The sequence below is a fragment of the Mytilus californianus genome, unplaced genomic scaffold (genome assembly GCF_021869535.1).
Source record: "Mytilus californianus isolate M0D057914Y unplaced genomic scaffold, xbMytCali1.0.p SCAF_9, whole genome shotgun sequence".
Classification (NCBI taxonomy): domain Eukaryota; kingdom Metazoa; phylum Mollusca; class Bivalvia; order Mytilida; family Mytilidae; genus Mytilus; species Mytilus californianus.
Window position 1 is genome coordinate 71,980,947 of NW_026262745.1, and position 133,618 is coordinate 72,114,564.

The 133,618-nt window shown below is 32.1% G+C and overlaps 3 protein-coding genes and 2 long non-coding RNA genes across 6 annotated transcripts; all 5 read left to right on the forward strand.

The window, feature by feature from the left end:
• Window positions 1–31,621: 31,621 nt before the first annotated feature.
• Window positions 31,622–42,574, forward strand: LOC127714574 (uncharacterized). Its single transcript, XM_052220644.1, has 2 exons — window positions 31,622–31,676; window positions 40,259–42,574. Exons 1-2 carry the CDS (start codon window positions 31,670–31,672, stop codon window positions 42,178–42,180), a joined length of 1,929 nt encoding a protein of 642 aa, XP_052076604.1. The 5' UTR covers window positions 31,622–31,669; the 3' UTR covers window positions 42,181–42,574.
• LOC127714575 (uncharacterized) lies at window positions 32,743–36,114 on the forward strand. Its single transcript, XR_007987799.1, has 3 exons — window positions 32,743–32,944; window positions 35,728–35,826; window positions 36,076–36,114. It is a non-coding gene; the product is annotated as an uncharacterized LOC127714575 (long non-coding RNA).
• An 8,300-nt stretch (window positions 42,575–50,874) lies between the features above and the next one.
• Window positions 50,875–51,551, forward strand: LOC127714570 (uncharacterized). Its single transcript, XR_007987795.1, has 2 exons — window positions 50,875–51,015; window positions 51,511–51,551. It is a non-coding gene; the product is annotated as an uncharacterized LOC127714570 (long non-coding RNA).
• Window positions 51,552–56,829: 5,278 nt separating this feature from the next.
• LOC127714571 (uncharacterized) lies at window positions 56,830–59,176 on the forward strand. The gene is made up of 2 exons (XM_052220643.1): window positions 56,830–58,126; window positions 58,560–59,176. Exon 1 carries the CDS (start codon window positions 57,032–57,034, stop codon window positions 57,674–57,676), a length of 645 nt encoding a protein of 214 aa, XP_052076603.1. The 5' UTR covers window positions 56,830–57,031; the 3' UTR covers window positions 57,677–58,126; window positions 58,560–59,176.
• Window positions 59,177–69,712: 10,536 nt separating this feature from the next.
• Window positions 69,713–120,145, forward strand: LOC127716161 (RING finger protein 150-like). 2 transcript variants are annotated; one of them, XM_052222275.1, is made up of 7 exons: window positions 69,713–70,437; window positions 71,502–71,531; window positions 79,809–80,095; window positions 95,550–95,621; window positions 100,186–100,268; window positions 104,976–105,078; window positions 111,438–120,145. In XM_052222275.1, the coding sequence occupies exons 1-7, from the start codon at window positions 69,936–69,938 to the stop codon at window positions 111,768–111,770; spliced, it is 1,410 nt and encodes a 469-aa protein (XP_052078235.1). In that variant the 5' UTR covers window positions 69,713–69,935; the 3' UTR covers window positions 111,771–120,145. The 2 variants fall into 2 exon arrangements, with proteins under 2 accessions (XP_052078235.1, XP_052078236.1); XM_052222276.1 differs by lacking the exon at window positions 71,502–71,531 and having other exon boundaries at window positions 69,717–70,437.
• Window positions 120,146–133,618: the final 13,473 nt, after the last annotated feature.

A 133,618-nucleotide genomic window follows, 5' to 3' on the forward strand; every position in this document is an offset into this window, starting at 1 on the left:
GATCATGAGCAACACATGATATGTTCTTTTGTCATAAAAACAAGTGACAACCCATTATCAATCGAATAAATAGGCAATTAGTTATCGCAAATACAGGTGGGGAAAAATTGGTTTACTCTTACCTTCCATTCTGTTTCACTATCAATCACCTGGGTTTTTTACCAAGTATTCAGGTAATGTGTAAATATTTGGTTTTATACAGAACTACTATGATGATCTAATCTCGACCTAGAGTCTCAGAGTTTCGAAAAGCATATATCTAAATAGTAAATTAGATTTCCAATGGTATTGTATTAAATACCGTAAGCTAAGAGTATTACAACAAAAATGTGTTTAAAGACTTATGAATTTGGATATGTCTTCTTAATTTCAACTTTGAAAAGTATTTGAAATTTTCATTTTGAATTTGTAATACATCTATTAATTAAACAAGGGTAAAACATTTTATATTTCCTTTATTTCGTCTCTATTTCCGACTGTTGGACGGTTTTATATTTTCAGTACTAATATCTTATTTTTGAAATTTTCCATATTATTGCAAAAATAGGAATTCGAAATATCTGGTAATTCTGACGAAAATTTGCTGTCAAATGATGATAAGTATTTTTTGCTCTGATAGGATTAAATATCAGTTTAGTTAACTTTTTTTATAGTTACATCCCTGTAATGCAACCAAAAACAAAGCACAAACCCATTCATGCATGCGTACAAATGAATGGAAGTGATAAAACTATGAACTATGTTATCAATGAGTTTATTTTGCAATTTAATGTAATTTTCATAGTATCAGTTATATACGCATGTATTGCATTTGGACAGTACTGTTTTTCCACAAACATAGTCAGTATGACAAAAAGATTAAGTACTGACACAACGTTATTTTAGACCAATTAATTCTTTGTGTTTTTAACATAAAACTTGCTGAAAAATCTCTTTGTCTTCCAATCGGTCATTTAAAGACAGGATTCCAGTCACGTATGATGTAGAATATAGTGATTACCAAGTGATGCTATACAATGATTCCATTTAAAACTATAACCTCTTTTATTAGCTAATTTTTCTACTGACTATTTCAAACTTGCTGTTTGAAATTTCAGAAGTAATGATATTATTTATACTTTGCTTGTAAGGTATGTCGCACTTAATCTGAGGTTTCAATGTGTTTTTCTTGCTTCTCATGACAAAAAAGTGTTTGAGTACTAAGTTAATCCGATAATGTTTGATACGGTAGAGACACAATACATTTTCAAACTCAAACGTGGAAAACCATCTGAAAAACCCCACAAAAACGACAAAATACAAAAGATAAACAATTTTCAAGGTCTACAAAACACAACAAAGATAACTAGAGACAGAGCAACATGAACCTCATCAAAAGCCGGAGGTGATCTCAGGTGCTCCAGAAGGGTTATCTTAAGACTTCAAAGTCATTTAAATATTCAGGAGTTCCTTAATATGACATGTATGCAGAAATACTAACTAAATAAGTTTAACCAGTATTTTCTATTTCTCGAAAGGGCCGAAGTATTCGACCTACAATATCACTAGCCTGTCAACGACGGGGTTGTGTATTCGAATCCCGCACGTGGCAGGTGAGTGCGACTCCAATCTTAATTGACTAGGAGTTATTGTTTTCCTACCGAGGGTCGATGGATCTCTTCGGTCACTCAGGGTTCCCTACCAATAAGAAATTACCAATATGAAATATCAAAATAAAGCTGAAAGTATAGTCAACATTTCAATAATACTGCTGTGCCGCCATACCATATGATTAGTAGTATTTGTATCAGAGGAATGTGATATAAAGAGTTAACATCTGGATTGTCAATTAACATAAAAACAAACGACACATACTACTGATCTTAGACCACTTGCAGTAACTGAAGACTTATTCAAAACTAATTACAACTTATATATCAATCAGGTTCTTTCAGAATTTAATACTCCATTTAACTCTATTTTTAACGAAGAAACCGTTCTAATTATTTCCTGTGATGAATGAAAATTAGAAGAATCATAAATCCAATCATCATGATAATGAGTAATGAATTTGTTTTGTTACAATATGATGTGCATGATGTGTATTTTGTTAAATTATGAAAAAGGCGAGAGACAAACAAGAAAACTCTAAATTTATAAGTCGAAGAAAACCTGACGATAAAAATGGAAAAAAAACTAAAAGACAGACAACTCATGAAGACACTACAAAGAAAACTAAAGAATGAACAACACGAACCTCATAACAAAACTAGAGGTTCTCAGAAAACGTAAGCTTATCTGCTTTACTTGTGGTTATATTGCATCACATTATCTACATAGAAAGACACGTATTTATCTATATGTGATTTTCCGTTAACCTTTTTTCTGTTTCATTTATACATACACAAAAAAAAAGTACCATTCCGATTAAAATGTCCTCATACGTCACAATACAATTAAGTTTTCTATATAACAATCCATGTGACAATTTTTTCCTAAAAATATCAATATAATTTCCTTTAATACTCACATTATGTATAACATCAAATTCATGGAGCGGCATATATCATAGTCCAAAATAATTAAAACTTAATTCAAAAAGGGGAAAGACAAAAAGCATTACAAAATCAACGATAAACTATATCAATCTAAGGAACGAAAGGAAACAATTGTCATACTCTTTATTGTATCTCATTTATGTATTATTTTCTTACACCAGCATAATCCCATATCATTCCATCCTTTCATTAAAGTTGAACGTATACAGTATTTACTTAATGTTGAAAATATTCATCAATGGAACTATATAATAAAGCTAACAGAAACGTGTCTGTAAGTATCAGTTAGTTGATACGTTTTTTTCCCCAGAAAATTTATTAGTTTATTTCTAGCATATTGTTGAATTTTAATATGAAATAAGGAGATGTGGCAGATAAATAAAGGCAACAGTAGTATACCGCTGTTCGAAATTCAGAAATCGATTGAGAAAAAAACAAATCCGAGTTACAAACCAAAACTGAGGGAAACACATCAAATATAAGAGGAGAACAACGACAAAACAGAAATTTAATATATAGAGTACTTGTAGTAACGGAAGCCTTTTTAAAAACCAATAACAAACTATGAATAAATCAGGTCATTTGTAAATAATAACACAGAAATGTACCATTCCGAATAGAATCTCCTCATACGTAACAATTCAGGTTTTTGTGTCGTACAAATCGGTGCGAAAATGAAATTTTTTGAGAACGAACAAGCTTTTCCTAAACATATCAATATAATTCCCTTTAACATGTATGAGATGTATAACATCAAATTCATTGAATGTCATATATTATAATCCAAAGTAATTTGAAAATTTAATTAAAAAAGGGGGAAGACCATAAAACTAAAATCAAACGCTGAACTATAATAACAAAAGAAACGAATGGAAAACAAAGTTCTTATTCAAAAATGTAACTCATTTATGCATAATATTCTAACAACAGAATAAGCACATTGGATTCCATTCTATACATAATGTTGAACTTACCTAATATTCTCTTTATGATGATTCACACAGTTTATACTTTTACTTTAATTACTCATCCCTTATTTTTTTTATTAACTACATATTTACATTGTATCACAGATCAAATTTATTCGTTCATTGTGTGTTAACTTGTGTTACTACGTTTTTTGATTGAGTTAAGCCATTCCAATTGATATTTTATAGTGTGTCTTTCTTTGTTGTGATGTTATACCAATTTTTCAGAAAAGGAGAAGGTTTGGTACCATTAAAACGTTTAATCTCGCTGCAATTGTTTGCACGTATTCTAAGTCAGGAATCTGACGGGTTTTCACGTTTGAATGGTTTTACTATAGTAATTTTTGGGGCCCTTTATAGCTTGTTGTCTGGTGTGAGCCTAGGCTCCATGTTGAAGACCGTACCTTGACCTATAATGGTTTACTTTTATAAATTGTGACTTGGATGGAGAGTTGTCTCATTGGCACTCATACCACATCTTCTTATATCTAATCAATGGAACTGTATAATGAAATTAATAGCAACGTAACTGTAAGTATCAGTTAGTTTATTTTATTTTATTTTTCAGAAAACTTACTGTATATTATTGAAAATTAATATAAAATAAGGAGAGCTATTATGTTTGTAAGTTAAGATAAAAGACAAACGACACCTACTACAGATCTCGGAGAACAAGTAATAACGAGAGATTTATTCAAAACCAACTATAGCAGGTTCCTGCAAAATTTAAGTTCTCTAGTTAAATCCATTAATAACAGAAAAAACAGTTCTAATTATTTCCTGAAATGAATGAAAAATACAAGAATTATAAATGCAAAACAAGATTGAATTCGATGTATTACAATATGATGTGTTTCATGCCTACCTTATTAAATTTTGAAAAGAGGCCGAAGACAAAACAGAACATTAAAAATGTATAAGTCGAAGAAAAACTGACGTCAGTGGAAAAAAAACGAAAAACCTAGAAAAAACAGACAAATCAATGAGACACTACATAGAAAACGACAGAATGAACTTGACAAACGTAACAACAAAATATCATGCCCGAAAAAGGTTAACTTATCATCTTTACACGTGATTATATTGCAACATATTACCACATAAAAACAGGTATTGCTCCCTTTATGTGATTTTAGTTTATCGTATTAGTGTTTCATTTGTAAATACACACACAGAAAATTTCCAAAATGATTCCGATTTGAATGTTCTATTTCTTCACAATGCAGCTTATTTTTCTACATAAAAGTCGGTGCGACAATGGTACTTTTTTGGTTAACGATGAAGTTTTGACTAAACATATCAATCTTATTTCCTTTAACACTTATAACGTGTATAGCATCAAATTCATTGAATAGCATATATCATATTTCTAAATTATTTTCAAAACCAAAGTCAAAATGAGGAAGATCATATAACTTGACAATATCAAACACTCAAATATATCAATCAAAGAAACGAATGGAATACAAATGTCATATTTCTAAAGGTATTTCATTTATGCATTATATTCTAACAACAGAAAATGCACAGCAATATCCATGCTTTCATTAAGGTTGAACGTATAAAATATTTACTTAATGTTGAAAACAATCAATAATAGACATAAAAGTTATCAAAGGTACCAGGCTTATAATATTCAATTATTTCACGGATCAAGACACTACATAGGAAACGAAAGACTACGCAACACGAACATCACATCAAAAAAGAGGTTATATAATGTGCTGCTTTATACAGTTTCATTTATAAAACTGAGAATGAAAATGGGGAATGTGTCAAAAAGACACCAACCCGACCAAAGTGTAGAAAACAGCCGAAGGCCACCAATTGGCAAAATGACAATGATACATAAATCATCAATGGACTACAATTATTTACTGACATGCCAGCTCCAGACCTCAATCAAACTGATTTGAAAGATTAAGTCATCATCATATGAAAATCAAGCACAATCCAATATAAACATATAAGCAGTTATGTTTCATCTCGGATTTTATGTCCTTATACGTAAAAAAAAATTCAGTGTGATGTTTTTAGACAATGAACAAGCTTTTCCATCAATTAACATTATAATTTCCTTGATCATTTATAATATTGATTTATTGAATGGCAAAAAGTAGAATTCCGAAAATAATTTTGAAGAAAAACAATTACAAATTTATTTTTTTTTTAATTTATACATACATATCACTTGAAACTTCAACAATGTGGTTGAAATGTTTCCTGTGAATTAATATTTAATCTTGTCTGTATTCTAAAATTCTAATTTTTTTGTCAACATCTATTCTTGATTTTTTTTTTATACATTAAACTTTTTTATTATAATAATCAAAACGAATTCAATGAATCAATTATTTTTTTCATTCAGTTATTATTTTATTTCTTTAATAGATATAATGAATATTATTTAATGACACTATCTTTAAAGACAAATGAAATAAGAAATATTGTAATCCTTCCATAAATTTTGGAAAAGACATACAAATGTACGTATAAAGGGTCTGTACATTTATATATATATTTAACAAACCTTGTTTAAACTGCCTAATGTTTACACTATTTTGAAAATGAGTAACTTCAAAAATATACTGATCTATGTCTGATATGTCTTTTGAGCATATTTTACAGAAAAACGGTTATATTTTAAGAATAACAAAAGTAGTTTATACGCGACTTTCCAGACAGCAACAACATGTTCAGGAATATATATCATAAAGGCAAACTATTTTGGAGTTGGAACTAAAAATACACGCGTATAAAAACAGTCTTTGATTACTATCTACTGATAAAAATACCTCGTGATAATTTTACTTGCAATAGAATCATACTTAAAATGACTGGTAGAAGGGCAAAATACATGGAATATCGGACGCATTTTTTTTATCTTTTTGATTCGAACGTCACTAACGAGTCTTGTGTAAACTAAACGCGCTTCTGACGTACAAAATTATAAGCTTGGTATACTGTGCATATTACTATGTGGTTCTTTATTCTATATTGGCTAGAGGTATAGGGGGAGAGTTGAGATCTCACAAAAAATGTGTAACCCCGCCGCATTTTTGTGCCTGTTCCAAGTCAGGAGCCTCTGGCCTTTGTTAGTCTTGTATGTTTTTCAATTTTAGTTCATTTATATGTTTTGTAGTTAAGTGTGACGTCCATTTTCACTGAACTAGTACACAATTCTATTTAGGGGTCAGCTGAGGACCACCTCCGGGTGCGAGATTTTTCGCTGCGTTGAAGACCCATAGGTGGCCTACGGCTGTTGTCTACTCTTTGGTCGGGTTGTTGTCTCTTTGACATATTCCCCATTTCCATTCTCAATTTTATTGATGATTTTGTCTTTATATTTGAACAAAAAACTAAACATATCAAATAAAAATCTAGGATAAACAGCAAAGGAACAAACATCTTGGACATAGTACTCTTATAATGCTCACATACAAAGGAAAGTTTTAGAGGGACACCACTATATTTATTTCAGTTTCAAACCCTATATATCAAAACATAAAATTGTGATCAATACATTTTCGTTAATTTATATGTGATTATTTATTTGTAATTCCAGTTTGAGAGTATGAATTAGAAATATATATTAATAAATTTGATACAGACATCATATGAAATGTTACTGAAATCGCAATTAACAGTCAATCTGTTGTAAAATTCAACATAAAAGCTGTTTCCATTCCAGTTTTCCGTTGTAGCTTTATCATATCATTTAAACTAGAGCCTTCATAAATATCAAATCCATTTTATGTGTTTCATTTTGATTTTTTAAATGTGTCTAGAAAAATACCAAAAAATTAAAAAAAAAAGGCTTATTCCATCATTATTTGCTATAAGCAGGCATATTGCATTATCCGATCATAAGCAACAAATGATATGCTCTTTTGTTATAGATCCAAGTGACAACACATTATCATTAGAATAAATATGCATTAATTAAACAAATTTAGTTATCGCAATAACGGTTGAAAAACATAAATTGTTGTAATCTCACCTTCTACATTTTCCATGCTGTTTCACTATTTAACACCTGAACGTTTGACTTAGTATTTCCAACTGTTTGGTTTTATACAGAACTATAATGACTCCCAAAATCTTGTCTCAATCTAAATTCTTGGGGTTTTGAAAAGCATTTAAAAAGCATCTACGTTTTTCATTGGCATCGTTTTGAATACATTAAGCTGAAGAATTTGTTTGAAGACTGATGGATATTAAAAATGTCCTCTTAATTATAAATTTAAATAAAATGTATTTGTATTATATCTATTAATTAAAGAAGGGCAAAACATTTTATGTTTCTTGTATTTCGTCTCTATTTCCGAACATTGGACGGTTTTATATTTTCCATATTTTATTTTTGAAATCTTCCATATTATTGCAAAACAAAAGGAATAAGAAATATATGGTAATTCCGGCATCATTTGTTGTCTAATTATAATAAGCATTTTTTGCTTTGGTGGCTTTAAATATCAGCTTAGATAACTTTTTTTAATTGTGATAGCCTTGCAATGTAATTCAAAACAAAGAACACACCTAATCATGCATGCGTACAAATGATTGAAAGTGATAAAACTATGAATTATGTTATAAATGTGTTTATTTTGAAGCCTAATGTAATTTTTATAGTATCAGTTATATACGCCTGTATTGCAATTGGACAGAATTGTTTTTCTACTATCATATTCAATATGACACATACTAGTAGATTGAGTACAGAAACAACACTTTTTTTAACTCAATTTATTCTTTGCCTATTAAACATAAAACTTGCTGAACAGTGTTTTTTTAGATAGATTAGACCGTTGGTTTTCCCGTTTGAATGGTTTTACACTAGTAATTTTTTGGGGCCCTTTATAGCTTACTGTTCGGTGTGAGCCAAGGCTCCGTGTTGAAGACCGTACTGTGACCTATAATGGTTTACTTTTATAAATTTTGACTTGGATGGAGAGTTGTCTCATTGGCACTCATACCACATCTTCTTATATCTATGAAGCATCTTATGGTTTTTCAGTTGGTCATTTACAAGCAGGATTCCAGTCGTGATGTAGGAAGTGGAATTCACTTGTTGATTACCAAGTGATGCTATATAAAAGAGAAAACGGAGAAAACATATTTCTTTTAAACAAATGTTCCTGTGTTTGTCCTTGTTTACTTTTTTCTGAAACATATGTGATGAAGAAACGCTATACATTTACAATACTTGTAATTTCAAACGTACGTGTTTTATGGGATTTGAACGAATCAGCGAATGGTAGGTGATCTATCACTGATAGCTTACCTGATTTATTTGTTGGATCATGAGTTTGGGTATCGTTCATAACAGTTAGCAATAGTCATGTTTCATTCAGTTTGTGCACTAAGCTGTAAAATACCTACTAGTATAGATTTAACATTATGTACGAAACGAGCTACAATAATTTCAATCGACGAACATTGATATTATACTTACAAAATCAAAACTCACGTGCACTAAAGCATGTAATAATGGTTAAGTAGTATGCCTCATTTAGAAAATGCATTGTTTACTGTCGGTTTCTATCTAAGAAAATACATCCTTAACGCATCTTAATTGGTTAAATGCTCAAACATATAACATAGTAATCCGATTATTTGAAGTAAGTATGAGCTGCTTTCCTCAAATTTCGAAATCATTGAAGTTTATGCATTTTAAATTATTCCAAACCTATGCTTATATCTTAAGTTCTTACCAGAAAACTACTGCAGACCGAAGAGTTCTATCAGATCTAGATATGCTCTGTCATAATGATAATTTGGTTTCTTTTTTGCAAGGAGATGCAAATGTGAATACAAACCATTATGATATATTCATTGTGTTACATATTGTCATATCCATTTTTAATAATTGCTTGTTTTAATATATCGTGATTTATTCTTTGAGTTTTAAAAGAATCCATAAAACATACATGTATTTGTGTCTGATGTTCTGGGGTTAACCATATTCTAGCTTTCCTTTATTCACCATTTATATACCTTTTATCTGTATTAGTTAGGTATTTCATGCGTTGCTAGATGTTTTTATCTATGTTTACTGCAAGGTTTCTTGACATTCCATTTATTTTTCACTTATAATAACGCTAGCTTTTTTTTTATTGCATCTTTGATTTAACCATCCATTACTTCCTCGCTGAATAGAAATTTATTGTCGAAAATTGGTACCTTGAATGTTATTGCTACAACTGGGTCGACACCTCTCCTGTTGGAATTTAAATCCCAGAGGGTATCACAAGTCCAGTGGTCAGGAATTTGATATTAACATGAAAATATGGATATTGCGTTAATGAAACTGCTTTTACAAACTTTGGGAAATTATTTTAAATTAAGTAACATATTTCTCTCATGCAAAGCTCTAGTTCGTAGCCCGAATTAGGCTATATTTTTTGTCCCTTGTGGTTTATAATCTCTTCCCACTTACTCTGAGGTTTCAAGTTGTTTTTTCTTGCTTCTCGTGAAAAAAATAGTGTTGGAGGACTAAATTAATCCGATAATGTTTGAGACAATATCCATTTTCAAACTCAAAAGTCGAACACAAACTGAAAATCCCATGTCAAAAACGAAAAACGACAAAAGATAACAAAAAAAATTAGAGACCGAGCAACATGAACCTCATCAAAAACTGGGGGTGATCTCAGGAGCCTGTCAACGACGGGGTTGTGAGTTTGAATCCCGCACGAGGCAGGGGCGATCGACTCCAATCTTATTTGATTAGGATTGTTTATTTTCCTACCGAAGGTCGGTGGTTCTCTCCGGTCACTCCGGCTTCCCTACCAATAAAAACTGACCGATATGAAATAGCACAATAGTGCTGAAAGTGGAGAAAAAGTTTCCATAATACTGCTGTGTCGCCATACCATATGGTTAGTAGTATTTGTATAAGAGAAATGGGATATAAAGAGTTAACAGCAGGATTGTTAATTAACATTAATAAAAGCTACTGATCTAGGAGCACTCGCAGTAACGGAAGACTTATTCAAAACAATTGACAACTCATCAATAAATCCGGATTCTTCAGACTTAAATACTCCAATTAACTCTATTTTTAACGGACGGAACCGTTCTAATTATTTTCTTTGATGTATAAAAAAAAGAAAATTATAAATGCAATAATCATGATAATCGATAATGAATTTGGTTTGTTTTTATATGATGTGCATGATGTGTATTTTATTAAATTTTGAAAAAAAAGCGAGAGACAAACAAGAACACTCCAAATTTAAAAGTCGAAGAGAAATTGATAGCGTAAATGAAAAAAAAACACTAAAAAACAAACAAGTCCTGAAAACACTACAGAGAAAACTAAAGACTGAGCAACACGAACCTCATAACAAAACCGAAGATTTTATCATGTGCTCAGAAAAAGTTAGCTTATCTGCTTTACTTGTATTATATTGCATCATATTACCTAAATTTTAAGACACGTATTTATCTATATGTGATTTTCTGTTAACCTTTTTTCTGTTTCATTTATACATACACACAAAAGTACCATTCCGATTAAAATGTCCTTATACGTCACAATACAATTTAGTTTTCTATACAAAAATCCGTCTGACAATTTTTTTTTTTTAAATATCAATATAATTTCCTTTAACACTTATACTATGTATTACATCACATTCATTGAGCGCCATATATCAGATTCCAAAATAATTTTGAAAACTTAATTCAAAAAGGGGGAAGACCAAAAAGCATTACAAAAACAAACGGTAAACTAGATCAACCTTAGGAACAAATGGGGAAAAACTGTCATATTTCTAATTGTATATCATTAATGTATTATTTTTTTACAACTGCATAATCACATAGCATTCCATCCTTTCAATAAAGTTGAACGTATACAGTATTTACTTAATGTTGAAAACAATCATCAATGGAACTAACATATTCAATCATTTCCGGCGATCAAGACACTACATAGGAAACGCGAACATCACATCGAAAAAAGAGGTTATATCATGTGATCTTTTTTACAGTTTCATTTATATATACATAAGCAGTTATGTTCCATTTCGAATTTAATGTCCTTAAACGTCACGATGCGGGTTTTTTTTTTTCAAACAAATCAGTGTGATTTTTTCAGACAACGAACAAGCTTTCCATAAATTGTCATTATAATTTCCTTGATCATTTATAATATTAATTTACTGAATGGCATATAGTAGAATTCCAAAAACAATTTAGAAGAAACAATTACATACATTTTTTTTAATTTATACATACATATCACTTGAAACTTCAACAATGTGGTTGAAATGTTTCCTGTGAACTAACATTTAATCTTGTTTGTATTCAATAATTCATTTTTTTTGTCAACATTTATTCTTGAAATTTTTTTTATATATTTCACTTTATTATTATAATAATCAAAACGAATTCAATGAATGAATTGTTTTTTCATTTAGTTATTATTATTTTACTAAAATAGATTTAATGAATAATATTTAAGGACACTATCTTTTAAAAAATGAAATAAGAAACATTGTATCTCCTCCATAAATTTCGGAAATGACATACACATGTACTTACAAAGGGTCTGTACAGTTCTATAGAGAACAAACCCTATTCAAACTGCCTAATGTTATCACTATTTTGGAGTTGATACTCATACCTTTAGGTCTACTTTCAATCCTACTTTTAAAATATTATAATCTATGTTAAATAACTTTTGTGAGCATGTTATACGGAAAACAATTATATTTTAAGAATAAAAAAAAAGTTTCTTCGCGACTTGCAGACAGCAACAACATGCATACTTGGCTTTGAACTCCCTGTTGTTGACATGACTGCAATGGTGATGTTGAATAAAACACATTGGTGTATCTACGCATACTGTGATTATATTTTTTATTATATTCAATTATTTTATTCGGCAACTATGATAACATTGTCAATTTGATCAAGAACACTTTCAAGGATATTTATCATATGGGGAAACAATTTGTGAATGAGAACTGAAAATACAACGTATAAAATAACCTTTGATGACAATCTACTGATAAAAATCCCCAAAAATAATTTACCTTTTTTCCACAGAATCATATTTAAGTTTTAACCTGCGATTATATCTTTTTTAAACGACACTTTTTTATAATTTATGAACAACAAACTCCTATGTATTTAACATCATTCCGAAGTCTGAGAAATTTTAAACTATTGACCCGATAAATATGCATTCCGTTAATTGAATTTAGGTTAATAATGTCTTATCAATATAAATTGTGCATTGGATTATACATACCATAAGCAAACAAAATCATCATTTATTTTCGACAGAAACGGTCGAAGCCAAGATGAAAGAAGTATTTTTAAAAGTAAAAATGTAGAAATATTTTGGACGTAAATATATAATTCTTCAAATAATTTAACAAAAAAAGGTCAGAAGTAAGCTTTTATTAAGACACCAGCATTTTGCCAGGCTATAACGAGGCTATAAACATTCGAGGATATTCAATATTTCTAGTAGAGTCACTTGTTATTGTATGCTTCTCCAAACGCTTTTTATGTTTAGAAATTTATATAATCAAATTATAATAGCTTGTGCCACATGCATAAATTGGTAGAAGGGCTTTATGCCTGTCATGTAAAAATTTATTCAAAGAGAAAAATAGCACGTATAGTTTACTTGTTTTTATTCGAACGTCACTGATGCGTCTTGTGTAGATTACACGCACCCCTGGGTTACAAAATTAATATTTAATGATTTAATTTTTGCATTTGAACAAAAAGTGAAAGTTTCAAATTAGATTCTTTAATAAACCAAGTAAGGGGCATACATATTGGACACAGTACTCTTATAATGCTCACATGCAAAAGAAAACTAAAGAGATACAGCAGTTGATTTATTTCTGTTTTAAGCCTAAAATATTAAGACTTAAAATTGTGATATACGTTTATGTGAACTAATAAGTGATCAGTTTTGATTCTAGTTAGAGAGTATAATTTTGAAATATGAATTAAAGTATTTCTGTATTGTGTAAATATTTGGTTTTATATAGAACTACTATGATGATCTAGTCTCTACCTAGAGTCTCTGGGTTTCGAAAAGCATATCTTAATAGCATCTACTATTTTCATTGGTATTGTTTTGAATACCGTAAGCTAGAAGTGTTACAACAAGAACTTGTTTGAAGACTGATGGATACTGAAAATGTCCTCTTAAGTATAACTTTAAATGAAAATTGTCATTTTGTATTTGTGATACATCTATTAGTTTAACAACGGTAAAACGTTGTATATTTCCTTTATTTCGTCTCTATTTCAAACTGTTGGAAGCTTTTTTATTTTCAGTATCTTATTTTTGAAATCTTACATATTATTGCAAAAAAGGGAATAAGAAATATCTGGTAATTCTGGCAACATTTGTTTTCTAATGATAATTAGTATTTCTTGCTTTGATGGCTTGAAATATCAGTTTAGTTAACTTTTTCGTATTGTGACAGCTTTTTTATTGCAATCAAAAACAAAGCACACACCCAATTATGCCTGCATACACATGAATGAATGTGATAAAACTATGAACTATGTTATCACTGAGTTTATTTTGAAGCTTAATGTAATTTTCATAGTATCAGTTATATACGCCTGTATTGCGTTTGGACAGTATTGTTTTTCTACAAACATATTCAGTATGACACACAGATTGAGTACAGAAACGACGTATTTTTAGATCAATCAATTCTTTGCGTATTTAACATAAAACTTCCGGATGCATCTCTTGGTTTTTCAGTTGGTCATTTACAAGCAGGATTCCAGTCATAATGTACGATGTAGAATCCACTTGCTGATTACCAATTGATGCTATCCAAAATAGCAAACGGGGAAGGAAATCTTCCTTAGATACAAATTTTCCTCTGTTTGTCATTGCTTTCCATTTTCTTAACATATTTGATGTAGCAAATTTATACATATACAGTACTTGTAATTTCAAGTGTACGTGTTTTATGGGATTTGCACGGATCGGTGAATGGTAGGTGATCCATCACCGATAGCCTACCTCATGTATTTGTTTGATCATGAGAATTAGTATTTTTCATAATATTTAGCGATAGAAATGGTTAATTCAGTTTATGCACTAAGCTGTAGAATGCATACTAGTATAGATTTAACATTGTAAATGAAACGAGCTATAATAATTCAAATCGATGAGCTTTGACACATTTATATTATACTTAGAAAATCAAACTCCACATAAATATAGATTCTACCACTGCATCGAGTGTGATACGATATTTATCCACTCGAGACAGTTAAATTTTCAAATTTAAAACGCGAGGCTCGCCGAGCGTTTTAAATATTTAAAATTTAACTGTCGAGAGTGGATAAATATCGTATTACACGAGATTTGGTGGTGGAATCTGTTTCTCTAATGATTTTCAAACAATACGCAGGCAAATTTGTTCCTTCCTTTCGAATGATCTGCAAAAAGATGTGTTCTTTCTATGTGACGTCATCAGGCATGGTCGCCTTTTTCATGCCGTCACAATAGGAAATTCAGAGGAAAGCAAGAAAATTCGACGTCATAATCGGATTTTAACCAATGAAGAACTGAGATCAAACGAACCACACGTTGATTAAATTTTTTTTATACAATGGGTGCAGAAGGGGATAAATTGACGAAGAATTAGAGAAACTAAATTATATAATTATTGTTAAATAGTATGTCTCATTTACAAAATGCATTGTCTACTGACGATTTCTATCTAAGAAAATACATCCTTAAAGCATCCTAATTTGTTTAAATGTTCAAACATATAGCATAGTAATCCGATTATGTGAAGTAAGTTCGAGTTGCTTTCATCAAATTTCGAAATCATTGATGTTGATGCATTTAAAAATTATTCAAAACCTGTGCTTATATCTTAAGTTCTAACCAGAAAACTACTGCAGACCAAAGAGTTCTATTAAATCTAGATATGATGTGTCATGATAATTGGATTCCTTTTTTTAAAAGGCGATGAAAATGTGAAAACCAACCATTATGATATATTCTTTGTGGTATATCTTGTCATCTCCATTCTTAATAATTGCTTGTTCTATATATCTGGATAAATTCTTTGAGTTTAAAAAAATTCTATAAAACATATTTGTGTCTGATATTCTGAAGTTAATCAGATTTATTTTTCCACTTATAGAACGCTAGCACTTTTTATTGCATCTTTGATTTAACCATCCATTACTTGTATCACTCAAGAGAAATTATTGTCGAAAAGTGCATCTGGTGCAGTAAAATCGGCACCTTTAATGTAATTGCTACAACTGGGTCGAAACCTCTCCTGTTGGACTGTAAATCACCGAGGGTATCACAAGTCCAGTGGCCAGTAATTTGATACTAACATGAAAATATGGATATTGCGTTATTAAAATTTGCTGTTACAAAATTTGGGAAATTATTTAAAAATAAAAACATATTTCTATCATGCAAAGCTCTAATTCTTTGTCCGGATTAGGGTATATTGTTGTCCCTTTTGGTTTATAATCTCTTCAATTTTTAAATAAGTTTTTGATTTTTATTACTTTGGCCTTCAGCCTTACTGTAGAGAAATTTATTGTAGAAATTCATTTCTGGTGCAGTAAAATTGGTACCGTTAATACATGTTGAAATTTGGGTCTTCTTTTGCCTTTTCAAATTGTTAGACATGCACCTTCGGTAGATTTTACAATGATTCCATTTAAAACTATAACCGCCTTAGCTATATTTTCTACTGACTATTTCGAACTTTCTGTTTGAAATTTCAGAAGTAATGATGTTATTCATACTTTGTTTGTCCAGTGTGTACCACTTAATCTGAGGTTTCAATGTGTTTCTTGCTTCTCATGAATAATAGTAATGGAGGACTGAATTAATCCAATAATGTTTGATACGTAAGAGACCATATCCATTTTCAAACTCAAAAGTCGAAAATAAACTGACAATTCCATAGCAAAAACGAAAAACGACAAAAGACAAACAATTAACAGTCCACAAAAGAAAACAAAGAAAACTAGAGACTGAGCATCATGAACCTCATCAAAAACCGGGGGTGATCATAGGTGCTCCAGAAGGGTTATTTTAAGACTTCAAAGTCACTTAAATATTCATTCCGAAGTTCCTTAATATGACATGTACGCAGAAATAATAACTAATTTAGGTTCACCAGTATTTTCTATTTCTCGAAGGGGCCTACAGTATCACTAGCCTGTCAACGATGGGGTTGTGAGTTCGAATCCCGCACGTGGCAGGTGCGAGCGACTCCAATCTTAATTGACAGTGATTGTTTGTTTTCCTACCGAAGGTCGGTAGTTCTCTCCGGTCACCACGGCTTCCGCACCTATACAAACTGACAGATATGAAATAGCATAATAGTGCTGAAAGTGGAGTTAATGTTTCCATAATACTAATGTGCCGCCATACCATATGGTTAGTAATATTTGTTTTAGAGGAATGTGATATAAAGGGTTAAAGACAAATGACACATACTACTGATCTATTTTTAATTATTTCCTGTGATGAATACAATATAGAAGAATTATAAATGCAATAATCATGATAATGGATAATGCATTTGGTTTGTTTTTATATGATGTGCATGATGTGTATTTTATTAAATTTTGAAAAAGGCGAGAGACAAACGAGAACCCTAATAAAATTATAAGTCGAAGAAAAACTGACAGCGTAAATAGAAAAAAAACACTATAAAACCAACAAGTCATGAAGACATTACATAGAAAACTAAAGACAGAGCAACACGAACATCATAACAAAACCAGAGGTTATATCATGTGCTCAGAAAACGTTAGTTTATCTGCTTTACTTATGGTTATATTGCATCACATTATCTACATAGAAAGACACGTATTAATCTATATGTGATTTTCCGTTAACCTTTTTTCTGTTTCATTTATACATACACACACAAAAAAGTTACATTACGATTAAAATGTCCTCGTAGGTCATAATTCAATTTAGTTTTCTATATAAAAATCTAAAAATGTCAATATAATTTCCTTTAACACTTATTTTATGTATAACATCAAATTCATTGAACGACATATAGCATATTCCAAAATAATTTTGAAAACTTAATTCAAAAAGGGGGAAGACCATAAAACACTAAAAAATCAAACGCTAAACTATATCAACCAAAGGAACGTATGGAAAGCAACTGTCATATTCCTGAATGTATCTCATTTATGTATAATAATCTAACAACAGAATAAGCACATTGCATTCCATCCTTTCACTAAAGTTGAACGTATACAATATTTACCTCAAGTTGATAACAGTCATCAACGGAACTTTATAATGAAATTAACAGAAACGTGTCTGTATCAGTAAGTTGATTGATTTGATTTTTTTTCCCATAAAACTTATTAGTTTATTTTCAACATATTATTGAAAATTAATCTAAAATAAGGAGAGCTGTTATGATTGTCAATTAACAAAAAGACAAACGACACCTACTACAGATCTCGGAGAACTCGTAATAACGAAAGAATTGTTCAAAACCATGTGTATCTTATTGAATTTTGAAAAGAGGCGGAAGGCAAAAGAAAACACTCAAAATGTATTATTCGAAGGTAAGTTGACAACGTCAGTGAATAAAACCACGATATAAACTCTTATAACATGTATAACATCAAATTCATTGAATGGCATATATAATATTGCAGAATATGTCAGTGAAAAAAAACAAAAAACCACGATAAGACAAACAGGTCCCCAAGACACTGCTAGGAAACGAAAGACTGAGCAACACCAACCTCACACCAAAACAGGGGTTTATATCATGTACTCCGAAAAGGATATGTGATTATATAGCATTACAGATTGAAACATATTTCCCTATATGGAATTTTCCGATTACCTATTTTTTCAGTTTTATTTGTAGCACAAACAGAAATGTTCCATTCCAATTACCATGTCCGCATACGTTACACTGCGGGTTTTTCCAACAAATCAGTATGAAAAAGATATTTTTTAGATAATGAACAAGTTTTTCCTTAAAATGTAATTATAATTTCCTTGAACATTTATGATATTAGTTTCATTGAATGGCATGTACAAGAATTCCAGAAACAATTTTTAAGAAACTATTGAAATGAGTTATTTTTTATGCAAAAACATCACTTTGAAACTGTATCATTATGTTTAAAATGTCTCCTATACACACGCTTAAATAAATGAATAAATAAATTTTGTACCCCAGACGCGCGTTTCGTATACAAAAGATTCATTAGTGACTCTCAAATAAAAAAGTTCAAAAGGCTAAAATGAAGTACGAAATTGAAGTGCATTGAAGACCCAAAATTAAGAATTGCTATTTAATCCTGATTTTTTTTCAATATTTTTTGTAAGAATTTTTTTTTCAATTTTGTTTATATAAATATATATGTAATTCACTTTAGTGTTATAAATATCACTAAAAACCCTGTGAATAAATTATTTTTCGTTCAGTTTTTTTTTTTTATTTCTTTAATAGCTTCAATGAATAATATTTGAAGACACTGTCTGTAAAGATAAAAGAATCTAGAAACATTGGATCTCCGTTTCAAATTTCGGAAACGACATACACATGTAAGAAAATAGGGTATAGCATGTTAAATAGATAGTAAACCACATTTAGACTGTTTAATATTAACACTATTTTGAAGATGATACTCATACCTTTAGGTCTTCTGACAAAGTAATTTGAAAAATAAAAAGCATTTATACTTTAAGAATAATAAAAAAGTAGTTTCTACACGACTTGCAGACAGCAACAACATGCTTCTAGTGTTTTGAACTCCATATCAATAACATGAATCCAATGGTGATGTTGAATAAAAAACATTGGCATATCTATGTAATACTCTGATTATTTGTTATTCTATTTATGTATTTTATTCGACAGCTATGACTAAATTATTTGATCAAAAACACACTAAAACATATTTATCATAAAGGTCAACAATTTAGGAAATGGATCTGAAAATACAAGCATGTAAAACAACTTTTGATTACAATCTACTGATACAAATCCCTCAAGATATTTTAAATTTTTTTCTACAGAATCATAGATAAGTTTTATAACTTGCTATTATGTTTTTACAAACGAACACATTTTTATAATTTATGAACAACAAACTTCATTGTATTTCACATCATGCCGAAGTCTGAGAACTTTTAAACTATTTACCCGATAAATATATTTTCAGTTAATTGAATATAGGTTTACAACATATTATCAATATAAGTTTTGTATTGGATTATACGTGCCATTAGCAAATAAAATCATCATTTACTTTCGAAAGAAACAATCGACTCCAAGATGAAGGAAGTATTTTTAATAGTGAAATATGTAGAATTATTTTTGACGTAAATATATGATTCTTCAAATCGTCCAAAAAAAGGTCGGAAGAAAGCTTTTATTAAGACACCAGCAATTGCTAGGCTATCTCGAGGCTATAAACATTCGAGGATATTCAGTATCTCTAGTAGAGTCACTTGTTATTGTATGCTTTTTCCAAATGCTTTTTTTGTTTAGAAATTTATATAATTAAATTATAATAGCTTGTGCCACATGCATCAACTGGTAATTGTTAGAAGGGCTTTATGCCTGTCATGTAAAATTTCATTCAAAGAGAAAAATAGGACGTATATTTTTAGACCGAAACTAAGGTTTCAACTCCCTCAGGCAAAGCTGGCCTTAGATAGATTTGGCTATTTTCTAGATCTAAATTTTGTTTATGCTCGGCAACGTTTTTGATCCTTACTTGTTTTTATTTGAACGTATCTGGTGAATCTTGTTTAGATTTCACGCGCCCCTGAGTTACAAAATTATAAGCCTGGTATTTTGATGATTTCATTTTTGCATTTGAACAAAAAGTAAACGTTTCAAATTAAATTCTTTAATAAATCAAGAAAGGGGATACATCTTGGACAAAGTACTCTAATAATATTTACATGCAAAAGAAATCTGAAGGGGGATAGCAGATTTTTTCAGTTTTAAGACTAAAATATTAAGACTTAAAATTGTGATATACATTTTTTGTTCACTTATAAGTGATCATTTTGGGTTCTAGTAAGAGAGTATAATTTTGAAATATGTATTAAAAGATTGAATACACACAGATTTATTACCATACATATCCTCAAATGGTAGTAATTGCTTACTATTGTAACGACATTTTGACATATAGTAAATGTACAGGTATTTCATTTTTGAACTCTTACTTGACAAGACCTTGCATATCACTTTTTTCAAAAGAAACAAATTAGAAGTATGTATAATGTCTACCACACTCGTCATAGAAGTTAACAGTTTTTTAACACTCTGGACATGTAAATTACTTGAACCTTTTCTCATACCAAATGTCAATGCATTGCAATTCACATGGTTCTGACAATAAGATACATTGCCAACTCTTTAGAATATACAACTTATTTAAAAGTTTTTCCCGTACGTATCCTTGAATCTTATTCGCAAATAAATTATTCTCAGGGTATTCAACAAAATATATAAGCCTTTTGAAACATCTCATGTAACAAGATATCAAGTGCTCATGTTTTGGATATTGATGATGGTAGTTCTTCACATATCCAAAGCAAAACTGTTTTCATGAAATATGAACATAGCAATTCTCTACAATCTATATCTAAAGCTATTACGTCTTTCAGAAGAATTTTCATAAGTGTATAACATAGTAATTGTGTATGTGTAAATGTATAAATAAGAAGTTTTTCTGCAATAGAAAATGAGATGCGCCATTCTAATTCTTCTTCGATAGATCCTTTCACACCAATAGGTACAAAAGGAACTCCATGCTTTACAATAGCCTGTATGACATCGTGGCTCGGCCATGAATTATTTGATCGTGTTACCCATTGTTTCGCTGGTGTTATCCATAATTTACTATGTAAACAGTACGCAAAGTCAAGATAGTCATTTTTGTCGGATACACATGACCCATGTACAGTCGAAAACATGTTGGTTGAAAATCCTTGTTTATAGAAAAGGTTTGAAAAGTAGAAATCACCGTCTATCTCCCAACATTCTTCAATGATACTATAGTGACGACTGTGCATTAGACGTAACTTAGTGAAACTTAGTGTATCTTCTATTTCCATTGAAAAAAGTATTTTATCATCATTGAAATAAATGGGTATGTCTTCACAAACCTCAATCCCCTTTATAACTAACATAACATCTAAATCACTACCTCGTATCTCGAGTCCCTCTCCAAAACTCCCACTGGTAATTATTCTATTACACTTGTCACTTTGTAAATGATCTCTGACAGCGTTCATCATTCTGATTCTTCTTACATGCTCCTCTGTACCAACAATGTTTTGACAAAGATAATGATACAAAGCTGTCGGTGCATTTTGTGTGGCTGATTCATTAAAAATGTTACAGGAGAATGTTTACAACATGCACAAATGTTAATTTAAGAATTTGTATTTTTTCATTTTTTGTCGCCAAAAATCTAAAAACCTTAACATTTAAATAGTTATACTTGTAATACAGTTAATTTCTGTTTTGCAAATCACAAACTAGATAAGTCATGACTCTTAAATTGTGAACTTTCCATTTCTATGTAGCAACATTCCAGCAGCGCCTGCATACGGAGTATATATCTCCCAATTGATACGTTATTCCCGGGCTTGTGTTTCCTATCATGATTTCCTTGATAGAGGATTGCTGCTCACAAGGAAGCTATTAAACCAAGAGTTCCAAATGGTGAAGTTGAAGTCATCCCTTCGTAAATTTTACGGACGCCATCACGAGTTGGTTGACCGTTATGGAATAACCGTTTCACAGATAATATCGGATATGTTCCTTATGTCGTAACTACAATATCCTTCCCTTTTCACGAATGTGACTTACCGAATTAGACTATTTACTGGATTTGTAATAACATAAGCAACACGACGGGTACCACATGTGGAGCAGGATCTGCTTACCCTTCCGGAGCACCTGAGATCACCCCCAGTTTTTGGTGGGGTTCGTGTTGCTTAGTCTTTAGTTTTCTATGTTGTGTCATCTGTACTATTATTTGTCTGTTTGTCTTTTTATTTTTGGCCATGACGTTGTCAGTTTGTTTTTGATCTATGAGTTTGACTGTCCCTCTGGTATCTTTCGTCCCTCTTTTAAATAGTGTTGCTATTTATACAACAACCCGCGTTATGGTCCAGTTTTTTATAATAAAGTTTTAGGCATAAACTTTTTTAGCCACAAGTTCTGCTTAAAAGAATTGTTGTTTTTAGGGATTTCATATGATTGGTTGAAGAAAATTTATCTTCATTTGTTAATAGTGCGGGTAATTAAACATTTCTATTTTTCTTTTATTTTTAAAAGTGTTGGTCACAGAACATTTCGTTTCATATATATGTTAACATTGTTGGTTAAAGAACATTTTGTTTCGTATGTTTATAGTGTTGGTTGAAGAACATCTCGTTTCGTTGTCATTTATATAACAAATATGTAAACAGTATGCAAAGTCAAGATATCAATTTTTGTCGGATACACATGACCCATGTACAGTCGAGAAGATGTCGGTTGAAAATCTTTGTTTTAAATAAAAGGTTTGAAAGTAGAAAAAAAACATCTATCTCACCATAGTCTTCAATGATACCATAGTGACGACTGTGCATTAGACGTAAATTAGTGAAACCTGGTTGTGTATCCTCGATTTCCATTGAAAAAAGTATTTTATCATCATTGAAATAAATGTGTGTTTCTTCACAAACCTCAACATGAGATTACCCCAAGTTTTTGTTGGGGTTCGTGTTGCTCAGTCTTTAGTTTTCTATGTATTGTTATGTGTACTATTGTTTGTCGGTTTGTCTGTTGGTCTTTTTCTTTTTTAGCCATGGCGTTGTCAGTTTATTTTCAACTTATGAGTTTGAATGTCCCTTTGGTATCTTTCGCCTCTATTTCAAAAGTGTTGGTTGCAGAACATTTTGTTACGTATGTTTATAGTGTTGGTTAAAGAACATTTCGTCTTGTATGCTAATAAACTTGATTACACAGCATTTTGTTGCGTATGTTAATATTGTTGATAAAAACTATCTGATGCCATATTATGTTTGTTTTTGTTTTTGTTTTTGTTTTCTTTTTTGTCACAAACTAGCTATGTGAATATGACAACAAAATTAACCTTACTATGTTTAGGCTATCACCATTTGTTTGATTAGAAAAAAAATGGTTTAAGCTGAAGTTAACAGTGTATGAAATAGATAACAATGGAATGAAGAGGAGAAAACGTGTTATTCTATAAGTATTGCCTGCCATTTTGATAGACAACTGTACCTTTATTTATCCTGAATTGGAAACGGGGACTCCCATAATAGTTACTTTCGTTTCTATATAAAGTCATCTGAAATTGATATTGAAAAATAAATTTACGTTACACTGACTGTTTATTTTAATTCCGTGACGTTAAAGACGTCTAAAACCTATACTTCCGGAGTCGTAATATTAATAATGATTAAAAAAACCGATTACACACTTATAATTTGACTATAAAGAGAAATACTAGAATTAAAATGTTTTGATTTTTTTTTTCCTTTATTTACACGAAATTAGCATTATTTCTCTTTTATTTCAAGATTCCTCTTTCCGTTACAAAATATTTGTTATCTGTCATTTATCTTCTGATACTTTCTATTCTTCAAAATGTTGTTTCGAGCAAAACTTACTATATTGTTGTTGCTATAAGCAATCGTAATCACACACACATATAAGTTATCCACAAACACAAAAGAATAAAAAAGTTAAACAAAATACCATGGCAGAATAGCGGTATTATTCGATAAGATAATGATTGTCTTACATTCGGCCAATGTTTGGCGCACAGTGAGATAAGTTTTTTAAAGGAAAATAACCAAAAACATTTACCTGACTCATTAAAAGACAATCAGTGTCTAATTAAGTGAAATAACTCTATACTAGCGTGGACGTGTGTTGATTAAAAATATATATTAGAGACGTTCGACATTAGTTATATTTTACTGACTTTAACCACTGCTTTGAAGTCCGCCTATTCATTTATCGTGGTTTATTGTGTTGTTGGTCCGAACCGAAAAAGATCATGTAGATAAATTAAAATATTGCTACACGGAACACTGTAGCGCTCTGTTTGTGTGTTCTATCGCATATCCTACTCAAAACACCTGACTTAACTTATGTACAGCCAGAAGGTAATTATTACTTCAAGAATTCAAATACTTTACAAAAAAATAAACCATGTACTGTTAACATTTTTGACTGTTTAAAAAGCCCAGCATCTAGTGAACCAGCTCCCATTATTCTAAATTGCCAAGAGAAAAAAAGAAGAAAAATAAATATGCAATCTTCTAATCATTACCCCAGAATTCACTAGTTATTTAACAGGTAAAACCTTCAACACAAAATCATTTGAACCTCTGAACTGTTCCACGATTAATGTATTTACGGAATAGAGTGTACCTTGTGTGGGCTACTTTATGTTTTTGAAAATCGACAGACATTGCGTAATAGGAAGAATCAACACCGGTCTGATAATAAAAATCTGATACTTTATAATTATTTTAATCAACTGAATAATGATCCATCTTTATCCATGAAAGTATGCACCATTGAGAAAATGTACCACTATACTAATAACCCTACACGAAGAACGCCTTTCCGAACAGATACGGAGAATTTCTGGATAAGGCAAGTATGTACTGCAATGTCATATGGTTAAATTAATAACATCAAAGGTGTAGGAAATTTGTCAGGTTCAGCCTGCAGTAATGTAAATGTAATTAACATTGAGGTTCTAAAAAAGGAAATCACGAATTCACCAACATTCCAACTGACTCCATTTTCGGAAAATGACATCTGTAACAAACATAAACTTTTAGCTACCTCTCTACAAGCAGAACCAAATACAATGAAAGTTCCAACTATGTACTGGCTTCCGAAGCTACACAAAACTCCTTACAAACATACATTTATTTCGTCTTCAAGCCATTGTTCCACTACTAAACTATCTATTCTACTTACTAGTACACTTGGTACAATCAAAAACCTGGTAATAAATTTTTCAAATAAGGCCTTTGAAAATAGTGGAATTAATAACTTTTGAAGTGTCAAAAATTCGTCGGAAGTACTTGATAGATTGGTGATTTTGAATCTGTTCAAAGTTTTGATTTTTCTACCCTATATACCACTTTGCCTCATAATCTTATTAAGAAAAAATTCACACACCTGATTAAATGGGCATTTAAAAAGTCGGAATGCAAATATATATGTTCGAACTCTTTTAGGTCATTTTTTAGTAACAACAAACAAAAGGACTATGTCAATTGGACTTGCCTTGATATTATAACTGCCCTTGAGTTTTTACTAGATAACATTTTTGTTCGCTATGATGATTCCGTATATCGTCAGGTTATCGGAATTCCCATGGAAACTAGCTGTGCACCACTTATTGCGGACCTGCTTCTGTATTGTTATGAGTTACAATTTATGACTAAAATCAGCAAAGACCCATTGAAACAACATATGATTCAAAAATGTAATTACACTTTTAGATATCAAGATGATATATTGGCTCTCAATAATGACGACTTCAGTATGTACACTAAAGAGATTTATCCTGCCGAACTGACTTTAAATAAAGCTAATACTAACAATGAACACTGCTCTTTCCTGGATCTTGATATCTATATCTTAAATGGGAAGCTTTATACAAAAATTTATGATAAAAGAGATGATTTTTCATTTCCTATTGTTAATTATCCACTTTTAGATGGTGACATTCCCTTGTCACCATCTTATGATGTTTATATATCTCAACTTTTTCGATTCGGTCGTGTATGTAACAACGTATTTGATTTCAACGAAAGAAATCTCTGTATTACTGAAAAAGTATTACACCAGGATTTTCGATATCACAAACTAGTCAAAACATTTACTAAATTTTATCATCGACATCATTCGTAAATATAAATCAACATGCAGACATCTTATACGTTCAGGTATTTCACATCCAATATTTTATGGTAATATTCTTTACAAAGCACAAAAATGTTGGCATTCACCTCAAAAGCTAACCAAACCCTTACACAGACTTATTCGGAAGGGATATAGTTACGATACTGTTGTCAGGTCATTAAGGATTGCATATTTTGGTATTAATATTGATTCACTCATAGGGTCTTTGCATCGGAAATAAACACATTTATTCTAAAACCAGTTGTTGGCATGATACGGGTCATGTTCTTCTCATATATTTTATGATGGCATGATATTAAACCCCTATCGGGAGGGATTGTACTTGATTTTCATATGATGAAGACATAATCTTTAAATCAGTTTAATTGAGGTCTGGAGCTGGCATGTCAGTAACTGCTAGTAGTCCTTTGTTCATTTATGTATCATTGTCATTTTGCTTAGTTTCTTTTGTTACCTATTCTGACATCGGACTCGGACTTCTTTCAAACTGAGTTTTACTGTGCGTATTGATATGTGTTTCTTTATCATGCATTGGCTAGAGGTATAGGGGGATTGTTGAGATCTCACAAAACATGTTTAACCCCGCCGCACTTTTGCGCCTGTCTTAATTCAGGAGCCTCTGGCCTTTGTAAGTCTAGTTTGTTTTTTAATTTTAGTTCATTTATATGTTTTGGAGTTTAGTGTGACGTCTATTTTCAATGAACTAGCACACAATTTTATTTAGGGGCCAGCTGAGGACCACCTCCGGGCGCGGGATTTTCTCGCTGCATTGAAGACCCATTGTTGGCCTTCGGCTGTTGTCTGCTCTTTGGTCGGGTTGTTGTCTCTTTGACATATTCCCCATTACCATTCTCAATTTTATAATTTAGCGAAAAGGACGCATGCTAAATTTCGAAACATATAGATGAACAAAATATAAAAAACACACACACACACACAAGACTAACAAAGGCTACAGGTTCCTGACATGTGACAGGCTCAAACATATGCCCTCATACCGCTAGCAAATTTGAAATGAAATAGCACAAAGCAAAATGCACTGTAAAGCTCCGTTTAAAAGAACTATGAGTCCGATGTTAGAATAAGTTACAGAGCAAAAGTGACAATGATCAACATAAATTAACAAAGGACTACTAGCAGTTACTGGCATGCCAGTTCAGGACATCAATTAAACTGATGGATTCACCATATCAATATAAATTCCAATCCCTACCATTAGTGGTTTAGCATCATTTCATCATATATTATACCCGTACCATGCGAACAACTAGATTTAGAATAGATATGTTTATTTGTAATCTAAAGACCCTGGAAGTGAATCCAATAAATGCCATCTTTTATTACCATACAACAGTATCGTAACATTATCTCGCGTGAATAAGTCTGTTTAAAGGTTTTGTTATCTTTTGAAGTGAATGACGACCTCATGTTGCTTTATATATAATATTGGATGTGGAATACCTTAACGTATAATATGTCTGCAATTGACTTATATTTAAGTATGATGTCCTTGTACCGATGATAAAAATTAATAAAAAGTTTGTGATATTGAAAACCCAGGTGAAATAATTTTCAACATTGCAGAGATTTCTTTTATTTAAATCAAAAACGTCATTACATACTCGAGCAAATCTAACAAGTTAAGATATACAAACACAATACGATGGCGCCAAGGGAACGTCCCAGTCTAAAACGGAAATGAAAAATATTGTTTTTTTTATCAATTTCCTCTTTACGCTAGAGATATAGATATGAAGATTATAATAAGACAGTGTTCATTGTTAAAACTAGCTTGGTTTGATAACTCTCGGTAGTTTACATACTGAAATCATCATTATTGAGAGTCCAAATATCATCCAAATATCTAAAAGTGTAATTAAATTAGTGTTGTCAACGGTTAATCGGTTAACATTCGGAAGGACCGAATATCGAATACCAAAAACGATAACCGGTTAACCGGATTTTTTTCAATTTTAATAGATTTTATTTAAATGTGTATTGAAATCATTAAATAATGTTGTTCTATTTAAAAATTATCGTCGTGGTAATTAATTTGACAGATCAATCGTCCAGTATATTGATTGCTATTGTTAATTCAAAACACACAAAATCAATTAGAACTTAAACAACTTGTCTGTCAGCTCGGGGCAAGATCTTAAGTAAATATAATTAGTGTACATGTATTTTTTAAATAGTAACTTTAAATCAGAAATCAAATTAAATTTTCAATTTAGTTCATTATTTCATTTTTTTTATATAATGTTGCGTAGACCCCGCACATCTGAATGTGGAACCTCCATCGTGCAAGGCTTTGTCATACTTTAAACGAAATGCCAACTCAAAAATTGCGAAATACAAATCAAAGTGAATGTAAATAATGTATACTTGATGGGCGAGTAACAGGCATAATCATTATTTCAAACTGAAACACTCCACATTATTTTCTGAGACACCAAGAGAAAATGAAAGAATCATCGGTTTCAGACATTTTCAATTCGACGAGATCCAAAAGGTTTTTTTACTTTTCAATCTGAGGTTATTACAAAATCCATAGTTGATACAGTGTATTGGATTATCAAAAGTCAATCTTCGCCAGGAATCCTCACAGACAAGCCTTATAATGCCAAAGGACAAACTTTTTCATCGTATTATAAAAACGTACATTTGTAGGGTACTATAGATAGGCATTCAAACATCAACTTTAACTACCGGTTAACCGATTAATCGGTCTAACGATCATCCGAGTAACCGGTTAGGCAAAACTGTACGGTTTGACAACACTAACTTAAATATATGTATTAGGTTTTGTTTCGATGGGTCTTTGGTGCTTTACGACATTGATTTTGTAAAATGTAAAATTACAGAAACTGGTCTCTATATAGATAATGCATAAAGTCCCTATTTTTTGATAACTTAGCGATATTCGGACCCCGTATTTTTCATGGAATAAAACGTCTTATTTGTAATTTTTCCCTTTTCTCTCCGCAATAGGCTATTAAAAATAATTTATCTGCTGTGTATTCGGAAAATGTGCAAATAAAAGAAGTGGCAATTCTTACCTTTCATGTCTTCACTTGTATTAATAAAACATAATATGGACTCATCCAATGTCCAGTTTGAAGGTCATTTGAGTTACTCTGCACATTCATGCACGTTATGATTTAATCAATAATCATGTATGTAAATCATAAACAGTTTGAAGGTAAACTAATAATAACTTATTCATATCAAATTGTGCTAGATTTATTAACAATGACCGGTCCAAATCATGATAAATAATAGGGGTAAACTGGGTAGGGAGAATATGTCAGATATTTTAAGTTCATTTTGTTTGCAATAACTCACAAAAATTTGTCAACCAAAAGATTTGCTATAATTTCTGTCGTTCTAAATTTGTATAGTTTTTGGATCTTTCATTTGCGTATTTTAGGCAATAGCGGGTTTGGGCTTTAAAAGTCTACATAGTTATAGACTTTAAACAGAAAATTTGCTCTTTTAAAACAATAAATATTTCACAAATAATACGTGACTACAAAGTAAAGTCATTTCTTTTACATTGCAAAACAGTTCATTCTGATTGGTATAGTGGTATTGTCATAAAGTTTGTTGAAATGAACAGTGGTAGAGCAAACACCGAATTACCTTCCAAATTATGATTACACACTATTATACACATCAACATATTTATAGTAGAAAGTTTTTTAATAATGCTTATATTCTGTCTATACATGATGTTGGTTGCTCAATATGGGGATATGGTAATGAAAATGAACTTCATAGAATTGTGAAGATGCAGAAAAGAGCTCGCAGGTTTTCACTGGATGTACTAATGTTAGCACATACTGTAAATTTATTCAAAGAGCTACATCGATTAAATCTAGGATTTCTTATCACAAATTTATTCTTGTTCATTTATTTCTTTATAATCAAACACATACATTCCTTAAATAGATAGGTAGTCCAATAACAAACATACACAGGAAAAACGATCTTCTGCATCCAATGTTGAGATGTAGCGAGAGACCTTATAAAAATTTGAAAAAAACATCATTTACATATAGGTCCTCGATACTTCGGAATAAACTACCAAATGAAATAAATTTATGTTAACATCTTGGTACCTATAAAAGATTATGTATAGACATTTTAACTCTACATAATATGTAACAACATCTCTCAATCATTTTTAATGCTTTTGCATTGTGTACAATTTTGTTATCTTGTTCTGAATATTTTACAGACAAGCATTTATCGTGAAAGATGTATAACACGCGATAATAAACAACCAGTACACTGCTCTAATTTCTTTAACCCGTATTAAAAAGATAAATATTATTTAAAAGTATAATTAAACAATTCTTACCGCATTTAAGTATGAGCTGTGGTATAATCGCCAATGAAATAATATCCCTTAGTGTTCGAATGGCGTGTTTAAAGGCAATAACTATTGCTCTACGTACGACCTTCAGAATTGTAAAAATACCATATCTTAAATTATATATGATAGACTTGAACCGACTGGACCAACGATTAACAGGATCCTAATCTATAAATGGCGCACACGTGTAAATAATGTTGCGGGATTAAACATGTTTGTGAGTAATCAACACACCCCATCATCGCCACCCCATCCCCGTACCTAGGATAGTGGTATTGCAGCACAACATAAGAAGAAACTGTAAAAATCATTTGCAAAAGGCTTAACTCAGTAAATCGGTACAATCATGGTAATTTTGTTGAAATTTTTTAATTGTTTATTTTTGTTTAATTCTGATGAATGCATGTGTGTGAAAACGACATTTTTTTGTTGCATGAAACCTTTTAGAAATAAGAAAATATAATATGATGAGAGCTGTTCGTAAATTCCTTTTAAAGGAAAGTTGAATTATTAAATAACTACAAAATATCGTTATAAAGAGTTTCATTCAAAACAATGTAAATCTGTAATTGAAAATGTATTATCTCTTTACATAGTCAAATGTTTAGTGTGTAATTAATTTCAAAATTATTTTTTAAATATCCCTATACAGGAAGTGTAGGTTTTAAATGTCTTGTATATCATTAAATTACAGTAAAGTGTTTTGAAATGTAACTTATGTTTGCAATATGGATTTTCTATGAACTATAAATAGAAACGAAAGTAGGTATTAGGGAAGTCCCCGTTACCAGGTAAATAAAGTTAGAGTTTACAACCAAAATGGCAGGTAATAACGCATTTTCTCATTTCATTCAATTGGTTTCTATTCAAAACTCGGTTCCTTTACAACAAACTTTAGCTAAAAATAGCAATATACAGTTAGGAATTAAAAATTTACCCTCAGGCTGATAATTTTTTTTCCCTTTCTTACAAATTATATATGTGCATTACATTAGTTTCTGAGGCTATGGCCGGTCTGGCTATGAAAATACGGACAGTTAAACAGCAAAAAGCCCACACAACATGTTAAAATAATTGTGATGTTCTTATAAACCCACTTTGAAGGCTAAATTAGTCACCACCTGCCTAGAACTGATTTTGTTTTCACAAAAACGTTCATATTTAAAAAAAAATACACCGTGGCAAAAATGCGAAATTACATTCCTAATTGTGTGTTTCCACCTTAAACTTAAAACAAAATATGTCTGTATGCCTTGTATACACTTCATCTTGTTATATCTTTGTTGAATGATAGAAACTGGCATGCTCGTACGGATACATTTATTATGCCTTATAAAAAACAAATAAGAAAAAAATATAGGTTGAAAGAACAGGAAAAAGGAAAACAAATAATTTCCGAGAATCTCATCCTACAGCATGGAGAAAGCACAGGTTCCAGGACGTTCGTATGAAAAGTGTATATCCTAATCTTTCTGAAAACTGACGAAATTACGGTCTGAAAGCTAACTAGAACGTACGGTAGCGTATTTCTATGATATGACTACCCAGCAGGCACGCAACGTTGAACCAACGTTTAAAATATGTTGAAATTTGGTTGTAGCGTTGATCAACGTAAAACCAACGTTGTATCAACGTCAATCCTATCAACGTTTAAATCACGTTGTTGAATCAACGTTGATTTGTGGTTAAAAACATCAACGTTGAACTGTCAACGTTGAATCAACATTGAGTTTAAGTTGATGCTTTCAATGCTTTAATTGGTTGAAAATAAAACGTTGATAAAAGGTTTATTTAAGGTTGATGACTTTAAGTGTCGACCGAAATTTTTATTTAAGATGAGATTGAACCAATTTTGTATAGTTCTTTTTGCTTTTATTTCACTTTTTATTTATATTGGTTTACTGATGTTTTTGAATAAATTCAATGATTACTGTTGCATATATAAATTAATCTTCAAATTGCGATACAATATTTCAATAACGCGAAACAGATTTCTTTTTCCGATTGGCGCATGCGTATGAGGCCGACATTTTGAATTTATTTGCGCCAATTTGATTACCACAACAAGTTAACAGTTGCTCTAAGCAGTGCAAAGTAAGTATAATTATCATTTATTGTTTGTTTTAATGATAGTTATATGATAAATTAATTAATATAAACATTAATGTAGCTGTAATTATTCGCTGTCCCAGCAAGTATGAGTATACTATAGTGATTTAAGCAGATCTATCGGATATAATTTATAATTATACATGTACGTAGTTGTCATTATCCAGCAGGCAAGATACAAATTTTTGAAGCATCGGGGAACACTTTGACCTTAAGATATATTTGTACATTTAATTGGGTGAGGCAACTTATAATGTAAAAACTTGAAAAAGGGGGATGGGGTTTATGAACAATTATTTGGCAAAAAGCTAAAGCGTATGGCAAAGTATTCTATCATTGCAGATACAGAAAGGTGGATTTTTTTTAAATACCATGGAACATCGTAGAAATTGAAGAATTTATTCATCTGGCAAATAATTAAAACCAATTATTGAAATGCACCTATGTGATCTCAAACTCGCTCTTTTATATGTTGATGTAGTTAAAAGTCAAAAGATTTACAACACATGGCATTCTTGACCTTGAAACAAAAAAAAATCTTTTCTTTTGATCAGAATAGATGTCACTCACAGCATGTATTCCGAGGATTTATTAATCTTGGTATAAGTGAAGCAATACGGCAGATAAGAAACACGTGTGACCATAACAAATTAATACACAATCTTACTAATTTCAAAGTTGGTATGATGCAGGTATATATGTCTCTGGTATATGATAACGTCAAAATAAATGCTTTATCAATTGACAGTATTGAATTATTACAGCACAAAAAATTCAAGGAAATGGTAAATATTCGATCCTTTAGTTTTAATATCTAAACATAACCTATATGCATGAATACGTTAATTTTATAACACGTATCACGAAAGACTGGAATTTATTGCAGTTTGAAGAAGAATGTAAACAAAGTTTCAAAGTTGAACTACTTCTTGCGTTAAGCAACCATGCCGAAAGTATCTATTGATGAAGAATTTAGGTATAAAATGACATGTATCAATATAATTAATTATACGTGAATAATATTTATTTTGAATTATATTAAAGTAAAGCATCTAATAAAGATGACCATCCAAAGCTTTATCTGCGGAAAAACTAAAAAGTGTATGGATCCTATCATGCAATATAGGATGCGTTGTTTTATGGATGTTTTATAATAACAATTGGAGTTGCTGTAAAGAAATCAGTGCTTGTTGGGCATTATTGTATCTTAAGAGGAGTAAGTGTCAAGATCTCGGTGCTTGCGGTGCATTATTGTATCTTAAGTTGAGTGATTGTCAAGATCTCGGTGTATGCGGTGCAATATTGTATCTTAAGATGAGTGACTGTCAAGATCTTTGTGCTTGTGGTGCATTATTGTTTCTCAAGATGAGTGACTGTCAAGATCTCGGTGCTTGTGGTAAATTATTGTTTCTCAAGATACGTGACTGTCAAGATCTCGGTGCTTGTGGTGCATTAATGTTTCTCAAGATGAGTGACTGTCAAGATTTCGGTGCTTGTGGTGCATTATTGTTTCTCAAGATGAGTGACTGTCAAGATCTAGGTGCTTGTGGTGCATTATTGTATCTCAAGATGAGTGACTGTTAAGATCTCGGTGCTTGTGGGGCATTTTTGTATCTCAAGATGAGTGACTGTCAAGATTTCGGTGCTTGTGGAGCATTTTTGTATCTCAAGATGAGTGACTGTCAAGATCTCGGTGCATGTGTGGCATTTTTGTATCTCAAGATGAGTGACTGTCAAGATCTCGGTGCTTGTGGTGCATTATTGTTTCTCAAGATGAGTGACTGTCAAGATCTCGGTGCTTGTGGGGCATTTTTGTATCTCAAGATGAGTGACTGTTAAGATCTCGGTGCTTGTGGTGCATTATTGTATCTCAAGATTGGTGACTGTCAAGATCTTGGTGCTTGTGGTGCATTATTGTTTCTCAAGATGAGTGACTGTCAAGATCTCGGTGCTTGTGGGGCATTATTGTTTCTCAAGATGAGTGACTGTCAAGATCTCGGTGCTTGTGGGGCATTTTTGTATCTCAAGAAGAGTGACTGTCAAGATCTCGGTGCTTGTGGGGCATTTTTGTATCTCAAGATGAGTGACTGTCAAGATCTCGGTGCTTGTGGTACATTATTGTTTCTCAAGATGAGTGACTGTCAAGATCTCGGTGCTTGTGGTGCATTATTGTATCTCAAGATGAGTGACTGTCAAGATCTCGGGGCTTGTGGGGCATTTTTGTATCTCAAGATGAGTAACTCTCAAGATCTCGGTGCTTGTGATGCTGTATTGTATCTCATGATGAGTGACTGTCAAGATAAAAAAGATTGAAAACCCATTAGCTTATTGTGAGACCTTTAAACTATGATTTAGGATTAAAATTAATTATAAAGCCCTTGATTCCCGGAGGCCGAGTTAGGGACGTTGCCGGCCCCATTTGAGAGAACAAAATGGTTGATTATATAAGGAATCACAGAAGGAAGACTGGAGCAGCTCCCCTTATGCAGTCAGTGGACCCCCTTATGAAAATTGCTGGATCCGCCACTGATTCCAGAATCTTGTTGGATTCTGCAGGATAAATTTCCTGTAATGCTACAATACAAATAGTTGGACTTAGGGTTTTCAACCAATTCATGAAAAAAGTAAAATCACAAAAATACTGAACTCCGAGGAATTTAAAATTCATAACGGAAAGTCCCCAATGAAAGGTTTTGGAAGTCCAAATTTTGTACGCGTTTTTATTTTAAAGTTAAAGAGGGAGTTAACAATTTAGAATTTTTTTGTAGATGATGTCTTACCAATAAACCCATGTCTGAAAAATACATATCGGGTAAAAAGAATAAACATGCCTTTGGTGGTTCAAGCTTGTTTGACATAATAAGGGGGTGAGTATTGAAATATATACCATTGTTTTTCCACATTAAAAATGTGTGAGATTTTGTCACAATTTCTTTAAAATGTGCTCTAGCATCTTTGTCTACTAAAATCTAGTATAGGTTTTTTTTTATTAAAAATATTTATTCTTTACCATCTGAACTCAAGTTTTTAAAAAAAAACACATGGTCGCTCTTGATAAATTTTTAAATAATCAAGTTAATATGATAAAGATAGTACAATTTTTTTTTCTGTTGCAGATGCTGTAGTTACGAATGACGGAGACCACAATATGGAACTACTGTGCAAGATGCCTAAAATATGCCCCTGAAATATCTGGGAATGTGTCTAGCAGAAGGACTAATTTTTTTAAATAAAATTAAGTATTCAGTTTTTGTTTGTTTGAAATTGTAAGATGCATATGTGAGCAACTTGTTGTATAACTACTATTTTATGTCACAAACATATTTTGTGTATGACACAACAATAAAGTTTAAGATTATCTATGCCTGGTAAGGTTAATAAGTTGTGCCTGTTCTTCTTGTCAAGTCTTGTATTATAAATACCAGACGACTCAGAAGTGAGTGGTCTCCTTACCAGTATTACCGAAACAAAGGGAATGACTTATTTTCCACTTACAGCTAATTTCCTAATGCTTGTAGAGTAAGACTTTGGTAAGCTTGCTTGCTATGTTTGTATAAACGTTAGCTCAAACATTGTAATTAAGATTAACATCTGCTAACAATATAGACAGGCATAGTTATTCTGTATAAATTATATTTAAAATTTGATTGGACGTTATCCCAATAACAGTTGTACAATATACAAACAAAGCAAGCAAGCTAACCAAAGTCTTACTCTACATGCATTAGGAAATTAGCTGTAATCATAAGATGTAGAGAAATATAAAAAGGGAAATATTCGAACAAGCAGAAATCTCATTGAAAATATACTGATAACGGTTCAACCATCATTCGACCTGATTTCAACATACACTGACCATAGTCCAACCAACATTCTACCTGATTTCATCATACACTGACCATAACTCAACCAACATTCGACCTGATTTTAACATACACTGACCACAGTACAACCAACATTCGACCTAATTTCACCTTTCATTGACCACAGTACAACCAACACTCGACCTGATTTCAACTTTCTTTGACCACATTTCAACCAGCAATCGACTAGTTTTCAACATACACCGACCAAATTTAGACCAAAATTCAACCTATTTTCAACGTTGGGAGCTGACGTTGAATCAACGTCATATCAATTTTCAATCCAACACTACTTTTCAACATTGATTCAACGTTGAAATCTGACGTTTATTCAATGTTGAATCAACGTTGTTGTGCCTGCTGGGTAAGGTTTCCTAATTTTCATCAGGACGTGGTTTTGACTTTTTTTTACTATTCGTATGCTTTTCTTTATATCCTAGAAAAAGGCTCCGCTTCCAGCTCTGGCGGTCCGGATCCTCTGTCATTAGAGCACCACCTTTTCACCCAATGGAAAGACAGTTTTATAATATTGCATATTCTACTATGGTTTAAATAAAACATTTGAGTTTACGTCACCTCTTTAAACAAAATGTTTATATGCAGCAAAACAAAACGACAAGTTATCTGTATAACACATATTTGTGAACATTTTTGAAGTATATTTGATTGTGTAAGCCCTCTATTAAATATAATGTAACCTTGGAAGTTAAAAGTACGAAACAAATAAACCCACACAAACATATGCACTCGTATTTCGTATTTAGTTTTCTCTTAATATAGACAGGTTTCAATTTTGCTAAAAATGGACGTTTTGATATATATATATTTTTATTGTAATATATTAAAAGAAATGCCACTCTTTGATTCGACTTAGTCTGAACCATACTTCACCAAGTCAGAACCATACTAAATCAAGTATTTACAATCTTTAACCAATTCTTAATCTATCTTTGGTAGTTTTTTCTATTGAGATTCCTATTTCTAGAAAATTTGTTTCCCTTGGCTAGAGATTCGACAGCAGGTACTATTTAAGAAATTAAATTAACAGACAAGAACAATCAATGTAAGGTAAATGGTTTTATGGACGCACAAAACGTCGTATCATGCCTATTTTCATTATATGATTTGCACTTGTCATTTTGTGTTATGATATGCATTTACCTTTATATGATATGCATTTGTCATTTTGTGTTGAGCAATCATGATATTTAGGAGATAACTGTATTGTATTTTAAGCTACGACGGCATCAATTGGTGATTTGATGGTCGCAAAATAAGTTTACTGGCGACGCGTTAGTGGAGCCAGTAAACGGGTATTTGCGACCTTCAAATCACCAATTGATGCCGTCGGAGCTTAAAATACAATATTGTTATCTCCATTCTAATGAAACTGACAGAAAGCAACCTCAAATCATACATTTAAAATCTGTCATACGTCGTCTGCGCTTGCGCGTACATTTTCATAGCATCAATTGTCAATTGATGCCATGAAAATATATGACGTTATCCAATCAAATTGAACGTAACAAGCGATGTTGCATTAGAATCTTCTGTTTAGTTCATCAAATGATGTCAACACGTCCTTATATGTTGGGTTTTCTTAGTAGTTATGGGCAATAACCATAATTACGAATGATGACTATTAGAACGATAACTATCTACGGCAAAGCTGATTCTGATCTGCTTCTCTGGAATTACTATAAACCTGGCTCAAATCTGTAGCTATCGTTTGGAAAATGGTCGATATTTTAAAAGAGATAAACATTGGCTCGTTGGTACTTCGTTTTCAAGAAAAATCACATGTTATACAATTGTTGGAAAATTGTCAAAATATGAATTGCAAAGAATAGGTTTAATCGATGGGTCTATTACAATCAACATACTGTTAAAGATAGTGAACTATTAGTCCTCGACTTTGTATTCAGCAACTAGGGTGCACATATTTGATCTTCCAGATGATCTTCTGCATTTATTATTTTTGAAGTGCCAGAATACTGGTTCTGATATATAGTTCCCACCTGATATCAGCTTCCGAAGGGACAATTTATAAAATAAAATGAGACAGTGCAATTTAACAAAAGTCAAATGTTCGAACATTTTGGAGGCAGATTTACATCCATTAAAATAGGAGATGATTGAAGAAATTCTCAGCTGCGGCGAAAATATGATAAAATAACTATTTTTTTAAAAGAAAGCTGTACCGGTTTATGTCGTCCCCCATTTTGTGAATTGCCGCTTTGACTTAATTCATTTCCTATATCAATTAAACAACAGGTATTTTAAAGTATCATATTTCCAAACGATTGTGATAAAATTTTCTACTTATGCGTAAGGATGCCGGAATGGATTATTGATTAGTTAGTTACTTGATTAATTGTTGTTTAGCGCCACTTTTAGCACCTGTGTTCTAACTCAAGGCGGTTAGTTTATATTGGTTGAGGAAGCCGTAGTGCCCAGATACAACCACCAACCTACGGTTGGAAAACTGACAAGTCTAATTAAATAAGATTGGAATCGAGCATAGTTACCTTCCTTACCTGGATTCGAACTCACAAAGTAGTCGGGGTATTCTCCAACCAGCTCTTGTATAAATTGATCTAAATATTTACCAGATAAGGTTAAAACGTTGATTTTTGTGACATTGTACTATTGGATTTATTTCTAAAAAAAAAGCACATCAGAAGCTGATACGAGACTGTATCTGCTAGATCAGAAACAGTATTCACATTTCTAGAATATAAATATGCAGAATATCCTCAATGTCGAGGGCACCTAATTTTTATAACTGTTACCATATATCTAAACTTTGCAAATCATATGTTGATAATTTTTGAACAATAATATGACATGTGGTTTTTCTTTAAAACGTGGAACAAATGTGCAAATGTTTATCTCTTTTCAAATCTCAACCGTTTTCCAAACGATAGCTACATAATTGATCGTTCTAATCGTAATGTTGTTTATTGACTATAACAACGATGAAAGCACATCATATAACGACGTTTTGACACAATACAATGAAGTAAAAAGTAAAATCACAAAAATACTGAACTCCGAGGAAAATTCAAAACAGAAAGTCTCTAATCAAATGGCAAATTCAAAAGCTCAACCACGTTAAACGAACTATCTAAATGCACATAATAATGAAAATGGACATAGCAAGATAGTTTTAGTGTTCCATTTGAATTAATGTTGACGCACATTTTTTCTGATCAGAGGATGCAGCAATTAATAGCTTTGATTAAAATATATTATGAACAATTGGACCAACTGTCGAGGTATGACAAAACTCAAGCATAAGGGTTTTTTCAGTAGTTATATTACAACTATTTCCATACACAATTATACAATTTTTGCCAGATGTGATGAAGAAATAAGTAAATCTTAAGTCAATTTTTAAGACTTTTCAAACACACTTAATCAATTTGTTTTACAGAATCAACAACACAAAATACATCAATAGCTTTGTATCATTATCTATGTCAGAACGTTGTTGGGTCAGAAGAGCATGTAAAAACTTTCAGGATGATGAACAATGTCAGAGATCATTTTCAGAGCAACAAGAAGTGGTCATTTATTACCAGTGGAAGTTTTGGAGAGGGACTAGAGATGCGTGGTAGTGATATAGATATAATGGCGGTATTAAAACATATTGAGGTATGTGAAGACACACACATGGATTTCAATGCTGATAAAATACATTTTGCAATGGAACTGGATGATACACAACCAGGTTTCACTAAGTTACGTCTAGTGAACAGAAATTGCCCGAGTATTTTAGCAGACTGTAAAAATATCGCTAGTGATTACTACTTTTCAAACCTTTCATTTAAACAAAGGTTTTCAACCGACACGTTTTCCACTGTACATGGGCCATGTGTTTCCGATGAAGATGGATTTTTTGACTATGCAAACTGTTTACATTGTAAATTTTGGATAAAACCAGCAATACATTGGGTAACACGATCAAATAATTCATGGCCGAGGTGCGATGTTAAACAGAGTATTGTGAAACACGGGGTTCTCTTTGTACCTGTAGGTGTGAAAGGATCTACACAAGAAGAATTAGAATGGCGAATATCATTTTCCGTTGGCGAAAAACTACTTATGTATTCATTTACACATACACAATTACTATGCTATGCACTTATGAAAATTCTTCTAAAAGACGTTATAGCTTTAGACATAGATTGTAAAGAATTGCTTTGTTCATATTTCATGAAAACAATATTATTTTGGATATGCGAAGAATTACCTTTATCAAAATGGAAACCTGAAAACTTGATATTTTGTTACATGAGATGTTTCAGGAGGCTCATATATTGTGTTGAGTACAAGGTTTGTCCGCATTATTTTATTCCTGAGAATAATTTATTTGAGAATAAGATACAAGGACAAGCACAGGAAACACTTTTGAATAAGTTGTATATTCTAAAAAGTTATGGTTGGCAATGTATCTTATTGTCGGACCAAATCTCAAATTTGAATGTATTGGCCTCTGATAAAAGCAAGGAGACAAGGTATTTAGATGCCATGAGTGTTAAAAGATTATTAGATTCACAAACTTTGTCTTGCGACATTTTTCTTAATATTGTTCATTCTGTTTTGGAAAAAGTGATATACAAGGTCTTGTCAACTAAGAGTTCAAAAATCAAATACTTGTCTACATACTATTTGTCAAAATTTTGTTTCAAAAGTGAGCGATTTCTACAATTGGAGGATATGTCATGTAATAAATCTATTTATAAAGAGTATAATAGTTATATAAGTACTCTTCTTCTTAAAACACGTCACGACGCTGTATCTGGATGGCTGATGTTAGCTTCGTTTTTCTATAAAAGAAAACAGTACAAAACAGCTCTTCACATTATCCAGTATTCTCTATTAAAATGTACACCGGAAAAACTTCATCCATTCATGCAGTTTTCAGATATTCATTGTGAACTAGTTAATGTACCTGTATTTAGTGAAATGACTTATGTTCAGTTATGTAAATATTTACTATTAGATTTAGTGATCTTCAAAATCTGTAAGTTACAACCAGATGAACTACAAAAGGAAATATACGAATTGATTCCTCCAATAGTTTATTCTCATTTTCTTCGGTTTTTGTGTCATTATCATTTAAAAAATAGCAGGCAATGCTGGGATTCTCTCCGGGATCTACAGTTGACTATAGATGAAAACTATTTTATAGCCACTCCCATATTCAAAGCTACATCTTTCTACATCCTCGGAAGAAGTTTTCAATTGTTAGGCGACATAGAATCAGCGAGCCAAGCTTTTCTGCAATCAATAGAATTAAATCCATATAAAAGGTACAACAGTTCTTTCCGAAAAGTGTCATTGATAAGCTGAATGGGATTATGTATTATGATATTTTGATTACCGTAATGTTTTATTCAAACAACTTACTATTTTATCAAATGCCATACACTGTTATATTCAAATTTAATGTATACTTTGTTACTGTAAGTCTTAAAGTTTGTAAATAAGAGGAAAACAAATGATAGCCATGTTCAAGATGTATACACCTATTCATTTTATTCAAATAAATCACTACACCTAGACTGACATGTATTCAAGTTATGGTGGTTTTTAATTTAAAGATGATGATTATATTGCTGCTTCTACTGCTGATGGACTTTCTACTGCTGATGGACGTGGTTTTAATTTTGTTTCTTAATCATTATTCAAATGTACATTTCACAATTCCACTGTATCATAAAATGAAGTAAAGACTGAATTTGTATGGATCTAGTTAATTTATTACTTTTCAAATCTGCTTGTTGAATTAGCTGGTAACTGCAAATCATATTACATTCATGTGAAGTGAAAACGATAATAGATTGACAAGTTTTGCTCTATATTCATAACTGACTTTTTAACGACTTCTCAGCTTGAGAATTTTTGTCTAAATGAAAAGATTAACAGTATGACTGTTATCTCAATGATATAGACAAATACATTTCAAAATATTGCTTTTGCCCTGGGCGCCAAGCAAACAATAATAAATCAACAAAACTAGACACCGGAAAAGATGACCTACAGATTTCACAAAATTGACATAGCTATTTATACAATGTGAAATAAGTTGAACACAAGTTAAACTATATGTATAATGTAATTATGTTGTTACAGTTTTGAAAATTTGAGTTTGTGTCCGTTATTGTTGTGTATCTTGCCGAAATTGCTTGGTATACACGTTTAAAAATGTCATTGAATGTTTATTTTCTTGTTATGTATAGTCCATATTTTACCACCCATGTGCATAGATTGAATAATGTTTTCTTCCGTAATAGACAGATGTTCTATTAAGGTCAATTTGACGTTGACGTGCTAAACGTGATAAAATCAATCATAGCATTGTCAGATTGTTATCGACTCCTGAATTTGAATGTCCTTTTGGAATCTTTCGCCTCTCTTGTATGGACAATAGGAACTTTTTTATACTATAAGAATAAGGGGTTATTAGCGTCATCTAGTTATGTTCATTAAGGTTATTTTGACTGTGTACGCGTGTGAAACTTTAGGGAAGAATTATTTAGAAACCGAAGTACTAATGGTTATGGTTTGTAAATGAAAAGTTGAGTTAACACATCATTTGTTTTCGTTATCTCATCACGAAATAAGACAAAATATAAAACATTGGAATGATTACCAAATAATGAGTAATTAATAAAAAATGTAAGGTAGTGCAACAATTCTTTATGAAAAGAATGCAAATTATCTACACTTCGTTTTTTTTTACCCCATATTTTCCTTTTTTTAACGTAGTTTTTTTTTTAAATTCAAATTAAAGATATTCAGCATTGACATAACTACGAATAATGTAAAACTTTCGATTTCTGATGTACTAGTTATTGCTGTAACAACATATATAATATTTTGTGAAAAACAGTACATTCACAAATATTATCTGTTTAAGATATTCAATTACCTAAAAAGACTCAAGAAGAACAAAAATGATGTGAAATACAAAATTACAAAATTAATTGCACTATTTTCATAAAAATATGCATGCATATATACTTTCAATTATTATTATAATATTTGTTTTACCAAATAATTCAAAGTGCAGATGCAGAAAAATATATGTTGTTGAATATTTGATTAAATTTCAGAATCTAACGTTATTGTTAATATCTGATTTGTGATAAAAAAATTATTATTTTTATTATATATTATGTATATTTGAAATAAATCATCATTCCATAAATGAGTTAAATTTACTTGTTCCAAATCAGACATTTGTCAATGGTTGTTAAGATCTTTTTCATGGTTTTTCAGGACTTTCAGATTTGACAAACAATTTTTAACCGGATTTTCAAACTCATGTTAATCAACAAGAGCAAATCGCAAACTCGATCTATAAGGTTGTACACTAATACACCAAAAAATCGTTTTGGTGATTCAGATATTACAAAAATAAGTCTGGATAAGTTATGTTTTTATGAATTTTTCTATTTTCAAGTGCTGTTACACCAAGTTCCAATATTCAGATTGACATATGCTAGTACTGCTAAAAAAAGTTTTGATAACAGTTTGAATTTATGAGGGACATGGATAACACTTTGAGCGTTGGTCACTTTATTGGGAGGGACATATACAGACAGTGGCCCACTTAAAACTAGAACAAAATATTTACAATTAAAGATAGAATATAGAGAAGAAATAGGAAAGAGATATCAACCAGATAAAAAAAGCAGAAAACAGACAAAGGCCACCAATGGATGTTCAACGCATCAGGAAAATCCCGCACCCAGAGTAGGGTTGCAGATTGCCCCTAAACAGTCATATAGAATAGTGCAGCAAAAGGGCGCCATACTAAATCTTGAACCTTACAAATGAACCAAAATTATTTAAAAAACACACACACAAGTCTAACAAAGCATAGGGTTTCCTGACCTGCGACAGGCGCAAAAATGTCGGCATTCACCTCAAAAGCTAACCAAACCTTTAAACAGACTTATTCGGAAAGGATATAGTTACGATACTGTTGTCAAGTCATTAAGGATTGCATATTTTGGTATTAATATTGATTCACTCATATTGTCTTTGCATCGGAAATAAACACATTTATTCTAAAACCAGTTGTTGGCATGATACGGGTTATGTTCTTCTGATATATTTTATGATGGTATGATACTAAACCCCTAACCGGAGGGATTGAACTTGATTTTCATATGATGAAGACATAATCTTTCAATCAGTTTAATTGAGGTCTGGAGCTGGCATGTCAGAAACTGCTAGTAGTCCTTTGTTAATTTATGTGTCATTGTCATTTTGCTTAGTTTCTTTTGTTACCTTTTCTGACATCGGACTCGGACTTCTTTTGAACTGAGTTTTACTGTGCGTATTGCTATGTGTTTCTTTATTCTACATTGGCTAGAGGTAAAGGGGAGGGTTGAGATCTCACAAACCATGTTTAACCCCGCCGCATTTTTGCGCCTGTCCCAAGTCAGGAGCCTCTGGCCTTTGTTAGTCTCGTATGTTTTTTTAATTTTAGTTCCTTTATATGTTTTGAAGTCCATATTTTACCACCCATGTGCATAGATTGAATAATGTTTTCTTCCGTAATAGACAGATGTTCTATTAAGGTCAATTTGACGTTGACGTGCTAAACGTGATAAAATCAATCATAGCATTGTCAGATTGTTATCGACTCCTGAATTTGAATGTCCTTTTGGAATCTTTCGCCTCTCTTGTATGGACAATAGGAACTTTTTTATACTATAAGAATAAGGGGTTATTAGCGTCATCTAGTTATGTTCATTAAGGTTATTTTGACTGTGAACGCGTGTGAAACTTTAGGGAAGAATTATTTAGAAACCGAAGTACTAATGGTTATGGTTTGTAAATGAAAAGTTGAGTTAACACATCATTTGTTTTCGTTATCTCATCACGAAATAAGACAAAATATAAAACATTGGAATGATTACCAAATAATGAGTAATTAATAAAAAATGTAAGGTAGTGCAACAATTCTTTATGAAAAGAATGCAAATTATCTACACTTCGTTTTTTTTTTACCCCATATTTTCCTTTTTTTAACGTAGTTTTTTTTTTAAATTCAAATTAAAGATATTCAGCATTGACATAACTACGAATAATGTAAAACTTTCGATTTCTGATGTACTAGTTATTGCTGTAACAACATATATAATATTTTGTGAAAAACAGTACATTCACAAATATTATCTGTTTAAGATATTCAATTACCTAAAAAGACTCAAGAAGAACAAAAATGATGTGAAATACAAAATTACAAAATTAATTGCACTATTTTCATAAAAATATGCATGCATATATACTTTCAATTATTATTATAATATTTGTTTTACCAAATAATTCAAAGTGCAGATGCAGAAAAATATATGTTGTTGAATATTTGATTAAATTTCAGAATCTAACGTTATTGTTAATATCTGATTTGTGATAAAAAAATTATTATTTTTATTATATATCATGTATATTTGAAATAAATCATCATTCCATAAATGAGTTAAATTTACTTGTTCCAAATCAGACATTTGTCAATGGTTGTTAAGATCTTTTTCATGGTTTTTCAGGACTTTCAGATTTGACAAACAATTTTTAACCGGATTTTCAAACTCATGTTAATCAACAAGAGCAAATCGCAAACTCGATCTATAAGGTTGTACACTAATACACCAAAAAATCGTTTTGGTGATTCAGATATTACAAAAATAAGTCTGGATAAGTTATGTTTTTATGAATTTTTCTATTTTCAAGTGCTGTTACACCAAGTTCCAATATTCAGATTGACATATGCTGGTACTGCTAAAAAAAGTTTTGATAACAGTTTGAATTTATGAGGGACATGGATAACACTTTGAGCGTTGGTCACTTTATTGGGAGGGACATATACAGACAGTGGCCCACTTAAAACTAGAACAAAATATTTACAATTAAAGATAGAATATAGAGAAGAAATAGGAAAGAGATATCAACCAGATAAAAAAAGCAGAAAACAGACAAAGGCCACCAATGGATGTTCAACGCATCAGGAAAATCCCGCACCCAGAGTAGGGTTGCAGATTGCCCCTAAACAGTCATATAGAATAGTGCAGCAAAAGGGCGCCATACTAAATCTTGAACCTTACAAATGAACCAAAATTATTTAAAAAACACACACACAAGTCTAACAAAGCATAGGGTTTCCTGACCTGCGACAGGCGCAAAAATGTCGGCATTCACCTCAAAAGCTAACCAAACCTTTAAACAGACTTATTCGGAAAGGATATAGTTACGATACTGTTGTCAAGTCATTAAGGATTGCATATTTTGGTATTAATATTGATTCACTCATATTGTCTTTGCATCGGAAATAAACACATTTATTCTAAAACCAGTTGTTGGCATGATACGGGTTATGTTCTTCTGATATATTTTATGATGGTATGATACTAAACCCCTAACCGGAGGGATTGAACTTGATTTTCATATGATGAAGACATAATCTTTCAATCAGTTTAATTGAGGTCTGGAGCTGGCATGTCAGAAACTGCTAGTAGTCCTTTGTTAATTTATGTGTCATTGTCATTTTGCTTAGTTTCTTTTGTTACCTTTTCTGACATCGGACTCGGACTTCTTTTGAACTGAGTTTTACTGTGCGTATTGCTATGTGTTTCTTTATTCTACATTGGCTAGAGGTAAAGGGGAGGGTTGAGATCTCACAAACCATGTTTAACCCCGCCGCATTTTTGCGCCTGTCCCAAGTCAGGAGCCTCTGGCCTTTGTTAGTCTCGTATGTTTTTTTAATTTTTGTTCCTTTATATGTTTTGAAGTTTAGTGTGACGTCCATTATCACTGAACCAGTACACAATTTTATTTAGGGGTCAGCTGAGGACCACCTCCGGGTGCGGGATTTTCTCGCTGCGTTGAAGACCCATTGGTGGCCTTCGGCTGTTATCTGCTCTTTAGTCGGGTTGTTGTCTCTTTGACATATTCCCCATTTCCATTCTCAATTTTATTCAACACTAGTTTAAGATCGAAGATTATTGATGGTCAAAAGCATTACCATCGTCCAAATGTAAAAAAAAGTCATCCAAATCTAGATCTATCACTGGGAGCTTTGATGACCTTCATTCACATCTCCATCATTCGCGTCGGCTATATTACATTCGTACCATTCATATTCCACTGCCTGTAAACTTTCTAAAAATGTTTAAAAGATTATGCAAGTGGTGTATAGATATGTTTCCCAATATACAGACTAGAAAGTATAATTTGTGTTCTGGGTATTTTCTAATTAGATTAACCAAAATTCTGTCCACAGTGAAAACGGGATTACAGAAATACTGTGAAACTGTTTACTCGCGAAGTGGCATGAACTATATGCGGATTCTTAAGAACTTAAAAGAACTTCTAGAAAATTTAAAATCACGGACATTCTCTGAAATAATACACAAAATTTCCTCAATAACAATGGTACCATTTGCAACAAGTTTATTGTTTTGGGGATATAATTCTTCATATTTTGTTAAAAATGAGCCCGAAAATAAAACATGCTACACAGAAGAACAAGTGATAAGTATGCTGTAGTTTCTCATTGACAAATATTTGTTGTATTTTGACATGAAATTTTCCAGCAGGTTGTCGGCATTCCTATGGTATCCAACTGTGTAATTATCTATGCCGACCTTTTCTTATTTTCATATGAGTTGGAGTTCCTTCAGACACTTTAGAAAAAAATAGAAGATCTAAGAAGTTAAATCATTTAATTTCATATACAGGTATTTTGGTGATGTAATTTTCATTAACCATCCAAACTTCTCTGATTGAATTAACCTGAACTAGAGATTAAATAAACCATAAATACAGCTTCTTCCACCTGTCTAGACAATCACCTCGAATTTGACCATAACCGTCATCTTAGTACAAGAATCTATGATAAACGAGACGATTTCAATTTTGAAATTATAAATATTCCTCACTTTAGCAGCAAAATAACAACTTCAACCGGAGTAATAATTCTCAACTCATACGATATCCAAGAGCTTGCAGCTGCTACTCAGACTTTGTTAAACGTCATCGGTGTCTGAGCAAATAATTAATGAGCCAGGGCTTTATCAAATGACGACAGTTCTCAAAAGGTTCATAGGAAAGTACCAAGACCTAGTATAAATATTCAGTGTCTACTTCACAAATAGTATACAAAATGGTTTTGAATTATAGATTCTAGGTGCTGAAATTGTGTATCTTTTTATTTACTTTACAGTTTTCCCTTTATTTTCTTTATGCTTATATGCTTCTCTTGGACATTTGACTTTTTGACTCGGTACTTATACACCCGGGTTTTTGACTTTTGGTGTTCCTGGAGTAGGTGGGTCCTGATGTGCGATTCGGACACAAGAGGTTTGTACAGTGTTGTTTCTATTTTATTCACTCTCGTAAATATAAATTACTTTAGTTATACCTTATGGAGAAAGTGTGTACTATATAGTATATACTATCAACTACAAAAACTTTTTTTATCGGCTTCTTTGAAAATACAGTATAAACTACAAAAACCTTTTCGTTAGCTACATCAATCCTTTTGTCGACGTCTTTGTTAGATTTATTTGTTTGTTTGTTTGAATTTTTTAATCAGTTGTGTTGTATGTCTGTGATGTGTGTTTATACAGTTTTGACTGCTAGATCCCAATTATTGTCACATTAACATTTTATGTGTGTTCGGGTTGATCACCCATTTTTATCAATATAACGGAACTATAAATAACTGTAATACAAGTGGGAGGTTTATCTAGCTATAAAACCAGGTTTAACCAGGTTGTTCTATTAACCTTTGAAAATATGAAATAATAAAGATTAATAAATCAAATCCCCCAAGCAATACTACATGCATATCCAGGTAAACAATATGCTATAAGTTATTTATAACATGTCAGAAAGAAAAACAACTAATGGGTTATAATTGTATAATGGAATAACCCTAGTCATTGAAATCACTTCTTATATTTCCAAAAACTCAAGAATATCTTTATCATAGAGAAATTGTGGGACAAACTGTTCAATAACCATTACCCAAAACAATAAAGAGTTGTAGTAAATTGGAAGTTTGGTATTTTTGTGTCATAATTTCATATTTTAAAAATACAAATTAAATCAACCAGTCAACGAATTCGCATTTACCGACAATATCTTATTAGTGTCAAAGATGAAAACATTGAAAGGTAACGCCAACTGTGGTAAATTCAGCTTTTCAGCAAAAACAAATATATAAATGTCATATTATTTCCAAATTCATGACGCTTCTTCTGTCAATGTATGAAAATCTACAACAAACAGCAGAAAATTATTTTCAATGGTGGGTAAGGTGTGTTTTGTGTTCCTTCAAGAGGATTTTGAAAATAAATATTCTTTCCTGTTAAGAACTGACAGCATATAACTTTGACCAAAAAGGGATGAAAATGAAAAAATTACTCCCCAAAGGAGAGGCAACAGATACCAAAGGGACATTCAAACTCAAAATAAGCCGAAAATAAACTGACAACGCCATGGCTAAAAAAGAAAAAGACAACAGACAAACAATAGTACACAAAACTTAACATAGAAAACTAAAGACTGAGCAACACGAACCCTACCAAAAACTGGAGGTGATCTTAGGTGCTCCAGAAGGGTGTCCCCAATCTCCGGAAAATTAGTTTCAAGATCCGCCGTTGCAGGAAGACACGGCGGAAGCTCGTGTCATCATGAATGTTACATTTCATTTTGAAATGAAGGTTAATTTCAGAATGACGCGAGATTACTGTAAGCCAATCAAAATAACGTATTATAATGAAACATACAAGTAATGTAATTATTAAGCCGAAAAGAAATGGGTGAAGGTCATCCCTTAACTCTTTTGCTATATGGATAATACCGGTACAATAATATCGTAAAGTCCGAGATTGCTCCTACGTCTACATCACAGCCTTTTTCGGGGATTTGTTGCACAGCCCTAGCAAAATCCAAAACGGCCGTCGGACGTCAGACTGCAGTTTTTTCAAAGCACTTCGACAGATAATACCGCAAAAATCTTTTTGTCATATTGTATATTTTAATATTTTACGAGTCCGAATGTTTATGATTACATTTTGGTTTTAGGACTCCATTGATGTAGTTATATACAGAGTATTACTTGTGAACTGTGCCTACTCCTTACCAGTAAAACTCACTCCACAAGTGGTAAGAGTCAATCTATTTTAATTATGTAATGTTGTAAACAGAACGTTATGGATTATTTCCCTTTAAATATGCGGTTTTAAGCATATCTAAGATATTGGCTTAATTAGTCTTTATAAAAATAGTATTTGCAACTTAATGATTGTTGTAATGTAATAGTATGTAAAGATTAAATAATATATTATGTTCCGATTAGTTTATTGTTATATGTGCAGTTTTCACTTTAGTTTTGTACCGTACACATAGTTTACCAGTAAACATTATATAGTACACTATTTATGATCAAGGGTTACATTCTTGTGTAGTATATCACAATGAGAAATAAAAGTACACGTGACATCAATTTACTGAATGTATTTATTATTGAATTAGTAGTATAGTACACAGTAATTAAGAGCATTGTATTTTACTATTACCATATGTGATAATGTGTAATTTAAGATACTTGTGTTTTATAAAATAGAACTGTTAATTATAATTGTGATATTGTTATTTCAGAGTTTATTTTCTATTACTGGTATTAAATCATCCGAACCCTATAGAACAGAGTTTGTTATTACTTAATCCATGATACGACCCTGTTACAAAATGGCGCCCAACGTAGTTTATGGATTGATGGCACTGTCAGATTAGGGTACCAGTGTGTGTGTTTAGTGACAACCGAAGCAGACGACAGATGAGACCTCGTGATGTGTTTGTTTACCAACCATGCGCAGATGTCCGAAGATGCACGTGCCAGTGTTTACATCCGTTGATGTCCACATGTGTTTATTTACATTAACATTTTATACCGTTTTCCAGTTATGAAGATTTGTGAAACCGGAAGTTACTTTCAGTAACTTAGACTTTTTGATTTTCTTAATTGAAAATAGAACTTTTGTTGTTATAATTAATTCATATTATTGTGATTGGAATTGGAAAAATAACTTAGCTTTATAAGGTAGGCTTTTTACTTATATATATATTATAATTGTATACTGAAATAGTTTGCTTACACACTTTAAAAAAAAAAAATAAATAATTTACACATACTTTAATTTGTTCACATAAAGGAGACTTTAATTAGATATCATATATTGGTCGATTACTATATCGCATTGCAACACCAACACTGACTTATTACAGCAACACACGTTGATAGATAGATAGCATACATACATGTAGTGTTATTGGTATACCACCGTTCAACTTAAACTTAGTTACACTTAAACATTTTTACACATTGACATTGTTCATTCATACATACACTTTTGGACTTTGATTTTTTTTTAGCGTTCTACATATTGACCTTTTCACACTTAAACACATTGAAAATTTTTTTTTTCATTGAAAATTAGCATCACTTGGTGATTGATTGTTTATATGAGAGTACAGATGTACTTGTAGAATTTATTGACTTTTATTTTTACACATTAAAAGTACATTTTTTTCATATACAGAAAGCAACACTATCGTATACAGTTATAGTATATAGTACCTTTACTCTGTGTTGAAATTAGACAGAGTTTGAAACAATCTATAGTTTGATTAGATAGATTCTAAACATGTGACTGTTGAAATATTTGAATTTATTCAATTACAATATACTCTGATTGAGGTGCACTCATTTGCATATGATATATATTCAATCATTTTAATATTTGGTAGTACTTATTTATCAATGCACATCCATGTGTATTTGATATAATTTGTGTGTATTTTAGTTATTGTAGAATTGATAGAATTGAGTATTGGTTATTGATTAAAATTTACCATTTTGATTTATTGTAATTATGATACTCTAGTGTGGTGGTTAGGTAGTTAATAGTTGTATTATTTTTTTGTTTTTTGTTTTGAAACACCTTTAATAGACATAGGTTTTTGGAAGTGAAAGTATTTTTTTTTCATTTTCGGTTTTGTTGTTGGCATTTATTAAGTAAGTTGGGCTACTACATTCTTCCAATCGGTCATGGAACAGTATGGTCCAAAGAAGAAACGCCATCGTCGTAGACGTAGACAGCGACCCTATTGGGACAACGACTTTGACAACCAAGCCAACCAAAACTACTCTCCTGCGTCGACTCCTATTCCACGAACAAGAGATCCTATCGTATGTTATCGATGCGGAGGACTTCATCACATAGCCATTGGTTGCCGTATACGATTAGACCATTCACGACAAGCTTATAACTTCCAGCAGATCAACGCGGAAGATAGAACATATGCATACCAACAGCAACAGTCAACACGTGATGTCACTGACCAACTACTAGGCAGCACCAATGAAGTAACTGTTAAGATAAATGGTATTCAAGTTACAGCATTATTAGATACAGGTTCCACAGTTAGCACTGTCAGCGAATCATTTCATCGAAAATACTTACCTGATCATGCTATACAGACACTTAACCGTATTCTAAACATAGAATGTGCTGATGGAGAGAACTTACCGTATCATGGTTACATCACTGTCGATTTAGAATTACCTGGAGCATCACCATCAGATATACCACAACATTGCTTACTACTAGTAGTCCCTGATAGTACCTACAACAAGACTGTACCTTTGCTTCTTGGTACCAACGTATTGAATAGAGCAATGGATGATGTGAAACAACGCTTTGGTCATCGATTTTTGCAAAACGCCAACTTGATCACTCCATGGTATATGACGTTTCGATGCCTTTTACTCAGAGAGAAAGAACTCAACAAGAGAAACAACAGATTAGCATTGATTAAATGCGCAGAGGGAAAGACTGTTCGCATTCCACCGAATAAAGATGTCATGCTTCAAGGTTATATGGACCATGAGTTGCCGTACCACCCTGTATGTGGAATACTTCAACCAACACATAAGGCAGCAGTACCTATAGACTTAGACATAGCTCCAACACTTGTCAACTACGAATACAGAGATAACAGATTAGTACCTGTACATATCAGTAATGTAACAACGAGAACCATAACAGTTTCACCTAACGCTATCCTTTGTGAACTGCAACCAGTCTCAATTGCTGATATAGATACAGAAGATAATACAGATTATGATGTATTGAACGATGTCAACTTACCAACGGACTTATTGAGCAATGAACAGTTAGAAAAAGGCAAACAACTACTTAGACAGTATAGAGATGTATTTAGTATGTCAGACACAGACATTGGTCACACAGATGCAGTTCGTCATAGAATTGATCTCACTGATGATACACCGTTCAAGCAGAGACATAGGCGTATACCACCAGCCATGTTTGATGAAGTTCGTACACATCTACAACAACTACTCACAGCTGGCATAATACGACGCTCACACTCACCTTGGTCATCTAATGTAGTGCTTTGTCGAAAGAAGGATGGGAAACTCAGAATGTGTATTGATTACAGACAACTTAATCAAAGGTCCGTGAAGGATTCATACGCTTTGCCACGCAGCGAAGAGATACTAGACGCTCTAGGAGGTAACACGCTATATACAGTACTTGATATGAAGAGCGGATACCATCAAGTAGAGGTAGAAGAGTCCCACAAGCAGAGAACTGCTTTCACTGTCGGTCCACTAGGCTTTTACGAATTCAACCGCTTGCCGTTTGGATTAGTCAACAGCCCAGCGACATATCAGAGGTTAATGGAAGAGATCCTAGGAGACCTCCATCTTGATATCTGTTTCATTTATCTGGATGATCTTATAATATTCTCCGATACTTACGAGGAACATCTGGTCAGATTAGAGAAAGTACTGCAGAGGCTAAGAGAAAGCGGACTTAAATTATCTCCAAAGAAATGCTCATTCCTTCAAGAGAAAGTTAAATATATTGGTCACATCGTCTCCAAAGATGGCATACAACCAGATCCTGCAAAGATAGACAAGGTAACCAACTGGCCACGTCCAACAACACCAGAAGAAATCCGTCGCTTCCTTGGCTTTGTAGGATACTACCGGAAGTTCGTCAAAGATTTTTCGAAAATAGCAAGACCACTCACCGATCTAATGCCTCCACCGAAAAGTTCATCAAAGAAACGCAAGCCACGACTCCGAGATCCAAACAGTCAATCATGGATTTGGGGAGATCTTCAAGAAAAGGCTTTCCAAACACTTAAAACAGCACTAGCTTCACCACCTATACTTGGTTTTCCACGATACAATAAACAGTTCGAGTTACACACTGATGCATCCATGCAAGGCTTAGGAGCTGTATTATATCAAGAACAGGACAACAAGAAGCGTGTCATAGCTTACGCCAGTAGAGGACTCAGTAAGACCGAGCGAAATTACCCAGTACACAAATTAGAATTTTTGGCATTAAAATGGGCTGTCACCGAGAAATTCCACGACTACTTATATGGAAACACCTTTACAGTATTGACAGACAACAATCCTCTAACGTACGTGCTAACATCAGCCAAACTAGATGCAACTGGTCACCGTTGGATTGCAGCATTAGCATCATACAACTTTAACATCATCTACAGACCAGGTTCCAAAAATGCCGATGCTGATTCTTTATCGAGATTGCCTGAGTTACTTGGACGTAAACCATCAAACTTAGATGCTACTTCTGTAAAAGCCATCTGCAATCTTCAGCATACTCAACCTTTCGTCGATAGTCTGTCAATGAATACTACTACAATCGTGGATGATACATCTTTACCAGCACAGCATTTGGTTGACATTAAATCAGAACAGAAGAATGATTACAGAATGAAAGAATGGATTTATTGGGTATCTGAACACCGCAAGCCAACAAAAGAACAACTAGAAAGATCATCAGAGAATACATGGTTCATCAATAACTTCGACAAGTTGCAACTGAAAGATGGTGTTCTATTCAGAGAAGCTACACTTGATTTCCAGCCAGTTAAACAACTTGTTTTACCAGAAACTTGCGTTCCGAAAGTACTGAAAGCACTTCACGATGACATGGGCCACCAAGGACGAGATAAGACACTGTCACTTATAAGAGATAGATTTGTATGGTATGGGATGACAAGAGATGTAGATCAGTGGATTACGCAATGTAACAGATGCATAAGACGGAAAACACCAACTAATGAAAGGGCACCACTAGTTAGCATTGAAACATACCAACCACTTGAACTAGTATGCATGGATTATTTGTCACTGGAAAGATCCAAAGGAGGTTTTGAAAATGTTCTTGTCATTACCGATCACTTTACCCGGTATGCCTTGGCAATTCCAACGAAAAATCAAACAGCAAAGACTACCGCCGAAGCCTTTTTCAACCACTTTGTAGTACATTACGGCTTGCCAAAACGAATTCACAGCGACCAAGGTGCCAACTTTGAATCAAATATCATTAAAGAACTATGTAACATCACAGGCATGCAGAAATCACGTACTACACCGTACCATCCTATGGGCAACGGAAATACAGAGCGTTTTAATCGAACATTACTGAGTATGTTGGGTACACTGGAAACAACGCAGAAGAAAGACTGGAAAGCACACATAGCTGGATTGGTTCATGCTTACAACTGCACCAGACAGACAACTACCAGATACTCACCTTACTTCCTTATGTTTGGTAGAGAGCCAAGATTACCGATAGACATCGCTTTCAACCTTCCTGATAATGAACAAAAGCAACCAGTGACAAAGTACATTGAAACCGTACAGAAAAGATTGAAAGAGGCATACGAGTTGGCAACAAAACACTCGAAAATAGGGAAAGACAGACAGAAATACAACTATAACATGAAAGCTAGATCAGCCATCTTACAAACCGGCGACAGAGTCCTAGTAAAGATCTTGGCCTTCGACGGTAAACATAAGCTAGCTGACAAGTGGGAAGAAGATCCATACCAGATTGTAATTCAGCCTAACAAAGAGATACCTGTGTATGTGGTCCAGAAAGAAAACGGAACTGGAAGAAAGAAGACACTTCATCGAAATCTTCTACTTCCAATTGGATTTCTGCCAAAGACTAATGAGTCTGAGATAACTCCTGCACCTAGACAGAAGCGTAAACCGAAGAAGTCTGGACGACCACCGACGAAGTCTGTTGGGGACAGCATTGAAAAGATGACTGCATTGGAATCAGATGAGGAGTCGGAGCAGGAGTATTGGATAATAGAGACAGGAAGGAGTACACCTAGCAACACTGACAGTGAAGCAGATATGGTAGAAAGACCTGGGATAGATGATGTAACTATCAGCGACACGGGTGACGATCATGATGCCGTTGGTAGTAGCCAGGTTAACGGTTTAGTAGAGGACGCTTTACCTTCAGACATAGGAAATGCTGAAGAACCTATCCCTGGAACAGAGGATGTTGAACCTGCAGCGACTGGTCAGAATATTGAAGCTGACGCTTTAGAATCAAATAATGGCAGTGCGTTGACGGAGGATCCATCTCTAGATGAAATGGCAGATGAACCCACAGATGATGAAACTCCAACAGTACAACCAGTTAGAGAAAGAAGACGTAGATACTTACCTACACCACCACGTCACATACCAGAAACTACCACACTAGCTAGACCTCAGAGAAACCGGCAACCACCGAAGTACCTGCAAGATTATGTAACTACAGCAAAGCAGGCCACCACTAAACCAGATTGGTTGGAAAAAGTACATTGGTTGGAAAGTCAGGCAGAAACAGGACGATTTAGAGGTCTAGAGATTGAACTATCTAGGGCTATCATCAAGATTATTGAGAACAGTTGATAATGTAAACAGCTTGACGAGGACGACAAGTTCATAAAAGAGGGGAGAAAGACAGAATGACATGGAAGTCATTTTCTTCAACAGAGGGGAGAATGTAGTAGTGTCATTTTTACGCCTATTAAATAACAGTAAAAATATCTTTATAACGTTCTTCAAATTAATTTATTATAAACGTTTTACTCTTGAATTTCGATAAAAGAATATTATAATTTAAATCCAAATCTACACTTTACTTTTTATATTTAGTTCATGAATATTCAAAAGGTTCTTAGTTAAAATTGCGTATCTGATTGGTCATTGTGATTTCGCGGTCAATTTATATTTTGTATTGACCAGGTAGATTTGAACGGGAACTTGAAATGACAGCCACATGATATTGTGTGTCCCGAGTTATATTACCTGTATATTATTATTTTCATTCATTGTGGACACAACATATATCTGATTAATGTAAGTTATTTTCTTTATTATATAAGTTATATTTTCACATGTAAATGATAAAGTTAGCAAAGTTTCTATTGTATGACTTCGTTCTCCTCGTAAAGTTTGATTATTACATTAGTATGATAGATGTACCCGAGAATATTTTATTTAGCTTCGTGCTACATATATTTTATTATCTACCGTTAATTTGTCACGATAGAATATAGAACAAGATAATTTGCGCAGCTATTTGATTATTGACACAGATAATTGATATTTCATAAATGGCGGCATATTAAACAAAATAAGGAAAAGTGTTAATGTTGATATTTATTAGTACACTTATATTATACAATGTAATGATAGAAGTATAACTATGAATGAACTTGAGTTATTTTGTCATATTGTATATTTTAATATTTTACGAGTCCGAATGTTTATGATTACATTTTGGTTTTAGGACTCCATTGATGTAGTTATATACAGAGTATTACTTGTGAACTGTGCCTACTCCTTACCAGTAAAACTCACTCCACAAGTGGTAAGAGTCAATCTATTTTAATTATGTAATGTTGTAAACAGAACGTTATGGATTATTTCCCTTTAAATATGCGGTTTTAAGCATATCTAAGATATTGGCTTAATTAGTCTTTATAAAAATAGTATTTGCAACTTAATGATTGTTGTAATGTAATAGTATGTAAAGATTAAATAATATATTATGTTCCGATTAGTTTATTGTTATATGTGCAGTTTTCACTTTAGTTTTGTACCGTACACATAGTTTACCAGTAAACATTATATAGTACACTATTTATGATCAAGGGTTACATTCTTGTGTAGTATATCACAATGAGAAATAAAAGTACACGTGACATCAATTTACTGAATGTATTTATTATTGAATTAGTAGTATAGTACACAGTAATTAAGAGCATTGTATTTTACTATTACCATATGTGATAATGTGTAATTTAAGATACTTGTGTTTTATAAAATAGAACTGTTAATTATAATTGTGATATTGTTATTTCAGAGTTTATTTTCTATTACTGGTATTAAATCATCCGAACCCTATAGAACAGAGTTTGTTATTACTTAATCCAAGATACGACCCTGTTACAATAACACTACCGTTTTGCAGAAATCAACTCAGGAACACTGGAATTAGTGTGCGATAGGTGAACAGTGGCCTAAATTCAAAGTGTTAAAGTCCTCTAACTGTGGAACGACAAACCAGAAAATTACAAAAAGATCAACGTGGGTCTTAGATACATGATTATTGTTATTAGTTGTTATTGGCTCTGAACTAGCTGTCAATAACTGTAAGTACTTTCAGATCTGTACTTAGTGTTTTTTGTTGTTGTTGGTATTTATAAATTCCCTGCCAAGTCCTGTCTGTGTTTTTGATAGTTGTTTTTCCGCTTTGTATCGATCTGATGAGTTAAGTCCTTTTCAAATGATTTTAATGGTTTGTTTTTATGTTGTACTGTATGTAACACCACTGTCCCAACTGTCCCAGGATAGGGGAGGGTTTAGTGCCAGCTAAATTGTTTAACCCCGCCCGTTCTCTGTGTGTTTGTCCCAAGTCATTAGCCTGTAATTCAATGGTTGTCGTTTGCTGCTGTATATCATATTTATTTTTCGTTCTTTGTTGTTGTTTTTTTTACATAAAACAGGCTGTTAGTTTTCTCGTTTGAATTGTATTACATTTGTCATTTCGGGGCATCTTGTAGTTGATTATGGGGTATGGGTTTTGCTCATTGTTGACGGCCGTACGATGACCTATAGTTGTTAACCTCTATGTCCTTTGGTCTCTGGTAGAGATTTGTCTCATTGGCAATCATACCACATCTTCTATATATATAGATATATATATATATATATATATATATATATATATGAGGGTCTGGATTAGGGAATCCTTTAATTCTATATTCTTTAATCTTTCAGTTATTATTCACTATTCTTTATTAATTTTGCACGTTTTTCTCTATTCTTTATCGTGTTGGCCTATTTTCTGAAATGTAAGCTCATTACTCTATTCTTAAAACCTCATCCAGACCCTCATATATATTCTTCTTCTTCTTTCAGTTTCTAGCGATCCTTCAAAATTAATTGAAGATTATTCGCCGCGCGTCGACTATAAATTTAAAAACTAAACTCCCCCCCCCCCCCCCCAAAAAAAAAAAACAACAAAAGAATTACGTGCATTCGAAAAAATAACATTAACATAAAACTATATACATTTGATAACCATAAAAGTTAAGTGGTAAATGATTCGAATGTATTAACTTTACGTGGATAAAATGAATATACATAGTTGCCTTTAGTTGTATTTGTTTAATTGAGTGTGGACTGCTATGTCTGGTTCTATTGTCTAGTTAAATGTAGGGACTGTAACAATTTCATGAATGATTGTTCAAAAGAGAACATTCTGTATCTTAGTCGTCTTATTTCGAGTTGGTACCAGTTTAGGCCTGTCATCATGTCAGTAACTGAGCTGGTGTTGTAGAATAGACTGATTTGCTTTTGATGATGTCATGCCATCGATATGGTTATCCCATTTTAAGCTTGACTGAGAGGTTAGACCCACATGCACTTGTCTTTGAAAAAATGTTTACCTATATATACTTGTCATATTAATGTTTATAGGTAATTTTTTTCAGAGATAAGTGCCTGTGGTTAGTAGAAATAAGAAGATGTGGTATGAGTGCCAATGAGACAACTCTCCATCCAAGTCACAATGTGTAAAAAGTAAACAATTATAGGTCAAAGTACGGCCTTCAACACGGAGCCTTGGCTCACACCGTACAGCAAGCTATAAAGGCCCGAACATGACTAATGTAAAACAATTCAAACAGGAAAACCAGCGGTCTAATATATATAAAAAACGAGAAACACATAAGAACCACATCAACAAACGACAACCACTGAACAACAGGTTCCTTGAATATTAGGCCTGAATATTTTGTAGATTCAACTTTTTCGATTGATAGATTAAGTAAATTGTTTGTGAGGTCTACAGGTTTTGTGTTACACTGAGAATGTTGCGTTCATCAAAATAAAAATGAATGATCCAGTCCCCCTCCTATCTGCCGGTAGCTTCTAAATCAGACTGCAATTTATGAGTGTCATCCGGTTTCTTAATTTCCTTGTAAATAGTGCTATCATCTGCGAATATTCCCAATGTGCTATGTTTAATATATTATGCCAAATCGTTAATATAGATTAAAAATAAGATTGGCCCAAGTATTGTGCCTTGCGTTACTCCAGATGATATAGGAATGTTATCTAATGTTTCTCCTTCGAGGACTACTGTTTGTGTTCTTGTATTTCAATATGTCTTGAATCTATTATAATGCATTGCAATTTATACCATAGAAGCCGATTTTATACATGAGATGAGGATGTGAAACATTTTTGCAAAATCCATTATTATGATGTCAGTTTGACTATTTTGTTTTCAATTAGAATTTGCAAGATCTTGAATAAATGATATTAACTGAATTTCACAGGAACGGGATGATCGAAAACCATGTTGGAAGTCATATAGATAGAAGTTTATGTATTTTTAGATGTTTCATAATATTACTACCTACAACATGTTCTAAAAGTTTGAAGCAGATGTATGTTAACGATACATATACATATATCATAGTATATCTTAGTATGATTAAACTTTGGTAAAGACTACAGGACATTTGTAATGGATCTCAATAGAACAAAATTTAATGTATTGATAATAATCAAGATAACAAAATATTGATAGTGCTTTTGAAGAATCAGTAGCTATGTCATCTGCCAAGCAAGAATCATGGGTTTAAGTTTATTCAGAAAATATTTCAATTTTTGAACCTTGAACACTTATATATAAATATATATCAAAACATAAACAGAATTATATAATAAATAAAGTATAATCTTGTTTACAATCAAAATTTATAGGTCTTTAGCACAATGAACTAAATAATGATAATAAAACAAGAGTCAATGCTGGAAATAAGTTAAGAACATACAGAAATTAGACTGTCCTGTTCTTGCAAACAGTTTAACTGTAGAAAGCCATTCATCAATGATCTGAATTGTAAATATAAAAAATTTATCAATATAAAAATAAGAAGATGTGGTATGATTGTAAATGAGACAACTCTCCACAAACACCAAAAGACACAGAAATTAACAACTATAGGTCACCGTACGGCCTTCAACAAAACCCATACCGCATAGTCAGCTATAAAAGGCCCCGAAATGACAAATGTAAAACAATTCAAACGAGAAAACTAACGGCCTGATTTATGTACAAAATAATGAAAGAAAAAAAAATATGATAAACAGCAACAAACGACAACCACTGAATTACATGCTCCTGACAAGGGACAGGCACATACAGAATGTGGCCGGGTTAAACTAGTTTGAAGGCGCGCCAACCCTCCCCTAACCTGGGACAGTGGTGTAACAGTACAACTGAACATAAGAACAAACTATAAAAATCAGTTGAAAAGGGCTCAACTCATGCAGAAATACATCTTACAAAAACACAGAGTGGACGTGGCAGGGTACTTATACATCCCGACAACAAAAAGACACTACTTGAAGTACAGATCTGAGCCTCGGAGTACTCGCAGTTACTGACAGCTAGATCAGAGCCAATAATATCTAATGAAAAAAGCATGCATCTAAGACTAAAATATCAATCAGTACACATACAACATCCAATGGATTTAGTATAAAGACGTCATTAACTGTCAGAGAAAACATGACCTTGTGCAATGCCAAGATACAGGTCAGGATCGACAGACTGTACAGCCAAGAATGTGCATATGTATCTAAAAATAGAATTCTTCAGAGAATAAATGTTTATGGTTAATGACTAATGAAGAAAGTTATGTTATAAAACTTGTATTACATATGATATCATAACTAACAGAAAAACAGGATCCATATAGGATCCATTACTGAATCAAACCCACCTATGAAATATTAGAATGATGGAGTTATCTCTCCTTGTCCAAATCTAGGTGGATATCCTCAATATAAAAAAAAAATAGAAATATACATTAATGTTGACATTTTTTTCTCTCTCTTACTAGATGATGGAGTTAAAAGTGCGGCTTTTTTTCATACAACCATACAATTATTACTCTAATAAACCATTATTTTCTTATTAGTTTATAAAAGAGGGACGAAAGATACCAGAGGGACAGTCAAACTCATGGATCGAAAACAAACTGACAACGCCATGGCCAAAAATAAAAAGACAAACAGACAAATAATAGTACAGATGACACAACATAAAAAACCAAAGACTAAGCAACACGAACCCCACCAAAAACTGGGGGTGATCTCAGGTGCTCCGGAAGGGTAAGCAGATCCTGCTCCACATGTGGCACCCGTCGTGTTGCTTATGTTATTACAAATCAGGTAAATAGTCTAATTCGGTAAGTCACATTCGTGAAAAGGGAGGGTATTGTAGTTACGACATAAGGAACATATCCGATATCATATGTGAAACAGTTATTCCATAACGGTCAACCAACTCGTGATGGCGTCCGTAAAATTTACGAAGGGATGACTTCAACTTCACCATTTGGAACTCTTGGTTTAATAGCTTCCTTGTGAGCAGCAATCCTCTATCAAGGAAATCATGATAGGAAACACAAGCCCGGGAATATCGTATCAATTGGGAGATATATACTCCGTATGCAGGCGCTGCTGGAATGTTGCTACATAGAAATGGAAAGTTCACAATTGGGAAGCTGAAATCATCTCTTTTGTCGTAAAGTTTTGTTTTCAACCGACCCTCATTGTCAATTTCTAGATTTAAGTCAAGATATGAAGCAGACTTAACTGTATCTGTAGTATCCTTTATATCTAGTTCGATGGGATAGATTCGTTCAACATAGTCACCAAATTTTGTATTATTTAGTGAGAGAACGTCATCTATATAGCGGAACGTAGAGCTAAAGGATATTGCTAACTTCTTATCTTTTTTCCTAAGAAGTTCCTGTATGAAGTCAGCCTCATAATAATAAAGAACTTGACAAGTCGGCAAGAAGTTCCCATTGGAATTCCGACAGTCTGTTGAAAAACACGTCCTCCAAACGTAACAAATATGTTGTCAATCAAGAAATCAAGCATCTTGATAATGTCAGTTTCAGAGAATTTTTTGTTTGAATCAGAGTGATTCTTTACAAAGTAGGATGTATCCCTCCCCAAGACAAGATACTTGTATCTACGTTCGCCATTCTTTTTAATGAAACAAAGTAATACCAACTCTTTCAATTTGTCTTTTAGTTTGGAATGGGGAATACTTGTGTAAAGTGTAGAAAAGTCAAATGTTTTAATAGTATTGCAAGATGAGAGAGTCCTAGATTGTATGTACTCTGAAAGATCTTTGGAAGTTTTTAGTATCCACATCTGATTCACGCCACCTCTAGAATAGGCAGTTTCACAATAACTTTGGAGCCCGGCTTTGATTGCTGATAAAATAGATGTTAATAATTTAGAAAGAGGTTTCGTGAAGCACTTGGAAGACCCAGCAATATACCGTTGTTTGTAAGGACACGTATGTAGTTTAGGTATCCAATACAGTGATGGAAGATCCAGTTCTTCATCATTGGTTGAAATTCCAAAGGAACATAGAACAGACCTATGATTATCCAGGATTTCCTCTTTGGTAAGTGTCGTGAGGGTATATGTTGAGTTTCCAAGTGAATTGTCAATACCTAATTCATTTATCAAGCAGTCTATGTAATGATATTTACACACAAAAACGATGTTGTATCTACGGGGACAACAAAATATTTGTCATGGAGGTAGGACAAGTGTTTTATAATTGTTTAGTTTGTTTCTTATGCTATTATCGTCTCCTCGGAGACGGTCTTAAGAGTTGAACGATGCACAGTCTGTGGGATGAATGCTTCTTACTATCTGATTGGAAGATACTGACTCTAATAGTGATTCGTTGATTGGTTGGGACAATCATAACCTAGTAAATGTCTGTTAATCCCGTAGAGTGTCGGATTTGAACTCTTTATTTTAGCAATTAGAATTTGCCTGATTACCAATCATGCATATCGGAACACAGGTAACACTTGTCTATAAATAGCCGAAACTCCTAAAATTTCGTAAACACACACGTGATTATTTCACATTCAATCCAGTCCCTCACTGCCAAGTTACGTACATTTTATACATGAAAACATAGGAAAACACCGCGCTTGCTTTTTTCTTAGGTTATAGATATTAATTCTTAGTAAGATAATCAAAAGGCAGAAAAAAAACATTAAAAACGGATATATCCAAATCATTTATTTTCAATGAATAGCTCTCCCTAGCTCTTCCTATCAAGATATCAGACGTTGAAGAACAGAAGACTAAAAAAACTCCAAAGGGAAATATAAGAAGTAGTGGATTCGGAAACGATAATCAACTTGCGACTAAAGTCGCTCGTTGATCATCGTTTACGAATCCACTACTTCTAATCAATTCTCTACTACATAATGTATTTAGAAAGCAACCCAATTAAACAACAAACAAAACAATCTACTTCTAAAGTTCAACATACGTTCTTTTACAATGGACATTTCATTACAATATTTAAAGTTCTTAATCCTCCCAAGTCTAGCTATAATATATAGCATAGATGTGAATACATGTACAAAAATATCTTAATAGCAAAAAATTCATAATGGGTTCTGCGGAACCCTGTGTCTCGCCTGTGATTGCTGCTATCGGTGTAAAGGTGTAATGTTGACTTAAAAAGTGAGTCCATTTATGAGTATAAAGAATTTAGAAAAAAAATTCAAACTTTTTCTTTAGATGCTTTTTTCTTGGTCTTGAAGATTAGCTTATGTCCAAGTTTCATAACAATCCATGAAGGTTTTAAAATGTCAAAAAAGTTTAATACCAGACTGTCTGTTAATCTAAACTGTAAAAAAAACTAAGTCCATCTATCAGAAAAAACTGAAAAAAAAATATTTTCAAAAGTTTGCTACAAACGCAGATGATTAAGACATTATCCATCCGTTTCCAGTATGTATATATTCCCGCGAAAAAGATATTGGTAAATCTAAAAAAATGTATAAACCTTTTACAAGTTTTGTAATCCACTACAATTTATATACAAGGCTATTCTGAATGAATTAAACTACAAAGCGAAAACATTTTCCATTTTCATCAGATAAAGACGTCTAGCTTTTTAGAAAAGCTATTACTTGTGAATAATTACATTGTAATTAATCTGTCCTTCAAAGGGCACATTGATTGGTTAATAAAATTATCTGTATCTGTTAATGATATGGTGCGATAGTTTATAGAATTATCTCTTTCGGTTTCAGGCATGCGTTTTTCCTGAAAGCCGACAAAATCATTATTAACTCTTCTTTATTTATAAACTTGTGGAAATAATGTGACAACTACTTTTTTGCCCCAAAACTTTTGCAAAAAGAATAATGGGCTGAAAACACAATTATTTTTGGAATGTAAAATATCTCAAACAGTTTTGGAAATACCCTTGTAAAATATCTCAATCAGTTTTGGAAATAAGGGTATTTCCAAAACTGGTTGAGATATTTTACATTACAACTATGCAAAACAAATATACACTCATCATTACGCCTCTTAATTTCTTCTGTTTAAAAAATAATAAAACAATATGTTCAATAGGAAATTGCGACAGCTATTTTTGGTCTCAATAATTGGTTGGCATAGATTTTTATATTGAAACTAGAAAATTTTACAAGGAAATGAAATCAATTTTATGAGATCTTGGATGAGTTTAAGAAAAGAGAATAATAGGCTAGAAAATAATGAATATAGAATAAGGGGCTAAACAATGATAATTAGAGAATAAAGGGTTTCTAAAATATAGGGAAGTAGAGAATGATGGACAAATAAACTGAAGAATATAATATACGTGGCATCAAAAATTACGTATATGAAGACCACCCCCAACCCCCCCAACCCCCAACCCCCCATTTAAATACGTATTTACTAAATATGTAAAATGAACATATTTTTTTTAATTGCGATACTCGGGCAGGTCCGCTACTTTACTTTGATGGAGGAACGGCCGGAATCGACCGAGTTTAGACGAGTGATGTTTGTTTAGTCCGCCGACAGTCTCCATTGATTTAATTGCAGACATCAAGTCACCAGAAAAAGACTTTTTTAATTCCAAAAGAGCAAAACATAATAACATAATATAGAATTTTACTCGGTACCGTTCTCGATTCTATGGATAAAAGGATGTCACGATCCATATTGTGGTATACATGTCAACGCATATTAGTTACGCATAACAGAAGTCCCCTTTGCTATAATTTCTGTTCCCGTTGGAACAAATATTCTATACCCTTTATTCTGTTAGGAACAAATTAAAAATAACAATTATTGTAATATTCGGTCGTGTGGAAATAATATTCAAGAATATTACTTTCGTTTGGAAATAATTTTATGAAAGAACTCCTACTTCATGGCATGCATACGCCAATGAGACAGTTCTTAGTCCAGTAGCAGATGAACAACCAAAGGCATCTCGTCGTGTGAATCTTATAGTGTTATATGTCCACTCTTGATAAAAATGGAGATAGCTATATATTTGAGATCCAAGTGCAATGGTCTATCTCCCTATACAACTATAATACGAGATTTCTACACTCTACGAGTTTTTGCCAGAGCTACACTGGTCTATCTTCACTCTCTAATTGGGTTATAATAGTTTTTTCATGTAGTTAGTTCAGAGAAAAACATTTTTATAGTGCTGTTTCTCCACTATTTCTCATGTATTTTTGATACTAAATAATTGTTATCAAAATCATCTTTGTAGTACTACGATTAAATGGTTTGCATGGTTTGAACTCAATCTATGAGCAATTATTATCAAATCCAGCAGTACAGAATTGGAGATATTACAAAGTTTAAAATCCATGGTTAATCTCCAATGGAAATATAGGGATAATTTTTTAAAAGTACATCGTTAGTAGTGAAATGTTCTATCTCCAAAAAATGTTTTATCTCCAAAAAAGGGGATACTTTATTTATCTAAGTTGCTTGTCTAATAAAACAAACAATCGATCAAAGAGTTACTCTTCGTGTACCTAAATTCGGTTCCTGTGTAACCTTTCATGTCTCAGTCAAATATTTATGATATTGCGCTTTTAAACTTTAATTTAAATTTTTACCACGATTACCAAAAAGGAAATACATTATTATAAGATTCACACGACGAATTCTATAGAACAAGACACAGTCTTCAACAACATGGCAAATACATAGATTTTGTTCCTTGAAAAGTTGAAGAATTTCTAAAATATTTCTGATTGTTGTTTTTTTTTAACCTACTGAACATCCATAAAACTATGGTAAAATCCGACTTGGGACCTTGGGAGGGTTTCGGTGGTCGACCTTGCGACCTGACATTTCATTTAAAGGGACCTAGCTGTGACATTTAAAAATTTCAGAACCGAGAATCAGATCAGAACTGTATATCTTGCTTAAAAGTAAACCGTGTTGACCTGAGGCAACTTTTTAAAATTAACTTTGTGACTTAAAGGGGTACCCTACTTAAGCCCTTAAAGTACCAGCAAGCGGACGTGAAACATACTGGAGAAGCTTTGATCTGACTCGTGACATTCCGCGACACGGGAAAATATGACAATTCTTTTAACTTATATACACAATTAATATTCTGTATTGAATCTTAATTAGATGGCCAGGGATGAAATCAATATTTTTTTTCTGACCGGAAAATTAAAAATAATAGATGTCCCAGCCAGAATGCATTAGGCCACTTTTGATAACAACATCAAAAGGCGGATTTAGGGGGGGCAGGGTCCCGGGCCCCCTCCCCTTTTCTGGGAAAAATTTGGTTGATTATATAGAGAAGTCACTGAAGCATGACCGGAGCGGGCCCCCTCTCAGGCAGTCAGTGGGCCCCCACTGAACATACTTTACTACCAGTTATAGACCAACAGGGGGCACAATGAGCATACGTTTAGAGAAAAACGAATATAACTTTGATTGAAATATCATACAATATGTACAATATATGAATACGTGACACTTATTCATGTAATTAATACCATGAAACCTACAACAAAAATATGTCGACTGTAACATTGTTTCGGACATACAACACAATAGTTAAAACGCAATAATTTAATCATATTGTATTTAAAAAAATGTAACTACATTATTTACAAAATGTAGGACCGAATTGTCTCAGTCAATATTTTTTTAGTGTTGCCCTAGTAGTGATTTGAAAGCGAACTTCTGGTAATATTTGTTCATTTATATCCATAACCTGATCCTTTTATGACGATAATATTTAGGTAAACAAACAAAATAACAAAAAAAGTTTTACATAATTAGCAGTTACATTTCATGCATATCAAGGTCGAAACATCAAAGAGAGCACAATGTTGTATTTGTAAGTCGGACGTCGTGGAAGACACCACCATTCTCTGTGACGTTTGCCAGTAGATGCATTATGATTGAGCGGGGGGCATCGAATTTGGTTACAAATCTAAAACAACATTATAAAAATGACCTAGTTGATCAGAATTGGTTTTGGACTGATGACCTTTATTTGACATGTCATTCATAAAATACGATTTGTTTACAGGTGTCGCCACTTGCAAAAATGTGATCACATGCCCATTTACGTCACAGAGAAAAACATTGCTAATGTTATTCAGGGACAAATAATGTTGGAATTCGGATATGTTTTATCTAAAATACGACCATTGGTTGTTTATTCTGAAATTATACAGTGTGAATTGTGATTGACAAATAATATAGTTTTGAAATATCATTATTTAATTGTGAAATCATGTCGTCAACTTGGATTAATTCGCGACAAATTTATTCATATCATTTTATTGCCAAACCAAAATGGAGGCCATGTTGTTTGTGTATTGTAACAGTGTTGTTTAGTCTGGCTTTTAGTCAAGCCTCTGCCACAAGTTCATCAGATTCAACAGCAAATGACTATTTTACAGCTAAAGTGAACATGACATATTTCAATCCCAAAGAAGAAAAATTTGTTTCGGAGTCGAAGCAGATGGGTCATTACGTCAAATATGGAAAATTGGGACCAGAAACAGCAGACGTTATTCACGTTCAGACTAAGAAAAATAAATCTGATGGCTGCACTGATCTCGTCAATGCACCCGTCAATAAAAAGTGGATAGCTTTAATTGAAAGGGGAGATTGCAAATTTAGTGAAAAGTTGAAAATAGCACAGAAATTCAATGCATGTGCAGTAGTCTTTTACAACAATGAAACAACAAAGAATACTAAGACACTTTATCCAAACATTCAGAAGTCTATAGGTAAGAAAATAATTGTGTTCTGGAAATTTTAAATATTATTTATTAATTGTCTATATCAATATCATTAAAGAATAGTGCTTATATTATATAAGCAGTTTTTTGCTCACAAACCTTTTGACAAAATTACATGTATGGTAACATGTACATGTAATTTATATTTGTGGAAATATTTACAAATATATGCAAATATGAATGTATGATTAGACCCTGGGATGTTCATGATAACAAAGACATCCATTTAAAAGCTGAATGCAGCTATCCAATAATTCCCAGGTTGTTTACATAGATGCTTACTGAGCTGTGACATTTATCTATTACCTGTGCATGAGCCCTAGACAGGTTACCTGTTTGTTGGCAGAAATTTACTTGGTGTGTCACCGAATTGTGATAAGTTTCATGAAAATTCACAATATTTTGTATTAACTTACATGTACAATGTAGGAAATCACAAGATGTAAGTTAATACAACATTTCAATAAAAAATATATTTGTGGAAATATTTACAAATATATGCAAATAAGAATGACTTTGTATGATTAGACCCTGGGATGTGCATTATAACATTTGTATAACAAAGACATCCATTTAAAAGCTAAATGCAGCTACAATGTATCCAATAATTCCCAAGTTGCAAAACATTTGGACTAGTAGTTGAAATAAAAGGGATTTTGGTGCACACTGTATACATGTACATGTATGTAACTGGCATGTCTGGACCAGGTAGGTGTCTACATGTACAAAATGTATGCATGCATATTTTATGCAGTGAATTTAATAGGGGATTCTGGTTTAATGCACTTACAAAGACGAATAGAAATTTTACAAGGAAAAGACAGAATCTAATTATGTGTCGATGAATACTGAAATTTAATTTGAAAAAGTTTCACGCATATTCCTGATGATTCCATTAATTAATAGATTGATTTATATTATTCCCTAATATAAATTTTGTGGCTTTGTATTTCAACTCTTCTTTCGACTGCAGTCATGATAGTACTTAATTACATGTACATTGTACTATAAAATAAAAGAATTTTATGTATAATTCACAATTGAATTTTCAGAGATCATTCAGCTGTCTGCAGATCCTTCAGGTATTACATGTACATATCTAACATAATAATGGCTGGATTACTGTGTAGTGTTGTGCAAGTCTCATGGTTACATACATACTTTCCATAATTGACATGTGGCAAAATACACTATGTTTAAAAATACCATTGAATGTTTATTGTCTGATTACAGTTCGAGGCATGTGGCTGAACTTTTCAATGCTCCTTTCCAAAACTGGCACTAACTAAGGCCAAAAAAAAATTGGAGTGTATCCTGTTGCATGCCCAATGAAAATAGGGTCCAGTTTTTTCAACAATCTCATGAAATTTTTGAACAGTTGCAATTAATATTGTTCCAATGTTATTGAATTTGAGTGTGAATCTGTCATGTAGGTCGTATATCAGGTTTAAGGTTACATTTCATCTACAGAATTGCAAGCACCCTAGTTATATAAGCTGCCATTTGTTTATTATCAACTCAGCCAGGCCGCAAAAACACTTTAACAAATTGCAATAATTACATGTAGCTAGACTCAGATTTTTTTGTTTTGGTCCTAATAAAATTGTATACATGCATGTTTTCAAAATTATTATTTTATACTGTGGACAACTTAGAGATTTAAATAATATGTACATGATGTAGATCTACACCATGTACATTGTATATATTGCACAGGTCTTCATTATTAGATAATTATTATCTATTAAAGACTACATGTATGTCATGAATGATGAAAGTTGACCCCTTTATGTATTGTGGTATTATTGTCATCGGTTGCTATCTAATTGAAATATTAAGCCCACATCTCCTTTTATTCATACATTGTATCTGTTCATGACCAATTGACATGATATTCATGTACAGATATTCAGTGGGCTGGATTTAATATTGCAATAATGCTGGTATAAAGACAAATTAATTAGGGACAATAAAAACTCATTTAATATTTTAATCCATCCATGAGAATGTGTGGTATAGAATTCTAAGAATACATTACAGTCTTCAGTCAGATAACAAATTTTCAATGATATTTTTAAACTTGATTTACATTAAATTGTAAATGTGTTTATTTTAAAATCATAATTCATCCATCAGTTCATAGAAAAAATTGAAATACTAAAATCCAATGATCAATTTTTAGCAGATTTCAGAGCCTGTCTAATTATATAATCAAAAGGAAGTCTAAGGGTGAAAGTAGAAACTTTTGCAGTGGATTCCAGTATTTTCATTATTTTTGTTGCTTTTCACACGCTTTAAAAAACAATGGTAAAAGAAATATGGTTTCTCTTTCTCTGAATAGGGTTATTATCATGATAATGTATGTCTGCATGAATATTTTCTTATTGAACTTTACATCATGATTATGTTACAATGTAGGTTCATGTACATTCACAACATTTGTAGTCATACAAATGTACATGTACCTTTGTTTGGTTCATATAAGTTATATTATATACAGTGCTCTCTAGGTGAAGATGTCGAGAAGGTTTAGATGAAGGTCTCAATGTGATTCAAATATGAACATGTCTATATGTATGTCTGAGTCAAATTGTCTTTACTTAGAGTTTTCTTAGGGCCAAGTGAGCTTTTCTCACTTGGCATTTGTTGTCCTTGTCCTCCGTTACTGTGACTTGACTGTTAGTGTTACTCTCCACCTATTGCAACTTATTCCAAATTCTGACCAAATTGCAATTTGTTTTATAAAACCAAACTGTTCAACTGGTCAGAAATATGAACAAACTGCTGTAGAAAACCACAGTCAAGTCGTGAAAGTGCAAGGTGATAAAATAAAGCATACTTGCAATCCTATAAGACTTTAATTCCGCTTCAATGTTATTTTGAAAAATTAGTCTAACAGTTTGTATAGAAATTTTATTGTTATTGTCATGCTAAAGGTGATGGATAGAAGTTTTGAATTGCTATAAAAATGTCCAAACAAAGCTTTCATACAATTTTTCTTTCGAAAAGTCTTCTATATTCATAAGAATCAGACATCATTTGAATTAAAACATCTTATATTCAGTAAAATATACATGATATATGTAACATTACAATACATTGTTAATAAGTTTCCATGGGAGATAACCTAAAACATTATTCTTTTGAATATAGAAGACTTTTCGAAAGAAAAATTGATAATCTTCCATGGAAACTTCCTAACAACGTATTGTAATTTCACACATATTTTACTGAATATGAAATGTTTGAATTCAAATGATGTCTGATTTTTAAATTTTTTATGAATATAGAAGACTTTGAGAAAGAAAAATTGTATGAAACCTACTTGTAAGTTTGGACATTTTTATAGCAATGCAGACATGTTATACGCATCAGGTATTTCACATCCAATATTTTATGGTAATATTCTTTACAAAGCACAAAAATGTCGGCATTCACCTCAAAAGCTAACCAAACCTTTAAACAAACTTATTCGGAAAGGATATAGTTATGATACTGTTGTCAAGTCATTAGGGGTTGCATATATATTTTGGTATTAATATTGATTCACTCATATTGTCTTTGCATTGGAAATAAACACATTTATTCTAAAACCAGTTGTTGGCATGATACAGGTTATGGTCTTCTCATATACATGTATTTTATGATGGTATGATACTAAACCCCTATATAGCTAACCGGAGGGATTGTACTTGATTTTCATATGATGAAGACATAATCTTTCAATCAGTTTAATTGAGGTTTGGAGCTGGCATGTCAGTAACTGCTAGTAGTCCTTTGTTCATTTATGTATCATTGTCATTTTGCTTAGTTTCTTTTGTTACCTATTCTGACATCGGACTCAGACTTCTTTTAAACTGAGTTTTACTATGAGTATTGCTATGTGTTTCTTTTTTCTACATTGACTAGAGGTATAGGGAGATGGTTGAGATCTCACAAAAAATCATGTTTAACCCCGCCGCATTTTTGCCCCTGTTCCAAGTAAGGAGCCTCTGGCCTTAGTCTTGTATGTTTTTTAATTTTAGTTCATTTATATGTTTTGGAGTTAAGTGTGACGTCCATTTTCACTGAAATAGCACACAATTTTATTTAGGGGCCAGCTGAGGACCACCTCCGGGTGCAGTATTTTCTCGCTGCATTGAAGACCCATTGTTGGCCTTCGGCTGTTGTCTGCTCTTTGGTCGGGTTGTTGTCTCTTTGACATATTCCCCATTTCCATTCTCAATTTTATTCAAAACTTCTATCCATCACCTTTAGCATGACAATAACAATAAAATTTCTATACAAACTGTTAGACTGATTTTTCATAATAACATTGAAATGGAATTAAAGTCTTATAGGATTGTAAGTATATATGCTTTATTTTAACACCTTGCACTTTCACGACTTGTCTGTGGTTTTCTACAGCAGTTTGTTCAAATTTCTGACCAGTTGAACAGTTTGGTTTTATAAAACAAATTACAATTTGGCCAGAATTTTGAATAAGTTGCAATAGGTGGAGAGCAACACTAACAGTCAAGTCACAGTAACTTTTACAAAAATCTTAACCTCTGACATTACTGAGCCAAATTTAACCAAACTTACCCACAATCATCTTTGGGGTATATACATGTACTATGATGTACATACATGTATCTAGATAAAGAATTGTGGCAGATTACCCTAGCTGCCAGCCAACCAACATGGAAAAACATGACAAAAAAAAGAACATAAGGGTGAAATGTAAATTTTGTCTATCATCTTGAAAACATTTTTGAATGGATAAAATCTGACAGGAGCAGACATATTCAGCATTTTGAGATCTACATGTACATGTATCTTCTGTCCATTAAATTCAAAACTGTCAGACATATCAGACGACTTCTTTTAGGGGGTACATTTTTTTGTACTTATTAATGACGAATTGAACCAATTTTTTTCATAATTGCCTATTATCTTGAAAACTATAATAGATATATAGAAATAATCTTAATATAACAAAATAATCAGCAATCTTTGACAAGGTCTATCTACAAATAAATCAACATGGCTGAAATTGTCAGACGACTCCTTATTGAAGTTATTGCCCTTTAATGTCATTATGATTTATATTTTTTTGCATTTTTGTCTATGATTCTAAAAAATTATATTAATAGATACATGTACATGTATATAAAATAAGAAGGAGCTTTAAATAGCAAATATGATCAGCAAGACAAGATCTACAAATATGCCATCATGGCTGAAATCTTAAGTCGCCAAGCTACATTAATGTACATGTAGTTACATTTTTGTATTGCAGTTATTGCCCTTTAATGCTGATTTTACCATTTTTTGGGGCATTTTTGTCTATTATCTTGGAAATTATAATAGATACAAATGTAAATCTCTATAGAAACTTTAAAAAGCAAAAATAATCAGATATGACAGAAGGACTAGAACTACAAAATGTACTAATACGTCAACAGGACTGAAATTGTCATACATTTTTGTACATATAACTCTTGATAGAGTCATTGCCCTTTGTGATGATTTTTATGAAAAAGTGGCCATTGTGGAAGATGCAGGTGAGTGACACAGGCTTCTAGTTTATTTGAGCTTTTAATAGACTATTTATTTGGTATTGATATGTACAAATGTACATTGTACATGTTGTACATGCATATTCTCTCTTGCTAAATGGATGTTGTCCTGGCCATGAACTCCCAATATTTTTTAAGTTTGATTCAGGACATTACTCCAAAACACACTGTGACACATGCATACATTGTACATTGTGCATGTACAATGCTTTTTTGTAATTAGTTATTTCATACAATGTTTACTCACTGCTTCAAAGGAAATTAAGTCACTCTGGTAGCAAGTGTTAGTCAGTATTATATGGACATGTACATTTTGTAGCTATATACATGTATGTAAATATAAATACATGTACATGTATATTAACTTACATTTACATGCACTTTTAATACAGAGTCCAAATGTACCAGAACATATTTATAATTTGCCACAAAATACATATACTTAAACGTTTTCTGTACTGTTATAAAGAGTACATGTATAATATGAAAATAAGAAGATGTGGTATGATTGCCCATGAGGCAACTCTCCACCAGAGACCAAATGCAGTAGAAGTTGTGTTAATTAAATCTGTTAGAATACAGTAGAGTCCAGGGCCTTGGACGGATAAAAATCAGCTGGACTCTTTGTCTTTTGAACTGGTCACAAGTCCAAAGATGCATCAACATTGTTATCATTTGAGTTTGGTCATCATCACTTAATTGAAAAAGATTAAAAGTAATGATTTTAAAAGTTTCCTTTTGTAAAGGAGACTTACATATAACTAATTCTTTTGACGCACCTTGGGCAAAGATGGGTAGCCAATGAACTTGCCTGAAAAAATTCAGAACCCAGACAGCATACATGTACATGTACATTGTGTTATGCATTTTAGTATCATGCATAATCCACATGTGATCATAAAAAGGCAACTAGTACTGCCAGTCTGCCACTGGCGAATGTGAATGATTATATACATTTAAACATTATGCAAATGTCCATTTTGGCCACATTTACATTTGTACATGTACATGTACATTTGTACAAGTTGCTGCCATGACAACATGACCAAGGCAAGGTTTTACTGATCAACTTGTCCATAAAGTAAAAGCATAATGCATTTGTTCAAATTTTGAAGAAAAAAATGAAAAGTGAAACCCAAACTCATTCCGTTTGATGCATCTGAAACACTGCAGGATCAGGCTAGTCACTCTTGTCTTTGAAGGGATCCTTTACGTGGCACAAGCGTTCCACCTCCAATTTTGATTAATTAGGATTGCCAGTTTTATTACTGAAAGGTGGTAGGTGGTTCTCTCGGGAGCACTTCGGCTCCCTCCACCAAAGACAACTGGGCGCCATGATTATTAGCCAATGGAACTGTAAATGAAGTTAAACAACAGCAATCAATCAATCAAACAAAATAACTTCCATTCTCAGAAAAGAAATCAACTTAAGTGTTTTACCTTAATTATAAGATGCACCAAAAGTAGATACAAAATGTATTCGGAGAGAAGTATATAGAAATGTAATTTTGGATTGCTTTTGACTCCCTTATTAGGACTTGCTGGGGATGTACACAAAAAAAAAACAATGTATGTGGTCCATGCAGGGCTTAGCAAGTCCTAAAAAGGCCTTCTGACATAAAAGCAATCTTGGACTATATATTAAACATGTGTACTAAGTGTGTCTGTTTGCTGACATGTTGCTTGTTTTAAGATTTTGTGTGATCATGCTTGCTGTAACGGATGGTGCTTTTTAAATGTTTGGATTTTCTTGCTGCATGATACATATACATCTGTGTGGTTTTATAATTAAAACGGGACTTTTTCCCTTTTTTTTTTTATTTTTATGATTTTTTTCTTTTTAATTTGTTTGTAATTACTTGTACAAATTAAAATGTTAAATATGCACATGTACAGTATAGTCATTATAATAATTGCCTTTCATTGGGAATAATTTTAATCTTTGATGGATCATTTTTAGGTGCTTTTAGTTGAAATCTAGCCACCATTGCTCACTTTAATGTACATGTAAAAAGTCAACAAATGTATGCTTAGATACATTATAATTCTATAAATACATTTGTACTTTAGATTGCTCAGTCATTCACATATTTGGCGCTGTGCCAATAAAATTGATACACAGGTTTATGCTAATATTTTTAATATGAAATGATAATATCATGTTTACAATAATTGACTTGTTTACATATATTAAGATACTGTCCTAGTTATACCCATCTATGTAAATTCTTTCTTTAAATCCGAGATTTCTTAATACTCCTTTTAGACATGTTATATAATACCTCTGGTTGTTTATTAGTTGTCAACATTTATACATGTGTACATACACATGTAATTTATAAACCAATGGATGCTTTTCACTTTAATTTAATCTAAGCGTTTTCACCAAAAATCACTAGCAACCACCCTGATTCAATGAATCACTAGTACTCCACACCTGAAACCAGCAAGTGATATATTCGATATACATGAACATGTATTGTGGTATATTGGTCAGATGTACATGTTGTATTATATCCTGGCTGGGTTGCAGTACAGCTAGCATACATGTAAATTTACAAAATGTATGTGAGATCTCTGCCAGTCTTTGGTTGGTAGATGTTCTCGCCTATCTAGTGAAGTAACTTGATTCCATTTAAATCCTATGGGCTACCAGTGAGGTATGTCAGAAACATTAAACTTCTGAGAATTGATCCTCTTTTCAGAAATTTTAGGAAGTCCCAGAACACATCAAGGTGCTCTACTGAGAACCTGACTCTCAATTTTGACAATTTTAAATTAAGTTCTAGCTATAGATCAATTTGAAAAAGTTACACATTCAGAGTTCTCGATCTTCAATAAATTAAGACTATACATATTGTAGTGGGCCCTCACCAACTCAGCTAATAGACTAAAATTTAAGATAAACATTTGTTGATGGAAGCAAGTCACAAATCAATATTTACATGATTTAGATGATGACCTTTACAAATATTTCATATGTAAAATATATTATAAGCATGCAAAAATGTTAATGACCTTTTCCATACATGTTTTAACCCTAAACACCTGCAGTTTTACATTTACATCAAATTAAACATATTTTCCCCATACATGTATTGAATTTATTGATCTAGTTGCATTTGTGCATGACATATGGTTAATGATTGAAAACATATTATATTTACATGCACATGTTGTATGTAAATTTGACATGTATTTGTGTTTTTTTTTTTCACCGACAGTCATATATATTGTAATTATTTATTTTATTTATTTTATTTATTTGTTCATCCTTTGTTCATGTTGTTGTCAATGCAAATTTTCAAAGATTTTTTTTTTTTAATAATAAATTTAAATAAATTTTTATTTATACACACATGTATATTTTGATTGTTTGATTGTTGTTTGTTTGTTATTATGCAGTGGTGTATATTTTATGATGATTTTAATGGAAGAGAACTAATAATATATAACACTAAATATAAATTAACCCAATACATTGTACATGTAAACTTGTGGGTACTGCAAAGCAGAGGTCCTGAGATGTGTCTGACCACATGACGATTGTCAGGCAAATTTGGGTTCAGTCAGATAGGTATTGCCAATTGTCATTTTCATATTTCCCAAATTATAATTACATTTTATGTAATTGTAAACCCTGAAGCATCCTTTAGACGGCATTAAGTACTAGTGTTATCCTTGACCTTCCATCTTTCCATCCGTCCCTCCCATTTTCGTTTGTTTGAAGCTTGAACAGGAGTATTCGTGTCCTGAGACACATTCTTCTTTTATTAAATTATCTGTTATATCTTTCAGAAAATAATAACGTTGTCACAATATTCATCAGTCAGAATGACGGAAAAAATATAGTCTCTAAAATAGAAAGAGATCTAGAGCATGCAGTGACACTAGCCATAACTGTAGGACCGAGGACCCATGATTCTGGCAACAAACATCAAATTGAGTCGACGAATAATATCAGCAGGACATCAGTTTTATTTGTTTCCATCTCGTTCATTGTGCTGATGATTATCTCCCTTGCCTGGCTTGTTTTCTACTACATCCAGAGATTTAGATATGCTCATGCCAAGGAAAGATTAACGGTATGTATATACATGTCAAATGTATTTAAGGCTGTTTTTTTAACTATACTGATGTGATGTACATGTCATTTGGCAGTGTTCTAAAAAAACTGGCGGTCCTGTTGGTCCGACCACTGAAAATCAGGAAGGTCCACTAATTTGGAGTGTAGTGGTAGTCCTTAGATGTTTTACTAAATGTTTGATGTAGTTTTATTCTTTTTCAGGCTTTCTGGTATTTGAATGTAGTATATATCCTAATTACAATGTATATCAATATTGGAAATGGAACCATAAGATTATTGTGCACATTGACCTTATTTTATTTAAAACATGTGAAAGTAATTGATGGCAAAAATCTCCCAGCATATACAGGTCTACCAGATTTGTCATTATGACCTCCAGGCTATAAAAGATTTTGAGAACTCTGTTTGGTGAGAGCTCTGTTTGGTTGCTGTTTCTTTGACATGATTGATGTACTACAATGTACATGCATATACATGTACATGTATGTATAAAAAAATGAGGAGATGAGGGATGATTGCCAATGATACAACTATTCACCAAAGTTCAAATAAAGTGGATGTAAGCAATGATAGGCAACCGTATGTACTGCCTTCAACAATGAGAAAAAAAATACCACATATATAGTCGGCTATAAAAGGCCCGACATGAAAAATATGAACAATTCAATTGAAAAAACTTACGGCCTAATTTATAAGAAAATAATTAACTAAAAACGAATATGACAGTCATGAACCAACGACAACCACTGAACTACAGGCTCCTGACTTGGGACAGACACATAAAGAATTCATGTGGCGTGGTTAAACATGTTTGTTAGCGCTCAACCCTCCACCTAACCTGGGACAGTGGTCTAACAACACAACATAAGAACAAACTATAAAAATCAGTAGAAAAAGGCTTGTAGTAAACTCATCAGATCGATACAAAGCAGAAAAACATCAACTCATCCCTAACAACAAAAAAGACAATAAGTACAGATCTGAGAGTACTCGCAGTTACTGACTGCTCTTTATCATGTGCCATGCATGTACATGTACCTTAGGTTTTTCAGGGTTCTTGCTAAGGAATTTTATAGGAACAGCCCAAGGAATATCTGCTTGGGCCATGGCTAGTCCAACAGTTAGAAGAAGAAATGTTATTGCTATATATTATTTATTATTGAAGTAGTCTCCATTACAAAATAGAGCAAGGAAATAACATAAAATTTATATTAATTTTGCAAACTTTTTCCATAAGAAATGAAGATATCATGACTCAGTTAATTGGTTCAAAGTTTTAGAATTTTGATGCATCTCACTGAATGATGAGTCCAGGACTCATGGTCTCACCTTAGTGATAATACTGATTTTTCCTGCATGAGGTGAATAAAATCATGAAGATTATTTATTCCACTCAGCTGACGTTTCTGAGTTTTCGTAAATTTTGTTTTTGTTTTTTTTATTATTCCAAAACCTATAATTTAACCGATCAATCAAGAATTAACTCAACCAGCGAAAAAAAAGTTTCATATTTCCATAGAAAATTTAAATACAAGTGACAGTGACCTGATCTTTATTCATTGTTGCATATACCAGTATTATTAATGTGAATGGTTAAAGGTCAGTGAACACTGGCAAAATAATAAATATAAAAATATCTGTTTGAGAATTGCTTCTGTCAGTACAATAAGTATAATGTTATTTGATGGGACAGTAACCTCTTAAAGATGTTAGCGCCCCTAAGTGTAACAGGTCATAGATGTTGTCGTCTTTTGTCAGTTATCTTGATTGCATCAGTGTGTATGTGGTGATTGACCAGGGATGTTGCATCTTATATTTTGCCTTCAATTAGGAGCTTTTTCAAGCAATTTGTTGACAGTTGAAAGTATTTTTTTAATCAGTCAGTTACCCAGCTGTTATTTGTACCATCCCAGAATGGTTTTAGAAGTTTCAAGTCAAATTTTCAGCTGAAATTTGCAAAATTCATGGGCTGGTAATCTTTTTGACCAAAAAGCAATATCTATCTGTAAAACCAAATTTCTTGAATTTAGTAATCACTATAAGCATGATAAGTGATTGATTTATTGCACCAGGTACTCTTAGAAGTATTCCTTGAGAAACAAATTTAATATTAATTATATGAGGGTCTGGATGGGGGGTCTTTTATTTCTGTATTCTTAAATTTTTTTAAGACCATTTTCCCTGTTCTTTATATTTTAGCACCTCATTATTCTCTGTTCTTTGCTTTTTTGTCCATTTTTCTCTATTCTTGACATATTTTTATACGACCGCAAAAAAATTTTTGTGGTCGTATATTGGTATGACGTTGGCGTCGTCCGAAGACACATTGGTTTTCGCACTCTAACTTAAGTTTAAGTGAATGGATCTCTATGAAATTTTACCACAAGGTTCAATACCACAAAAGGAAGGTTGGGATTGATTTTGGGGGTTATGGTACCAACAGTAAAGGAATAAGGGGCCAAAAATAAGCATTTTTGTAACTTCCAGACATAACTTGTGTGATAGTGTATGAATCTCTCTGACATTGTACCACAAGGTTCCATATCACAAAAGGAATGCTGGGATTGATTTTGGGGGTAATTGCCTCAAAATTTTAGGAATTAGGGGCCAAAAAAGGGGCAAAAAACAAGCAAATTTTCTAGTTTCATGACAATAACTTGTGTGTAAGTGTGTGGATCTTTCTGAAATTGTACTACAAGGTTCCATATCACAAAGGGAAAGCTGGAATTGATGATGGGGGTAATTGCCTCAATATTTTAGGAATTAGGGGCCAAAAAGGGGCAAAAAAAAAGCATTTTTCTAGTACCAGGACAATAACTTGTGTGTAAGTGTATGGATCTTTCTGAATTTGTACTACAAGGTTGCCGAAACGTTTAGGATTTAGGGGCCAAAAATAAGCATTTTTCTAGTTTCCAGACAATAACTTGTGTTCAAGTGTATGGATCTCTCTGAAATTGTACTGCAAGGTACCATACCACAAAGGGAAGGCTGGGATTGATGATGGGGGTAATTGCCTCAATATTTTAGGAATTAGGGGCCAAAAAGGGGCAAAAAAAAAGTATTTTTCTAGTACCAGGACAATAACTTGTGTGTAAGTGTATGGATCTTTCTGAATTTGTACTACAAGGTTCCATATCACAAAGGGAAAGCTGGGTTTGAGTTTGGGGGTAATTGCCCTAAACGTTTAGGAATTTGGGGCCAAAAAGGGGCCAAAAAACACATTTTTCTAGTTTCCAGACAATAACTTGTGTTCAAGTGTATGGATCTCTCTGAAATTGTACTGCAAGGTACCATACCACAAAGGGACGGCTGGGATTGAGTTTGGGGGTGATGAATCATAAGGGGGTTCAAAAAATTTGGGCGGGGATTTTTTTTTTTTTCCTTTTTTTTTTCTTTTAAAATTTTCCATTTTAAGTTGGTTATTTCTGATTTATATTTAAAAGCAAATAATAATGATATGGTAGGAGATACACACCAAACAGGATGTGTAAATTATTATATAATAAGTATTGTGCAATAGCAAGAAATTTTCAATCGCACAGTATTGCACAATAGCAAGAAATCTTCAATTGCACAGTATTGCGCAATAGCAAGAAATCTTCAATTGCACAGTATTGCGCAATAGCAAGAAATATCCAATAGCACAATATTGCGCAATAGCAAGAAATTGTCAATTGTACAGTATTGCGCAATAGCAAGAAATATTTAATTGCACAGTATTGTGCAAAAGAAGATACTTCGTATAAATTGCTTATTTCTTGACCAATTTCAATGGGGTTTTATTCTTGAATTCTTGGGGTTCTTTAATATGCTGAATCTAACCGTGTATTTAGTTTTTGGATTTTGGGCCCCGTTTTTAAATTGGTCCACATTGAGGTCCAAAAGGTCCAAAATTAAACTTTGTTTGATTTCATCAAAAATTGAATTATTGGGGTTCTTTGATATGCTGAATCTAACCGTGTATTTAGATTCTTAATTTTTGGTTCCATTTTCAAATTGGTCTACATTAAGGTCCAAAGGGTCCAAAATTAAAGTTAGTTTGATTTTAACAAAAATTGAATTTTTAGGGTTCTTTGATATGCTGAATCTAAACATGTATTTAGATTTTTGATTATGGACCCAGTTTTCAAGTTGGTCCAAATCGGGGTCCATAATTAAACTTTAGACTTCAACAAAAATTGAATATATGGGGTTCTTTGATATGCTGAATCTAACCATGTATTTAGATTTTTGATTTTTGGGCCCTGTTATCAACTTTGTCCACATTGAGGTCAAAAGGGTCCAAAATTAAACTTTGTTTGATTTCATCAAAAATTGAATTCTTGGGGTTCTTTGATATGCTGATTCTAACCATGTATTTAGATTTTGGATATTGGACCATAATATATGAATGTCCAATTTAAAATTTTTAAGTTCTTAGACCACATTCATTCTGTGTCAGAAACCTATGCTGTGTCAAATATTTAATCACAATCCAAATGCAAAGCTGTATCAAGCTTGAATGTTGTGTCCATACTTGCCCCAACTGTTCAGGGTTCGACCTCTGCGGTCGTATCAAGCTGCACCCTGAGGAGCATTTTAATGCCTATTATTCTCTATTCTGTCAAACCCCATCCACACACTCATATATATATGTGACAGTTATTGATGAACAGCAAAGAGCAGAAGTAAACTCCCATTACCATCTTCATCATGCTGGGATAGTTGACAAAATGGTTGAGCTCTGGTTCATTGCAAGTACCAGTAAGAGAGGAATTTAAAATCAGTGCTTTATGAATTTTAATGCATATTGATGATGATGGCTTTAGGTCAAATACTACCAGGCACAAGTTGTGGTTTTCAGGAGGATGCTTATAATTATGTCTAATGTTTTATTGCAGTGCATATATGTCACATGCAGGTACATTTATGATTCATTTCATGTACATGTAGTGCAAAATAAGTGTTAGCCATTGTCTTTGTGGTCTCCGTAAGGACTGATTTGCTTGTTCTATTGATCCATCTTTCAAGAGTCTATGAAACTTACGTGTAATACATGTACATGTATGTCTAGTTAGTCACTAAGACATTTAAATTTTCCATATTTTATTGCTGACTGCTTAGTACATGTAGTAATTTAGTTAAAAGTTATTTTTGATTGATTTATTTCATAGATGTACAATGCTAGTTGTGTTAAAGGGTGATTTAATTAAATTACATGAAAATATCCCTCCTTACAATACAACAGGTATATTCTCAGTCTGCACTGTTAGCCACTAGTCCGAAGCCCCATACTTAGTATTAAATAGTAGTAAAATTTTATTCGGACTACGATGAAGTACATGTAGTAGGTATTTGCAAAACTTTGTTTACACACATAAGAAAAATGTCTGAATATTGGTTTTCAGACTAGTAGTTGGAAATTTTTTTAGTGCAGACTGAATTCTACATGTTATATAATGTCATAAATAGAAATTTTATCGCCAGCAATCGATCACCCTGTTTTGAAGACTTGGAGTGAATTTTAACTGAGTGACCTTAAAGCATTTACTGCAATTTGATTGGTATTTATATTTATTTATATCCAAATTTATAACTCTTATCTAGATTACATAACACAAAAACCAAAGTACACTGTGTAAATTGCGAAATTAGGTGACCTAAATCGTTGATTGATGTTTTTAAAAGTGGTTCATAGTTGATTATTGGTGTATATATATAAATTTATGTTAAAAGCATCTTTATTTTGTTATTTTAAAAAAGAGAAAAGAAATAAAAGACACATTAAAGAGTAAACTAGATGAAAACAATATATACAATGTAAAATACAATGAAGTACACTATACAAATATATATGTTAAAAAAAAAAGGCAATGTTAAAAAAGGAAACAAGCAGAATTCATTAAATTCATCAATTTCGAATTTAATGCTGATGTGCTGTATTTATGTCAAGATCATATTTTGCTTTTGGAAAAGAAGTGGGTGGATTATGTGAAGTAACTACAAATAATGACAAGGACGTTCACACTTAAAAACTCAAAATTTGCCAAGAGTAAAGAGCTTGCACACTGACTTAAGTACAAAGAAGTCATACCATAAAGATATCAATAGAAAGCTGGGACTTTCCTAAAATTAAGATCATAATTTTTTTTTACTTTTTAAAGTGAAAGAGATCTGTTCAAAATACGACTAAAGTTACCTATTTAGATAATGGAACACAATTTCTTTTGCAAGTGTGGCCACAGTATAAATGTAGTACATTTGTAGTAAGTGGTTTGGACTTTAAAATATCACACAACTGAAACATATTTGGAGAGAGGGGTTGTTAAGGAATTTGAGGGAATTTGGTGATTACACAGAATGGCTTGCATTGCCTGTAATAATGGAAAAAAAGTAATATGTAGCATTGGAGTCCCATATTTTAAACCAAAAACTACATTTAAACTGATCAGACAAATTTTTTTGGGGGGAGGGTATTAGCCCCCCTTCTGCTCCACATGACTCCAACTGTGCTATTTCTGTCTAAGTACTGTTCTACTTGGAATAGAAAATATTTATATATAGGTTTAACTACTGATATAAGTGTCTTCAATCATCATGATCATCAAAAGATATATATCTTATTGATACATATACATGTACATGATGGTTAACTTATGTCCTAAATCACATGTAAATACATATATGCTGTATTAGGAGACTCCCACACGCCTTAATTATAAGGTGGTACATAACTCTGTAAAAATCAGCTGAACGTTTTTATCACGTTCTATTAAGGAAATATTAAGCTTCTCAATGATCATAATTAGTGTTTGTCAAACTGCTATATATCCAATGAAATTTTTACAATAAAGTGTGTGGTTCAAGTTTTTTGAAATTTTTATATTTTTGTCAAAAGGTCAATTTGAATATTTTGTCAAAATTTTTTGACAATTAGATGAGCCAAATTAATTTTAGTCAAGGTGTTTAGTACCACCTTACTCACTTGGGGTCTATGCTGCTCAGGCTTAATATTTCCATCACATAAACATGATGCTAAACGGGAGAACACTGGAAAAATTTATATTTATCAACGAAAGTCCTTGCAAAATTGTCCGCTTGGCAATCTGTTTTTGGAGTAAGGAAGTCAGTCTCAACATTAGGTGCATGTACAGAGTTGAGTAGACTTTAGATTAAGATTGAGGAATAATTTACTATGTTATATATATACTTATTCAGAACATGTGGAAATTTAAATTATACCTATAAAATGAAGCATAATGAACACATCTTCTTTTTAAGCTCACCATAAGTCTGCAACTGCCTGTTTGAAGTTATTGCCCCTGAATGGTCAAAATGGTCAGTCGAATTGGAATTATTGCCCTTTAATGATAATTTTTACCAAGTTTGTGCATTTTGGTCTATTATTTTGAAAACTATAGTAGATATACCTGCAAAAGAAACTCACTATAAACAAAAGAATTACCATAACAGCTTATCCATTGTTGAAGATGCACATTAATCTAGGTGAGAAGAACCCCATTCAGAACATTCAGAAGGAATATGCTACGTTACTGGTTCCAGGTCTTAAACTTTACTCAGCACTCGGGAATACAAAACTTGTGAAACACTATAACTCTAGTATTTTGATTGGTTGATTTCTGAGTCCAATTACAGTTAGGAAGTTGACGTAAAATGTATATATGACTGATAGGCCTGGATGTGGTTTACAGGCATTTTGTACCTTATTTATATTTTATCAGAATGAAATAAAATTCATTGAAATAAATAAGTCAAACTAACATGTACAGCCTACAGTCAAATAACAGATTAAGATGCAGGTGCAAGTAATAAAAATGCCAAGAATATATATTAAAACATGCGATAATGAATATATTAAATTATCGACATTGAAAAAAAAAACATATGATGGGTTACATACTTTACAGGAGTAGTGCATGCATGATGACTTTGCTCATCATGATTTAATTAAAACGTACAGCCTTAATACAGCTTCTGTACTTGCAATATGGCCTTTGACCTTGAATGGGGTTCTTCTTCCGATTATGGGAGTAGACTCCTAGTCCTAGGTAGGAGTGTAAAACTTCCCGGAACTTATACAGCTTTAATACATCTTTTGTACATGCAATATGGCCTTTGACCTTGAATGGGGTTATACAGCTTTAAAATATCTTCTGTACATGCAATATGGCCTTTGACCTTGTTTGGGGTTATATACAGCCTTAAAACATCTTCTGTACATGCAATATGGCTTTTGACCTTGAATGGGGTTCTGCAGCCTTAATGCATCTTTTCTACATGCAATATATCTGGCCTTTGACTTTGAATGGGTTTTAAATATACAGCCTTAATACTTCTGTACTTGCAATATGGCCTTTGACCTTGAATGGGGTTATACAGCGCTAGCCTTACTTCATCTTTTGTACATGCAATATTGCTTTTGACCTTGAATGGGGTTATACAGCCTTAATACATCTTTTGTACATGCAATTTGGCCTTTGACCTTGAATGGGGTATCAGGCTGTTTTTTTCTGTATATATACACGTTGAAGGCATCATCTAGTACATCTAGAAGTAAATAAGAACCTTTAACATAACAAAGTTGTTGTGACAGCTATCCTCAGTACAAATGTACCTAAGTAAAACTTTTAGCCTTGAATGTGTCCTAACGTTTAGATGCTGCCATTATCAAACCCTTAATTGAAAGCAATTTTCTGGAGATACAAAGCTGTAGATTTAGTGAAACATGATACTTCATCAACATTCTAGCATGAAATTTACTAAAAATAGCTTCAGGCGATGCTATTAATACTTGACTGAAATATTGTGTCATAATTATATAATTATGTTAATGTTAATAGTTAAAAATATTGCTTCAAATACATGGAGTGATATACAATGTATGAAAGGGTGTGACCCTTCTGTAATGAAGCAGTGTTTTCTTGTGAAGTCTGTACAAGTTCAATCTTCCTAAAATGTTGTAAACCTGTATAAAAAATTGTGAATTTCACTGCATTTCACAGTTATTTAGTGAAAATGTAAGCCTATTGAAAGTAACAGATTTTTGGACTCCAAAGGATATTTGACTTTTCTAGCTACAATTTGAGTGCAGAGGCCCAGAGGGGTCATAGAAAGGGAACTTTTCTGCCCTTATCATTTTCATGATTCTTTTTTTTTTTTACACCTACAGATACAATTGTACAAAAATGTACATGTATGCAAAGTATACTTTTGCATCCCCTGTTTGTTTTGTTTAATACCATAACTTCCTTATTACAAAGATATACGATTGAAGGATTCATATGCTTTAAATACAGAACAAGGTTTCTATATGGAATCTCTGTATGTAGACGTTATGCACTTCAAAGGCTTTTAAAGTGTGAAATTCAATATTCATCTTGATATGTTATATATGTGTGTCAAGTGTATCAAAAACCATGTTATAAATCATTCAAAATATAGGTGGTTTGAATAATGCTGTAATTGTGTCAGCATGTTAAGTATAACAGTATTTTAATAGTTTAACTAGTTCAAATCTTGTCTATACACTGGTAAAGCAGAAATAAAATATACACTTGATAAATCACTACAAATTTGAAATAGAAATCATGTCAGACTGCCACTTCACACAAAAATTAGCTTTTGCTGGCTTTTTGGTTGAAAGACAGAACAGACATTTAAACGTCTTTGTAAACTTAATACATGTATCAATCAGTCAATGCAATATATATATATGTATATATATAGAATGTGATTGTGTTAGAAATCACTCTTAGCATTAGCATGTAAAGTTAATCACAGTGAAACAGAGTGGTTGCTCTCTAAGGGATAAATTAGAGAGATCTGACAGGGCCTTTTATAGCTGACTATACAGTATTGGTTTTGGTCATTGTTGAAGGCCGTAAACAGCATGGCGTTACACATAGTGGCTTAAATCCTCTTAATTAAGACTCTGTTGGACAGTTGTCTCATTAGCAATCATACATACCACATCTCCTTATTATATAACTTACGACAAAGTCATAATATTTCCATTTGATACATTTTGTAAATACAGAGACTCAGAGAGGTATTTTAGAGTTAATCACCCCAAATCAACAGAATTCATTTTGAAACATTATTACTATGAGTGGATAATATTTGAATCACTTTCTGTGTCATATACATGCTTCAAAGCAGTATTAAAAGCACTGTATTTGATCTTACGATTTGGGTCTACCAAGATTGAAGATGTTGGTTAAATAATAGAGCTAAAACTCTTAATTTGATGAAAATTTTAATAAGAATGAAAGTTCATCTAAATCAACCCATAATCATGCATACATGGATGGAGAGTTGTCTCATTGGCACTCATACCACATCTTCTTATATCTATGTATATATATATATATGCTTGGGGTAATTACATAGACAGAAAGTCCATCTTTTTCATTGATATCAAAAAAACAATCTCAACAAAAATATCTTTCTTTCATCATTGTGAAGTCCTACTTGTAATGTAAAAAATGTAAATTATTGAGTGAGATATTGGACTTTCATCATGACCGGAAGTGTGTGATCATCAGATTGTCATGGGAAAAAAGGAAGTTTCACCTAATTAATTCAGAGAAACCGATAGTTAAGTGTGATCCTAATGTGAAAATGAGGTCAGACAAAGTGTAAAGATTTTATCAGTAGATATTGATGTATTAGCTATATATATATAGTCTTCTTTTAACTTTCATCTTTGCTATCACTGTAAATACAAGATAAACAAATTTGTGTGTTTGATTAATAATCAAATCATGAATTCTACCCTAGGCAAAAAAAAAATATACATGTACAGTCAAACCTGTCTATAAAGGTCACCTTCAGGACCAGAGAAAACTGACTTTACAAGAGACTCAGGTGACCATTTGATTTTGAGGGTCAAAATGCATAGGTATTTCTACAGTGCGACCTGCCTAAACAAGTTTTCGCTTAATAGCTAGCTAGAGGTGACTTTTAAAGCAGGTTTGACTATTTTTCTGACACGTATCCTGCCACATTAAAGTTAGCAACTCTAAATGTCCCTTCCTACCCAAACATGTTTTTAGCTTTATTGTTTAAAGTCTTGACTTTTTTTTCGTAAAGAACCTTTAAAGTTAAAAAAATATTTAATGAGGTGATAGACATTGAAAAATTAAATTATTTTTTTATTTACCTAACTTCCCACTCTATTTTTTTCTGCAGTAAACAAGTATAGGTTTTGCCTTATATAGACATGATAGTTTTATTCATATATATATATATATGATCATTATATAATGATAAAGAAAATAAAAAAAGGAATATGAAAACTTCTCAGAAAAAAAAAAACTGTTAGCCGTAGCCATGCTAGCTGAGAGAAATTACATCTGGCCTATTGTGTGTTGGTAGACCTTTCATAGCTGGCAAGGAATTTCTGAAATACAAACAAGGGAGGAAAGGGGGGGGGGGGGGGTGAGGCAAGAAAGAGAGGTTCAAAAAATTAGTATTGTGTTTTTCACTCATTATATTCCAATCAACAGATTATATTTGCACATGCCAATTTTTATGATGTTTGTTGCGTGAAGCAAGAGCAAGTCTAGTAACCGCCCAAAATTGATATGTCATTCCTTCTGTTTTTCTGTCTGTCTGTCTGTAACACAGAGGGTACCTGGTATGTTTCACATGTTACACCAACAGTATTCCTTCATCATTTTTCAAACTTGACTCAGTTCCACCATTGCACACAGATTCAAGATGTACAGTACACTGCAATTTTGGATTGATTTGAATTATTTTCGCTGGTTTGCCACTTATGGAAGGTACAATGTAGCCATTTTGTCCTTGAATACTTGAGAGGGTACACATGTACCTTATTTGTTTCATCTGCTGCAACTCTTAACTTTTTTTCTTCAACATTTTTCAAAGCAGCACCGTATGTCCACACAGGTCCAGATGCAATTGTTTCTCAGGTTTCCCACTTGTGGAAGGTAGGCACTTTGTCCTTGAATATACTTGAAATGGTACACATGTACCTAGTTTGTTTCATTTGTAACCCCAATTTTTTTCTTCAACATTATTCAAAGCAGCACCATATGTCCACACTGGTCCAGATGCAATAGTTTTTCAGGTTTCCCACTTATGGAAGGTAGGCAATGTGTCCTTGAATATACTTGAAATGGTACACATGTACCTAGTTTGTTTCATTTGTAACCCCAACTTTTTTCTTCAACATTATTCAAAGCAGCACCATATGTCCACACAGGTCCAGATACAATATTTTCTCAGGTTTCCCACTTGTGGAAGGTAGCCAGTTTGTCCTTTAATACATAGTAGTTAGCTACACATGTACATGTACCTAGTTTCTTTCATCTGTAACTTCATCATTATTCAAAACAGCACATGTGACACTAGTTTGATTCATCTGTTACCCAAGCTTTTTTCTTCAATATTTATATTCAAAGCAGTACCATATATCCACACAGGTCCAGATGCAATAGTTTCTCAGGTTTCCCACTTGTGGAAGGTAGCCAGTTTGTCCTTGAATATATATTAGAGAGCTCGAGGGTACACATGTAAATGTACTTAGTTTCTTTCATCTGTAACTTCAACATTATTCAAAACAGCACATGTGACACTAGTTTGTTTCATCTGTAACCCCAACTTTATTCTTCAACATTTAATTCAAAGCAGCACCATATGTCGACACGAGGTCCAAATGCAATAATAGTTTCTCAGGTTTCCCACTTGTGGAAGGTAGCCAGTTTGTCCTTGAATATATATATTAGAGAGGGTACACATGTAAATGTAATTAGTTTCTTTCATCTGTAACTTCAACATTATTCAAAACAGCACATGTGACACAGGTCCAGACACAGTATTTGACATATGCAGGTAATGTGTAAATAAACTCATCATAAATACCAGGATTGAAATTTTATATTTGCGCCAGACGCGCCTTTCGTCTACAAAAGACTCATCAGTGACATTCTAATCAAAAATGTTATAAAGGCCAAATAAAGTACGAAGTTGAAGAGCATTGAGGACCAAAAATTCCTAAAAGTTTTGCCAAATACAGCTAAGGTAATCTATCCCTGAGGTAGAAAAGCCTTAGTATTTCAAAAAAGGGAGGTTGATGTGTACATTGGTACGGGTTTGTCTGTAAACGTTCTGTACAGGTGCTACGTATGTACATATGTTGATTAATGTCAGTCAGTTGGTTAGTACGTGTATATATACACGTAGGTTAATAAGTATGATGGTTTTAACAGTTTGTCAATAGGAATGATAGTAGACATGGTAGACATAACAGGTGTTGTCTGGTCTGGTACCCTTGGCTAAGAAAGACTTTTAATTGCCCTTGTGTTTTGCAATTTAAGGTGAATAGGCAATTAACTATGCATGCTATAATTTTTCTTTTCAACTTCCCTATTAGAAAGATAGAAAGTTATTAGAATTTAATCAGCAAAAAAAATACTGTAAGTGTAAATTCAGCAGTTCAGAAATTATTGCGTGCATTTATTATTGCGATTTTAATTTTTGCGATATTGAGAAAAATCCTGTTTAATTCATATAAAAAATTTCAAAATGCAAGTTTAAATTATTGCGATTATAACCCTGTCACATTTTTCGCAATAATAAAAATATCGCAATATTATTTCTGAATTTACAGTATTTATTTTTGAGGAAATATGAGATTCTTAATTTTATCATTTTGTTATATTGGTTAAGATACAATTTATATACAAGTGTTGAATAAAAGGAAAACAGATTAGAATAAATTGGAATTTTATGGGGACCCCCCCTCTTTTTCCCATATTTAAATGTGATTCACTTGACACATCAAGAGTGAATTTTAACAGAATTACCTTGTGTTTCTCTGTCCATTCAATACATTTGTTATATATGTGATGACAGGTTTGTCAATAAGAGAGTGCATGATCACTCAAAATCCAGGAGTAATCCTAATCACTGTGTTTCAGTGAGTTTTTTGAAATCCCCCTGTGTGTGCTGACTATTTAATAAATTTCTATTTGTATGCTAAACTGAACCATAAGATTCATTTGAACAGTGATTTTTAATTGGTTTTTACATTCTTGTGATTCTGTGTAATGTAAAAAATTAAGGAATTATTGCGAGGTTTTTATTAATGCGAATAATACAAGTGGGTGTTTATCGCAATAATAACAACTTCAATGCCTTCTGATATCATATACATTTGTACATGTATCTGTATCTGTATGCAGATTGTCCTGAAATCTCGATAATCAATCTTGCATTTTGTCCGTACTTCAAAAATCGCAATAATAAATGCACACAATAATTTCTGAACTTACAGTATTTATTATTATTTACATTCAAATTAAAAAGTTTAATTGTTAAGTTAAAACATTGTCAGAGTGACAAACACTTCCTGGTTGTGGGTTATGTTTGACCTATGACCTTATAGTTAGTTGTCCACCTAGGATGTATTATGGAAGTCATTTGAATACATTAAAAGCAATAATTGAAGTTAATTGGCTTGACCCATTGTATTATCCAGTATTATTGATGTGGTCTATTCATGTACATGTAGACATGTAGATCTGTATCTATTACATTAATATATAATGAGACAAACAAGGAAGTGGGCAAAACGTCAGCTGTGGTTCTTGACCAATGGTCAGTTTAAATTGTGGGAATATTTATGGTGATTTGTAATGTCTGTGTGAAAGTCCTTAAATGATGCTAAATATCTTGGTCAATTTGTTTTTCACATGCTGCAAGAATTATGATCATTATCATATTATTATATAATTTACATGATTTATATTTGTTTTCATGGAACAAATCTTGACAGAAATAATACATATTAGTTCTCATAATTATAATAAGATTAAACTAGTTTCTGTGGACAGTAAACATAATTGATAGACATATTTTTGATCCACTTGGCTGTCTATCAACTATAAATAATTTAATTTTCTATGTTACACGTCTTCCAGTTGCTGAGAGTTTTTTTGTCTATCAGCTCATAGACATAATTTTGTCATGTGACCGTGATGTCATCAATGTTTTTTCATGATTTACTCCTAAGAATGGAATTTAGAATTAAATTATAAGGAATGACTGTAATTATTTCTGTCTATTCGAAATAACCTCAAAAATGTGGTGCACACTTTAAAATAACCTGCATTTGTATGTGCACCACATTTTTTATGTTATTTCTTCATAGACAGAAAAAATATTACAGTCATTCCCTTAAATAACAAAAGGAAGTGTTTTAGAATGAAATGCATCCTGGGTAATATTTTTAAAAGCAAGGCCAAATTTCTGCCCTATGCTTCACACAGCTGATTTTCTTTAATCTGAGTGGGAAAAAAAGAAGATGTAAAGGAGCAATAAAAAATCATAAATTGAGGGTCACGTGTATGTATAGATACATGTAGATTTAGATTTTTCTTTTTTTAAGAATTGCATATTTAAAACTGTTGCATTTTTTTTTACAGAGAAGATTAGCCAGTGCAGCAAAGAAGGCCATTGCAAAGATTCCACAGAGAACAGTCAAGATTGGAGACAAGGTATATATATTGTTTGGACAATGTGGGGGACTGTATTTAAATATAATATCCTGTTTTACAGGTTTTATATCTATGCTCAATGCAAATGGTTGGTCTTGTCTTTGGACTGTTTGATGTACACGTAACTAATGTGGTCACTGAAAAAGATAGTTATTAGAATACAATCCAGAAAGCAATGTTCCTTTTTAAAAAAAATTTAAAAACTACTGCAATCTTGAAAAAAATGAGATTTTTTTTTGGTGAAAATATCCTATTAATGAAAAATCAGATTTATACACAAATTTCAGAAACTTTCAGAAGAGTGGATGATGAAACCACAGTTTGAAAAGCTATAATTTACTTACAACCACAACAATTGACAGCAACGAAATTGATTAAATCCAAAGTACTTTTGTACATCATGTACATGTATTATAATGGTTTGCAATTAAAGTTAAATTTATATATTTTCATTCTGTTTTGGCATGAAATTGTTTTATTTTATTGAAACATGGATATTTATAAGAAGTTTAAACTCGTCATGATAAAAAATGGTTAGTTGAACTTGCTTACAAAAAGTCTGTAGATACCCCTGATAAATATTCATTTGCAAGTCCATATACATTTCAATTTAGACTTGTTTATATTTATGTTTGGGCTTGTATTATATTTGCCTTCAGGTTTATATGATCCGTTCATCCTATTTCGACGCTTTAAAATTCAAGAGTCTATCCTAAATTGAGGTAAATTATATGGCCTTCCAAATACCGTTTCAATTCCTAACTTCACTGAAGACATTAATTGTCGAAATCCGGATATGATGTACAAATTTTTGCACCTCATGTTTGCGGTATACCATCTTATCTGCAAGTTTATTGTTTTCTGTTTGGTATTAAATTAATAAATTAAATAAAGATCCATTTTGTTACATCTTGTGATCCGTTTAATTGGCAAATGCCAATGGCAGTCAGCAGGGTTAAAGAACATCCGTTGTTCGACCTGTTAGTCAAATGCGTTTTGTTTAAATTTACTTTTTTACTTTTTTGGTCTTTTGAAAAATGTTGTTTGTGCTGTATTTAGACCCCTCTACCAAGAAATTTGTTTTGCATGCACACGTATAAAAATTGCGGTTTTTATCCAACACAATCATAGGTTTGAACGTTGTTTTCAATTCAGACTTACATATATATATATATATATAAAGTCTCTGAATGATTGTATAATAAAAACTATAACACAATTTTCCATACGTTTCGAATGTTGTAATTTATTCCAATGAAGAAGGACGTAATGGCCGAAACGTATGGAAAATAGTGTAATAGTTTTTATTACATATATATATATATATATATATATATTAGATGCATTGAGCCAGACTTTAATAGGAAAGTAATTAAAATGTCTCTCGTGGTGTCGTTGACATCATGGTCAGTTCTTTAATGTAAGATTATTTATTGTTGATTAATACTAAGGTCAATGAATGATTAAAAAAGGATAGTCCAAGATAACTTGCAAAAACAATCTTTAGAGATATCTCTGATTGATATTCATTTGCAAGTCCATATAATATAATATATATAAACAAGTCTAAATTGAAAACAACGTTCAAACCTATGATTGCGTTGGATAAAAAGAGAGAGAGAGAGAGAGAGAGAGTGAGTCCCACTGGAAAGTAAATAAAATGTCTCTTGTGGTGTTGTTGACATCATGGTCAGTTCTAAAATGTCAGAATATTAAATGCTTATAAATATATCAATGAAATATCACTTGTGGTGACGTTGACAGCATGGTCCATCCTTAACTGTCAGATTGATATTAAGGTCAATGAAATAATTAAAATGGTATGGACCTACTTTTGTATGTAAATTTCAGGGAGACTGCTGATTAATATTCATTTGCAAGTCCATATATAGATTCTCAGTGAGTGAGTCAGACAAGGAAAGTAAATGTCTCTTGAGGTTGTGGTTTCGTCAGGTTATTAAATGTTAATTAATATTAAGGTCAATGACATGATTGAAGATGCCATTTTTGAGTTTTGTTTATCTTATTTCCCAGTAATAATTAATGCCAGTTGTAAATAGATACTTTTTTCAAGGATACAGTGTTGACAAAAATTACATGTAAACAACATGTTTTTATACAACCGCAAAAAAATTTTGCGTCATATATTGGTATCACATCGTCGGCGTCGGTGGCGTCCAAAGACATTTGGTTTCTGGACAATAACTTAAGTTTAAGTGTATGGATCTCTATGAAATTTAACCAAAAGGTTCAATACCATAAAAGGAAGGTTGGGATTGTTTTTGGGGGTGATGGTCCCAACGGTTTAGAAATTAGGGGCCAAAACAAGCATTTTTCTAGTTTCAGAACAATAACTTGTGTATAAGTATTTTGATTGCTCTGAAATTGTACCACAACAAGGTTGATTTTTATAAATTTTAGATTTTATGTTTCCAAGTTGCGGGGTTTGATTCATAAAAAAAGGGGGGATTTTCCAGTTTTCGGACAATAACTCAAAAATGCTTTCAGCAGTTCTCATGAAACTTTGATGAATTGTTGATATCTATTGATGTAAGCTCCATTTAGAATTTTATAAATTTTAGATTTTACAGTTCCGAGTTATGGGGTTTTATTCATTAAAAAAGGAGGGATTTTCCAGTTTTCAGACAATAACTCAAAAATGCTTTCAGCAATTCTTATGAAACTTTGGTGAATTGATTATATCTATTGATGTAAGCTCCCTTTAGAATTTTATAAATTTTATTTGTTTATAGTCTGACAACAGATTTACTAAGTAATGCGCAACAGCATAGTGTATTGCACAACAGCAAGAAATCTCTTAATTGAATATAAATTCAATTCATATAACCAATTTCAAGTTCTTTGACTACATTTATTCAGAAACCTATAATATGTCTAATATTTAATTACAATCCAAATTCAGACCTGTATCAAGCTTGAATATTGTGTCCATTTTTGCCCCAACTGTTCAGGGTTCGACCTCTGCGGGCGTATCCAGCTGCGCTCAGCGAAGCAGTTTTTATTCTAGTTTTCAGACAATAACTTGTGTTTAACATGTTTAAGTGTATGGATGTCTCTTAATTTGTACCACATTTTATTTTTTCAAAATTAATTTTTATTGGAAAAGGGGAAAAAGGGGGGGGGTTAAATTTTTTTTTGGGGGGGGTCAATTTTTTTTCCCTCAAGATTTAAGAAATTGTCAATTTTCCAAAGAAAAAAATTGGGGGTCACAATTTGTTTTGCTAATTCTTAATATATAGTCTGAGAACAGATTTACTAAGTATTGCGCAACAGCACAGTGTATTGCACAACAGCAAGAAATCCTCAATTGAATATAAATTCAAATCATACAACCAATTTCAAGTTCTTTGACTACATTTATTCTGTGTCAGAAAACCTATAATGTGTCAAATATTTAATTACAATCCAAATTCAGACCTGTATCAAGCCAGTGTTCTCCCCAGATATTTCATTTAGCATCCTGGTAAACACGGGAAATTGAAATACCATCTTGTTTCTAAAAATTATAGCATCACATCCATAACACAATATATAAGAAAATCATTTCAGATAGCATCACATTTAAGATTATAGCATCACATTACCATGATGCTAAAAGGCCCTAGGGAGAACACTGCAAGCTTGAATATTGTGTCCATTTTTGCCCCAACTGTTCAGGGTTGGACCTCTGCGGTCGTATCCAGCTGCGCTCGGTGAAGCTGTTTATTCAAATAGTATTTGCCTTTTAACTTTTGATTTTGTATTATTAGTCTTTCAGTCACCCCGGTTCAGATACAATGTAAGTGAAATAAAAAAAAACATTCAGCAAATATGTTCTTTGTGGATTCATTATTATTCAAGGGGTTCCAATTTTCATGGATTTCCTGAATAAAGATTAACCACAAATTTGAATGCTAACCAAGTAGAAATTTTCTATAGACTTGTATGATGTCTTTGGCAAAACCAAAAAATTAAAGTATCCATGAAAATATGTTTTCTCCTCAATCCACTAAAATTTGTACCCATGAAATGAACGAATCCACAGTAATCCTTTTCAGACGTATTGCATGCACCAAACTTTTCATAAAAAAAATATGAGGTCAAATATTTTTATTCTCTATCAAATTTTCAATATCATGAATACTCATGGGGGGGGGGGGATAGGAGGTGCTGCTGGGGTTCTGTTACCCAACCTTTTCATATAATTTAGATTTTAAAAATGTATACCTTTTCATATATTGAGTAGGTAAAAATGTAACCTTTTCCCATATTGATTGGGTTTTGTGTGGTGTGTTGGAAAAGTGTCTCAGATTCCTTATGTAATGTTTACTTACGGCGACATTTTCGGCTGTGAAAAAAGTTCAGGGCTTTTCGTATAACAAGTAATTGGAACTTTAGTGACCTTATCATATATTTCTGATAGATTTCCCCACCTATTCATATATTTACAAGCTGGAAAATGTGACCTATTCCAGCGGCACATCCCATCACCTTGTAAAGGAAGTGGCCCCCTAGCATGAATATGGTCATGATGGTACTAATACACCATATTTTAATTTTACAGGAGTTAGAATCGGAGTTTGATCAGTGTGCTGTTTGTATAGAGGGATATAAAGCATCAGATGTTATCAGAATACTACCTTGCAAGTAAGTATATATTTCTTTTTTGCACCACAGCTCATTAATTTTTAAGCCATGCAACTAAGTGGCTAGGTCAATATAGTGTTTCATTGCATCGTTCTCTCTGTCATTCCTTCCTCAGTCATCCCATTCTCTCTATCAATCCTTCATTCTCTCTATTATTCCTTCCATCTATAATTTTGTCCTTATAAAAGGAAAACCGTTTTCTGGACTGTTGTATAACACTAATGCAGATCTTTGAATTGGTACATTATAAACATATATACATGTATAATGATGACTGTTTCAGTTTGTGATTCAATCTGGTTGAGTGACTCTTGTCTCAGAGGATAAATATCCTAACCAAGGGGATGGTGTGGTAGAATCTATACTTATAGAACAGGAGGGACAATTTTGTCTGCATTAAGGGGGCATTAAGGTTTACCCTTGTCCGTACATACATCCCAAATTTGGTTTCCGTTCTCTAACATTTTATTATTCCTCAACCAAATGATGTGAAACTTATACACAATGCTTATTACCACAAAATTCAGATCAATTTCAATTTGGGTGGCGTCCCCTTTACCGTTCTGGAGTTATGCCCCTTAATAACGGTATATGCAAGCGGGGCATCATCTGTTGTCCCGTGGACACATTCTCCATTTATTTTGTATTTATATACAAAATTATCAGTTTCATATATAATATAATTTGTATTCATTTGTTTAATCAAGTATCCATGAAAATACAATTTTTCTTGAATTGAGGAAAATCCGTACTTGTGAAAATTAATGAATCCATAGTATTGTGGATTCATTTAATATTCGTGGCTACCAATTTAAGTGGATTGAGGAAAAATTGTATTTTGTGGACATTTGATTTTGTGGTTTTGGGCTGTTCCATAAAAACATACATGGGACCCAGGGAAGGCACTTCCAAATCTTAACTATGGGTGGGTGTGATCTATGTTTTTGCATAGTGGAAATGTAAGTAAAATTCAAATTTGCCTCTATAGGTGGTTACTCCATTTTTAAAGTGCCTTCCCTGGGTACCATGTATATTTTAATGGAACAGCCCTTTGGCAAAGTCTCCAATTCAGCCTATGAAAAAATTGTGCTTTGAACATTTATATTCTTGGTTTACCAATAGCCACACAATTGACGAAATCTGGGATCCACAACATATTAATTAATCGACAGTATATGAAATGACAATGTTCAGACTTAAACACCTTTCCTGTAGTTGTCTGAAAGAGAATATAAATTACTATGACGGGAGCAATATCAAATCGATATTATGGCTGATAAATTCTCACGTTCAGTGGACAAGATCCTTTCTATCTTTTAACATTGTAGACATATTGATTTTATATCTTCTCCATAAAAGTAATTTATGATCAGTACCGAAACTACCTCAAGATTCTGAATTCCCTTGAAATTTGGCAAATGTATAGTTTAAGGACATGTTATTCGGTACTTCGCGAATATATCATTTAATATGAACTTGAAGGTGTCCTTTAAAATTATGTATTAAATTTTCTGTAAATGTTTTCCATTTCTAAACAGTGTATTTATATCAAATAACGCAGCTTGCAGTTTTGCAGATCTCTTTTGTATTCTGGTATTTGGTTTCATATTAATATGGAAGCTAAAGGAAGAATTATCGATTTTTTTAAGCTCGTAATTATGTGATGACAGCTTTCTCTGTCTTAATCATTTGTGGTGCATGATGAGGTAGATTTCTTGGTTTTGATTCATTGGCTGGTGGAATTCTTAAACATCATTTGTTGTAATGAATTTTATAAAAAAAATTCTTTCATGTCTTCTATACTTTGATATAAAAAAATAACCTTGATATAAAAAAAATAACCTGGAAACAATTACATGTTTTCATCAATAATTTTTTTATTAAAAGTCTTTTCTCATGTGCAAATGTAATATTTACACCTAGATCAGAGGCAGTTTTAGGGGGTGGGCCTACTTAAGGAGCTAAATATATGGGTAATGCATAGACATTTTACATGTCCCACTCCATATTAAACGTTCTCTAGTTTTGTCAAAATCATGGATCAGCATCTGTTGACATGGTTGATGTCGTTTAATGTTATTGGATAACCTGCATTTAACATGCTTTTCCAAAATATAAGGTCAAATTGCTGAAATACCCCCTCTAGATAGCTTAGTTATTGAAATCAATCATTTTACAATAAACAATGGTGTGAATTAGATACTTCCTATTAGGTCAATGCCCTCATGGGTGTATCTTATACATATTAAATGGAAAAAATTAAAGCTTTGCCTATCATGCCTATATTTTTTCCTTCAAAACATGATATCTATAATAATTTCCATCAATTATTCATATTTTGTGCAGATTTAATTTATTATTTATTAAGATTCTATTAAGATTAAAACATTTATTCATATATGATATATAACTTGTCATCATTTTCTGATCAGGTCTCTAAAGAAAAACGATAAAAAAAAAACCTTATAAGAATACTTTGACATGCATGTTGTATCATTGTTTTTAACCATGGCTTTTATTCGAAAGTTCATCCTAAAGTGGGTTACACTTAGTATAGCTATAGATTTAAAAGTACAAACAAATGTATACATAGAAATATTATCATTACACAGAGTTCTGAAAATTTTTTTTCCCTGTAGGTCCTTGAAGAAAATTAGCTGGTCCTCACTAGTCCTTTGACAATTTTGGCCAAAACATTTGGACCACCACTTTTTGAGAACTTTGATTACATATATACTTTTCATACGATTCTGTAATTTTGATTGGCTGAGGCATTCCAAAAGTTAAAAATAAAATTTTATTCCCCAATAAAATGCAGCATCTATGACTGCAAGTGCTCTCCATTATAATGATTATAGCATAAAAAGGTAAAATTTTATAAGAATTGAATGCTTCTTTTTGTAATTTTTATAGGGTTGTAAAAGCTTTGAAACATTTTTAGTATGAAGCACTTCCACGCTTTATACAAAATGTGCTTTGGCCAATGCTTTTTCACCCTAATATGAGTTTACAAAAAGAAGCATTTAATTCTTAATAAATGATATATAGTAATTCCAATCATAATTATACTACGGTTACGACCCAGGGATCTAACTCCAAAGATAAACTCCATGTTTCACAAAAACTTAGTTCAATAAAATGTCATGCAGATATGATATTTATTTCACATTATTCTCAGAAATTTCTAGTTACATCTTCCGGATGATCTTCGTTATGTCATACCATGTGACACTATTTCAGAAATCCTTTATTGTTGTTCTTCCTGTTTTCCCAAAAAAAACCATATTGTTAAATAGGCGTATAATAATTGAGCAATAATAACTCCCAGAGTACATCTTGCGTAAACTTTCAAGGTTTGACTGAATAGACTATTTTCATATTACCAATTTTTGACTCTGGAGTATTTTAAGTTTTTTTTCGACAGGTTACCTGTTCTGTGGTATGACATTCTGGTGCTTGGTCAAGTAAGAGCAATAAAAGAAGTAAAATCAAGCTTACAATTGGTGCAATTTGGAGAAAGAGTAACTGTTTTCCAGTGATTTTGTCGTGTATAGAAAACAGTTAATTTTCTCCCCAAATTGCACAGATTTTAAGCTTATGTTTACTTCTTTTGGTAGCTCTTTGTTGCACCTCAGAATAGGTAACCTGTCTGGAGTAAAAAATTGGTAATATGAAAAAAATCTATTGAGATGAATGTAAGAATGTAAACACAACATGTCAATGTCCTAAGAGGAATGTATGTTAACACTGACATGTACTGTTAACCCAATGTGTTGTCTTCAGCTTGGGTGAGATCAGTTGTAATGTTTGAGACCTTTTCTGATCTGTCCGACTCTTAATACCTGTTTTCCTACACTTTGAATTACAAGTGGATATAAGTTTTCTAGTTTGAATTGTTTTACAATTGTCATTTCAGGGACTTTTATAGCTGACTAATATGCGGTATGGGTTTTGCTCATTGTTGAGACCCGTACAGTGACCTATAGTTGTTTTAACTTCTATATCATTTGGTCTCTGGTGGAGAGTTGTCTCATTGGCAATCATACCACATCTTCCTATTTTTATATGCTTACCATGACACTTTTCAGTTATGTAAACATACATTTGTACATATCCTAATAGGAAATTTGTATTTCCTTGTTCATTTTAAATCTGAGTTCACCTTAACCTCAAATTCATGATAAAAGTACTCCACAAATGAATACACAGTATATGAAACTGATAATTTTACATATTTTTAATCCAATTCGCTGCCTGTATTATGAATATAGATTCTACCACATGATTCCCTTGAATATTATTTATCCACTGGAGATAGTTACATTCTTGTTACTGTTATCAGTACGCTCAAACTTTGCTGCAGAAGAAAATTTTACAATTTGAATGTTTTATCTTATTGAGACCTTCAAACCTTATTTTGGACCTTCTGGTTCATAATTAACCCTTATTCAGAACTATTCAGGTTCATAATTCAACCTTATTTGGACCTTACGGTTTATAATTCATCCTTATGCGTACCTTTTGGTTAATAATTCACCATTATTCGGTCCCTCTAGTTCATAATTCACCCTTATTCTGAACTTTGGTTCATAATTCAACTTTATTTGGACCTTCTGGTTCATAAATTCACCTTTATTTGGATCTTCTGGTTCAAATTCACCCTTATTTGGACCTGTTGGTTCATAATGCCTACTTATTTTATTTCAGACACATATTTCACAAGTCGTGTGTTGATCCCTGGTTATTGGACCAGAGAAGCTGTCCAATGTGTAAGCTAGACATCCTCAGAGAGTATGGCATGCAAGTTCATGTAAGTAGAAAAGACATTTTTTCCAAAATGGAGAAATTAATTGTCCAGCCTGATTAAAACATAGTTCCTGTGTCAATACATTGTGTACAATGATATGATTATGACAATTATATATAAATTAGAAGATATGGTATGAGTGCCAATGAGACAACTATCCATCTAAGTCACAATGTGTAAAAAGTAAACAATTATAGGTCAAAGTACGGCCTTCAACACGGAGCCTTGGCTCACACCGAACAGCAAGCTATAAAGGGCCCCAAAAATACTAGTGTAAAACAATTCAAACAGGAAAACCAACAGTCTAATCTATACAAAAAAGGAGAAACAAGAAACACTTATGAACCACATCAACAAACAACAACCACTGAACAACAGGCTCCTGACTTAGGACAGGTGTATATGTTCTTATTCTATGCTTCAAAAGAATATAAATAATTTATAAAGAAAACTAGACAATATCAGCTCGCCACGACACCGCAGAAGCTTATTTTATTACAAATAAAACACAAAATGTTCAATTTGCTGTCATCGACCGCTGCCATCACATATAAACATTATCTACAATAGAAAAGTATTCTATAAGTTGAAGAACAAAATCTTTACAGTATTACTGTAAAGATTTTGTTCTTCAACTTATAGAATACTTTTCTATTGTCTAACAGTACAGTATCGTTTTACCACCCACTCTATATTAAATATAGATCATAATATACTATTTACTAGATGACATGTACTTTCTTCTGAAGTAAAGGATGGGTGGGTGGGTGGTAAAACGATACTGTACTGTCAGAAAGGCGAATCTCGAATGACAATTCTAGACTTACTATACTATAATCTAGCGCTTAAATTCTAGAATTAAATTATCATGATTAATATTACCTAAACAGGTAATAACTTACTTACTGTTTATCATATCAAATTCAACATAAACATGTTTGGATTTAAGCACACATGCATACACATGTTAAAAATACATTACTCTGTTTTGGTAATTATAATATTAGCCAATGAAAGTTCAGCTTTCAAATTTTTGATGGTGTTTATCATTATGATAAAACCAGAGGATCCTGAAAGGTCTTTAAACTGAAGGTAGAACATAGCATGTTCAGATCATTGTCAGTGATGTGTGGACACAGGGTCTGTATTTCATTCAGATTGAAAATTATCCATGGAAAAAATCTGAAAAAAATACAAGTTTTAGAGGCTTATATTACTAGAATGATTGGAAACACTCCTTTTAAAGTAAAAATAGCATGGAAGAACCTTGTCAGACCCACTGAAAAATATTATTATACACATCCATTATAGTTAACCTGCAGACCTCATGACATAAGTATTGTTAAATAAAAAACACAAAAACATGAAGATAGAGAGACAACTAGAAAAGAAGCATAAAAAGGAAATGAGGAATCACTGGAATACTAGACAGTATATCAAACCAAATCAACCTACAGGTTGCACTTTGTAAATACAGCTGTTTCCCAAACCACGCCTCTTTTGGGGAGATATATAATATTCATAGATATTTCGTTTTGTTTAAGCACTGGTTCCCAGATATGATCTCTATGTTTCATCTCATAGAGACATAACTTGGGAATGTTACCAGTATAAAAACATATGGTTGCGGTGAAAATTGAATTCTGAAGTAGGCCCAAAGTGAAGGTAGGGGTAGTACAGAATTTTTGTATAAGTTTAAACTCTAACAAGTTTGGGGCATATAAATGTTGAAAATATAATGCACAGCCCTATGTTTTGACCTTTGAATAAAATAGTTGTGCATATATAAACTTTCCATTCTAGGACATTGTGTAGGATATAATTTTTTGCGAAACTTCATAGTAAAAGTGGCACAGTTTTAGCCGCAATGGGAGTTCCTATGGGAAATTGCATTGTCTATATTTACAGAAATGTAACCTACATGTGTACACCTAACTCTTGTAAAGAAAAAAGAAAAAATCATTTTTTATTGTGGAAGGCTGGTGGTTCTCTCCATTCACTACGGATTCCTCCACCAATAAAAACTAGCTGCAACAATATAGCAAGAGTGCTTTTAGTGAAATTAAACACCAATACTTAATCAATCAATCAATCAATCCAAAAATATATACATTTAAGCAATGAACATCCCACAGTTCAGTTTTACAGATAGAATCAGTTTAATTTTTGGTTTAAAGATATTTATTTTATAATACATGTAACAGTATGATATATTATAAAATATTTAAGAGTATTATAGTGAAATCTGGGTTCAATATTTAGGATATGTCCTAGAGTTATCTAGGGCACGCAGATCAAGAAAAAATGAAAGCTGATGTTTCTAATGAAAAAATTAACATTTGACACAAAAGTGCAACCATCCACAATAGATAATTTGAGGGCCTCCCATTCCCCCTACACAATCACTTTTAGAATATCCCTAAAATTGCTTTTTGATTGCTAAAAGCCTTGTTTAAAAATTGTCTGTTCTGATTGTTTGGACAGGGTGACTGCCATTGACATTGACATTGAAATGCAATGTATGTACAGTCTATGAAAAATATTTGTATTTTGATAACATTTAAGTGTTCATATCAACCTCAATTACTTTTGTCCTTGGGAGATTTGAGTGAAATCAGGAAACTATATGAAGTAGATAATGCAATAAGTTGTTTGATAGTTTTAGATAACAGTTAATATATGCATCAGTTTTTGACCAGATGTAACCACAAGTATTTGAATATATGTCCTGGACATTGACCTCATTCTACTCAAGAATTCTTTAAAACAATTGAGAATTAAACTGTTATTGAATAAAAGATGGATTAAATTTTTTAGGGGGAGGGAGAGGGAGGCAAGACTAGGGAGTCTTAGGATGTAGTTTTTAAATTTGTAAGTTTACAGAATTTCCATCATTAGTATATGTCCTGTACATTAATCTCAATCTACTCAAGAATTCTCAAGTATCAAGCTGTAATTGAATAAAAGATGGATTAATTTTTATTGGCGTGTGGGAGGAAAAGTGCAAGCCTAGGGAGTTGTAGGATGAAGTCTTTAAATTTTTAAGTTAAAAGAATTTCCACCATTTGTCTACATCCTGGCTTTTGACCAAAGTCTATACTCAAGAATTCTTCAAAACAATCAGGAATTAAACGGTAATTGAATAAAAGATGGATTATTTTAATTTTTTTGGAAAGGAATAAAGTATGGATTAATTTAAATTAGGGAAAGGGGGAGGAGGGCAAGCCTAGGAAGTTTTGGGATTTAGTTTTTAAATTTGGAAGTTTTAAAAAAATCCATCTTCAGTCTGTTTATGTTTCAAGGCATTTTTGAAATATTTGAAATAGCAAGGAAGTCGAAATTCTTTCCCACAGGTCTTACTGTTAGAAATCTTTTGTTACTATTACATAATATAATATTTTAAGTTTAAACTTTTCCCTCTTTAATCATCTTGGTCAAATAACAATGATATCATAATCTGTTTTTGACATTAAATCCAAGTGTTTTTCTAACAGGTCAGGTTTATAAAAAGAAAAAGGTCAAATTTGTGATTTTCTTGTTTTTCATCAGCTTACTGGTCCGTGATAAGAAAGAAAAAAAGGTTACAGAAAATGTTTGAATATTAACCATGTTAATAAATTTTTTCCTGCAATCCTTTTGATCCTTTTCTGCTGTGTTTAAAAAAGGTTACTTTTAGTTTAGTTTAGTTTTTAAGTTGAAAATTTTTGCAAGGGGTTTACTTTTGCTAATTTCAATATTTAGGTGAAATCGGGAAATTATTCTATCACGTAAATTTGACTTTAAGGAAGATAACAATCAGGAACAAGAAAAATGCAAGAATAAAACCTCTTGAACAGGTTAGGTCTTTGAAATCGTGAAATCTCTGCCAAACTAGACCACTTCACAGTTAACCAGTATAATTCAGTCCTTTGTCTTTTCAACTTGCGAGGGCCTGCACATTTTATACTATAAAAAGTGTCACGAATCAAGGATTTTGATTGGAGCTCTCTGGATGAGAGAGCCAATCAGCGGTAGCTTAATGTTATCAACATAGTTAAATCCTGAGCTAATTTGGAATGATTTAAATTGGCAATTTTTCATTGACTAGGATTTCAGTCGTTAACTGATTCGACCCCAAGAGATTTTTGGAAAAGCAGGCATATTTTCTGGTGGGTTTGAACCCACCCCAGCTGAAAAATGGTCATTGCAGACTTTTTCAATTTTAATAGGACCTTGAGAAGTGGACATTGACAAAATTTTGTTTGTTATTCAATTATTACCTTGTAGTTACAACTGTCCATCCATACTGACTGGAAGTAAATGTGACTTGAGTGTCTCGCTGGGGAATTATTATTGGCAAGCCAGGTCTGCCTAAATGTCCGTTTTTACAGATTTCTGAAATATTAAAGACCAGATTTTTTTTTGGCCATATTATACCTCCTTGTGTCCTGTACCACCTATGCATATTAGGATAATAGTTATTACTTACGGGCCATACCATTACTGTAGTGGCCATTAAATGAATCCCACCCCACCTGATTTGGGCTACTTTTCACATTTTTCCGATTTTGAACTCAAAGAAAGGCATTAAGGTTGTCATATTTTCATAAAAACACATCTTGGAAGAGTTTATGGACCATGAACTGCATGGTTGAACTTCCTGCTATCAACACAGATCAGCTGGGGCAGTTCAAAAAAAGTATGGAGGATCATATATACGGGCCATCTAAGAATGGCGGTTGCAATCACTACTACAGGTGGATTGGGGGCGAAGGGGTAAATGTAGGCATTTAAAGTAGGAAAATATAATGACTGATTATTTAGGCTACTTTATAGTATATAGCTGTTATTCCATGAGTTCAACATATTTAGGAGCTAACCATACATCTACATTCTGTGTTTCATTTACCTGTGTACTTTTATCACATGCTATAAATAGATTTGGATGTGCAGTATATATATGTCAGATCAAACTATTTTCTGTGCTAAGAACTTCATTATTGAAAAATTTTAAAGGAAATTTTCAAAGTAAAGTCATATGCTTATATATCCTAAATAATTATTTAGTTCCAATTAAAAACATTAATATGCAATAAATGTAATAAACCAGATCAAATTTTTTAACAAAAGTAATGTGTTTTAAGTTTGTATCAAACTGTATGCAGGTTTAGTTTAGTATAAGTTTATTTTTTTTCTGGGTAGCTGATTGGTTTTGAAAATTTGACTTAACACCCAAAAAATATTTAAAAACAGACACGGCCAAATGATCTATATGTATATTGTAACCTAAGTTGATTAGGATAGAACTTGGTACCAAAGTATTCAGGGTTATTGTTTAGTATATGAGTTTGTTTTTTTCTGATTGACTGATTGGTTTTTGAATTTTTTTTTAAAGTTTTGAAACCAATTTAAAACAGACATGGTCTAATGGTCTGGATTATGGACTAAATGTAACTATATCAATTTGGCTTTACCTTTTTTTTTTAACAACAGAATTAAATCTTTATTTCAATTTCTTCTATGTTACAATTTTGCTTGACCTTAATATTACTTTCCTGTTTACAATCGTGTTTACATGGTTTGTCAAGTGTGGAAAATGACACAACAAATGATCTTTATTTTAAGTTGGTCAGATTTAAGTCGGAAAAAGTTATACAATTATACTAAGTCAGCTTTGTGATTATTTAACCTACATTTGTAGTAAACTAATAAAAAGTCACTAGTATTTTCTACCATGTTATATGAATTCACTTTGACAAAGAGGAAAACAAAATCTAAACTTAATCTTTATGCACCAATTTAAAGTTTATTAAAGAGTTACATGAGTTGACCCAGGGTCAATTGGCCTAAATAATGTCACCAAACAATTTGTTTTTACTATGAAGTAATAACATAAGCATTTTGACATAGGAAATATAGGAAAGTGCACGATTTCAAAAGTCATCTTTTTAAAGACATAATTTATCAGTGACTTTTTAAAAAAAAAGTATATAGCGAGTCCCAGCTTTTGAAATTGAAGAAAATACCGTGAAAAGGTTTGAATGTTATTGAAAAGAGAGAAGAAAAAAATAGTGTGTACCTTTTTTGTCTTTCTTTATTCATATATATATAGGATCAAAACAATGAATATTTCATTATACAATAAATTTATTAAACTTTTGAAGAGAGCCTATAGAAAATGTATACTTTGTTCATTATTTTAATTTATGGTTCACCTAGGCCTATACCCACAAAATTCATGAAAATTGACTCCACAAGTAATAATGAATCCACAGTACTTATAAACGTATAGAGCAAATTCGTAAGTTGTTTATCCTTGTTGTCTGTTAACGTAAAATACACTAGCAGTATATTATAATTATATGAATCATTATTTTTTGCAGTTAAATAGTAGTCAAGAGACTGTGCATGCTGAAGCTGAAAGTGGAGCTACAGCCTCTGCCATCGGGGACGACACAGAACATTTATCGTCCCCAGAGGAACACAGCCGGGCAGAAGCCATTGTACTAATAAGACATCAGCCTAGTTTCCAATACCATGGCTCGGACACATTCTGTGCAGAGACTTCACCACATACCACAAATATTATGGCTCATATAGAGCTGGAGGATGAAGACAATAACTTAAGTGACAACGAATGCAACGAATTACACTCATTAATGACAGGTTTGCCCAGAAAAGACAGCGGTGCCTCCACAGACAAAGGAGACGTCTAGTGTCAGCTCTAAGGAGCCGTTTTTTATTTGTGCATTATCAAATGGAGATTAAACTTTTTCTTTGAGGACTTTTAAGGTCCTTTCTCAAAGAAATCTTTCACAAATTTAATGTGAAATTGTGGTTTTCTTTCATTCAGTTGTAGAAACGAAATCTGCAGACTTTTGATGAAACAGTGTTGTTTTTACTTTGAACAAAAGTCCGATCATAGTACTCTGTTACCTCCTAATTGAGTCCTTTTCCATGTTGAATATGACATGCATTTACATGACATGAATTCATGCAGAAGTCATCTTATGTACATCTATATAAAAGGAAGTAATTCAACGCATAAGCTCCATTTGTTGTATCTTGTCAACATTCACAGACACTGATTTGAAAAAGTGAAATTCCAGTTCAAAGAATATTTGAAAGGGGAGATAACTCATCCCAAAGAGGAGACAACCCTGTAGCTGTCATAGAAAGATAGTTGCATATTTCACAAATTCTCATTACTACTAGTCTTATTTGTTATTGAAGTTGTTAAATTGTTGTTTATATGTATGAAAGTTATGGTAAAAGTAAGTAAAGTGCTTCATGGTAATATTGTGTAAAAATGTATCCCATTATTTATATTGTTTCTTGCATTTGTAAAATAGTGTTTGTCAATTCACATGTCTGCATTCAGCAGTTTTATTTGTGATTTTCATTCCATGCATGAGTGGCATGACCTTTGATGCCATTTTGTTCTTTTGTTGTCACATGATCTGAACAATCAGATTCATTTAAGTCACATGACCTCACCTCAAGGCTATATTTATAAATCTGTCACATGTCTCCTTACATCCAATCATATGCTACATTTGTAGTACCTTATTCACAATTCACTGTGTTGATAATTGTAAATATTTATTTTGTGTCTTTACACATTTATAGGACACTTTGTATCAAAGTTGAAAAAAATACAGTAATTCAATCATATAGAGAATTGAAAAGGAAAAATTATAAATGAAAATAATTTTACTATTTTGTTTTCTGTGCAATTTTTTTGTAGATATTACGAATCTAATCAGGCACTGTGTGAATGAGGATGAATGTTGATCCCGTTTTAGACTCCTTGTCAAAGCCATGTACAATATAGCATTTTGAAGTCATACTCCATCAGTTGAAGAGAATGTAGTGTAGACACACTGTGACAGTAGGGAAGAAAAAAACAGACAGAATTCCCAGCACTTATCACTATTTTTTGTGCAGCTAACTGCCAATCTTTAGAAAATTTTATTTTACAAAATAAGTAGTACTGTAAAACAAAAATATGTTGTCATATTTTCTTGTATTCTGGATTTTCATTATTCTCAAAAGTTAAAATAGGTTTTCAAGCACATTCTGCTCTGTTAGCCTCTAGTCTGATGCCCCAGACTAGTAAAATTTTATTCAAACTAGTAAGTTATTGCAAAATTTTGTTTAGACACATTAGGAAAATTTCTGAGTATTGGTCTTTGGACTAGAAGTTGCATAAGAATTTGGTACAGACTGAATATGTATTATTTCTGTCAAGGTTTGTTCCTTGAAAACAAATATAAATCATGTATATTATATAATAATATGATAATGATCATAATTCTTGAAGTATGTCAAAAACAAATTGAACAGGATATTTTAGCATCATTTAAGGGCTCTCTCACAGACATTAAAATCACCATAAATATTCCCACTATTTTAAACTGACCATTTTGCCCACTTCCTTGTTTGTCTCATTATAAATAAATGTAATAGATACAGATCTACATGTCTACATGAATGGACCACATCAATAATACAATGGGTCAACTTCAAGCCAGTTAACTTCAATTATTGCTTTAAATTTTTTCAAATTACTTAATTCCATTATAGGAGGGCTAACACATGATGAATTTTGATGATAAGGTCATAGGTCATCAAACTACCCACAACCAGGAAGTCATTGTTACGTATACAATGTAAATGTAAACAGATTGCAAGTGCTTTACTCTTTATAGCAGATGTTCTAAAAGAAATTTGTTTGTTAACTGTAAATGAAAAAAAAGCAATTAGTAACAAATTGCAGAAATGAAAGTCAAATAACCAGAATATGTTTCTAAGCAAATTATTAACTTCTTTGTCTCATTTCATTCACCCATAATCAGTTTTCATTTCTGTACATAATACCTTTGGCCATTTTATTGAGAAGAACGAACAAATAACGTGAATAACAACACGTAATCTCTACCTGAAGTTAATGACATTTTATTGAATATCTGTCATAGTGTTTCTCAGTTTGCGGCATGTAATTATACCACACATCACTGAAAACTTTGAATCTATAAAAGGAGACAAGCCTTTTTAATTAAATTCTTGTTATACACATTTAAGAATTTATATAAGATGTGTGTTTTATTTGTAAACACGACTTTTGAAAGTAAATGAACGGTGCAGATTTTAAAAGGCATCGTCTGAACATCTATTGTGGTCATTAAGATCCAACTTTTAATGTTTTGGCTCTGTTTGAATTTTTTATCTAATTTTGAATTCTCGTTCAAAAAGATGATAATGAACGTTTTTCTTCAATTTATTCACTGTTTTGATGTTGACAGTAGTTCTTTACAACTGTAAACATGTTCTTGTGAAGCAAGTTACAAGCCTGCTCTGAGGATCCTCTTTTTTAAAGAGGATGTCAAAGCATGCTTGCAGCTTGCTCTTAGAACAGATCTAGGACCCTTACAATGTTACCTCATTCATAAAAATTAATGTATATGTATATTGAAATTCATTGAAACCTGGCTTGTGTTTGTATTACACAGGGTTCGTATTAGACAAATTTCTCTGCATAGTAATGGCCAAGTACATGACAGGAGTTGGAAAAGATTTGATCCGTGCATTTGTTGTAAATTTTTTCGGAATTTTGTTGAGATTTGAAAAAAAATGTTATGGATACTGTAAATTCAGAAATTATTGCGTGCATTTATTATTGCGATTTTGTCATTTTAGACTAAAATGCGATTTTAATTTTGCGATATTGAGAAAAATCCTGTTTAATTCATATAAAAAAAATTTCGAAATGCGAGTTTAAATTATTGCGATTATAACCCTGTCGCAATAATAAAAACATCCCAATAATTTCTGAATTTACAGTATTTTGATGTGAAATTATAATGTTTAATGAGTGATCGATTTTTGAGAAAGGAAATTGTATAATTTACATGGTGTGGTTGAATGTGTGTGTTCAGTGTATCCCAGTGTTGTATGGTTATATGTAGAGAGACTGTCAAAGAATGTTGTTAATTAATTATTATTTATTTCATTGTTGACATTGTCACTGAGTACTGCATTGTTTATATTTGTTGCATAAGTATTGTGTACAAATTTGGAATATACATCTTTATTTAATATTTTCGTGACGACACTGTAAAAACATTTTCACATAGCAGTTGATAGTAGATGCTTTATAGAATTTGGAAAAGAGTGGCTTTTACCATTCCTACCACAGATTTTCACATTTGCCCCCTAGTTACTCTGTGCAGGCCATTTCATAGTAAGTCAGGCTCTGAAAAATAATAAAAGGGCTATAAAATAGTGTTGAAAAATTGAAAAATTTAGAAGCAAACACCTTTAGCAGCAGCCCTTAAGCATGGTCCAAGTATTCTCTTTATGAAAGCTCTTGGTATTCACATGAAGGGCTTTCATATAGAGGATGATTTGCTAAGGGTATTTTTATTAAAGATTTGCTTTCAAAACAAATATATTAATCCTAAGAGGAAAGCCTTTACAAAACACAACATTTTGTTATATTAGTTAAAGGATTTTTATAGAAATTCAGCTCAAAATAAACCAAAGAAATAAAAATTTGTTCTCATAAATTTTTAGAATATATGACTTAATCGTGATTTATAAAATGATTTCAAGCTAAATATACTTGAAGTAGTTGGCTAAGCCTTCAATTAAACATTTAATTTATTATTCAGTTTCGTCAAAGAAGGGTTATTTTTTAAACTCTTCCAAAGGGGATGTTACTTGAGCAAGCAGGGTAAAGTTATACAGATCAAATATCATTGTTTGGGCTGGTTTAATGAAGTTTTGTCCCTTGTTGATTTATTTGTTAGTAAAAAAATGTTTATTCATACTTTGATAATGAGGTTTTATGTAAAGGGTTTATCGATATTAGTAATTTCTGGGTTTTTTTTACTGATATTTGCAAGAATTGTTTGATAACAAATAGATTTTACCTTTTCGATTTTGCTGTTATTTTTCTGAATAATGAAAAACAATAGTGTGTTCATAAATTTGATTTTTAAGAGCACTTTGTGTAAATGTGTACTCCATGAGATATTAATATTTTGTTGGTTTGAGGTAGGAAACACAACTTATAGACATTTATCATTAAATTTATGGTTTTCCAATTTACTTGGTAGATTGTCTTGATTGACCTTTGGCTTTTGGCTAGTTACAAACATTGATTAAGCAATACAAAACAACATAATACATCCTGATTGAGCAACAGTTAAATTTAAATAATATTGATAATTTCTCAGTTGATAAATTATTGGAATTAACATCAAAACTGTGTTTCCTGAGGCAAAGTTGACTAAATTTGTAAGTCCCATTTTGTTATAATTCCCCATATAGTTATACATCTTTGACATTTTGTCTATGATAGCCTTTCTTGAAGATCAGTCCAACCAATAGATTGGAATTGTCCAAATTCGTTGTATTAGAACCTTATTCATAAAGTGCAATTCCATATTGTTTTGAAGGGGAAATGCTTTTACAGGTTAATCATTAAACATCCCTTTTCCCAACTGTTATCGTAATTTTTATACGACCAAAATTATTAATGTTATTTGTAGTACCCTATTTTAGAGCTTACGTTATCAAATTGAAAGAAATATGTTGTTATTTAAGGGAGACCGAGGAAGAAGGACATTACTTTTACTCAAGTCACTTTTACGTTTGTTTTTACCCTTTTCATAAATATATTCTAAGCTTCTAAATAACACAGTTAAATTAAAATCTGTGTCCCATGAATGCTTCACAAGCATTGCTGAAACTGACAATTATTTCAAACACATTACTGATTTAAAGAGAAGAGTCATCTCCCTTTTCCTAGGTTTACCTCGTTAATTTACAAGCCCATAAGTCTGAAGAATGGTTTGTGAGACATTGAGAAGTAGGGGGCGCCATGCTCTGAAACTCACCATATCATTTATAAACTTGTGTATTTAGTCATTGATGAGGCAGCTTGATATTATATTGTGTTCTTGAATAAATTGTGTGGTGTATCACAAGGGTCAAGGTCAGAGGGTTTACACAATAAATATCTGACATTATTAGACATATTCAATTCTTTATTATGAGATAAAAATTGTGGAGTGATCTTGAAAAAATTGCAGTAAAGGGAAAAAATCAAATTCAGAAATATAGCACTTAGAAAAAGATTTAATGTAATGTTAGCTAAAAATGGGAATTGCTGAAATTTTTTCTGTATTAATGTGAGTGAAAATTTTTTATAGGTATCTTAATTTATCAACTTGGTAACAGCAGTTTAATTAGGTTTTTTGCTGGTGTAAATTTCTGAATTTTGATTAAATAAAGTTAATTTTAAAAGAAATAAACATTTAGAAAAAAGCATCTCATTTCACTGCCAAGAATTCTTTTGGATTCCAATTCTTTGCGATCTGCATTCTGCTTAAAAAATTGTAGTTTTACCTACAATTTTAAAGGTTTCATAAATTTCTTGGAAACAATATAAGAGTATGGTTTGAGTACATGACTGTTGCAAGGACATAAGAACTTTCTACACATTTAAAGTTATAGAGAACAAATTACATTTAATCATATGGCCAAACCACTAAAACTTAAGTATGGTTTGGACATAATTCATGTGTAGGATTTTTACTTAAAATGTAAAACAAATTGAAAGTGAAAATGATATTTTAACTTCCTTGTTTAAAATTTTTCTTTAATGAAGTAGATCAAAACAATTGGAGTCCTTAGTAGATTCTATTCAATGCATTTTATTAATAGTTCTGCATTTCATATCTAGTGATGACCTTTGACCCTTTGAATAGAAACATTTTACCACATATAATATAGTGCTATTATATCATTACGAATGTGCTTGTAAATATAAGCTTATTTCTCGGCTCGCAAGAGTGTTTGCCCAATCATGTCATTAATGAAAAAAGAAATCATTTTATTTATAAAAGAAAGGCGTGTTGCCTTTTATTTCAGTGTGACTGCAACATGCTAGCTCGTCAAATTATTTGTGGGTTGTATGTTTATTCTTGAAAACAATCTTCCGACTTGCTCTTGGCCTATTCAGTTTAAAAGCTCTGATCCTTACATTGAGTACCAGTTGATGATATGAGTTTATTTAGAAAAGATGCTCAGAGCATGCTTGGAATTTTGCTTTCAAGAATAAATTCACGACCCTTAATTTCATCAGTAAAGTTTGTAACTCATTATTGTAAATGTTCTTGATTTTCTGAAGAAAAAAAATGTGCTATATTTATGATTTCACATTTGAGATAGAGATATGTATGACAGTAAGGCAGATAAACACATAATAATAATAATATGTAATTGTTTTTAACTAAATGTCTTTTTCTAAAGGATATTGAAAATATTAGAATTTCTGTATAAGTTTCACCCAACTGGGCTTAGCCTAAACTGCTATGTAATTTTGAAGAACTTGCCCAAGGTTTTAAAACTCACTTCAGATCAGTGATTTGAAGAATATGTATACTAGGACTCAAATAGTTGATTAGAAAAAGGGTATTTCGATGTGCAAAATGAAATTCTGTATCATGGTTTACATAGATTTATGTTTTCTTAAACAGAACATCCTTCAGTTACATAGCTTTATTATTCATGCTCAGTTATGTTAAGTTAATTAAGTACTGTAAGTTTAGAAATTATTGTGTGCATTTATTATTGCGATTTTTGAAGAATAGACAAAAATGTGAGATTAATTTTTGTGATTTTTTTGAAAATCTGCATACAAATACATGTATACAAGATCTTATTATTGCAAAACTCACCCAGTCACATTATTCGCATTAATAAAAACCTTGCAATAACATCTGAATTTACAGTAATACGTGTGTACTTATAGTAGAATGACTTATTATGATTAAGACTTGAAAACAGTACCAGTTGTTACAGTCAAAGACTTATATAAGTAGTGATGATTATGGAATTATGTAGATTGTTGTTTTGAAAAATACCGGTATTGAAAAAAAAATGTTTTAATGTTATTTTGATATATTAACAAAAGGTAGATAGTCATGACCAAAAATTTATACTTTTTTTGAAATCCTAAATCAATCTTTATTATGCATTATGATTTAGAACTAATTCTGGCCATACCTGTTATGCCACTGCGTCAAAAAAAAGGAATGAGAGAAAAAAATATTTTAATCAGAAAAAAAAAAGTTACTAAGCTTTAACATGATGCTTTTACAGATGTTCATGAGATAGATTAAATCTTTATTCCGACTGTTCTAATATGATTGCCACTGACGAGTCATTAATAGACTAAATGCCAGCTGACATACAAAATTATTAGCCAGTTATTTTCGATGACTTATTCCAAGTCCTTGTTTACTTTCAAAATTGAAAAGACCTTACCATTTAATGCAGCCAGTGACACCAACATTTTTTAGTTATGGCTATCTACATTGTATTATGTAGTGAACAATGTTCTCCACAGCCCAGTTTATATGTGTGTGGATACCTCACCTTCATACCTAGATTTTCACTCTGGTTTTATGGATTTCCTGTACATGTACATGGGTTTCTTTATATGTCAGAATTCAATGAATTTTGTATGGGTTTGCAGAAGAGTGATAACTATTACACAGATATTCTTAGAACGAAGTGAAAGATGTATATTTTTTTTTCATACAAATATGTTTCGTTTCATTACAAACTGATTCGTAACATTGCAAACTTCCTAGATTTTGAATGTTCATATTTAAATTGAGATGCACTTAAATTGGTACGCTAAATGAATCTATAATTTTCATAATTTTCATATAATCACTTACTTGAGTTGCATTTGGTATGAATGTAAATTGGTTTCACTTTACAGACTTATAGTGTTCCAATCTCAATGAAGTAGTATCTGTTTAAACAATGCTAGAATTAAAAAAATTTAAAAAGCAATAAAACTATCAAAGACCCCTGATTTCAGTCTTACATACTTCTAGCCAAACTGAATACATATTAATAAATCCATGTATAATTGTGTACCTATTGTAGAGCCAGAGTATTGCTACTGTACATAAAACTCCCTTGCCAAATGAGAAATTGTATATATATCATTGTTAATGCTGGTTTAGATGTATGTTTGTTATTGCTTATTAAATCTATACCAACTATATTTTGTGTCTTTTTCTTCATGAATTAGTGTGACTTCATAGTCCACTTGTGAATACTGGTATATTGATAAAAATGGGTATGAAAAATAATGGAAACTTATACTCATAAGTAAATAGGAGGCAAATTTAGAAAATTGAAAGCAACATTCACAAAAAAAAAAAATTGAAAAAATTACATATTTTTCTTACATGTCATTCTCGTTTTCTAATTGTAACACCTCTTAATAGCTCAAATCGTTTAAAGTTGGAAAAATATGATAACTGTGGGTATCAAAAGACGTATCCTCTAAATTGGCGAACTGCATTGCTAGTGTTTACACCCATTTAATGCAATTCTTATAATGTACATGAAACAAAGTAACAATATTTGTTACTCTACCACAACATACATGATTTTTCGGTTTTCGACTTCATGTTTGATTTAGATTTCTACTGATTTTAATCGAGCGTCACAAATGAGTATATATGCAGACAAAACTAGCGTATGGCATACCAAATTACTGTAAATTTAGAAATCATTGCGAGGTTTCTATTAAAGCGAATAATGCGACTGGGCGAGTATCACAATAATAAGTACTCTCATTCTGATGTCGGATGCATATATCTGTATAAATTATGTCCATTCTTCAAAAATTGCAACAACAAATGCACGCAATAATTTCAGAATTTACAGTATAAGCCTGGTATCTTGTTCAGATTTTTTATACATATATTTTTTTGAGTTCACGAAGTTAAAGCTATAGCACTACTGTTGTGTATGTATATATGAACTACCATTTCTTGGGAGCACCACTATCGAAATAACCTAAAGGAAAAACATTTCACATTCTGTACTGGCACATCAGCTGAGCTCTTTAACCGGACAATGACTGAGTGTTGCTAGGAGACTATAACAACATTATAAAAGTGCCTAAAAATTATACTCATAAACACCATTTTGCGAAAAATAAATAAACTAAAATGAGACAGGTGTTACATGTGCAATTAGGTGATGCAGGGGATATAGAAAACCAGAAAATTGTCAGGCTTATAGATTGTAGACACTTTACTCATCTATTTTCGGACAGCAGTTTGAGTAATAAAATCGATGCAATGGGTGGTTGACGGTCTAAAGCAAACAGTTTTAGACCAACAAATTTCAAGAATTAATGAACATATAACTACCGTACTGAATATGTATGTAGAGAAGTGTATATAGTAACTAGATTTTATCTGTTAAACTCATAAGTTGAAAATAAACTGACAACGGATTGGCTTAAAAAGAAAAATCCCATCAGACAAACACTCTTACGGAGAGAGAAAAAAACACGAGTTATGTCTCTTTGAAATGTAATTTATATTGAACATAGTTATAAGCACTCCCACCCGCACATTTCTTGTCGAATTTTTATAAAGTTGTATGAAATGTTTATATCAGCGATGTCTTGGAAAAGTGCAAACCAACTAATTTTACAGGAGATAGAAATATATGGAAATAACATAATTAGCGGTCTCATGTCTACATTTCTTGAAAGATATTCATAAAAAGTTAAAAAGAACCCAAACAAATATTTTTTTTCAGTTATTGATTTGAACAGATAAAATATTTGTATCGCATGTGATATTAGAAGTCGGTTCTTTCGTTATTTTCATGGTTCTTTTTAATATTCAGATATACAATTTGGGGAATTTACAATATGGCAACCTCCGTTAACATTGTAATGTGCATGTGCAAATATTGTAAACATAAGTTTGAATTCACTAGTGTATTAACTTTTGTGTAGATTATTAATGCAACACACAAAAAAGAATCCACTAAAACACGTGAATTGATTAGGGTTTAATAGCTCGAAATGGTGTTTTACGGGATAATTTACTAGATGCAGAAATCATGGCTATGGCATACAAAAATACGCGCATCTGGCGTACAAAATTTTTATCAAGGGATCTATGATGAGTTTATTTATTGTACATTAAATACTTGATCATACATACAGTCGACATTTTCTTCTGGATTGTTCATGATTTCGTCCAAATATGTTCTCCTTTTTGTACTAACATATTTAAAAAAAACTATTGTAAGTTTTTTTCTATACATGTATTAAAAATGAGTAATATAGATCCATTGAATAAACTTAATCTTAAAGGCGATCATTTAACGTAGTAAGATCATAATATGTTGTTTTATTGGTACTAGAATTGATTTAATATTTGTTTTAAGAATTGAATGCTTCTTTGGAAATTTATTGGGGTGTAAAAGCGTTGACCGAAGTACATTTTGTATGAAGCGCGGAAGCGCTTCATTCTAAAAATGTTCACACGGTCAACGCTTTTACAACCCTATAAAATTACTAAAAGTAGCATTCAATACTTATAATTACATTTATTTGATAGTATCATGAAAACACGATTTCTATCAAGTTTTGCTTTTATTTACCTGTGCACTATATTGTGGAAGCTCGTGTCATCATGAATGTTACATTTCATTTTGAAATGAAGGTTAATTTCAGAATAACGCGAGATTGCTGTTAGCCAATCAAAATAACGTATTATAATGAAACATACATGTAATGTAATTATGTATATATTAAAAAAATAACTAAATATGTATTGCATGCTATACAGTAAAGAACACTTATGGTCCTACTTGCGGTCGATACTTTTCTCAGACGTTTTATTGCGATTGTAGTCTAAATCATTTGGATCTGTACTGATTAATATTATATACAATACGTTTAGTACTTTTGCTCCCACCCCACGAATTAAGATCAATAACACATGTAGCTGGAAGTATATTAGACACTAACAATAGGTGTAATGCCACCATTGATTTTCCCCTATTAGTCTTTGTTAACTTTGCACTTTTCAAAAAATTATGCAGAATTTATCTTTGTATCAAATAAAGAAATACTTGGCACGAGAAAAGTTCTATCCTGTCCAGTACTATAGACAAAATTTGACATGACATTTCATTGCATATAAGAAAATAACCATCACTGGAAGTTAACCAATCAAATGTTCACCCCTTTTTTTCCCGTGTACAAGCTTTAGTAACCATGTAACCTCAAGTTTCCAAAATATTCTATAGAAACACCAAATAAAAAAAATAATGGTGCTTTAAAACTCCCAACATGCAACCGGATGTGACGTACTATGATTTGGTGGTATTACACCTCTAATTTAAAAGTTATTTACCAAAAGTCGTCGACATGCATTGACTAAACATGCTGTACATACTTTATGTAACATTTACTTTTTGGATTGATAGAAACAACTTTACATGTTAAAACGTTCTTACCGAAAAACTAGTTTTGAATCTGTCATAACGGATTTACATTCTGTATTTTCGGACTCTTTAAGCGCACGAACTATGAACTGACCCTGCTGAAACAGCTGATAAAGAAAACGATAGTTCAATAATACCAATAAGAATTTTTTCATCGAAAACACTTAATTTAAATGAAATTTATTGTGACTAGAAAGCATTCTATTTATATAACTTTGCCCATAAATATCGACTAACAATGAAGAAAATAAGTAATTTCGATCAGAAAATAGTATATTTAATACTTGTAAACCAATTTTACCTTTTGAATTGATACTGGGTATTGATTTTTGAAAGTTAACTCTGGATCGACTTCAAATTTATTTATTGGTTACTGGTTCATTCGCATTAGGAAGTATGTAGATAAGAAATATGAATGCAAGATGGCCGAATCGAAGTCACAACATTTTAGATGTCACGTTTGCTTAGAGGTATTGAAATCGCCCAAAATGTTGCCGTGTCTTCACTCATTCTGTCAACAATGCATATATGAAATTATTTTGTCGACAGTAAAGAACAAAGAACCGAAACCAAAACAATTTGCATGCCCGGTATGTCACACTGTTGTTAAACCAAAAGACCCAACGACCGACATTGAAAAATGGGCTTCGCTACTGCAAGACAACACCGCTGTGGGTACCGTTGAAGGGCAGGAGTGTCATACTTGTAAACATCACAACGAAACATCCATTGCCAGCTTCTGGTGCAAAGATTGCCATGAAGCTTTTTGTAAAAAATGTAATACTATGCACGGATGGGTGAAGCTAACTTCAACGCACGATATCATCCCAATTGAAGATACAAAATATATTGATTCTGGTATCGATCTGGAAGTAATATCAGAAAAATGCTGTCTTCACACTTCCCGTTCAATCGAAGCTTTCTGTTCCGATCATGACGAACTGTGTTGCATATTGTGTTTAACCTCACGCCACCGAGAATGTGAAAATGTCAAAACAATTCACGAAATACCGGAGACAAGACGAAGTAATGAATCATTAGAAACGGTCTTACAGAAAATTAAACTTGAAATGGAAAAGGTTCTAGGAGATAAAGAAAAGAAGACGGAAAAACTAAAATCAACTGCTGAAACATTAGAAGAGGATGCTGTAAAATTCGTGCAGAAAATTAAGTGTAGGCTCGATGACATGTTTGGAAACTTTATTAAACAGCTGCGTATTATACAAGATGAGCAGGATTCAAACCTTCAAGAGGATGTACAATTTCTTAGAGATTTCGTGAGAACATTACAGCACTGGATTGAAGTAACCGAAGTCGTTAGAATATTTGGCACAGAAACACAATTTTTTATTCATTCGAAAACTATGACTAGCCAGATTAAAGAAAGCATTACACTATTTGCGATCAGATTTAGTCCAGATGTTGATATCAATCTTTCTGTCAACAAGAACAAAGTTCTTACACGGATAGTCACTGGATTGTATGACCTTGGAACTACAACTGTTGAAACGATACCCTTGAAAGTTAAAACAAAGGAACTATATAACCTGTGCAAAGATATTGAAATAAAACCAATTAACTTTGAAAATTTGTCTGTCAAAAATTTCGAAACATATTTATTCAAAATGCTAATATTACATGTGGGGTTTTCATTGACAAAACCATGTCCTTGATGGAGGTCATTTCCTGTCCAAAGAACGAAGGCTCTAAATGATAAATATCAAAACTGGTGGTATTGTTAACATAACTGTCGTGGCTGAGATTTATCCAGATTTTAAACGTCTGTGCTTTGACAAAAGATTAATTTTAAAAGCGTCTGTTTGTTTCCTCATCTGGTGGAGTACTAATGGTGGCGAATGTTCGTGAATATATTCTTGAAGAACAACGAAAACTGTCGTTTGACATTTAAGTAGGTGCAGTGAATGTCTATGAAAACTTTGTGTATGTTGTGATGAACGGCAAAATACAGAAATTCAGAACATCAATACAGCCATTATCAAAAGAGAAATTAACTTTGTGTCTTGAGACAAACACTTATTCAGGACTGAACGGATTAGCAGTCCAAGATGGCAAATTGTTTTATACTTCTAAAGAGCAAGAAGTTAAATGTAGCACAATTCAGGGCAAAGAACTGTTTTGTCACAAATCTGCTTCACTTAAAACTCCAGAGTGTCGGACAGTCACGCCATCAGGCATAGTTTTGGTAGTAGATCGTGTTGGAAGTGGGTCGTTGCATGCATTGTCGTCAGATGGAAAAGAAAGAAAAATACTGCTAGGGAAATTCGATGAAATCAAAAAGCCACCAATGGATGTTTGGACCGACGACCGAGGAAAAACGATTTGTGTTTGTGGAGGACAATACATCGAGGTATACATGATTGATTCTGAGAAGTAATGTTACATTTACTTATGCTAGTATTTTTTTTGTAACTGTTATTTTTGCCCATTATTCTGTAATCTGTATAATTTAGCACCCCATTTTTCTCTATCGTTTATTGTTTTGCCCTATTTTACTCTCTTTGGTTTTTTTTGTCAATTTTTTCAGTAGATTTGAATCATGATTCTCTATTCTATTAACCCTATAAAAAGTCTTATGTATGACACTGTGGTGTGTTATTTATGATTATTATGTATCTCCTATTTTCCATAAGCACTAGGTTTCATATACAAAAAAATTGTTTTCTTTTCTTAGATCCTTTAAGTAATAGTCCAACTATTGTTATAAAGGATTATATGATGTCCATCCGTTTGACAGTGGTAATCTGAACGTAGCCTTGTTTTCATTGATTATTGAATATGTTATGTTTCTTTTATACCTGTATTAAGACATTGATCTTAAAAACTAAAATCATAAATTTGATCATTTACGCTGATGAGGATAGTATGCACTATCATACTTTTCTTTTCAAATTTTGACGTACCAAGTGGACACGATCGTGCAAATCTTAAGTATGTGATATTTAGATAATCTGAATTTGCATGACAAGTGACATATGTCCAATAAACGACCAAAGGACACAGATGTAAACAACTACAGGTCACCATATGACCCTTCAACTGTTAATAATTACATTACATGTATATTTCATTATTAATACGTTATTTTGATTGGATAACAGCAATCTCGCGCCAATCTGAAATTATCCTTCATTTCAAACTGAAATGGAACAATCATGATGACACGAGCTTCCACAATAAAGTGTACAGGAAAGAAAAACTGAATAGAAACCGTGATTTCATTATCCTAGCAAAAATATGTAATTATAAGTATTGAATGCTTCTTTTGGTAATTTTATAGGGTTGTAAAAGCGTTGACCGTGCGCACAGTTTCAGTGAGAAGCGTTCCGCGCTTCATACAAAATGTACTTCGGTCAACGCTTTTACACCCCAATAAATTTACAAAAAGAAGTATTCAATTCTTAAACAATTCCATGCTGTATAGTGAGCTATGAAATTAACTAGCTAATTTCAATCAAAAATATTGCTTTTCATATTTTTCGGGATTAATGTCAATTCGCTTATTCATAATCTGAAGCAAAATGTTTATTTTGTTATTGAAATTGTACAAGAATAGTAATGTACTGTTTATGACGTTGTTGAATGAAATCTTCTATTAAGTAAATGCAATCGATTGTATCTGTAGGACAGCATAATTTTTGATCGACAGGTTATTAAGATGGTACCAAACACCTTGACTAAAATTAATTTAGCTCTTTTAATTTTCATAAAATTTTGACAAAATATTACTTTGACCCTTTGACAAAAATATCAAAATAATATTTCAAAAAACTCAAACCACTCACTTTATCGGAAAAATTTCACTGGACATATAGCAGTTTGGCAAACACTAATTTTGATCATTGAGAAGCTTGATACTTCCTTAACAATAGACTATGATTAAAACGTTCAGCTGATTTTTACAGAGTTATCTCCCTGTAGTGCTATGCAGCACCATAAGTACTTCGAGCTTGATTTCAGTATTCTGTGATATAGTTTACTTTGTTTTTAATTTTGTTTGAAAATTGTATTACTTTTTCTGTTCTGCTTTATTTATAAAATTCTCTCCAAGTTTGGTGATAGTTATTGCCACCATTTTGCGTTCATCGTACTTAAACTTTTCCTTAAATGTCATTTGCTTTAAAACTGTCAAATGGAACGAAACCAAAATCTGTGTGCTTTATCTATAGGAAGACTTTAAACTAATTAAGTAGTGAATGTCGTCCTGTTTGAGCACCTACACAAGACAGGAACATTGTCAGTAGCATATTTTGTTTTATTCGTGTTATTTGAAGAATTTGGTAATAGTGGCTGATCTCTGATGGTTTTGTTCATGATACTTATACAATTTTTTTTTTTATTAAATGATCTTTTCTGAAGGGTATTGGTTGTATAAGAATTACCATCTACCTTTCACCCAACTGGGCTTAGCCTTTATAAACAGCCATATTTGTAAGGAACTTTTTGTATCATAAAAAAAAATATGTTATCTTAAACAGCACATCTTCAGTTATGATCAGTTATATGAAATTTATTGAGTAATACATCTGTACTTATGATAGAATTATTTACGATGAAGACTTGAAAAAAGTACCAGCTGTTAAAGACTTATACAAGTAGTGCTGATTATTCAATTATATTCATTGATGTTTTGAAAGATATCGGTATTAAAATAAAAATGTATTAATGTTATATGAATATATAAACAAATGATATATAGCTATGACTAAAATAAAATCATACTTTTTAAAATTCAGTTTAATTTCATAATAATCGAAATTTGACCATACTTTTAATGGCACAAAATTTTTAAAAAAATGTGTCTAAGCTTAGTATTAGTTGATGATCTTATGAGTTTGAATGTCCCTTTGTTATCTCTCTCCTCTCGTTTACAGGTCATCTCACAGCTTTCATCCTTATTTCTACTATTCTGATTTGGGTGCCACTGAAGAGTCATATGTTGAACAAATGCACATTGACGTACACAATTGTCAGCCCATTATTTTTTCAAGTCTTAAGTTTGTTTCAAGATAAATACAACCGTACCATTTTATGCAGTCAGTGAGACAAATATTCTAGTTATTGCTATCTACATTGCATTATCTAGTGAACAATGATCTCCACAGCCCAGTAAATATGTGTATGGATACCTCACCTTCATACCTAGATTTTAACTCTGGTTTTATGATTTCCTGTGTGTGTGCGTGGATTTATTTATATGTCAGAATTCGATGGATTTTTTTGTTTTGCAGAAGAGTGTAACTTATTTCACAGATAATATTAAAAAATAGTGAAAGATGTATATGTTTCTTAGCATTGCAAACTGCATATTTTTTTAATTTTCATAAAAAAAGGATTATTTAAATTGAGATACCTTAAATTGGTATGTTATCTACATCTTAATGCTTCTATTATTTTCATAATTGTTAGAAGAGCGGGAGTATAAAAAGATAAATATTAGCATATCGTGAACAGTTAAGATTAAAAGTAGGTTAAGTTCCTTGTGGAATATTGAAATGTATTGTTAATGCTGGTTTAGATGTATGTTTGTTATTGCTTATAAAATCTATACCAGCTATATTTTGTGTTTTATTCATCGTGAATTAGTCTTGTTTCTTAGTCTATTTGTGCATGTTTTTTTAGTACTGGTATATTGATTAAAAGAAGGATAATAATGGATAAACATACGAGCAAGCATACAAAAGGCAACATCGAAAAAGGAAGAAAAAAGAAATAACAACTTATTTATCTTTCTTTCGTATCATACTATATTTACTACTCGGTAATTGTGTGCAGCATACAAATGGATCCAGAGATGAATGTTTGTACACACATATTTCTATTGTAGATTCATTACTTTTCTTGGGATACTCATTACAACCCTATCCAAAACCGAGATTTTCTTTGCATTTTTCTCAGGAAATACAAATAGAGCTTCCTGAAAAATTTTGATGCGTTTTCACATCCAGTGCTCTTTCTGTTTCTCATGTACACACAATGTTAATATATGATATTTTATCTGAAAAACTACGAATCAGAGCGATAGAGCATCATAAAGTATGGTAGCAAGGTTCGTATGAACATTCTGAGTCATGTGTTTTCATAAACCAAAATTGTTCAGTCACTTTAATTCTAACTCTTTGATACATTTGTGATATTGTGTAAATACAAGCCATCCTGACAGAATTAGCGTGCAAAGGTGTCAAGTACAGTAACTCTATAACAGAGTCAATGTTTAAACTGTTGCACACAGAAAATACTTGTTTTGATATTTAGCATATAGCAAGGATTTGCATAGTAAAACCTAACTAATAGTAATATGAGCATGTATGAATATTTGCACATGCACAGTAGCCGATCGGGGATAGAGCGGACTTCTGTCGATATATATATGCCAGACTTTTTCTACACTGAAAAATATTCTGATTTTCCTGAAAACCCCATTTAGCAATTCACAATTATAAATTTAAACTGTAAAAATCTTCAGAGATATTTCTCATTTTGAATTATTTTCACAGCATCATGAAGACGTTGAAATCAAAATGGCAACATTTTAACCTGCAAACTATGCATAACCCAGACAACATTGGCACGTTTGAACAACGTTGGCCCAACATACCTATATGCATTGGCCAAACGTTGTTTTCAAACGTTGGCCCAATGTATAAGTGCAAAGTGGCCCTACATTGGCACCAACGTGATGGCTAAACGTTGGCACAACGTTGTAAGGTTTTATACAATACATTGGCCCAACGTTGTTCCAATGATGGAATAAAACTTGCAGATGTTGAACAAACATTGGGCCAACGTAGTTATAAAAACTGTTAACAAACGTCGGCACTCCGTTGGTTCAATCTGTAAAATTTTCTATCCATATGAAGGGTACTAAAATCCCTTCCAGGCAACAAGTGCAATAATTCCTGGTTCTTACATCAATTCAAAATGGCGAAAGTATTACTTTTTTAAAATGTTGCAATTATTGCGTTTTACAGATCCACTATACCATGTTGTGTCTGACATACTACCCGAAAATTTTGTATTTTGCCACTTTCTCTCCATCTTCCTGAACATGCATGAAATATTTGCCAATGGACGTTTCAGTAACCAACAACCAATCAATCTCTCTCTTCTGAATTTTACCCATATTTGAATGAATTCAATCAATATATCCATGTTACCTATTTTTCTTAAATAATGTAAATACAAAGGTATGATTAAACATAATTTATTAAAAGCTAGACAACCAGCAAAGTTTAAAAAAAAAACTTGTTTGTATCTATACGTTGCTGAATCAGATCTAGAATGATAATTCATTTAATATCCCATTTGCATAATATCATTACAGTTTATGTTGCAATATCCAAGCTCTGTATGAAGGCATTGATAATTCATTTTATACAGTTATTTTTCTAGTTCTGTATCCCAACATGGTTTTTTTTTCACAAGAGTATTCCTTTTGTTTACTGCTACACTTTGTTTTGTCATTATTTCTGGCTCCGTCTTATGTTAAATCATTTATCCAGTTTAGCATATCTTTATAAAAATTATTTCACTGTCCCTGTAATAAAGTAATAAATAAATGAATACTCAATGTATGTATATTTAGAATATATTAAATTCTCCTAAAAAAATAAACAAAGAAGAAAAAAATACAGTGTTTCCGGTGTTCTGGCACATTACAATTGTTAAAAAAAATACTCTTTTTTTTTAAATATTTTCCCTTGCCTATACAAATCAAGGCAAAAGGCATATTTCATGCTTTACCATAATGGTTAATTATTGGTAATTTACAATTTGTTTGATGATACTTATGTTCAGTGGCAAATATTTCATGATTATTTAGGATTGAAATGATTTAAACAAAATCTAGAAAATATTTCGCCCGAAACGTATAAACTTCAAGATCAACATTATAAAATGTTAGAAATTATATGTTTTAATTTTGAACAACATCCCTCAGATTAAAAAAAAACATATTATATTTGTCATTCATAATCGTATATATATCAGAAGTTTTAAAGTTACAACTTACATGCTACTTTCTTTCTCTTTGAACCTCAGATGATATGATTTTTTCTTTTTCTTTTCTTCATTTCACTGCTTTCTTTCAAATACACAACAGGAAATAACCACAAAAGTGACCATCCCATTACAATAAAATTTCCTATAAACTTAATTACCATAGCAACTATCTTTGAAATTTGTCTAACATATGGTCAACCTTATCAGAATGTGCTTGATTAACAGGCTAGATGTATCAAATATCACTCTGTATATAATTGCAAAATTATTATGTTTCACAAAGTTTAATGAAAAAAGTTATAATAAATAATTATTGCAATAAATTTAAACTTTTAGCCAGGCAATCTATATTTACGTTATACATTTTTTTTATTACAGTAATGATATTCCAGAATAAGTTTTACCTGGCTAATATATAGAGTATAATTATATAGGATCAACGTTGGCCCAGCATTTGCCCAACATAGAGTTGTGAATGTAATTTCAGTTGATGAACACTTTCAGTATAATATTAACTTTTCATAAAGCATGCAGCAATCGCAATTATCCGCCTCCCAAGAGAAATAAAGCGTAAAATATTCCATAATCAATTTTTATTTACAAAATTTCATATCGGCCCTATAATGCTACTAACATAATGCCAACGTTTGCCCGGTTATTTATAACCAACATGAGATAATAATATGGATTTACAACAGCAGGTCAACGTTAGGCCAATGTTGTGCAGCCAACACCAATGTGCCACCAACGGACCGACAATTTGCTAACGTTGGGCCAATGTTGTGCAGCCAGAATCAACGTGCGACCAACGGACCGACAATTTGCCAACGTTAGGCCAATGTTTTTTTTTGCATCCAACACCAATGTGCGACCAACGGACCGACAATTTGCCAACGTTGGGCAAATGTTGTGCAGCCAACATCAACGTGCGACCAACGGACCGACAATTTGCCAACGTTGGGCCAATGTTGTGCAGCCAACACTAACGATCGACCAACGGACCGACAATTTGCCAACGTTGGCCCACTGTTAGTCTGTTGACTGGGAAATTCAAAGTCAACGTGTTATTACTTTAAAGTGTCCATGGTCTAATGTTTTCCGTGTGAATGAGATCTGCCGATTATAAAACAACTTAATGTTCATCATAACCTTTTCGCAAATATGACCGTATTTACACTACAAATTTCACTCTGTGTACAGACAAATCTGTGCATCTTGAAAAGTTTTAGAGTATGGCCGGACCTAGATAAATAAAATTTAAATGCATTTTAAGTTTCAGAATATTAAAAACTTTACTTGATTTTGCTTTTCAATTTTTTTCGATCCTGCAGAAGGTGCCAAAATAAACTAAGTTGGGAAAGAAGTTAAAAAACTTTGAGAAGCTCCCCTCATATACTACTGTTGTGAGTTGTATTGATTTAAATGGACAATAGATGGACAATAGATGGACAATAGACATCTGCCAAAATAGATGATTTAAACTGTGTAACTGAGTGGACCGTATCAAATGAAACTTGTGTGTTTGTTTATTTGGCTATCTTCTGCAGACAGGAAAAAATGCACATCAAAATCCAGGTAAGTTTTCAATTTTCTGAAACATAGACTGTATATAACTTTTTATATATCTAGGTCCTGCCATGCTCTTAAATTTTCCAAGATGCATCAATTTGTCTGTACTCATAGTAGATCTTGGGACGAAAAAAACGGCCATATTTTTCAATTCCTTTAGATGAACCTGAAATGCCCGACTATTTTTTTTTTCATTCCGAAATGTTTTTCGTACCACGCTAGCATTAAAATATTTATTTTTAAGAACTCTGTATTAAATTGATTAGCAAGTATCCAAATCATAAATGTTTCAGAACAAAATCTTTTCTCTCAAAATTTGGAATCGGAATATTTAAAAAAAGAAAAAAAAACATGATCCCTTTCCTCATAGTTAAATGGAAGATTCCTTAAAAAGCAGAATAAAAGACAAAACAAATAACGAATAAAGAAAAAAAAGATATAAAATAATGTAAGTAGCCAAAATAGATTAAGAAAAGAAAAAAATTGTCTTAAAAAAGAATAAAGAAACGTTTTATAAAGGACCCCATCCAGACCCTCCTTAAATGGGTATTGATTAATTGTTATTTTAATTATTATAAATTATTTTGCCCAATATGTCACACCGTTGTAAAACAAAGAGACC

Coding starts and splice junctions, on each gene's coding strand:
- LOC127714571 (XM_052220643.1), top strand. CDS start 57,032: ATGACTGCATTGGAATCAGATGAGGAGTCGGAGCAGGAGTATTGGATA.
- LOC127716161 (XM_052222275.1), top strand. CDS start 69,936: ATGTCGTCAACTTGGATTAATTCGCGACAAATTTATTCATATCATTTT. Junction 70,438..71,501: donor AAACATTCAGAAGTCTATAG/GTAAGAAAATAA, acceptor TTGAATTTTCAG/AGATCATTCAGCTGTCTGCA. Junction 95,622..100,185: donor CAGTCAAGATTGGAGACAAG/GTATATATATTG, acceptor TTAATTTTACAG/GAGTTAGAATCGGAGTTTGA.